General features: G+C 35.4%; 1 protein-coding gene across 1 annotated transcript; it reads right to left on the reverse strand.

Annotated features, from left to right (window-relative positions):
* Nucleotides 1-57,112: 57,112 nt before the first annotated feature.
* On the reverse strand, nt 57,113-60,437 carry LOC131073705 (L-ascorbate oxidase homolog). The gene is made up of 8 exons (XM_058010204.2): nt 59,994-60,437; nt 59,760-59,869; nt 59,407-59,677; nt 59,199-59,301; nt 58,755-59,100; nt 58,127-58,492; nt 57,839-57,917; nt 57,113-57,644 (listed from the first exon to the last, which is right to left on the reverse strand). Exons 1-8 carry the CDS (start codon nt 60,141-60,143, stop codon nt 57,435-57,437), a joined length of 1,635 nt encoding a protein of 544 aa, XP_057866187.2. The 5' UTR covers nt 60,144-60,437; the 3' UTR covers nt 57,113-57,434.
* Between the last annotated feature and the right edge of the window lie 83,742 nt (nt 60,438-144,179).

Here is a 144,179-nt window from a genome sequence, read left to right on the forward strand (position 1 = left end):
CATTACTGGTAGCTTGTCCTCCTTGATTCGGGATATTCAAAGAGCTTTGATGGAGCAGTTTGAGATGACAGATCTTGGAATTCTACACTATTTTTTGGGCCTAGAGGTTATTCAGTCTTCTGATGGGATTTCCATACTTCAACAAAAGTATTCCCTTGATATGCTTCACATATTTGACATTCTTTCTTGCAAGCCTGCACCCACACCATTTCAGTCAGGTGTTGTTTTGTCTGCCACTTGTTATATACCTTCCCTGGATCCTACCTTTTACAAGCAGTTGGTTGGCAGTTTTTTGTACTTGACACATACACTCTCAAATCTTTCGTTTGCGGTTGGTCTTGTCTCAAGGTTCTCCCATGATCCCCATGAGAGCCATTCGCAAGCTACCAAATGTATTTTGAGGTACATTCGGGGCACTACATAGTTTGGCATTCACTATACTTCAAGATCCCCTCACATTGTTGGCTTCACTGACTTAGATTGGGCTGGTGACGCTCATGATCGGAAGTCTACTTCTGGCTTTGTTTTTTGCCTTGGTTCTGGCCCTATTACATGGTCTTGCAAGAAACGGTCTTCTATTGCATTATCATCTATAGAGGCTGAGTACCGAGCTGCGGTGCTAGCTAGTCAGGAAGGTTTATAGCATCGACAATTGATGATTGAGTTTAGGTTTCCTCCTGATAGTCCCACTATTCTTTGGTGTGACAATCAGAGTGCAATTCACATTTCTCACAACCCAGTGGAGCACTAGAGGACTAAACACATTGATCTTCACATCCACTTCATCAAACAGTTGATTCAGGATGGCTTTCTCATCTTGGAGTACATTCCTATAGAGGAGTAGGCTGCTGACATCTACACTAAACCTTTTGCATCTTTTTGCTACCTTCAGTTGCGCTCTATGCTTGGGGTGAAGGAAGTTGTCCTTGGGGGGTCTCATTGATGCCTTCCTTCCTTCATGTTTTTTTTAGCATGCTTTTCCATCTCTTTTTGGAGTAGAGTTTTTTCCCACGTGGTTTTCTCTATTTCTCCAGTTTACAAAGATTTGGTTGTGATTAGGTACCTCATCAGGCCTTGTTGTCGGGTCTCAAAATTGCCTTCATCATGTAGTCGCATTTTGCTTCATGCATTTAGTTTTTTAGCTACTCCCTAAGTTCATCTTAAGGGGGGGTGTTAGAGTTATCATGCATTAGCTAATAATTATTTATTTAATTATTAGTCTATTATCCTCTACACTTAAGCTAAACTTAGGCATTTAATAATATGGTAGGTATTTATTATTAAATACACTTTATGCCTTTAGGGTTTCTTTAGGGTCGCACAACTTTAGGGTTGCATATTCTCCTTTTATAAGGATTGTATTATACTTTTTATTTCATTCCCTCTGTGAATGATAATCTTTTTCTTCAGAGCCATTGTTGTTTTTTTGTCTCCATTCTTCTCTTGTGACAGGTATTTTGCTTGTAGGTATTCTTGGGACATCTGAAGTTGTATTTCTCAACTTCTTCAGTTTTGTTCTACATTTTGGTATCCATTTCCTAAAGGGGGGAAGTTCACTTCACTTTCTTGTTCTACACCTTGTGCTCTAGTACCATTATTCTCTAGAGAAGTCTCCTTATCCTTCTTTTCACCACCATCCTTCCCATTACCACCAATGTTATATCAAAAAAGACACATCAATGTTATGTGTAGAAACATATGCAATATCCTCCAAGTCAAAGTCATCCTCAATTCTCAATTCTCGTTTCTTCATTTCCTTCAGGATCCTTGTAGTGAATTCTTTTGTTTCCTTCTACACTTTTACCTTTATCATCATCCTTGATACTCATTAGGATGTACACATTTGGCTCTATTTTCAATTCTTAAGATTATCTCTCAGTAATCATGGTAATCTCATCCTTAGTCAGCATGGCTCCAACCTATCTTAGAGCTTGTTCTCTTAACTTTTCTTCAAGCCTCATGACCTCATCTCTCTCAACCAACAATGCATTAGTAAGGCACTCTGAAAGTTGATCCAGGATGTCACTTAAGGTCAAATTATACTTCATCATATACATAATTATAGCTTGTTCATTAACTTCTCGATTACATGAGGGTACATCCACATAAATTTTAGCATTTTCTTCTAGAGTCCATGACATTAAATTGCATTAAGGATTGCATCTAGGTTGAAGGGGTCTTGTTATAATGTCTCTAGAAGAGTCTTCTTTGTCTTAGTTCCCTTCCTTTTCTCTTTCCTTTTTCCTTTAGAGCTTCCTTCTTCTTTATCTTTCTTTGTTATCTTTTCTCTTCTTTTTAGCACAAAAGTCTACTTTTCCTTTTCTTCCTCTTCTTCATCATCACTCTCTATATTCACAGGAGTGAAATTTTCTCTTAGCATATTGTTTACACCTTTTCTTCTTCTTCTTTTGAACAAGAATCTTAGATTGCTTTGGAACCACGGGAGCAAACCTCTTTCTACTAGGTGGAATCTTTATAGGTCTAGAAGGCTTGGTAGGTGTAGTAGTGACAATGGGAGAGCTTCATATCCTTCTAGGTCCAAGGGATGAATATGGGGCATCAACAGGAGCTTTAGATGCCTTAGTAGTGCTACCGGCTGAAATTTCTAGCATCTCCTCCAACCCTACCTTTGTTTTCTCAAATTTCTCATCAATATTCTTCATTGCTATCTTATTAGCGATCTCCTCATAGGTCCCAAATCTCTCCACATTAGGATCCTTAGGCTTGTTTGACCAATATTTTAGCATATGCAATCCACTCAAGTTCGAAGACCTCATAAGGTAACTTAGGGATCCATGAAGTTATGGGCTCAACAACCTCCATGTAATAATTATCCTTATCCACCATAAACTTAATCACTTCCTTGCAAGGTATGTGCACCAAGATGGTGAACAAAAAAGTGGCCACTAGCAAAAAAAAATCCTAAAAGGAATTAAATTTGTGTTTTTGATAAATTCAAAAACCTTGTATGTGTTAAGGCTTGGAAAATCCAAGCCAAAACACATACATGTTATTTTAATTAAATATAAGTACATACTTTAAAATAAAAACAAGTATGTTCTTTTATGAGAAAAAAACATGCATGTTTTATAATTTGTATGTGTATGGTAAGCAAGAAAAACAGGTACATGTTTTGTTGACATTAAGCTAGAAAAGGAACACGACCTTAGATGCTAATTCATTTGGCCTTCTCTTAGTTTTTTTTATCGGGATATATACATAAAATATAACATTTAAGTATAAGAAAAGTTATATATTATGTATATATTAGCAGGATGTTTGAAAATGGTTTCGGATCTCTAGGTGTCATAATGCATATTCTAGACTTTAGGAGATATTATAGTTTTTCAGACAATTAAATTTCAATAACTATTGGGATTCTATCATCATTCTCTTGTTAGCTCTCTATCTCACACTTGTTGTATCCCCCAATCTCTAGACCTATTTTTTCCTATCTCTCTCCTTTTCCTCTCTCTCTACTTTTCTCTAACTCACTCTCCCCTCTTTCCCTAAGCTCTAGATCTTATAATTTCTTAAACTTAGTCAAATTTCAATAATCACTAAGCTCCTATTATCATTCTCTCTCTATCTCTATTTCACTTTCTTTGTCTCCCTCGATGTCTAGACTTATCTCTATTCCTATCACTCTCCCTCTCCCCTTCTCTCCCCCATCTCTCTATCTCACTCTTTCCTCTCTCCCCAATTCTCTACATCTCTCCTATCTTCTCTACCTACCTCACACACATTCTCTCCTCTCTATCTCACCTCTCTCTCCCCTTCCCTAGCTCTCTCTCTCTCATTCCCTCTCTCTACTTATCTATATCTCTTCTCTCCCTTTCCCAACATACATCACGTCACTCCCTCCCTACCTCTTTCTCTAAATACCTCTACCTCTCTCCCCCCCTTTCTCTCTATCTCATCCTCCCAAGCTCCCTTTCTACTTATCTCACTCTCACCCTTTCCCTGTCTACTTACCTCTATTGGTCGTTCGGTGGGTCAACGCCTCCTATGGATTCGTGACATGGCTTTCATCCACCTCCCGTGGATCCTTAACTCTGGTCGCACACTCGTTCACTGATAGTTCAATCTTTTGGTGTAACGGCAACAATGATTCCAACAAATGGTATCAGAGCGCCAGGTCATAGGTTCGAATCCTTGGAGTTGCCCTTGGAATCCTCAGTAGTCACTGAGGGGAGAATTGTTGGTCGTTCGGCGGGTCAATGCCTCCTGTGGATTCGTGACATGGCTTTCTCCCACCTCCCGTGGATCCTTAACTCTGGTCGCACTCCCGTTCATTGATAGTTCGAGCTTTTGGTGTAACGACAATGGTGATTCCAACAACCTCTATATCCCCTCTCCCTCTCTCCGCATACTTCTACCTCCCTCCCTCCCTACCTCTATTAATCTACATAAATCTTGATTTCTCCCTCTCTCCACATATTTATACCTCCCTCTATCCCTACCTCTATTAATCTACATAAATATCACTCACCCGCTCTCTCTTTCTCCCTCCCTCCCTCCTTCCTTGTCCATTTCTCTTTATCTCTCTCTTTATTTCCCCTCTCCCTCTCTCTACCTAATTCTCTTTCCATCCTCTCTACTTTTATATCCCCTAACTCTCTACCTCATTCCCTCAATACTACTATTTATCTCACCTCACTCTATCTATCTCTACCTCCATCCCTTTCTCTCTCCATCCCTCCTTCCATCTAAATATTATCTCTCTAATTGCTTGTCTCTATCTACCCTCCCTCTCTTCGAATACATCTTCTTCCCTCCTGTAGCGTCCTAAAATTGCGACACTTGCAATTTCGACTGCATTTCGGTCTTCACGATGGCGACGCAACACGCAACCTGAATGGAGACCCTGAAACTTGCTCACGACACTGAAAACTACATTTTTCAAGCACCTTGGCCTGAACCTCCTTGCACCCTGCTGTCCCGGGAGGTGGGACCAGAGCGCCCAGCGCCCTGGTCCCTGGGTCCTATTTTGGGCCCAGTCTCCTAAGGGGTCTCGGGTCTTTTTGTTTGCAAATTGGAAATTAACTTTCCTGGTTGGCCTAAGGTCGGGAAAATCAGTCTATCAGCCCTAAATGACAAGTATATAAACTACACTTTTCTCTCTCATTTGGATAACACATACATGATGAAAAAGGCGTGGAAACTATACTCAAGCATTCAAGCATTCAAGCATTCCTTCTAAGTCTCCATTCAAGGCTAAGTGTTGCATTCAAGACAAGGATTCAACCATTGAAGAGGAGATCACATACTACATGCTACATACAACATACTACTACAACATACAACATACAACATACAACATCTAAACCTTTGCACATAAGGATACAAACATCCTTAGAACAAGGTATTAGTACTTGTTTTACATACATTTACATTTACAACACTTGCTCATTTCTTGGTTAATTCCAAAACTGGGGTTTGACCTAAAGGCAAACCCCTAATCCCTAACCCCCCAATCGTCTTCGCTTTTCTGTGTGTAGGTTGCAGGTACGTGGCTGAAATTGAAGATCTGGAATCCTTGTGCAGAGATGAACAGATCCCCCTTCGTTTCACGGATTTTTCGGAGGACCGTGGCGCCGGGCGCCATCTTCCCGACAACTTTTGCTCAAATTTGCAGGACAGCGCCGTATCGACATTTTACTGCTAATTCCAGGTCCGCAGCTTCATACTGTATTCCTATCTCAGTTTATAAGCGAATCTTTATCACTTTCTATGCATGCTTAGCTTAATTCTCCTATCAACATTCTTTACGAAAGAGGGTAGCCTTACTGTCTTAACCCTTGAAACACATTTAGCATCCAATCTTGCATTGCGTGGGATTGGATCTTGTGGGTTTCAACCCCTCTTTTGAATGTAAAGTCTCTCCCCTAAGTGAAAACCATCGAATCCTAGCGAACCTCCCTCCTCTCTCCTCGGAGTTGGAAGAGGGGAGAACAACTAGGGTTCGATCGCGATTTTCCGCTTTACACCTCCCTTGTTCTAACTCTCTACTCCACTTTTGTCTACCTCACCTCTCTCTATCTCTCTCCTTCCCTCTTCACCTATCTCTATCTATCTAGGTATTTAGATAAATAGAGTACAAGGGAAGTGTGGGAGAGGTAAGTAGAGAGAAAAGAAAAGAGAAAGAGGTAATAGAGAGGGAGAGTGGAGAAAGAGTTGAGATTGATAGAAGTAGCAAGGGAAGGTTCACTAGATAGAGGGAAAGATAGAAATAGTGGTCTTGTGCAGAGGGAAATATATGTAGAGAAAGAGAGAGGGATAGGGGAGATAGTGACAAGTTTAGAGTGGGGAAATAGATACAGAGAGGTGGAGGTGGAAGGAGAGAGAGAGAGAGAGAGAGGGGGGGGGGTGAGATGGAATGAGGGAGGGAAGGAGAGGTATTAAAAGAGAGGGAGGGTAGATAGAGATAATTGGTTAGAGAGAGAGTATGGAGAGAGGATGGAAGGAGAGAAAGGGAGAGAGAAGTAGAGAGAGTGACTTAGGTAAGATAAATAGTAGTATGGAGGGAGGAGGTAGAGAGTTAGGGGAGATACAATTAGAGAGGGATGAAAAGATAGGTAGGTAGAGAGATTGGAAGGGGAGATAAAGAGAGTAGGAGGGAAGACATATGGAGAGAGAGAGAGAGAGAGAGGAGAGAGAGAGAGAGAGAGAGAGAGAGAGAGTACAAATATATTGATAAGTAGAGAGGTGGAGAGAGGGAAGGAGGGAGGGATGCAAGAATAAAGATAGAGGGTGGGAGGGATATTTATTTAGATAAATAGAGGTAGGTAGGGTAGAAGAGAGAGGTATGTATAAAGAGAGGGAGAGAGGAGATAGATATAAGTAGAGATAGAAGGGGAGAGAGAGGGGGGGAATGACATCTATCTAGAAAAATAGAGGAAGGGATTGAGAGGGAGGTATGTAGAGAGAGAGAGAGAGAGAGAGAGAGAGAGAGAGAGAGAGAGAGAGAGAGAGAAGCCTGAGAGAGAGGTAGAAAGATATGTTTAGATCTTGGGGTGGACAGGATAAGTTGAGATAAAGAGAGGTAGAGAGAGGGGAGAGAGGGAGGGTGACAAGGAGAGAGATATGTATAAATCTTGGGGGAGACAAAGAGGGTGAGATAAAGAGAAATAACGAGGGAAGGAGGGAACGAGTGAGAGAGGGAGATTTATGTATATAAATAGAGGGAGGGAGGGAGGGATGTAGAGGTATGTATAGAAAGGGAGGGGGAGATAGAGGTTAGTATAGAGGGAAAGGTTGAGAGTGAGATAAGTATAGAGGTAGCATGGGAGAGAGAGAGAGAGAGAGAGAGAGAGAGAGAGAGAGGTAATGTAGACAGGTAAAGATAGGAAGGGAGTAAGGGGACATATGTAGGGAGAGGGAGAGAGTAGATAGATATAAGTAGAGAGAGGAAAGGAGAAGGAGGTTTAGAGGGGGAGAGAGATGAGATAGAGAGGAGAGAATGTGTGTGAGGTAGGTAGAGAAGAGAGAGGAGATATAGAGTAGAAGGGTGAGACAGATAGGTTTAGAGATTGGAGAGAGACGAGAGAATGATATAGAGAGATATGGAGAGAGAGAGAGAAAGGGAGAATGATAGCAAGAGAGATAGGTCTAGAGATCGAGCGAGACAAAGAGAGTGAAATAGAGAGAGAGTGGGAGTAATAATAGGAGCTTAGTGATTATTGAGTTTTGACTAAGTCTGAGAATTTTGTTACCCTCATTTACAGTCATGCCACAAACATGGGATAATCCCTACAAATTCTGTCCAAATTTTTAGTCCATGTGCTCTAAGCATGAAAATCAAGGCAAATTTAATTCTCTTGTGTTTACTTTTTCTCATCATGAAAATTGCTCAATTTGAGTCAATTTAATAAATTGACTAAGTTTCCTTTATAGCACTTAGTTTTTATTTTTAAATGCATTTTTGGGGTTTAACCCCAATTTTACACTTGCTTTCTTCTAAGATGCATTTCGGGATTACAAACCCGAAATACACATCTTACGTGCATTTTAGGTTTGTAATCTCGAAATGCACATTAATGAGGCACAATTTGCATTTATTGATGAGTGTTTGATTTTTAATCGGATTCTTCCTTTTTGAATTTTTTTTTGTTTCTCCCCATTTGTGCCTCTTTGTTGAAGGTCATTAAGCTCCCATGATTTGCAGTGAGGTCAAATCTTGTGATCGAATCGGGTTCTCCCTTTTTCCTTCCATTTAAGTTTTATTTTCTTCCTTTCTTTTATTTATTTTTGTTTGCATTTCGTAATGGCTTTTGTTAAACCCTAGTTTTGACTTGTTTTATTTTAGGGTTTTTTATTTGGAAGTTTCAATTTGATTTTTCAAAATGTATCTTCCAAATCGATGTTGTTCAGGTTCCAAAATCCAAAGGATATCGACATTGCTATTATTGATTAACAATGGTGTCATTCGGGCTTTGAAACTCGAATGACATTGTTGTTATTCATTTTCATCCATTGTGAACCATTATCATAAACATTTCAGTGTTTCTTAGAGTTTAAAATCTAAATGACACCATCAAAAACACTTTGATGTGGTGTTGTTCGAAATTTAAACTCTGAACAACATTGTTGCATTGCTTGAGTTACACGACTATGTGGTGTACTTCAGAGCCATAGCTCTGAACCACACCAAACCATATGTTTTGGTGGTGTTGTTCGGAGTCATGACTCCGAACCAAACCACTACACTGATTCTTTGAATTGCACCCAAGTGTGATTCGGAGGTTATAACCTCAAACTATATTGATCCATCATAGTGTAGTTCAAGGTTGTAACCACCGAACCACACGATATTATTGCACAATGTTTTCAATATTTTAATAGGTGTAATTCAAGGTCACAACCTAGAACTACACCAAATCCAAAATACCAAAAGGTATAGTTCAAGTTTGTGATCCTAAACCATGCCTAGAAATTACACTACCCTTTTTCAAATGCACAAGTGTAGTTTGGGTTTACAAACCTGAACTACACCAAACCTTGTCATTTTGTAATCTCAAGCATAGTTCAAGTTTACAAACCCGAACTACACCAACTACACCAATGCATTGCATAATTCAATTTGTCCTAAGTGTAATTCAGGTTTACAAACCTGAACTACACACACATGTTTTGCAATCTAAAGTGTAAATCAAATTTATAAACCCGATTCACACTTGTTTTTCCCCCAAAGTAAAATTAGGGTTTCTAAATCCAATTTCAGCACTCATGGTAGTCATCAAGCCGATTGTTTCATAATGATGAACGTTTCTCATGAAATATGTAGTGGTGTTTCTCTCCTAACTTTGTAAGGCTCATTCTACCAATGTTTTAGTTGTAGTTTCTAATCAAATAACAAAGCCTTCTCCCAGCAAGAAAACCATGAGGTTAAAAAAGCAAGACATTCATCCTATCATTCCACCTTCTTTAGTATCATCTAATATTTATAATATCAGAGATACAGAGATAGATCATGTGGACCTTGAAGAATTTCTCAAAAGGGTCAAAGAGCCCCCTCAGCACTACAAGATGGACTCCACTATCAATAGTAATATCCACTTAGTCTTTGCATTTCCTATGTCTGATCGAAATCCAGGATTTGTGCTTGGAGTAGCCAATCAATTTGAAACTCATGGTAGACGTGTTAAAGATGGGGATAGTAAAAAGCTCATCTGATTGGATGAAGATTTATTCGACACTATTTTCAAATGTTATAGATAGGTATGCAAACATTGATATGTAGACAACTCAAGCCTATTATGAGAAGCACTCGGACAAGTGTGGAAGAAATATGAATGACAATTGGTTGAAGACTCACAGACCTACCATTTCTACATGGCCTAAGACTTTTCACTATAATGACTTCATTCAGGAAGTTAATGATTTGATTACTCTTCTCAATAGAGTAAAGGGTCTTCCAATTTTACACACATGTCATGAATGGATGTATTGATACATCCATATTATCAGGAAACATAAGGAAATGATATGTACTAGGGCAAACAGATATTTGATGCTCTATGTGACCAACTCTCCAAGGTACCTACAACTCTGAAGTCTTAGATGACTTCGTACTTGGTGTACACTGCAACATCTATGAGACATTTTCCATATTTGTCCACAGAAGGAGATAGAAGACAAGTTCTTGTCTATGAATATTATTCCTAGCTGGTCTTAAAGAAAAACTTGCACCATTTCAAGAGAGTTAATGATAGTTTTTTATATCATTACATCTACATTCTCAACAAAGATCTCCAAAAGAAGAGAGTATCAGATGAAGCTTGGGATGTGGTTAATTAGTGTGGATGCATGTTTATGCAATTTCCTACTTTCACCTACCTCAAGGTAGGATGTTTTGATGATCAACCCTTTATGCTTCCTAGATATCTGTTAGACATGATTGTTCTTATGGAGTTAGCTCAACAGATGGTTGTGGTTCATGAATGATAATTGGGTTCCCATAGGTTTCTACTTCTGAATCTACACATTTTGGTTCTTCCATCTTCAACAACTAGTTAGTCAACTTTAGATACTCCTTAGGATAACATTGAAAATGTATTTTCCACCTTCCCAAATTTGTCTAAGGTATCTACTACCATGCTTTATGATTTTGAAAAGTTCATATCAGATACTGCACCCATTCCCAATGTATCCACTACAAAAGTGACACCTTCTATTGTGACTCCTACTTCACCTATCATAACCACTATCATTCAGGGATAGGAACCCTCTTCACAAACATTATTTATGAAGATTGATGATTATGCTTCTTTGCCACCTTGGTTGCTTTTAAACACTCCCAAGAGGAAGAAACAAATCATCTCCCTAGATGACTTTGTACTTCGGCTAGTTGGTTCCTATTAGACTGAAGATCACAAAGAAAGAAAAGACTATCACAAGAGTGAACGTGGATAAGTTTAAAAGTAAGTATGTGGAGATTGCAATACCTCCTCCTAAAAAGAACAATACTGAGATGTATCCCACAAACTATGTCTACAGATAGAATAGATTTGGGCAAGTAGACTCATGATGTAACCAAAGAATATGCTCAAGCAACTTTTGATGCCCTCATGGCAAGATATGATGAATATAAGGTAAAGAAGGACAGTCTTAAAGCACAAGTGGAGCAACTCACTTTTGTGCTAATTAAGATAACAAAATCTTCATAAATAGTTGATTCGGTGACTTCATCAATTGATAAGAAAGTTGAGTGATTAATCTATTGCGATAGAGCAGTGGGAGAATGGATGGATAGAATGCTTACTCGAGGGACACATTTATTGAGGTTTGTAGTTACTTTGATTGATAATCTAGAAAGTGTAAAGTCTGAGGTTGGAAAGACACTAGATCTCCTCTCTTAAGAGTTGGAAGCACATGATAAATACTTCAATACAATGAACAAAGAGAAGCATTGGAACATCAAATGAACACTCTGGAGAGACTCATCAAATGCATGAGGAAGGCATAGAAAGAATGTATTCATAAAGGAAAGGAAATCATTGAAAAAATATCAGAAATACCTTGTAGATTCCTTAATGAAAACCAAAAAACTCTTCATGTAGATGTCATCATTAAAGAGTTCAGTTTATTAGTCAACACGAAAGTTGATAAAGAGGACTTTTCTATATCCTCAATTGATAAACTAGTAGATCTGCAAGTCATTCTGGACAACTTAGGATCTCTCTTGAAAAAACATAACAAATGTTATGTTGGTTTGGGAGATTTGATCACTCGGGTTAAGGTTATCACAAGCCACATTCAAGGTCTTGATTAGTCTCAGATGAAAGTCTAATGGTGAAAAATTAGGGTTTCTACCCCAAGAGAGATGAAAACCACTAGTTTTAAACTTGGGAGACCATTACATTAAAAAGAGGGTGAATCCACTAGATTTAGTTAAAAACTAGCAAGGATTAAGATTGAATACTAATTGGATTGATTAATTTTGGGGTCCCTCTTTTGTAATTTGAATTGTTGAATTAAGATAAAGTGTTGGAATTGAAGATAAAAACATTAAAACAAAGAGATACAAATGCAAGATTGAGTTGTGCACATGGATCTATGAAATGTTCATAGACTCGGATCTGATCCTTAAAAGAGTACCTAAAATGTCAAGACCATGGTGCCTGCAACCATGGTCCTCTGAAATTTTCGCACACCCAAGTGGGATTGATTTGTCACTATAAATAATGTCGATTCTAAAGATTGCAGCTTTGTACCTGTTTCCAACACACAGAAAGAAGGGGAAAAAGGTTGGGAATAGGGGCTTGCCTAAGTCAAACCCGAGTTTTGGAATTAATCATCAAAATAAGATATAGATAATTGAAATTGCTATAATGGAAGATTCTTCTTTTGAGGGAGATGTTGAATAATGACTAAACATCAAATGATATACCTCCTTGTGAATTTTTGTTTGTCTCTACATGGGATTAGGGTTTCATGAAGTCTTCTACAAAATAGGATAAAAAATGTCTACTTCAATGCTTGAATCTTGACTTCATTGTTGCTCCAAGGCTTGAAGGAAGATTTATTAGTGCTCAATTGCTCTTGAATGCTTGTTTTCTTGATGTCAAATTGAATTTAATATGTGTGGATGTCAAAATCAGAGGGGAAAGCCTCCTTTTATACTTGCCTTTCGAGAAAACTAATTAATTTTCTGACATGAGCCGACACAACACTAGGAAACCTACTTATTTTTTAAACGCTAAATTGTGTTTTTGAGGGGCCCAAAATAAGGAGGACCATGGCATGGTGCCATGGTCCTAGTGAGGACCAAGGCGCCATGCCTTGGTCCTACCTTATTTTGGGGCTAGGACAAGGTACCAAATTGATGTAAAGTTAAAAAATGTAGCAATACTTGAGTGGTATGAGCATAATCAGGTCTATATCAGGCCTAAGGGTGCAAACACTAAGGTGGGGACCCAAATACAATCAAAATTGCAAAGGGGGTGCAATTTTAGGACACTATAGAAAGCCTCTCTACAAAAGTTTGAATATTTCTTGAAGCAAGATCAGAATGAACCCGAAGTGTCATAGGACACTTAGTAATTTTTCATGCTTTTGAGTTTAGGTGTATTTTTGTAATGTGCATTCGACACTTGAGGTGTCTTTTTGTATGTACATTTTTACACTCTGGGTTAGCACAAGTCCTAAGTCAAATAGGACTTGACTTTTGAAAAAGTCATAGTTGGTTATACTTTTTCCTAGTTATGCTCATAGCCCCTCTCCTATATTTATGAGGGTACTTTTGTAAATAGGATCTTTCAACTTTATGAAACTAGACTTTGTCAAAGTGAATAGAAAAGTGAAACTTTGAGTTCATTTGTAATTTTTGCAAATTCAATAAAAAAGGAAAGCATCTTTGGCATTCAAACTTTGAGTTGAATTCATTATGTTTCTTAGCGAGAGTGTTCTTATATCATTCTTGTTATAGAATGTAATTTGCTTGAGTAAAAGTAGTGTGTAAAAATATTGTTGGAGAGTAGAGTAAATTCAGTCTTGTAGACTTTGTGTTACAATTCAAAATTTACAAAGTAGAATTTGTGAGTAGATAACGGTTTGAAGACTTTGAGCTTTACCTTATTATCATAGTAAACATTTGTGAATTTGTATGTAAATAAAAATATAAAAACTTTGAGATTTATTTTGTTATTTTAGAGAAAGTTCATATTGGGTTATAAAGGTTATTCATCAAAAAAAGGTTGATAGGATAATAGTGTACTAAAGACTTTAGGCTTTGGTCACTATTTTCTCATCCCTGGAAGCAACGAAAGACTTTGTGCTTTTATAAAAAAATTGCTTCTTATTATTTTTAAATTTCATTCATATGCTCCTAGATTTTTTCTTAAGAACTTAGTACTTTTCTGAATTATTGTTGCTCTTGATTGCAAAATCCTTTCTCAAAAGAGAGAAAAGAATAAACATTTATTCTAGAGAGAGAGAGAGAGAGAGAGAGAGAGAGAGAGAGAGAGAGAGAGAGAGAGAGAGAGAGAGAGAGAGAGAGAGAGAGAGAGTGAGATGATGTAACCCAAGCTTAGAATAGGATCTAAAGTTAGAATTTGGTTTAAAATTGTTTAGAACAATAAGCAAGGGGGAGCCTTCCCTTATAAATAGGAGATATTTAACCTCACACACTATGGCTAAAACCACCATTTTGTAAACCTTTCAAGTTTACAAAAAATTTATCCAACAAAATTATAAGATCTCCTAAAATCTAGAATCTGCATTATGACTCCTAGAGATTTGAATTCATTCTCAAACATCCTACCAATATATACATAAAATATAAATTAAATTATTAAACATTATATTTTATGTATATATCTTGATGAAAAAAACTAAGAGAAGGCCAAAGGATTTGGCATCTAAAGCCATGTTCCTTTTCTCACTTAATGTCAACAAAACACGCACGTGTTTTGCTTGTTTACCATAACATACAGATTATAACACGTGTGTGTTTTTTTCTCATAAAATCATGTACATGTTTTTTTATTTCAAGTAATGTGTGTGTATTCCTAATTAAAATAACACATATATGTTTTGCCTTGTACAAATCCTTGGATGACAAACCTTAGGCTTTGGATCTTCATTTCCCTCCTTTTAACGTGTCTTCTTCTTCCAATCTAGTTTCTCAACTTATGTGCCATCAAGTTTATCCGTTATCAAGTGGGTATTTGTAAAATTACCACCATAATTTTACACATCTTCTGATCTTTCTAACCATATTTTTTTTTAAGATTTGAATAACATATTAATTTTTAATTAATCTTACCAATGTCTCCAGAGTTCTCAGAGACATATGTGTACCATTTTTTTAATAAATTTTGAAATACTTGTCCAAATTTGAAACAAAACATATATTATTGTTCTACTCTTTAAAAAAATTGAATTAATGATTATTTTGGTGCACGTTATGCGACACACACAAATAGGTATATGATATTCAAGATGTGTCCACTTTGAAAAATTATAAAAAATTAAATGCTCAACAAAAAATACATAACTTCTAGTGCTCACTCTTAAGTATCTTTTTGCCAAAGTATTTTAAATACTAAATGAAACTATAACTTTTTTTATGCACACACTAGACACTATGATATGTTTTTTTCTGAAAAAAAATAGGAACATTTTTGTGTGTGTGAAAGATTGACCCCCTTAATATTATCCATTTTTGAAAAAAAAAATAGTAGTTTCGAAACTAGATTCAAAGTACCACAATTCTTGTTCTTTTGGTATCTTCAAATTTTGAGTGAACGAGTCTCAAATTGCTCCTCCAAGTTCAAGTTTAATTGATTTCAAAAAAAAGGTGGTCACTTATACCCCGCTTTGTGTTCACCATCTTGGTGCACTTACCCTGCATCTCTCAATTACTTATGTAAATATTCTCTCTCTCTCTCTCTCTCTCTCTCACACACACACACACACACACACACACAAACACACGAGGCTCTCTCTTGAGTCTCTCCCTCTATTTTGCTTAACCACTAACTTCATCCCTACCTTCCTCTCACTTAGGCTCTCTTTTTCTCCCTCCCCTCTCTCTCTCATGTCCCTCCCTCTCTTTCACTCAACCCACCCTCTCTCTCTCTCCCTCAATCCTCTCTCTCTCTCTCTCTCTCTCTCTCTCTCTCTCTCTCTCTCTCTCTCTCTCTCTCCTCTCTCTCTCTCTCTCTCTCTCTCTCTCTCTCTCTCTCTCCTCTCTCCCTCTATTTTGCTTAACCACTAACTTCATCCCTGCCTTCCTCTCACTTAGGCTCTCTTTATCTCCCTCCCCCTCTCTCTCTCATGTCTCTTCCTCTCTTTCACTCAACCCACCCTCTCTCTCTCTCTCTCTCTCTCTCTCTCTCTCTCTCTCTCTCTCTCTCTCTCTCTCTCTCTCTCTCTCTCTCTCTCTCTCTCTCTCTCTTCTTTCCTCCCTCTCTCTCACTTTGATTCTCTCTCTCTTTCTCTCCCCTTCTCTTTTCCCCAACCCCTCTCTCTCTCTCATGTCTCTCCCTCTCTTTCACTCAAGATATTTTTCTATTTAGAGGTAAGAGCCCTAGAGCTTAGGGAAAGAGGGGTGGAAGACTTGGGGAGATAGATAGAGGTCAGAAAGATAGAGGGGTGGAGAAGTAGATAATGAGATAGGGAGGGAGAGGTAGAGATGTATAGATCAAGGGAGGGAGATACATAGAGAGGGGGAGAGGGAAGAGAGAGGGAGGGATGCAAGGATAGATATTGGGGTAAGGAGGGAAGGCAAGGTAGAGAAGGAGAGAGGGTGGGAGAGATCTAGAGAGGGCAGATGTAGAGAGGTGAGGGGGAGAGAGAGAAATTCACAAAGAGAGAAAGAGGGTAAGGAGATAGGGAGAGAGATGAAGAGGGAGGTAAATAAATAGAGCTTGGGGAGAGAGGGGTCAAAGACCTAGAAGGAAAGATAGAGGTGAGAGAGATAGGGGGAGAGAGAGGTGGGTAATGAGATAGGGAGGGAGAGGTAGAGAGGAAAGGATAAAGGGAAGGAGAGACCTAGGGATGGGGAGAGATAGCGGGTGGGAGGGAGAATTAGTAATCGAGAGAAAGGAGAGAGGGGAGAGAAAATGGTGCAGGGGCACCTCATTAATGAGCTAATCATGGATCTGATGATGAAGATTAGGATCTTAGGATCATTGTGAATGTCTTTTGTTTGTGAAATTTTCATGTATTCAATAAAGGACCCCACCATGTAAACCAATGCCACAAATTAGGCATCCTGATAAGCCAATTTGGAAAATTTGGTCAATAGGGGTAGAATGATGTTTTTTTTGATGTGTGTAGGTGGTGTTTGGCTGATCCAAGTTGTGTGGATCCCAAACTTGTCTTGGTTGACAACTTTTATCAAAAATGCAACTTTGCAAATCTCAGTTGATGTAAGCCTCTTAACGGCTCCAACCTCTTCAAATTTGGTTGGAAACCATTGGAGAATGTCTATATACCTTGTGGACATGATTCCCAAGGTTGGTGTGATTGGTGATTGAAATTTGAAAGCATAATAAATCAAAAAACTGAGTTTTTTCACTGAAATTTTGAAGTTGTTGTTGTACGTCATTGTACGGATTGAATTTGATAAATATATTCGTGGAGTAGGTAGAGGACTGAGTTACCTCTATTTTGGTAGTGGTTTGAGGCCTTGATCTTCTTTGAGTAGTGATAACCCCTTGTTTTATTGACTGTAACCCGGAAAGCAAGGGTTTGGCTACGGTTTTGCCTAAAAATGGCCATATCTTGCATCACACTCATCTAGAAGGTCTTTCCTTAGGTGGAATGCAATATTGGCCAGTGCATTTTATTATTTTCATGGATTTTTGTAGGGGAGGATTCATTGTGAAGAGTATGATGTAAATCTAGGTAGGCATCTCCATGTGACTACCTTGGACAAAATTAGGACATTCATCCTAAAATCTTATAGCGGTGGATTCTAGGCATGTAACCCTAGAATTAGAGGTTATTCATGATCCCCCACATTCTCATGAAGTTTTTTTTTTATTTGAGAGTCTTGAAATTGGTGTTGCTTTGTAAATTAGGCCTAATCGCCCTAATTAGGTCTCTAGGCTTCTAAAGGGTTCAGACCCTTAGGTTGTAGATCTTGCCAATCCCTTTTGGGGATGAGTGTAACTCCATAAAGGGTACCTAGAATTGTAAATATTTTCCAAGTTGTGTTCAATATTTTGGAGTTAAGGACAAAATACCCGCCAAAGAGGGCTACTAGCCAAGGGGGTAGGTTTCCAAAGGAAGTATAGGGCATTGATGCCTAAGTCCAAAATCAATGTTTGGAATAGGTCCTAGATGCCATGAGTTGAAAAAATCCAAGGCCCCCAAGAGAAAGAGTCATGGTGAGGCATGTTAGAGATGTTGAAGCCATTTACTCATCTTGAGTAAGGGCTAGTCTAGAGAAGTGTGAGTAGTTCAAACCTAAAGGTGTGGAGTCCTTTTTGTAGGATCCTTGTTATCATTTGAAGGGGTTAAAATAAACCTTTGGGACTTGTCCTTAGGTGTGAGAAGGGCTCTGGATGAAGTGGTATAAGATCTTAGGAGTGTACTTTGGACTGGAGAATAAGACAAGATGTTAGAGGAAGAGGGATCCCAAGATCTCCCATCAAGGATGACCAATGTTGAGTTGGTTGTCTTGGTGAAGAAGCAAATGGCAAAGAGTAGAGAAGTTAGGGCTGAGAATCAAGCCTTGAGAAATGAAATGGACCAATTGAAGGGCAAAGTGGAGAGGGGGGAGAGAGAATCTGGAGGAGATGAAGAGGAGATCCCTAGGCAGGAAGAACTAGAGGTTCCTGTAGACCAAAGACCCCTGATGAGTGTTCTCGATTCCCTAGAAAGAAGAACAATGGATGTGAAGTTGGATCTGCTAGTGTTTGCAGGTAAGATGGAACCTAATACAGTGATGGAGTGGATAGACTCCTTAGACAATTTCTTTGAGAGTGAAGACATACTAGAGCACCAAAGAGTGAAAATGACCCAATCCAAAATGAAAGGGGTTGCACTAACTTTGTGGACTTTTATCCAAAATGAGAGGGTGAAAGAGGGGAAGAGAAGAGTTGCTACTTGGAAAAAGATGATGGCTTTGATGAAGGAAGCCTTTGTACCAGTGGACTATAATGTCCAATTGCACAAGAGGAGACATAACTTGAAGCAAAAGGAGATGGATGTGAGTTCCTACATAGAGGAATTCATGAAGTTGTGTGTGAATACCAAGGTAAAGGAGAGTGAAGATGAAAAAGTGGCAAGATATCTCAATGGACTGAGATTTTCCATCCAGGACGATTTGAATCTCCACACCCCGAAGACAATTCAAAAATGTTTTCAGTTGGCACTTAAGGTGGAGGAGAAGCTAAAGAGAAGGCAAGAGTAAAATAGTAGAGGCAAAGGGAGACAGAAAAGAGGGGGAAGAGGCCCTTTCAAATGTAGAGGAAATGGTTTTGGATACCAAGGTGCGTCTAGTCAAGAAGGCACCAGAGGAGAGAGCAGTTACAACCAAGGAGGAGGCTACAATCAAAGAGGGAACTTTAGGGGCAGAAGACCATCCTCTAGAGGAAGATCCCAAGGTAGAGGACCTCCTAAGTGTTACAAGTTCAACCAAGAGGGGCACATGGCCAATAGGTTTTCAGAGAAGGCTACAAGCTCCATGGGAGAAAGGAGGAGCAACTTGGTACAGGAATCTGATTGCCAAAGTGTGGCAAGTGCAAACACCTATCAAAATGTCAATACTCCTGATAACTATGGCTACCCTGAAAGAGGAGAGGCTCTGATGATGAGGAGAGCAGTGACCACCGTGAAGGTACCTGATAAGGAGCCCCCCACAAAGAAAGTCTCTTTTCAAAACTACCTGTAGGGCAGGAGGAAAGGTATGCAAGGTCTTGATAGACTCCAGGTCTACTAAAATTTTTGTGTAACTTGAAATGGTAGAGAAGCTTAAGTTGAGAAGGTTGCCACATACTTACCCCTATAAGGTCCCATGGCTCACCCAAGGTCAGCAAGCAGTGGTAGAAGAGCAGGCTTGGGTAGAGTTTCAGATTGGATCATACAAGGATAGATTGCTATTTGATATAGCCAAGATGGATGCATGCCATCTCTTGTTTGGAAGACCATGGTAGTTTGATTTGAAGGCTCATCATGATGGGGTTAGAAACACCTATTCAATCACCAAGGATGGTAAGGTGATAGAACTTTTACCTTTGATGGAGAATGAGATGGAACCAAAGGGGAAAGATGCCAAAGTGTTGTTGGTAGAAGGAAAGAAGTTCATGAAGGAGATTGCAGAGAAGGATGCAGTTTTCTATGCATTCATTCCCAAGTCCAAGGTGACAAAGAAGGAGTAGTTTGTAGAGAGGAAAGAAGAAGGACAGAGGCACATAGACCCTGCAGTCAAATAGTTACTTGACAAGTACAAAGGCATCATCTCAGATGGAATGCCAAGATCCCTACCACTGGTGAGAGACATAAGTCATTGGATAGATCTGATCCCTGGATCTACCCTACCAAATAAAGTAGCATACAAGCTTACTCCAGACCAGAATGTAGAGATGGCAAGACAAATTGAGGAGTTGCTAGAATCAGGGCTAATTGGCAAAATTCTAAGCCCATGTGCAGTCCTGTTTTCCTTGCACCCAAGAAAGAAGGCACTTGGTTGCTATGCACAGACTCAAGGGCCATCAACAAGATAACTATAAGTTATAGGTTTCCAATCCCTAGGATAGAGGATTTACTTGATTTCTTGGGGAGCGCAAAATATTTCACCAAAATGGATCTATAAAGTGGATACCATTAGATTAGAATAAGGCTAGGGGATGAATGGAAAACAACTTTTAAAACCAATGAGGGGTTATATGAGTGGAGTATCATGCCATTTAGGTTGTCCAATGCCCCTAGTACCTTTATGAGGTTGATGAATGAGGTCTTGGTGGAGTTCATAGGCAAGTTTGTAATAATATACCTTGATGATATTTTGATCTTTAGTCACACAAGGGAAGAGCACGTCAAACATGTAGATATGGTCGTCAAAAGATTACATAAAGAGCAGCTAATGATAAATTTGGATAAGTGTTTGTTCATGCAGGAGGAGATCATTTACTTGGGCTTTATAATCTCACAAGGTGAGTTGAAAATGGACCCGAAGAAGGTAAGTTCTATCGTATCTTGGCCAACACCTAAAACCATGAAGGATGTCCAGAGTTTCCATGGATTAGCAACTTTTTATAGGAATTTTATAAGGGGTTTTAGTCATGTTTGTGCACCAATGCTTGACACCATAAAAGGAGGACAAAAGTGCAGGTTCAGTTGGACCAAGGAGGCAGATGGCTCATTTGAGACTTTGAAAAAGAAAGTTGCAGAACAACCAGTCCTTACCCTACCAGACTTCAACAAGATATTTCAAGTGGAATGTGATGCAAGCCACATGGTTGTTGGGGCAGTACTCAGTCAGGAGGGAAGGCCAATTGCCTTTTTTAGTGAAAAACTAAATGATGCTAAGAGGAGATACTCATCCTATGATTTGGAGATATATGCTTTAGTCTAGTCATTGAAGAAGTGGAGGCACTATTTATTGCCAAAAGAGTTCATAGTTTTCACTGATAACTAGGCTCTATGTTTCATAAACATCCAAGAGAAGTTAAATCATAGGCACATGAAGTGGGTAGAGACCCTACAAGCCTTCACCATCAATCTCAAGCACAAAAAGGGGGTCAAGAACAAAGTTGCAGATGCCTTGAGCAGGAGGGTCTTAACCATCAACCAAATCAAGATAGAAAGCATTGGCATTGACTCCTTGAAGAACATGTATGATGCTGATGAAGATTTTGGAGAGATCTACAAGGTATGTGAGTCTTTTGGTGAGAAGTATCATGTTGAATTTTATGAGTTTTTGATCCAAGAGGGGTTGTTATTCAAAGGTGGATAGTTATGCATACCTAAGTGTTCAATGAGACTAAATATAATTAGGGATAATCATTGTGGAGCAATGGCAGGTCATTTTGGCCTTGACAAGACCCTTGACCTTGTGAAAAGACATTACTACTGGCCTAAGTTGCAGGTAGATGTAAGGAAGTTTGTAGAAACATGTGTGATCTGTCAAAAAGCCAAGGGAAAATCCACCAATGCAAGTTTGTACCAACTCTTACCCATTCCTTCTAGGCCATGGGAAAGAATAAGCATGGATTTTGTCTTGAGTTTGCCTAGGACAAGGAATGTATATGACTGTGTTTTTTGTAGTGGTGGATAGATTTAGCAAAATGGCTCATTTCTTGCCATGTAAAACCTCTTGTGATGCCTCATATGTTGCAAACTTATTTTTCAAAGAGATAGTCAGGATACATGGATTGCCTCTAAACATAGTTTCAGACAGGGATGTGAAGTTAATAGGACATTTTTGGAGGACCCTATGGAAGAAGTGGGGAACCAACATAGCTTTCTCATCCACCTACCATCCCCAAATGGATGGGCAAACTGAAGTTGTCAATAGGTCCTTGGGGAACGTATTAAGATGCTTGACAAGACAACATGGAGAAAAATGGGACAACATACTGTCACAGGCTAAGTTCTCATACAATAACACCATAAATAGAAATACTGGGAAGTCTCCTTTTCAAATTGTGTATGGCATCCACCCAAGAGGTGTGTTAGAGTTGAGGGACTTGCCTAAAGAAGTATCCATTAGTGCAGATGGTGAAGCTTTTGCATCCGCTATCAAGGAGGTACATGATCAAGTGAAGTCTCATCTCCAACAATCTGTAAAAAAGAACAAGGCTTATGCTGACAAGAAAAAGAGGGATGTGTTGGCATTATAATAGACAGGGGGAGATTGTTGGCATTATAACAGATAATGAGAGATTGTTGGCATTTCAATTAGGATATTGAGAAGGTTGTTGATGATTATTGATATAACTGATTAAGGATGTTTACTGTGTTAATATTATTATTTTGTCATTGATGTCAAGAAATTGATTTTCTAATTCAGTATGATGTTGCCATATCTTAAGAAGTATGATTTGGTGAGTATAAAGATGTCGGTAAAAGACACAAAAAGAATGTGATGAATAAGGGGAGGAATAAGTTATTCAATGGGCAACTATTACCGAGTTAGACAATGATGAGATCATGATGTTTAGATTGTTTTTTGATATCCTACATATGCTATTATTTGTAAGGTTAATACTATACTATGTTACTGAGCAAAGAACCTAGTTGGTAAACCCTAAGGAACCTAGTCGGTAAACCCTAAGGTTATCGCTATTGGTTAATGAAGGCAGAATGTCTACCGAATGAATTTTAGTATTTACCGAGCTGTAACAGAATGCATTCAATGAATAAAAGCATTATTTAATGAAGGAAGCTGATGAGCTGGTTATGATTAAATGATTGTTACAACATGCATAAAGGTTGTTAAAGAATCTATGGTAATGGAAGATCAGCAGGAAGATCTACAGCTCAGATTGAACCACAATACCCTAGCACAAGTTCCAAGAAATGTATGCAAGTTCCAAGGCGGGGTAAAACATTTTTAGATCGAAGGATACATTGAACCTAGACAAGTTTGAAGATCTGATGGCTATGATTGATCATGGGAAATATGATCAAGGAGATTAAGCGGTTGGCAAATTGTTTATAAATAAGGAACTGTTGATAAACAATGTATGCGGACAAGTGTAAGCACAGGGATGCTACATATTGATTACCGAGCACAGAAGCTTGAAGACCTGTTTTGATAATAGAGTATAGAGCCCAGCAGAAGGACAAGATAAGTCCTATGACTAAATTGTATTGAGCAAATAAGAATCTGCTTTAGCATTTTAGATGTGAAGTTGCAAATAGATTTTTATTATTGTTATTTTGTAAAGTGATAGAAAATATCTTAACCGAGTGGACTTAACAGTCTTATTTGTAAAACCTTCTAGCAAGGTGACATTCTAATTAAGTGTTTGAAATCCTTTGACAAGGTCACTTCTAACAAGGTGAAGATCCTAACAGATTTGAGGGAAATCCCTTAACCAGGTCACATCTAGCAATGTGTTTGTAATCTTTAATAGGATTTGCTTTTAACAAAGCATACTCTAGAAGAGTATATTTCTTAGTGGGTCTGAAATCCCACAGTGGTTTTTCCCTATTTGGGTTTCCACGTTAAATCTGGTGTTATATGTTTTGTGATCTTATCTGTTTATGAGTTTGCATGCTTTACAGTTTTTCTGATAAGGTTGTCAAGGTTGAATCTGTTGATTTTATGAAAGATTAAGTTTGTATGATTCACCCACCTCCTCTCATCTTGTTAGCTTGGCATCTATACTTAACATTAAGTATCAGAACTATCAATTGGTATCAAAGCTTTGGACTTAGGAAGAAAAGATTAAAGGTACTTGAGGCAAAGATCCAAAGATGTACAAGAGGGATGCACCAAAGCTGAACAAGTCAAGTTTCTCTACATGGCAGAAAAGGATGAAGTTGCACCTATCAGGAATTGGAGAATATGTTGTATATTATCTGGAGAATGATTTCATTACACCTAGCACCTATCCATTGACAATGGAAGAGATAAAGGCAAAGCAAGAACATATTCAAGCAATGATTGAAATAGCATCTGCATTGATCGACTCAGAGTTTAATGATCTAGAAGGCTGCAATGATGCAAAGGCAATGTGGGATAAGCTCATATCTGTGTATGGTGGTGATGAACATGTTCAAAGAGCAAAAGTGGATAGTCTAAGAGGACAACTTGAATCTATGAGGATGAATGAAGGTGAGAACATAACCCAATACAGTAAAAGACTAAAGGAGATTGTTAATCAAATCAAAGAAGCAGGTGGAACTATTGAAGAAAAGGATATAACAAGTAAGTTGTTAAGAACCCTTCTACCAGCTTATGCAATCCAAGTCTCTGCAATCAATGAATTGAGGTCTGTACCCAATATGCCAGTTTCTTTAGATGCTACTATTGGTAAGCTACATGCCTTTGAGTTAAGTAACTTTGATAACAGTGGGTCATCGGTAAATAAAGTTGAGTCTGCATTTAGTTCTTTTCATATTGGTGAATCTGATGATTACAATGATATAATGAGTAAGTACACTGAAGGGGATCACAGTGGAGCAAGTGAGAGATTTTGCAAGAACATGGAAAAAGTGCACAAACTATATGAGGAAATTAGAAAGCAATAAGAGTTTGAAGCACTATTAGCCAGAAGGTTACCGAGAGGCAAAGGTAAGTATAAAGGAAAACTACCTTTGAAATGTTTCAATTGTGATAAGATAGGACATATGGCCTCAAACTGTCCTGACAAAGAATCTAGTGAAAAGAGAGATTACCAAGATGACAGACAAAAAGATAATCATTACAGAGGACATCGAGACTTCAGAAGAAGAGATAGAAAGTCATGCCTAATAGCTGATGAGGAATCAAATGATGATAAATCAAATGAAACTAATACAGAGGAAGTAGTTTATGTGGCTATCAAAGATGGATCAGATGAAGAAAGGTATGAAGAAAAAGCTTTAATATCTCATATAAATACTAATGATTCTTGGATCATAGATAGTGGATGCTCACATCACATAACAGGTGATAAACACAAGTTTGTTATGTTAGAAGATTATGATGGAGGTTATGTAAGATTTGGTAATGATGCAACATGTCTAGTAAAAGGTAAATGATCCATAACACTTATTGACAATGCTAAATGTAATGATGTTTATTGGGTTGAAGGTTTGAAATACAATTTGTTGAGTGTAGCACAACTAAACAATACATGTTACCGAATAGAATTTCAGAAAGGAATTGTCAAATTTCATGACAAGCATGGAAAGTTAGCTGGTACCGGGACACAAACAAAAGGGAACACATTTCACCTTGACTCAACTCAGAATAAGTGTCTATATGCAAAGATAGATGATACCTGGTTATGGCATAAAAGGTTTTGTCATGTAAATTTTGATAATCTGATCAAAATAAGCAAGAAGCACCAAGTAAGAGGTCTACCGAGTCTTGAAAAACCTGAGAATGCTATGTGCCAAGGATGCCAGATGGGTAAGATGAAAAGATCAAGCTTTACAAGTAAGTCCTACACTTCTAAGGGAATTTTAGATCTTGTGCATACTGATCTTTGTGGTCCTATGAAAGTTCAAAGTTATTATGGTGATAAATATTTCATATTATTTGTGGATGATTATTCAAGGATGATGTCAGTAATGTTTTTAAAAGAAAAATCAGAAGCTTTTCAAATGTTTAAATGGTACAAGGCAAGAGTTGAAAATGAAATAGGAAGACAACTGAAATGTCTTAGATCCGACAGAGGAGGAGAGTTCACATCTGATGAATTTAACTTATTCTGCAATGATCGTGGTATAAAATGACAAGTCTCTACACCGAGAACTCCATAGCAAAATGGGATAGCTGAGAGAAGAAACAGATCTATTGTGGATTGTGCCAGAATCCTAATGATTGAAAAGAAAGTGTCACAAACATTTTGGAGAGAAGCAATAAGCATAGCAGTTTACACCCTGAACTGAGTACAACTGAAGAAAGGAACTTTGAAGACACCATATGAAATCTGGTATGACAAGAAACCTAATGTAAGCTAGTTTAAAATCTTTGGAAGTAGATGCTATGTTCACAAAGATGATAGAAATGGCAAGTTTGATCAGAAAAATGAAGAAGGAACATTTCTAGGTTATTCTTCTAGATGCAAAGCATTTAAATGTCTGATCAAATCATCTAACAAAATAGTAGAAAGTGCAAATGTGAAAATTGATGAATTTGCAGAAAGAAATGATGAAGGAAATTCCAAAGAACTAGAAGATTATGATGAATTTGTCTATGTTCAACTGACAAGTCTTACCGAGAGAACTGTTGAAGGAATTGAAAAGAATATCTAGTTACTGAGTGATGAAGAAGATCATACAGAGCCTACCGAGCCTGTATTAGCCAAGTATGTCAGAAGAAATCATGCATGAAGTCAGATTATAGGAGATGAGAATGATCCAGTGATGACAAGGAACAAACTGAGACATAACACATGTCTGATATCTGAATTTGAATCGAGGATAGTGAAAGAGGCATTTAACAGTGAAGATTGGATAAATGCTATGACAGAAGAGATTGATCAAATCAAGAAGAATGACACATGGACACTAGTCCCAAAGACCGAAGGACAAAAATGTAATCAGTACAAAGTGGATTTTCAGAAACAAGCTAAATGAAAAAGGTGAGGTCATTAGAAATAAAGCAAGACTAGTTTGCAAAGGTTATGCTCAAGAAGAAGGAATTGATTATGGTGAGACTTTTGCATCTGTGGCAAGACTTGAAGGAGTAAGAACATTGTTGGCATACGCTGCTTTCAAGAATTTCAAGGTATATCAAATGGATGTCAAATCTGCATTTTTGAGTGGTATATTAGAAGAAGAAGTTTTTATTGAACAACTTGAAGGATTTGTTGAAGACAAGAATAAAGATCAGGTATGTAAATTGAACAAAGCTTTATATGGTCTGAAACAAGCACCTAGAGCATGGTATGAGAGATTGCACTCATATTTGATCAAAATTGGTTTTATAAGAACAAGTGAAAACAACAATATGTACATGAAGAATAATGAAAATGGAATACTGATCTCAACCATATTTGTTGATGATATTATCTTTAGTGGAAATGACTCTCTATGCAAGAACTTTGGAAATGAAATGAGCAAAGAATTTGAGATGTCATTATCGACGAGATAAAGTACTTTATAGGTGTACAATTACTGCAAATGAAAGATGAGATTTTCATTACTCAATCCAAGTACATAAAGGAAATCTTGAAGAAATTTGGAATGGAGCATTCAAAACTAGTAAGTACTCCTATGACTACCAACTGTAAATTATCAAAGAATGATGAATCTGCATCTGTTAATGAGACACTTTACCGATCCATGATTGGAAAGCTACAATATGTTGTTCACAGTAGGCCAGATATAGCACATGTAGTAGGTATAGTTGCAAGATTTTCTACAAATCCCAAAGAAACACACATGATAACAATCAAGAGAATTTTCAGATACTTGAAAGGCACTGAAGATTATGGCTTAGTATATCAAAAAGGAAATGACTTTGATTTAAAAGTTTATACTGATGCTGATTGGGCAGGCAACATTGATGACAAGAAAAGCACAAGTGGAGGAGCTTTCTTTTTAGGAGAAAGACTAGTGAGTTGGCTTAGCAAGAAACAAGGATGTGTTTCACAGTCAACAACAGAAGCTGAATATGTTGTTGCAACATTGAATTGTACCAGTATAGCATGGATCAAACAACTATTGGAAGTTATAAATGAGCAAGTTACCAAGCTAGTAACTATATTCTGTGAAAATACTAGTGCCATAAACATTTCAAAGAATTCTGTTATGCACTCTAAGACAAAGCACATCTCTATCAAATATCATTATCTTAGAGAAGAAGCTCAAGAGAAGAAAGTGGTGTTGGAGTATGTTAGCACAAAGGAACAAATAGCGGATATCTTCACCAAGCCACTGCCAAGGGACACTTTTGAGTATCTCAGAAGTCAATTAGGGTCCTACCCCTATCTTTCATTCACTAACCGAGTTCGGTGAAAGCATCAATTCGATGAATCTACAGAATATTATGTGTGAATTGATGTTGATTTACACACTTTAGGAGGTTTTCTAAAGGTGTGCAGGAAACAATAACAGGGAACAGGAATTGAAGACAAAATGCTTTGACGGAGACTAAGTTGAGACCGAACAACAAAGGAAATCACTTCATACAGGAAGAAATTATGTTTTAGTTCTTTACTTCTTGGCATTGTTGTCAAAGGGGGAGAAGATTGAAGAAAAGGGGTGAAGACTAATGTATGGGGGAGAAATCTAATGACAAGAGGAGAGCATTTTAGAATCTCACAGCAATCTGAATTTGAATCATTTAGGTCAAATCAATTGGTTTTGCCATCAATTCCAAAGGGGGAGATTGTTGGCATTATAATAGACAGGGGGAGATTGTTGGCATTATAACAGACAATGAGAGATTGTTGGCATTTCAATTAGGATATTGAGAAGGTTGTTGATGGTTATGGATAGAACTGATTAAGGATGTTTACTATCTTAATATTATTATTTTGTCATTGATGTCAAGAAATTGATTTTCTAATTCAGTGTGATGTTGCCATATCTTAAGAAGTATGATTTGGTGAGTATAAAGATGTCGGTAAAAGACACAGAAAGAATGTGATGAATAAGGGGAGGAATAAGTTATTCAATGGGCAACTATTACCGAGTTAGACAATGATGAGATCATGATGTTTAGATTGTTTTTTGATATCCTACATATGCTATTGTTTGTAAGGTTAATACTATACTATGTTACTGAGCAAAGAACCTAGTCAGTAAACCCTAAGGTTGTCGCTATCGGTTAATGAAGGTAGAATGTCTACCGAGTGAAGTTTAGTATTTATCGAGTTGCAACCGAGCTGTAACAGAATGCATTGAATGAATAAAAGCATTATTTAATGAAGGAAGATGATGAGCTGGTTATGATTAAATGATTGTTACAATGTGCATAAAGGTTGTTAAAGAATTTATGGTAATGGAAGATCGGCAGGAAGATCTATAGCTCAAATTGAACCGCAATACCCTAGCACAAGTTCCAAGAAATGTATGCAAGTTCCAAGGAGGGGTAAAACATTTTTAGATTGAAGGATACGTTGAACCTGGTCAAGTTTGAAGATCTGATGGCTATGATTGATCATGGGAAATGTGACCAAGGAGATTAAGCGGTTGGCAAATTGTTTATAAATAAGGAACTGTTGATAAACAATGTATGTGGCCAAGTGTAAGCACAGGGATGCTATATAGTGATTACCGAGCATAGAAGCTTGAAGATCTGTTTTGATAACAGAGTATAGAGCCCAACAGAAGGACAAGATAAGTCCTATGACTAAATTGTATTGAGCAAATAAGAATCTGCTTTAGCATTTTAGATGTGAAGTTGCAGATAGATTTTTATTACTGTTATTTTGTAAAGTGAAAGAAAATCTGTTAACCGAGTGGACTTGAACAGTCTTATTTGTAAAACCCTCTAGCAAGGTGACATTCTGATTGAGTGCTTGAAATCCTTTGACAAGTTCACTTCTAACAAGGTGAAGATCCTAACAGATCTGAGGGAAATCCCTTAACCAGGTCACATCTAGCAATGTGTTTGTAACCTTTAACAGGATTTGCTTTTAACCAAGCATACTCTAGAAGAGTATATTTCTTAGTGGGTCCAAAATCCCACAGTGGTTTTTCCCTATTTGGGTTTCCACGTTAAATCTGGTGTTATATATTTTGTGATCTTATCTGTTTATGAGTTTGCATGCTTTACAGTTTTCCTGATAAGGTTATCGAGGTTGAATCTATTGATTTTATGAAAGATTAAGTTTGTATGATTCACCCCCCCCCCCCTCTCATCTTGTTAGCTTGGCATCTGTACTTAACATTAAGTATCAGAACTATCAGGATGTGCAGTTTGTTGTTGGGAACTTCATATGGGTACATTTGAAGAAGGAGAGACTCCCAAAAGGCAAACACACAAACCTCATGCAGAGGAAGATTGGACCATGTTAGATTGTGAAGAAATGTGGGCAAAATGCTTATGAAATCAAACTTCCTCCTGATCTTGGATTATCACCCATTTTCAATATGTGTGATCTCACCCCTTACAAAGGCAATGGTAATGAAGAGGAGGAACCAATGTAGGTTGTAGTAGATGATGATATTCCAAAGCATGATCCACCAAAGTTGAGAAAGGTTCTAGACTCTAGAGTCACAAAGAGAACAAGGAACAAGGAGTACATGGAGTATTTGGTGGCTTGGCAGGGCAAACTAGACTCTGAAGTAGTTTGGATGATAGAAAACCAAATTCCCAATCATGGTGCAAACCTCCAAACTCTGATCTCAAGTGGGATTGAGATCTCTTCTCCTGGGGAGTATGGTGCATGGGCACCTCCTCAACAAGCCAATCATGGATCTAATGATGAAGATTAGGATCTGAGGATCATTGTGAATGTCTTTTGTTTGTGAAATTTTTATGTATTCAATAAAGGACCCCTCCATGTAAACCAATGTCACAAATTAGGCATCTTGATAAGCCAATTTGGACAATTCGGTCAATAGGGGTAGAATGATGTTTTTTTTATGTGTGTAGGTGGTTTTTGGTTGATCCAAGTTATGTGGATCCCAAACTTGTCTTGGTTGACAACTTTTGTCAAAAATGCAACTTTGCAAATTTCAGTTGATGTAAGCCTCTCAATGGCTCTAATGTTAGGATTTCCACAGATAATGAGAGGGGGGGTGAATCAGTATCTGGTCGGTTAGAGCAATTTCTTAACTTAAAACATGTTGAACATATTAATATTGTATACTGGTAAACAGAAAGCAATGCAATAAATAGAGATAACATCAACCACATGAAAAGCACACCATAACAGGATATTTTAGCAAGGAAACCCGGTGTGGGAAAAACCTCAGTGGGATTTGTGACCCACAATATTCACTTATTGGCTAATAAGAGAATATTACTACTACAATAGGGGCCTGCACATGCAGGAAGGCCAAGTGCCTAGAGCTCACTGCTCAAATAAAAAATAGGAAGTATCACTGACTTACAAAATGGATTATATAAATCCAGTGTCTTGTACTGCTTCAAAATAGCATCTATAATGCCAGATCCAGTACCAGTTTCTGCTCTGCTTCTTACATAAACCCTTAACCTATAATTCGCTTAATAGGTCTATCTTATTACCTTCCTTCATTCTTTTATAAAATGTTCTACAATGATCTCTTATATATATGAGTCATTTTACAACGTTGCCAAGTCGGCTTATAATGATTTTACAATAATAAACAAAATATATTACAACAAAAATCCTGTCGGCCTCTATGCCAATATGCTTCCTTTCTCTGTCGGTGTCGGTGGTCTAAGTGTCAGTGTAGAGTCTGATCTTACTAGTGTCGGTGGAATGCCTTGGCGGTGTCATGGGATTGTAAGGTTGCCATCAATGACAAAACCTTCAATCATCTACAATGTCTCATTGGAGTGTGCATTTGCCAACATCTAACCTCTTCAAATTCAGTTGGAAACTGTTGGAGAAGGTCTATATACCTTGTGGACATGATTCACAAGGCTGGTGTGATTGGTGATTGAAATTTGAAAGCATAATAAATCAGAAAACTGATTTTTTCCCTGAAATTCTGAACTTCTTGTTGTTGTACATCATTATACGGAATGAATTTGACAAATCTATTCATGGAGTAGGTAGAGGACTGAGTTACCTTTGTTTTGGTAGTGGTTTGAGGCCTTGATCTTCTTTGATCAGTGAGAACCCCTTATTTTATTTTATGGATTTTTGCAGGGGAGGCTTCGTTGTGAAGAGTATGATGTAAATCTAGGTAGGCATCTCCATGTGACTACCTTGGACAAAATTAGGACAGTCATCCTAAAATATTATAGTGGAGGATTCCAGGTGTGTAACCCTATAATTGTAGGTTATTCATGATCCCCCACATGCTCATGAAGTTTTTTTTAAGTTGAGAGTCTTTAAATTGGTGTTGCTTTGTAAATTAGGCCTAATCGCCTTAATTAGGTCTCTAGGCTTCTAAAGGGTTCAGACCCTTAGGTTGTACATCTTGCCAATCCCTTTTTGGGATGAGTCTAACTCCATAAAGGGTACCTATAATGGTAAATATTTTTCTAGGTTGTGCTCAATATTTTGGAGTTAAGGGCAAAATACTCGCCAAAGAGGGCTTCTAGCCAAGGGGGCAGGTTTTCAAAGGAAGTATAGGGCATTGATGCCTAAGTCCAAAATCAATGTTTGCAATAGGTCCTAGATGCCATGAGTTGACCAAATCCAAGGCCCCCAAGAGAAAGAGTCATATTGACGCATGTTAGAGATGTTGAAGCTATTTACTCATCTTGAGTAAGGGCTAATCTAGAGAAGTGTGAGTAGTTCAAACCTGAAGGTGTGGAGTCCTTTTTGTAGGATTCTTGTTATCATTCGAAGGGGTCAAAATAAACCTTTTGGACCTTTCCTTAGGTGTGAGAAGGGATCTGCATCAAAAACAATAAGAGAGGGAGAGAGAAGAAGAGAGAGGGAGGGACAAAGGGCTAGAGATAGGGTTAAGGAGGGAAGGTGAGGTGCAAAGGGATGGAAGGTGGGAGAGACCTAGGGAAATAAAGGTAGTGAGGGAGAGGGGGGGTGTGTAAAGAGAGAGGAAACATATAGTAGAGAGTGAAGGGTAGGAAAGAGAGGTAAAGAGGTAGTGTTAGATCTTGGGGGAGAGATGAGAAAGTAAGATAGAGAGAGGTAGAAACAGGAGAAAGTAATAGTGACAGATAGATATCTATAGGTTTATAATTTGGGGGAGATAAAGATAGTGGTATAGAGAGAGTGAGATAATGTTGATAGGAGTATGTTGATTACTACAATTTGATTGTTTAAAACTTTAAATGATCTCTTAAAACCTAGAATCTACATTATAACTCCTAGAGATATGAAACCACTCTCAAACATCCTACCAATATATACATGAAATATAACTTAAAGTATAAGAAAGGAAAAAGACATATTGAAATGTGACTTACACTTAAATGTTATATTTCATATATATATTCTTGATGGGAAAGAGAAAGTGAAAGATAAAGACAATTTGTCAATGCTAGACATTTGGCTAGCACCAAATTTGGCGCTCACCAAATGGAAATGTACTTTCAAAAGTGCATTTCCATTTAGCGAGCACCAAATTTTTCTCTCCCCAAATATGACACTCACCAAATAGGTTTGTGTGACTAGGAAAATAGGGGAAAGCATCAAAGCAATTAAATTAGCCAACCACAAAGCTAAATTGCAATAAAATTAATCCTAATACACTCAATAAAGGAATGAAGATAAAACATTCAAAATAACGCAAACCATATGCAGATGTTCCCTTCATTGACCTCCATTGTCCTTCTTTCACCTTCAAATGGTATTTTTGTGGATCTCACCTACAAGACAAGTGCAATTGAAAAGCAAGAATGCAACAAGTGAAATCGACAGAATAAGAGTATTCGAAGCGTGGTCCCGATTATATAAAAGATTGATAAATTTATAGAAGATTGAAGACAAGATTGGAGAATCATGATGGATTCAAAAAGATGGCATAAAGCGGCTTTTGAGTGGGTATATCTCCTTTTTGAATTTTAAATTGAGATTAAAGAGATATTTTCCAAGAAGATAAACCAAGAAAATCAGAAGCTAACTGGTTACTTCCATTTTTAATTTTTAGGACATATAAATCAAATAACAACATACTTTCCATTTTCGAAAATTGGGAGAATATGAGAAAATAATTGATTTAAATTGGATAATGATTTATTTTAATTTTTAAATCATTTTTTCGAATAATTGCCATTTTTTAATTTGGATGAGAATAATTAGAAATTAAATTGATTAGATAAAATAAATAAATATTTGTTTCCATTCTTGATTTTTGGAAGAAGATAATTAAGATTTTATTAAATAAATATAAATTTATTTAATTACGATGAAATAATTAGCTAATTAAATAATTTAAAGAAATTATTCAATTATGAGAAAAATGAAATTGAATTTAATTATTTAATTAAAGTGGGATTGAATTAATCATATAATAAAGATTATTCAATTAATGTTAGGAAATGAATGATTAATGATGGAATGATTTAATTGATTAGGAAAGTAGAAAATTTGAATTATAAGAATGGAACTTGATCAATTAATCAATTAGGGCATAAATGTTAGTAAGTTAGTGTGCACAAGCATGGTGCAATTTTGGGTGTCTACAGTTTGGTATGACCAAACCTTAGGCTTGGCATGCCAAACCTATTGGTGTACGTCAAATATGGTGAGAACCCTATTTGGCGCATGCCAAATGGCTTTGTTTGGGTAAAATAAAATTGGCAAATTTTTGCTCCCCATCTTGGTGCACTTATTCAAATAGAATGGTGCAATATTGAATAATATTTGAAACATATTTAGGATTTTATATATCATAGCAGATGTGTGTGGTAGGCCTACAACATGTTGTTTGAGTTGGTATTGAGATCTAATATCCTACATTTAAGGTACAACAATGTTTTAGACTACTTTTGTTGCTTGCTCCGCACACTCTTTATCATGAGCTTTTGCTCACATGCTTTGTTGAGGCCTCTAAGCAACATGGATGTCGACCTCATGTTATGTTGACTTTCCCTTGGAAAGGTGTGACTTGTGTGATCTCTCGTATGCATGTGTGTCGTGGACTCGTGACTAAGAGCTTGGTGCATGTGCTGATGTGGAGCCTGGTGTCGTTATTGGTTAGTGATTTGGTGCAATTCATGTGCCAAATATATCTCCTATCCTCCTAAGGGGCCCCGTTTTTTCACAGAAACCTAGTTTATTACTTTTTGGAAGTTATTATTGTGATGGTATTATTTTTTATATTTTGATGAATTTTTAGAGTCGAAATGGTTTTTTCTTTTGTTTTGGAGAAAGGGAACTATAGACAATGGCATGATTTTATCATTACTCGTCTTAATGAGCATGATTTGTTGTCATATTTGTATAATGTTGTTCCCTCTCCTTGCACACCTTGTGAGATTAGTATTTGGCAAGGTTAGATAACTTGAGTTTTTAGAGTTATTTTTTATAATAACAATTATGACATTTTGGAGTCACTTATTTATTTTGAGTGCACACATGCTTTTTGAACTCATATCTGAGAGGTATATGGCGATCATGATACTCTCCCAGATCTCTCGATGCCCCTCTTTTTTATTTCGACGTGCCTCTTCATTCTTGAGAGACGATAACCCATGTTTGTGATCCTTTGGAGGATTTGGAAATCTCAAATAAGATTGCAAATGCTTCAAAGGTTCCTAATTATTCATCACAGATAGTTGATCAACCTTCACTAGAGGCTTTCATCATTCCTAAGCAACAAGTATATATTTGTCTTCCTAATTGGGATTCTTATTTATTGAATGTTGGCTCATTGTTTGTGGAGTCTCATTTTCAGATTTGGAGGACACATTTGAGAGTTTATCTCTCTTATTTGATGATGTTGGCATTATAATAGACAAGAAGAAGGCTGGCATTCCAATCACAATGAGAGATTGTTGGCATTTCAATAAGGATATTGAGAAGGTTGTTGATGACTATGGATATAACTGATTAAGGATGATTACTGTCTTAATATTATTATTTTGTCATTGATGTGAAGAAATTGATTTTCTAATTCAGTATGATGTTGACATATCTTAAGAAGTATGATTTGATGAGTATAAAGATGTCGGTAAAAGACACAGAAAGAATATGATGAATAAGGGGATAAGTTATTCAATGGGCAACTATTACCGAGTTAGACAATGATGAGATCATGATGTTTAGATTGTTTTGATATCCTACATATGCTATTGTTGGAAAGGTTAATACTATACTATGTTACCGAGCAAAGAACCTAGTCGGTAAACCCTAAGGTTAGCACTATTGGTTAATGAAGGCAGAATGTCTACCGAGTGAAGTTTAGTATTTACCGAGTGACAACCGAGCTATACCAGAATGCATTAAATGTTTACATGTGATATTTAATGAAGGAAGCTGATGAGATGGAGTGAATTAAATGATTGGTAAGCCATGTATGAAGATTGTTAAAGAATCTATGGTAAAGAAAGATTGGCAGGAAGATCTACAACTCAGATTGAACCGCAATACCCTAACACAAGTTCCAAGGTGAATATGCAAGTTCCAAGGCGGGGTCTATGATTGATCATGGGAAATGTGATCAAGGAGATTAAGTAGTTAGAAGATTGTTTATAAATAGGAAATTGTTGATAAACAATGCATGCGGGCAAGTGTATGCATAGGGATGCTACATAGTGATTACCGAGCACAGAAGCTTGAAGACCTGTTAGAATAACAGAGTATAGATGCCCAACAGATAGACAAGATTAGTTCTATGTCTAAATTGTATTGAGCAAATAGGAATCTGCTTTAGCATTTATAGATGTGAAGTTGTAGGCATATTTTTATTACTGTTATTTTGAGAAGTAGCAGAAAATCTCTTAACCGAGTGGACTTAACAGTATTATATGTAAATCCTCTAGCAAGGTGACATTCTTATTAAGTGTTTGAAATCATTTAACAAGGTCACTTCTAACCAAGTGAAGATCCTAATAGATATGAGGGAAATCCCTTAACTGGGTCACATCTAGCAATGTGTTTGTAATCTTTAATAGGATTTGCTTTTAACCAAGCATACTCTAGAAGAGTATATTTTTTAGTGGGTCTGAAATCCCACAATGGTTTTTCCCTATTTGAGTTTCCACATTAAATCTGGTGTTACGAGGTTTATATTGTTCATATGCTTTTGAGTTTGCATGTTTGACAGTTTTGGTTATATGACTGATATATATGTTACCGAGGTTGAATCTAATGATTTTATGGATGATTAAGTTTGTATGATTCACCCCCCCCCCCCTTCTCATCTTGTTGGCTATTGGATCTGTACTTACATTAAGTATCAGAACTATCAATTGGTATCAGAGCTTTGGACTCCGGAAGAAAAGTTTAAAGGCACTTGAGTTAGAGATCCAAAGATGTATAAGAGGGATGCACCGAAGCTGAATAAGTCAAGTTTCTCTACATGGAAGAAAAGGATGAAGCTGCATCTATCTGGAATTGGAGAATATGTTGTCTATTATCTGGAGAATGATTTCATCACACTGAGCACCAATCCATTGACAATGGAAGAGATAAAGGCAAAGCAAAGAACATATTCAAGCAATGATTGAAATAACATCTACATTGACTGACTCAGAGTTTAATGATCTAGAAGGCTGCAATGATGCAAAGGCAATGTGGACTAAGCTCATATCAATATATGGTGGAGATGAACATGTTCAAAGAGCAAAAGTGGATAGTTTAAGAGGACAACTTGAATCTATGAGGATGAATGAAGGTGAGAACATAACCCAGTATAGTACAAGACTAAAGGAGATTGTAAATCAAATCAAAGGAGCAGGAGTAACTATTGAAGAAAAGGATGTAACAAGTAAGTTGTTAAGAACCCTTCTACCTGCCTATGCAATCCGAGTCTCTGAAATCAATGAATTGAGGTCTGTACCCAATATGCCAGTTTCTTTAGATGCTACTATTAGTAAGCTACAAGCATTTGAGTTAAGTAACTTTGATAACAGTGGGTCATCGGTAAATAAAGTTGAATCTGCATTCAGTTCTTTTCATATTGATGAAACTGATGATTACAATGATAGAAAGTATAAGTACTCTGAAGGGAATCACAGTGGAGCAAGTGAAAGATTTCACAAAAACATGGAGGAGGTACACAAACTGTATGAGGAAATCAGAAATCAAGAAGAGTTTGAAGCACTATTAGCCAGAAGACTACCGAGAGGAAAAGGTAAGTATAAAGGAAAGCTACCTTTAAAATGTTTCAATTGTGATAAGATAGAACATATGGCTTCTAATTGTCCTAACAAAGAATCTAGTGAAAAGAGAGATTACCAAGATGACAGACAGAAAGAAAATCATTACAAAGGACACCGAGACTTCAGGAGAAGAGATAAAAAGACATGCCTAATAGCTGATGAGGAATCTAATGATGATAAATCAAATGAAACTGATACAGAGGAAGTTGTTTATGTGGCTATTAAAGATGGATTAGATGAAGAAAGGTATGAAGAAAATGCTTTAATATCTCATATAAATACTAATGATTCTTGGATCATAGATAGTGGTTGCTCACATCACATGACATGTGATAAACACAAGTTTATTAAATTAGATGATTATGATAGAGGCTATGTAAGATTTTGTAATGATGCACCATGTCTGGTAAGAGGTAAAAGATCCATAACACTTCTTGACAATGCTAAATGTAATGATGTTTATTGGGTTGAAGGTTTGAAATACAATTTGTTGAGTGTAGCACAGCTAAACAACACAGGTTACTAAATAGAGTTTGAAAAAGGAATTGTCAAAGTTCATGACAAGCATGGAAAGTTAGCTGCTACCGGGATACAAACAAGACGTAATACATTTCATCTTGACTCAACTTGGAATAAATGTCTATATGCAAGGATAGCTGATACCTGGTTATGGCATAAAAGGTTTTGTCATGTTAATTTTGATAATCTGATCAAAATAAGTAAGAAGCACCGAGTAAGAGGTCTACCGAGTCTTGAAAAACCTGAGAATGCTATGTGTTGAGGATGCCAGATGGGTAAGATGACAAGATCAAGCTTTACAAGTAAGTCCTACACTTCTAAGGGAATTTTAGATCTTGTGCATACTGATCTTTGTGGTCCTATGAAAGTTCAGAGTTATTATGGTGATAAATATTTCATATTATTTGTGGATGATTATTCAAGGATGATGTCAGTTTTGTTTTGAAAAGAAAAATCAGAAGCTTTTCAAATGTTTAAATGGTACAAGGCTAGAGTTGAAAATGAAACAGGAAGACAACTGAAATGTCTCAGATCAGATAGAGGAGGAGAGTTTACATCTGATGAGTTCAACTTATTTTGCAATGATCATGGTATAAAAAGACAAGTCTCTGCACTGAGAACTCCACAGCAAAATGGGATAGCTGAGAGAAGGAACAGATCTATTGTGGACTATGCCAGAACCTTGATGATTGAAAAGAAAGTTCCAGAAACATTTTGGAGAGAAGCAATAAGCACAACTGTTTACACCTTGAACTGAGTTCAATTGAAGAAAGGTACTTTGAAGACACCTTATGAAATTTGGTACGACAAGAAACCTAATGTAAGTTATTTTAAAATCTTTGGGAGTAGATGCTATGTTCATAAAGATGATAGAAATGGCAAGTTTGATTAGAAAAGTGAAGAAGGAATGTTTCTAGGTTATTCTTCTAGAAGCAAAGCATTTAAATGTCTGATCAAATCATCTAACAAAATAGTAGAAAGTGCAAATGTGAAAATTGATGAATTTGCAAAAAGAAATGATGAAGGAAACTCCAAAGAACCAGAAGATTATGAAGGATTTGTCTATGTGCAATCGAGAAGTCCTACCGAGATAACTGTTGAAGAAAATGAAGAAAACATCCAGTTACTGAGTGATGAAGAAGATCATACAGAGCCTACCGAGCCTGTATTAGCCAAGTATGTTAGAAGATATCATGCACCAAGTCAAATTATAGGAGATAAGGATGATCCTGTGATGACAAGGAACAAATTGAGATAGAACACGTGTTTGATATCTAAATTTGAACCGAAAATAGTGAAAGAGGCATTTAACAATGAAGATTGGATAAATGCTATGACAGAAGAGATTGATCAAATCAAGAAGAATGACACATGGACACTGGTCCCAAGACCGAAGGACAAAAATGTAATCGGTACAAAGTGGATCTTCAGAAACAAGCTAAATGAAAAGGGTGAGGTCATTCAGAATAAAGCAAGACTAGTTTGCAAAGGTTATGCCCAAGAAGAAGGAATTGATTATGGTGAGACTTTTGCACCTGTGGCAAGACTTGAAGGAGTAAGAACATTGTTGGCATATGCTGCTTACAAGAATTTCAAGGTATATCAAATGGATGTCAAATCTGCATTTCTGAATGGTATATTAGAAGAAGAAGTTTTCATTGAACAACCTGAAGGATTTGTTGAAGGAGAAAATAATGATCAGGTATGTAAATTGATCAAAGCTTTATATGGTCTGAAACAAGCACTTAGAGCATGGTATGAGAGATTGCACTCATATTTGATGAAAATTGGTTTTATAAGAACAAGTGAGAACAACAATATGTACATGAAGAATGATGAAAATGGAATATTGATCTCAGCCATATTTGTTGATGATATTATCTTTAGTGGAAATGACTCTCTATGCAAGAACTTTGGAAATGAAATGAGCAAAGAATTTGAGATGTCATTAATCGATGAGATAAAATATTTTTCTGTAGATATTGCAAATGAAAGATAAGATTTTCATTACCCAATCCAAGTACATAAAGGAAATCTTGAAGAAATTTGGAATGGAGGATTCAAAACCAGTAAGTACTCCTATGACTACTAACTGTAAACTATCAAAGAATGATGAATCTGCATTTGTTGATGAGACACTTTACTGATCTATGATTGGAAAGTTGCAATATGTTGTTCACGGCAAGCCAGATATAGCACATGCAGTAGGTATTGTTGCAAGATTTTCTGCAGATCCTAAGGAAACACACTTGATGGCAATCAAAAGAATTTTCAGATACTTAAAAGGCATTGAAGATTATGGTTTGGTATATCAGAAAGGAAATGAGTTTGATTTAAAAGTTTATACTGATGCTGATTGGGCAGGCAACATTGATGACAAGAAAAGCACAAGTGGAGGAGCTTTCTTTTTAGGAGAAAGACTAGTGAGTTGGCTTAGCAAGAAAGAAGGATGTGTTTCTCAGTCAACAACAGAAGTTGAATATGTTGTTGCAGCACTGAATTGCACCAATATAGTATGGATCAAACAACTATTGGAAGGTATAAATGAGCAATTTATCGAGCCAGTAACTATATTCTATGATAACACTAGTGCCATTAACATTTCAAATAATCCTTTTATGCACTCTAAGACAAAGCACATCTCTATCAAATATCATTATCTTAGAGAAGAAGTTCAAGAGAAGAAAGTGGTTCTCGAGTATGTTAGCACAAAGGAACAAATTACAAACATCTTCACCAAACCACTACCAAAGGACACTTTTGAATATCTCAGAAGTCAGTTAGGGGTCCTACCCCTATCTTCCATTCACTGACCAAGTTCGGTGAAAGCATCAATTCGATGACTCTATAGAATATCTTTTAGGAGTTGATGTTGATTTGCACACTTTAGAGAGGTTTTCTAAAGGTGTGCAGGAAACAATAAAAAGGGAACATGAATTGAAGACAAATGCTCTGACCGAGATTGAATTGATACATAACAGCATAGAATTCACTTCTCAGAGGAAGAAATTATGGTTTTAGTTATTTTCTTTTTTGGCATTGTTGTCAAAGGGGGAGAATACCTATGAAAGGGGGAGAATACATAAGAAGAACAGACTACCGATTGGAAAGAAGACTGAGAAAACAGGAAGAAGTCTAATGTATGGGGGAAAGCATTTCAGCATTTCAGAATCACAACAATCTAAATCTATTAAGGTCAAATCAATTGGTTTTGCCATCAATGCCAAAGGGGGAGATTGTTGGCATTATAACAGAAAAGAAGAAGGTTGGCATTCCAATCACAATGAGAGATTGTTGGCATTTCAATAAGGATATTGAGAAGGTTGTTGATGACTATGGATATAACTGATTAAGGATGATTACTGTCTTAATATTATTATTTTGTCATTGATGTCAAGAAATTGATTTTCTAATTCAGTATGATGTTGCCATATCTTAAGAAGTATGATTTGATGAATATAAAGATGTCAGTAAAAGACATAGAAAGAATATGATGAATAAGGGGATAAGTTATACAATGGGTAACTATTACCGAGTTAGACAATGATGAGATCATGATGTTTAGATTGTTTTGATATCCTACATATGCTATTGTTTGAAAGGTTAATACTATACTATGTTACCGAGCAAAGAACCTAGTCGGTAAACCCTAAGGTTATCGCTATCAGTTAATGAAGGCAAAATGTCTACCGAGTGAAGTTTAGTATTTACCGAGTGACAACCAAACTATAACAGAATGCATTAAATGTTTATATGTGATATTTAATGAAGGAAGCTGATGAGCTGGAGCAAATTAAATGATTGGTAAGTCATGTATGAAGATTGTTAAAGAATCTATGGTAAAGAAAGATCGGCAGGAAGATCTACAGCTCAGATTGAACCGCAATACCCTAACACAAGTTCCAAGGTGAATATGCAAGTTCCAAGGCGGGGTAAAACATTTTTAGATCGAAGGATACATTGAACCTGGACAAGTTTGAAGATCTAATGGCTATGATTGATCATGGGAAATGTGATCAAGGAGATTAAGCGGTTAGAAGATTGTTTATAAATAGGAAACTGTTGATAAACAATGCATGCGGGCAAGTGTATGCACAATGATGCTACATAGTGATTACCGAGCACAGAAGCTTGAAGACCTGTTAGAATAACAGAGTATAGATGCCCAACAGATAAACAAGATTAGTTCTATGTCTAAATTGTATTGAGCAAATAGGAATCCGCTTTAGCATTTATAGATGTGAAGTTGCAGACATATTTTTATTACTGTTATTTTGAGAAGTAGCAGAAAATCTCTTAATTGAGTGGACTTAACAGTCTTATATGTAAATCCTCTAGCAAGGTGACATTCTTATTGAGTGTTTGAAATCCTTTAACAAGGTCACTTCTAACAAAGTGAAGATCCTAACAGATCTGAGGGAAATCCCTTAACCGGGTCACATCTAGCAATGTGTTTGTAATCTTTAACAGGATTTGCTTTTAACCGAGCATACTCTAGAAGAGTATATTTCTTAGTGGGTCCGAAATCTCATAGTGGTTTTTCCCTATTTGGGTTTCCACGTTAAATCTGGTGTTATGAGGTTTATATTGCTCATATGCTTTTGAGTTTGCATGTTTGACAGTTTTGGTTATATGACTGATATATATGTTACCGAGGTTGAATCTGATGTTTTTATGGATGATTAAGTTTGTATGAATCAGCCCCCCCCCTCTCATCTTGTTGGCTATTGGATCTGTACTTACATTAAGTATCGAAACTATCAGATGATGGTTATGATATGACTGTTATCACTTCATCTTTATCTTTGGAGCTTGTTCAAGATCAGTTCCCATTGGTTCCTTCTTTGTCACCTTCTATTATGATTGGGTATGTACTTGATTTTTTTGTGGCATCATCATCATCATCGAAAGTCTTGGTGACATATGAGCATATTTTAGAGGTGTGAGATTTTTCCAAGATCTAGAGGCAATGGAAAGCACAAATAAGAGAGAACAAAATAGATTATAGGAATAAAATGTATTCTATCAAGATGCAAAATATGATCAACTGGATCATTACAAGATGTTCGATGAATGTCCGTACAAACAATGTAGATGAGTCTTCTTATATAGGCAAGGCTAAATGGATATGTGAGTACACAAGCATGACATGTGGTTCAATAAGAAACAAGGGTAGGTAGGAAATAGGTGTGGGTAGGTAGGAGAAACAATAAAATATTCCACATGAGGTGGAATGCAACAACAAGATAAGATCAACACCATAAAAGGTGGAAATTCTCCTACACACACTATCCCAATGTGGCACAAACACCCAAGTGTCTCATACCCAAACTACTATGAAATGCATTACCTAAGTAAACTTAAGTAAAGTGTAATAAAATCCATGATGAATAATTATTTACACCAACACCCCCCGTTAAGTGAAACTTAGGGGAATGCGCTAAAGTCTACAATGCAACTAAGCAATGCAAGATGGGTCCCAGCTACTAGGCCATGTTAGGTACCCATGTACAAATGCAAATGCAATCTCCCATAAACGGAGAAAGAGAGAAAAACCCAATGGGAAAAAACCCTCCCCCAAAAGAGAGATGATGAAAGCACACAATTCTTTAATGATGAATGAGAAGAACAAAATATGTCCCCCCATAAGAGAGAAGAAGAGACCATGAAGCCCCCCCCTCAATGTCAAATATTTTGCAAGGATGGTCTGATGATGTGGAGCAAAATACCTCCCCATAAGGAAGAAAGAGATCCAATGCTGCACCAAAAATGTCAAAATGTGACAAAACCAGGTACCAAGTCGATGACGATGAATCACTCGCTGCAACAAAATGAAGATCAGGCATGGAGACAACCTGCTTTGAGCATCATCTAGATACTTGTAAATGACAAAAATACCGGTACAATCCAAGTCTCATGGGAGCCATGCACAAATGTGTACAATCTAAGTCTCAACTGGAGACATGCACAAAGTCTCACAAGATATTCCTAATCTACGTGTACAAGAAGATTACATCAAAGAGTCATCGAAGACAAGATATAAAGAAGTGTGGCACTTTATGATAGTGCGAGTACAACATTGCTCAAGAAAGAGCATACATCATGATAAAATATTCAAATGTGGAAACATAAAAATGATGCCACCAACAAAGAAGCCCTGTAGAATACTGCAGATGAAGATGCCTTCAAATGGAATTTCACCAAGAGATATAAATGAACAACTAACCCCCCATAAAAAAATCATGTTGGCACTTGCAAATAATGGCAAAGTGGACTTCTAATTTCAATTTTACAACTTCTCAAAATGAGATATAAGAGACTTCAATAAATACTGCTAGTGATCTAAACTGAGATCCAAGCAAAATACAAGTACCAAATAGGCCAAAAAATGACCAAATACTGAAAGTACAATTTCTACTCAAAATCACTTCAAACAAATGGTAGATTATCAAAGTAGAGAAAAAATTATACACTCTAAAAAAAAATGGCACCTGAAAAGGAGTCCATATGAGCCCAAAAGAAGCCTCCAAAGTTGTAAAAATCAGGATTTCATGATTTCAGAAAAAACTGTATCCGAAAAACAAAAAAATCCTGCACCACTGTACAAATCACGAAATTCTACCCCAAAAACAAAAACAATTGCTCAAAAAAAAGAGTCTGGATGAGTGAGATATCGCTATTTGAAAATTGCCTGCAAAATTATTGTAGTCACATAAATCTGTCCATTCTAATTAAATAAATATTTTTAATTTATTTAATTAAAAATCCACTAGCCATCAGTTAATTAAATTAATATTTAATTAATTCATCTTCAAACATTCTCCTATTAATTAAATAAATTATTCAATTTATTTTAATTCATTCATTAAACCAAATTCAAATCAATTAAATGAATAAATCATATTTATTTCATTTAAATCCCCTATTCCTCTTTTAAATAAATTAAATCATACATTTATTTAATTCATTTATCCCCCCCACTTGCATTTTCCTACAAATGCAACTTGCACACATTTATTGAAATAAATGAATTTATTTTAATTAAAAATCCTATTTTCCCTCACCCACCAAATCCACTTGCATTCATAAATCCCCTTCTAGATTCTTCTAACCCCTTCCTAATTAGCCTAATCTATTCCTTAATTATTGTCACATTCCTAAGCAACTTGGAGTCACTTCTTAAAGACTTCAAAGTCTTTGAAAAGCATTTAATGCTTTGTGTGTTCAACAATTTAACCTCCAAAGTCTTCCAAAACCACTAATGGCTCTTACATGACCATTAATGGCTCTTACATAACCATTTATGGTTATTTCAACTTGCACTCATGTGTCTCCTCAAGCATTTATTGCTTTGACCATGGTTATCCCTTTTGCCTTTGCACAAGAGTTTATCCATTGGATCAAAGCTTTATTCTTTGAATAAAGAATTTATTCATTCAACTAACCTTGACCCTAACCCCCAAGTTGACTCTCAGGTCATGTCAAACATTTAATGTTTATTCCCTCTCCTCTCAACCTATCTCATATTGACACTTGTCATCCTGGGATTGGGTTGAAAGCCCTCACATGGATTGAATATCATTCAATCCTGACCCTTGTTGAGATTGCTCAATCTGAACCATCCATTGCTCCATTTTTCCTATAAATAGAGCCCATTTCTTCATAATCCAGATCCTGAAAACTTGTATGCATTTAATCTATAGTGAATTTTAGAGAGCATTTTAGCATAATAACTCATATAATTGTCATTTTGGTTTAAAACAAATCATCTTAGTATCTAAAGCATTTAGTATTAGCTTTCATTCATATTTAAAGCAAATATTTTAATCTTGAATCTCCATAAGCATCCATAGTGCAAAAAGCTACTGAGAGCTACGCTATTTTGGAACTTGGAGAGGAGAGGAACAAGGAAGGAGAAGCTACCAGCATGGTAGAAAGCATTTGGAGGAGCTTAGTTGCTTTTTGTAGATTCCTTAAGCTTTCTTTTTGCTTAGTAGTGTCTTTCTTGATATGCTTGCTTAGGATAGTTTTTAATTTATGATTTTCTAACATCTAACAATTGACTCTTGTGGTTTCTTGTTCAGGTGTTTGCTTATCCTAACATTGTCCTTTTTGCAGAGCATCAATTATAATTTCTGGAAAATTTATGTCGTAGCTGCAAACTTCAAATGCCTCTAGATTTGGCTTCCGAAGTCCAATTTGGATGAAACAAAAGGCAAAACTAACTTTCTTGGACCTCCTCAATCCAATGGTGACCTCATATTTGACCCATCAAGCTTCAATAATAACCTGCAATAAAAAGCTCCAAAATGTAAACCCCAAATTTCTCTCAATTGGCAACCAATGACACTCTAATGGCTCTGATACCATGGGAGATTTTGACAAGATATAGAGGCAATGAAAAGCACAAATAAGAGAGAACAAAATAGATGATAGGAATAAATTTTATTCTATCAAGATGCAAAATATGATCAACTGGATCATTACAAGATGTTGAATGAATGCACGTACAATCAATGTAGATGAGTCTGCTTATATAGGCAAGGCTAAATTGGATATGTGAGCACACAAACATGACATGTGGCTCAATAAGAAACAAGGGTAGGTAGGAAATAGGCGTGGGTAGGTAGGAGAAACAATAAAATATTCCACATGAGGTGGAATGTAACAATAAGATAAGATCAACACCATGGAAATTCTCCTACACACATTATCCCAATGTGGCACAAACACCCAAGTGTCTCATACCCAAACTACTATGAAATGCATTACCTAAGTAAACTTAAGTAAGGTGTAATAATATCCATGATGAAAAATTATTTACACCAACAAGAGGCAACATCAACATTCTACATTTGGATTCCACTTCCTAGTCGCTATCCAAAATGGGAAGCATTCTTGCATTTGTACTTGGTTCATCTTCTTCCTAACGCAATAAATGTTGTTTGTAGGTATCAAACTATGTTTTGCCTTCGAGTGACACTCACCATTTTTGTAGGACATTCTTCATTATGGGGGGCTATGTAGTCTCTTTTCTTCCATCCTATGGGGGGATCATTAATTGTATATACGTGATGTATGTAGTCCTTAGGGGGTGTGATTGAATCCTCCATCCATGCATCTTGTTTGTTTGATTTTTTTAGAGAGGAGTTTTGTCCTATGTGTTTTTCTCCTTTTCTCCGCTTTGTAAGAGATTTCATTTCATTGCATTGATTTGCATTATACATTGGTACCTAAAATGGTTTTGTAGTTAGGACCCATTCTCCATCTTGCATCTTGCTCATAATGCATAATAATCTTCTCCCTAAGTTGCACTTAAGAGGGGGTGTTGGAGTAAATATAATTTACTCATATGCTTAAGTCCAACCTTAGGATAGTTGGGATTTATCATTTCTAGGATGCATAGATATTTGTGTTGAGTGGTTGGGTTCTAACTACTCCTACCTACCCTTGCATCTAATTGAGTTGCATGTCATTGTTGTGTGTTCTCATCTCCTTTTTCCTTGCCTATATAAACAGACTTATGTACACGTGTAATTCATCCCAATCTTGAAACACAATTTCATCTTCTATTGAGTTATCTTTCTCTCCATTATAAAGGTTTATAGTTGTTTGTAGGTCTTGGGAGGTTGATCACTCCTACAATCAATATTTAATATTTTCCACCTTTAATATATCACTTTTAAGACCAGATGTATCAACTTGATAAAACAAAGTGAAGTCGGCTCTAATAAAAATGACTCCACAATATGATATTGGATCAATGCACAAGAAATGAATATGCCCAATCAATATGTAGTACTTCTGTCAATATATTGATGAAATATCATTGCCAATGAAGATATCACTGAACCTTCAATTGCAATGGGACGTTCTAGTAATAAGATTGCATCCACAATGCACAAGAAAATCGATGTATGTAGCTGCGAACAATATAAGCTTCAGATAGAAGTAATACCAAAACCTCAATGAAATATTATATTGCCTCCCACATACAACTTCAAGACAAATGATGAGTACTAAATAGGTCAAAATGTGGCGAAATAAAATTTTGGATCAAAATTTAAATGCCAAAAGACTAATAAAATTGTACCAATGCCTCAATAAGCCTGAAAATAAATAAATTCCTACAAAAAGGAGCATGATGAAGCCAATTTTTTCTATGAACTATTCTACGAGAAGGGAGCAATTTTTTCACCTCTAATAGATCCCAGTCCAAACACTCAATTCTCTAGTACAGGATGGAATTTTACTTGGCCAAAGCTTTGATACCATGTTGGAAAGATTAAGAGCCCATCATGAAGCTGCAGACTTCAAGGGATCAACCAAGAAATAAACCAACCAAAAGAGAATGTTACAACATGAGCATGAATGAACAATGGAGATCACAATGAAATGATTGAGATGAAATTGATCTAATATAATGCACAAATGAGCCTTGCTTGTAAAGGCAAGGCGATGAGGTATAAAGGCAAGGTGATGAGGTATAAGTGCACGATGCATTATGGAAGTAATATTAAATAATTACCTATGACACCTAAGATAACTAACATGAACAATATTAAATGGAAGTTACATGTGATGTATCTTAGCTATCCTAAGTAAACTTAACAATGTGAATAGGTGCTAACTATGAACTAGTTAGGATATAACCTTATTTACACCAACATCTTCTACTTGATTTGATTCCTTTAGCATTATATTTCCTTATTCGGAGCTTTTGGATCTATTTTCATAACAAGTAAAGTCTCTCATCCTTATCTATTTTTCTTTTATTATTTTTAGAGATAATTCATCTAAGAAAGTTGTGATTAATTTGTATTTTACAAGTGTGTGACAAATACTACTCATTGCATGATTCTCTTTATATTATATGTTAATGGGGTTCTTGTTACAAGAATAATTGAAGAATGATTCATTACTATATATAGATCAATATGATTTTGAGTTTTAAAAAATATTGATGTTAATTGATTATTTTACTTTGACATAAATTTACTTAGTATGCACATCAAAGTGGTGGTAAAATGTAATGGTCAAAATTGCATACCCATTCTCTTTTCCCCTATTTTTGGGCCCACTTTATTTAGATTGTCCTAAATGCAATAATCAACTTACGAGTGGCCTATTATTGTGTAAAGTTATCTTATGGCATCACTCATCTCAATCCTTAATCAATAAACCCCAAAGAAATGGTCTTGATCCCTAGACTTATTATTTATCACCTTGGAGCAGGTTTGTGGGTGTGGACTTGACATAGATCACTTTTGTAGTCAAATATATGAATCTTGAACTATTAAAAATTAAAAATTTAAACTGATCACTTTCTTAACCAGTTCACTAGCTATTGGAGTTAACTTAGCATGTGTTTTGTTGATTTTTGGGTTTGGTAATATTTAAAGAAATTCATTAATTTATTTTAAAATTACCTAAGAATTTATTGAATGCATATATAATTTAATTTACAAAAAGGTTAAAAGGAATCTAATACCATTTATTATAGTATGTTAACCTAAGACAGTTGAATAATTTGTTTGATCTCTTCAACCTTTCAATTAGTAAAGTCGATTTATTATGGGTAACTTGAACCTTGCAATTCACCAAATTCCTCGAAGGTGTTCTCTTAAACACTATATGTCCTTATGCACATTAAAACAAAGAAAATGAAGGCGATTGAATCTCAATAGACCATATTTTGATAATTTGCATCTATGAATTTTAGGTGAAGTTTGTATGTATGTTTAGATCCACACTTGTAGAGATGAATTATTCACCTACCTACTTAATTAAGAGTGAAAAACATTAAGTTTACAAAATCCAAGATTATCATCTGAAACAATCCTAAAATTCCTAAATATTAATGAATCAATTTTTAATATCTATCAAGTATTTCTACATCATCAAATTTCAAATTAAATATTACATTTGATTATATCAATTTCACATTTATTTAATAATGTCAATTATCATTCCCAACGTAATTAGGTTAATTGTTCCTACTTTTGGGTAGTTAAATTAAATTAATTTATTGTAAAGATATTCTTCCTTACAATAATAAAGAGCGTAATTAATAGTCCAAGTACAAATAGGGTGGCGTGTTCAACTACATGAGAGATGCTATATTAAAATTAATAGAAACAATATTGATGTTAAAGACATTAAGTTTACACATTAGTCGATGTTATTGAATTTGAAAGCTTTTGGATTTGACTACATGAATATTTTTGTATTAATGTTTCAAATCATAGTTTATAATGTCTTCGCTACGTCACCATCTTGATAATGGATCATAGAATATAATCTAGAATGTTGATACAAAAATATTCACTTAGTTGAATCCAAAAGCTTCCAAATTCAATATTTATGTTATCCTAATTGACACATCAACATTAGATTTGAACCCTTATTGGTCTATGGAAAATAATATTTTGACCCCCCTCATTGGGTGTCACTAGTTTTGTCCATGGTTCATGCACATCTTCAAAGATTTGACCATTTGTTGGATTTTGTGTCAAACTTGTTATAAAGTCATTGTTTGTTACATGGTGACTTTTAATTGTTATTGATGTTGTTTTGCTAGTGTATGATTTGACTACAACCTAAAGACCCTTTTGTTGATAAGGCTAAATTACATGCTCAAGTTTTTAAAAATTATAGGATTATTATACATATTTACTTTTTAAATAAAATAGGATGTAATCTTTCAAAGATTATATTTTTTCAAAGGGTTTTATATTGTTTACAAGAGCATTAGTCTTATGTTGAAATTCTTTAATTAAAAGTTAAAGTTTAAGGGGCATCTATTTTATCAAAGAAGTCTAACACGATCCTTGCCTCATCCCTTATGATACCAAGATCTTGTAGGGGAAGAGCACCAATTATCGTTCATGTTCTAATAACCATTCACTCCTTGCACACCCAACCTCCCAATAACTAACTTAAAAAAAATCTAAAAACAAATAACTAAAAGCCCATTAGTAAATTTCACATGTATCAATAACCGCCCATTTTAACTTTTTTGGACCATAATTGGCTCATTTGTGCACCTTTATTGGTACCCATAGCGCATAACTATTGGGGCATTTGTGCATAAGTATTGGCAATTTTAAGTTCACAGTAATTGGGGTATCTTTAAGCAAGTATTGGGTGACACTACATAATGGATCCCACAACATGCATCGCTACTACCTAGAAGCCAAAACAATAGCTATAAGCAATTAAATCACATGCAAAGACAACCAAAACAAAATCGTCAAAATCCAATGTACCGCTTAGAATCTATGGGTATGCAAAGTTAGCTATAATAACTACTAGTATGTTTCTCGTACTCAACAAAAACACAATCTTTGATGATCTCATTCCGAATAGTTTAACTTTACCAAAAAAAATCATAGACTAAAACACAACCTAGGGGAAAGGAGCCAATAGTGGACATAGGACCAATAACCGTCATCTTTTTGTCAACCTCACCCCTCGTCAATAGACATAGTTGGAGTAAAAAAAAATGGTAATGGAAGGTCCATTAATAAATATCACATATACAAAATAGTGGATAATTTTTTAACTTTTTTTACCATAATTAGCCCATTACTAGGTCATTTGTGCTTCACTACTAGGACAATTGTCATCTATTATTGGCTATTTTGAGTTATCTACTATTGGTGCAAAGGTGATTATGTATTGGACCATACTTTAAAATTTGTACTTTTTGACCTTTGTGCACAAAATGAATTCCACAGTGTGCATCGTTACTACCCACAAGCCAAAACAATAGCTTTAAGGAGTTAAGTCACATACGGAAAGAACAAAAAAAATCGTCAAAATCGAGTGAACCGTTTAAGAGCTTAAGATGCACGAAATTAGCTATGTCCTTTCCCCTGACCTTGAGTAAATTATGAAAAAGAGAAACGCATGCCACAGGAGCGGCCGTCAAATTTAGGTAAACACTTTGGTATGCTAGTTGAGATATTTTTCAGTTTCTCTGGTGCCATTGCCAGACTTTGTTGGCAGCTTCACACCAATCAGAGGACCTCAAATTCTTCCTATATTTTAGTCAACAAATCGATTTTGGAGTGACTCACCATCACCGCCACTGACAATGAAGAATATAGTAACTGGACGGAATTCTTACCATCACACAACTCCCCAAAACAACTAGGTACTAATCCGTATTACGCTCACCACTGCTGCAATGCTTAGTCCTTCCTTACAGGCCTATTTCAAACCACACTTTATGCTCTACAAGTTTTAAAAACCCTAAAAAGAGTACTGATAGGGGTAATTTCAAATCAGATCATGCTCTGGGCTACTATGGCTAGTACTTACAGAGCTATGCTATTATATCTCGAGATTTTGATATAATGGTAGGTACAACCTGCAGAGCGTCCAGAGTGAGCAGAAAAGCGTTGAAAGATAAGAGGAGAGTAGGTAATGAGTTGTTTTGTCTATCATAAATGGTGGATTGATTGTGCATCAGCACATCTTGTGTGACAGAGCATGCCCTAAATGTGCACTGTGATAAACGAGACATCTCACACCGTTTCCAAAATGGCGAATGGAGGTGTTTAAGTTTGGTCAGAACTTGGCATGTGCATCTGCATTTGTAGTTGAAATCGCCGGGTGCTGATGTAATTGGTGTAATTAGATATGTCGGTCACAGATCCCGGAAAGGTGTTGGTAATTAGGATAAAATAATTCATCCCCGGACGTCCGGACAGGGAACCAAAATGCACGTTCCACAACAAGTATTTATGGAATCCATGGATCTTTTTGGATCGGCTGTTAAATCTTACTTTAAACAAAGTTGGTGCCGACACTCTTGGCCCTCAAAAAGATTAAATTTGCAGTAACAGTTCTATGTAATTTGTTTTAAAATTTTGTTTCTTTCAATTAAAAAATAATTATATTTAGTGATATGAGGTTTTCATAATTCATAGATCTGTTTCTGGGTTCGATTGTGTGACCATTTTTTTGCATCAATGTTTCGAACCACACTACATGATCTATCATCATCAGACTGAAGAATGTTAGAGGAGAAGAAATCCTCCTCTAACATTTATTCCCCTCTAGTATTCTTCATCCTATGATGGATCACGTAGTGTAATTTGAAACGTTGATGCAACAGATATCCTAACATGGTAAAATTTGTTGAAATGTGAGGGCTACAACACAAAGGGGATGGCCCTTCATTAAAAAAGGCATTATTTAACCTATATCAATGTATGCAAATAATGGATATCAACACATTGACTACAAACTTCCAAGAAAGCAATGTAATGGCACCAATAATCCTTCAATGATAGTTGGAATAGCTTGATCCAATGTACACATTAAAATGGATCCCATTCATAGTTTCCTCTAATAATCCTACTTCCACTAATCCTTACCCTACCATCTCCATTTACACTAGCAACTTGCATCCCCAACATCCTAAACCCCTTGAAGTTGGGATCAACATCATTATCTAACATATAAAGCAAAGAATTGTCATGAAGCAAAATTTCAAAATAAAGCAACAATCAAAAGCAAGTGCAAAATTCAAATCAAGCACAAAACCCACTTCTTGAATGTAAAAAATGACATGAATCCAAAAATCAAAATGAATGCCAAAACATAATACGAATCCCAAAGCAAAGTGAATTGGTCAAAGAAAAGTACCAAAGGAATGCAAACAAACAAAAAAATTGCTTGTTGCATACACTAGTTGTGCACCACCTTCACAATTGTCATCAATTGTAGCATACAAAGCTTCATAGTTGAAGAAATATTATTGGTCCTAATCCCAATCCTACTCCCAAAGTCCCTCAATCCAAACTCTTTGAATCAAAATATCCAATCTTAAAATTCTAATCTCAACCCTCTTAGGAAAAGGTGTCTTGTACACCTTGTATAATGTCATAATATTTAATTATTATTATTATTATTATTTGTGGTGCACTTAGTGGGTCTAGGATGTGTGCATCGCATGACGTTGACAATCTTAGGACCACATTATTTGTTGAAACATTGTGATAAATATTTAATGTGGGGTTGCACATTGGAAAAACATTTAAGGGCCACTTTATTTGTTGTAGCATTGTGATAAATATTTAATGTGGGGTTGCACATTGGAAAAACATTTAATATTTGAGAAACTTTGTACCAAAAAAAATTAGGGGTTGCACATTGGAAAAATATTTAATATTTGAGAAACTTAGTACCAAAAACTAAATGAGGGGCTAATGGTTTTGCAATCTCATGGTACTAGTCACATGGTTTTGTGTGAGAGTTTATGCCTATAAAAAGCAAGCACACAAGTAGTTGTCTAAGGTTAGCTAATTCGGCTAAGAGGTTGTAAGCATCTCTTGGTTGCACTTGTGGAGGTTTGAAGCATAGCATAGAATGTGTGTTTATATGCTTGTTCGCATGGAGTGCCTGTAGAGAGCTTGCGTTTCAAAAGTATTCATAGAAAAACTTTGAGGATGTATTGTAATGATTTCATTTTTGAGTAATACAAGTGATGGATGCTTTTAAAGGCTAGATTTTGTAATGTTCCCCAATCGTATTAGCGGAGGAAGCAAGGGTGTACGGTAGTGTTGGAGCAGGACCGTACAGTAGTGCAGTCGTACGGTGAAGGAGACTGTGCATATGGCTGCCAAGGAAGGGTCGTACGGTAGTGTCGAAGAGGCCGTGCGGTGGTGCCAAGACCGTATGGTGGTGCAGGGCCATACGGTAGTGTCGAAGAGGCTGTACAGTGGTGCCAAGGTCGTATGGTGGTGAGGAGGGAGTGTAACCGTACGGTGAGGGGGTACAGTAGACTTCAACTCGTGTGGGGGTTAATCTCTAGCAAGTGTATTGAGTGACGAATTCGGAATATTAGGAATCCTTATGCATGTAAATCAGATTAACAAATACTCAACTGGAGAAGTGACAATGATGAAATTCAAGATTTGCCAGATCTGGAACAAGAACACCGAACAGAATAGGGTGAGGTGTGAATCCCACCGAAACTGTAAATACCAAATAGGGAGGGTCTTTCATCTTCGAAATGGCGGAAACTAGAACTCCAACAAGAATTCGCACAAGATAGAAGAATATCCAAATTCGCCTCCCTACAACAATGACTAATACGACCATAAATATGGGCTCCGGGAAACTTCTCGAAGGGTTACAAAACGGGCTGACACGACCAACAAAACCTTGTCTAATCTAATTAAATAAAAGGGCCTGAAAGATTTGTTATTAAATTTGGAGCCTCACAACAAAATAATTAGATTTATTATTTAATTATATCGGGCACATCACAAATTTTACCCTCCTGAAGGTTTCCCCAAGGTATATCTTGTGTCGTCTTTTGGTGGTATCTGTAAATTGTCATTGTAAGGGTGGAAATTTTCTAACACACTCTAATCCCAAAACCATAAAAGTATCATATCCTTAATATCATGTTTTACCATAAGAACTATGATGGTACACTATCAAAATATTCACATTTGGACATGACAACCTAACTATTAAAGAGCATCACCACATTTGCAAATTGAACACCAATTGTAGTGATTATAGTAAAGCAACTTTGTAAGGCAAGATATTATTGACACATCATGACAAATGCATCCAAATCAATGACATTGAAATGACCTTTACACTTGAAATTATAAACATCTAGGGGAAAGGAGCTAGTAGTCGCCATAGCTAACTTTGTGCATCTTAAGCTCCAATACAGTTCATCTAATTTCGACAATTTTTTTTTTGGTTCTCTTCGTATGCGATTTAACTGCTTAAAGCTATTGTTTTGGTTTGTGAGTAGTAACAATGCACGTTATGGAATTCGTTATGTGCACAAAGGTCAAAAGGTACACATTTCAAAGCGTGGTCCAATACGTGATCACCATTGTGTCAATAGTAAATAACTCAAAATAGCCAGTAGTAGTGGACAAATGCCCCAATAGTGAGCTAATTATGATAAAAAGCTAAAAAATGCACCACTATTGATACATGTGATATTTATTAATGGACCTTCCATTACCATTTTTTTGGTTCCTACTATGTCTACTAATGAAAGGCGAGGTTGACAAAAAGATGATGATTATTAGTCCTATAACGACTACAGGCTCCTTTCCCCTAAAGTAATTCAAAAAAATCAAACAAAAATCAAGAAAATAAAATTATCCAATAGTAAAACCCACTTATTGTGACACCCCAGTGCCATGACGCAAACCCATTCATGTACATCATGGATAAAATCAATTTATGGCTAAGTCGTCTCACCCATCACCCCTCTTGACATTAACAATGGTTTGGCCTCTTCCATTTTATCACTCAGACTTGCCCACTAACCATTTCTCCTTGAATTATTGATGGAGTTATTTTGCAATATTTGAACACACATTAAAAAATGCATTGTGTTTTAATCTTCTGCAGCTTGTAAAGCATTCTTTCCCTCATTGAGATGATTACTTTCCTGATTTCATATTCTTAATCAGAAGTTATTGACCAGATTTTTTACACAACCCAAAATATTACAAATTTTGTACCCGGATGATGAAATACTAGTTTTACCTACCTTTACAGGGCAGTTTTCACAATTTCTCTGACAAAAATCAACTACGTCTAAGGCAATCCATCGAAACATCTATGTTCTTGCTGACGAAATGAGATGAATGGGCAATCTTATCATTGAATCCAGATTCATTTTCACTCACTTTACTTTACTTCCACTATAAGAAAGGCAAAGATACCATCCTTTTTTTAAATAAGCTTGGATTAAATAAATAGATAAATAAAAATACAGCTTGAGATAAGCTGCTGCAATGTTCTGCAACTAATAAGAATTTAGGAGGGCAAAATAGTGAAATCCCTCTTATCGTGATTTCACTACATTTCACAGACAAAAAGACCAATCGATCGATTGAAATCATAGGCTTTAGTCACCCTATTGTGACTACAGTGGCCGAAAGAATTCAAAGAGTTTCATCTATGGGCGGGTACGACGGCCCTGAGCCTGCCCGCAGGTAAGAGCATTCCTCGGGATAGGATATTCATCTCTCCATGACTCTGCTGGAGAATAAACTCGAAGGTAAAATTGTTGCCCAAGGTATTGGCGTGCCCAATTCTGGGATCGTACATTCCACATACCCACATTGTCCAGAGCCACAAAAATAGCTGTCCATGAGTTGGGGTAAACCTACAAATTCAGGAACAGAGTAAGTACTGCACAAACCTGTAAATACATTCAACTTGCCACAATCTACCACTAGTTGTAATTTTTTTAGTAGGATATAAATGCAGTGTGAATGACGAAAGAGGGTTCAAACACAGGCAAAAGTTAAAATCTGGTACAGACACTATGTTCAGTGAGTACACAGGAATAATGCTTACTTGTACAGTGCATCGGGCAACAGTATCAAACAAATTGTAATCTTTCCTGCTTGCTTGTGACCACTCACCACCATCCATTCTGCAAGCAAATCCAATCATTGTAGTCTAATAAAAAACTAATCAAAATTATAGAGATTACATATAACATCATATGCCTCAACTTTCAATATACTGTTTTGGGTTTTTCTGTTTTTCATCAGAAAAGCCAGCGGATGATGTTGTACTTTTGCAGCTATATAATTTATAATAAGTATTTGTTTTGTGAGTACTATTGAAATTTTTTCTCACCCAACAACAAAGAAGGAATAGCCATCTAGATGCCATGATTGGATTGTGTCTTCATTGTTTTGAAACACAATCTCAACGAAAGCTCTGAAATCAGCAGCCATGACACTTGTCTGCAGGTAACCACCTCCGCCTGTGGGATTATCTGGAATGGATCCCAAGCTGAAGACACCCTGTAGTTTGAAGTGATCAGCCAACTTCAAAGGAGTGTCAGGTGGGTTGAATGAAACACTGTTTACAGCATATCTCTGCTTCCCATTGATCATAGGAGGAGAGTTTGCAAGTCTGATGGTCCTTGAGGTGGTTATGTTTCCATAGTGGTAAGATCCCTGTGGATTGGGCCGAGGGCCACTTGCAGTAAGGTTCCATCTGCACAAGATGTATAACAGCAATCATAAATACTAGAAGAATTTATACTACTTTAAGACATGAGAACAGATTATCCTAAAATCTAACAGCAATCATAAATACTAGAAGAATTTATACTACTTTAAGACATGAGAACAGATTAACCTAAAATCTAACAGTGTTCATATTAACTAACCTAGGAAAGGGAAGTTTTAAGAGAAGAAAAGATTAGGAAGCTGAACTTTGCTTATAACTAGAGGACGATTTAAGAAGCACTGCATACCTGATAGATCTGGCCTGGTTCAAGGACCAATCAACTTCATCAGTTGGGCCATAGGGAAGGGGTCCGGATGGAGATGTTTGTGAATTACTGTAGCTAAGAAAGCCAATGGTGGTTAGTATGGGGGATGTAAATCGTGTGGATACAACAATGTAGTAGCCCTGAGGAGGCTGATCTGCAGTCACCAAAACAGAGTAGGATTGACCCAAATGAATATCTAGAGATTCATATGTGTTTTGAACTGTGTGGGAGCCTTCTACTTCCACAAGCTTCATTTTATGCCCCTGAATCCTAAAGTTCAGAGAACTTGCCAAACCCACATTGGAAATGCGGAAACGATAAGTTTGACCTACACACAAAACATATGCCATCAACAATTGCCAAGTTTTCAATCAATGAAAGGGCTATAAATGTTATGTTTGCTTATTGCTTTAGAGTTTGGATTACCTTGATCTACTGTAAATGATGTACTGTTCGAGCCTCGACCATTAATCAGAATCCCATCAGGCATCCCAAGAGATGAACCCATATCAAGTGTTTGCCTAAGGATCTATATAAACATTGCAACAAATCAATACCAAGAAGCAATGAGAGTTAAAAATGGATTCAGCTAAGAGACTTACAAACTTGAAATTGAATGACAAAGATTTATTACCGAGTGATTAGTCTTGTACCAATCTCCTATTAGAACTGTATAGTCCCCTGCTGGATCTGGGAATGGAACTGGAATCCTGGGTCGGCTTGCAATCTTCAAACCACCAAACCCACCGGCTGCTTTGTGCATATACATAGAAGGGAAATAGAAATAGCTCCCTATCTGATCCTTCACCTGAAACTGATATGTGAAGTTTCTGCCTGGTGGGATTGGGCAGGTGGTTCCCATCAAGCCATCTTGCCATGAGTTTCTTCTCTGTTGTATACCATCCCTGAACCATGACAAAATATGCCCGCTTCAAAAGAAATACCAACAAAAACACAGCTTAAAAAGAGTAATGAACAGAAAATTACCAGGACAACAAGAAAGGTTCATCCAAGCTATTGTAGACATTTATCACCAAATTGTCATTCGTTACAGAATCAATTTGAGGCCCTGGAAATTGACCATTGATAAGAATCCCCTGTTCAATACAAAACCAAGAACAGCATTTCAGCAAAATATAATGACAATGTTCTGAAATGTCTAAATGCCATTACCTATGCATTATGAAATGTGCCATGGAGGATATCTATGAAAATGGTTACCTGTTGAGGCACGCCCAGGGGGTAAATGGTGCCGAATGTAACATTCCATGTAAAGAACTTGTACGGATCTTCACATTTTACAGACGAAATCAACAATGCCGCCACCAAAAAGCACAGAGATGCCCGCCAAATGTTTTGAATTACACCCATTTGAAAACTACCAATCAACTTCTCTGGTTTCTGGACTTCGGCCTTTAATTGTGCTCTTCTCTGTGTTCTGCAATGGCAATAGCTAGGGAAAAGTATAAATACTAGCCTGCAAGGCAAGAATATACCATGGGGAAGTTGAAATCATTTCTACATCTTCCCCGTTCTTTCCCTTTTCAGCCGCGTATTATGATTTGAGACAATTAGAAGATATTAAATGTCTTTATCAGCAAACGCGCTGAAATGCGTTTTTTCTTTTTGTATGACAGCTCATATGACTCTGTTTCAAACACGATTGCTGACGCGCTTTAATCAGCGCTGTAACCTACGCCTAATCGGTGAGTAAAAAAAGTGACCTAATCATATGTACAAAACCTCAAGAAAAGCACATTTTAGATGACCAGTCAACTAACCATACAAATTGCCATTAACTATCCATCAGAGATGCAGGCGGGGAAAGCATTTCAACACTAAAACGAGATTATAATGTTTTTCAATGACTATTTAACTGCTCAGTTTTTAAGTCAAATTAGTTGAGAAATAATAATATCGATATCTTTTTAAGTATTCGTTTTTTCAGTTTTCAAGTCAAATTAGTTGAGAAATAATAATATCGATATCTTTTTAAGTATTCGTTTTTTCAGTTTTTAAGTCAAATTAATGAAAAAAATTTATTGAGAATAGTTGCCACTTGCCAATTGTAGTTTATTCTATGATATTTTTTTTATTAAAGTAAGGTTTAAATTTGGATCTCTATTTTTGAAAACATTCATTACCATCTCATTAGTATCTTAATTAAAATGATACATTAAAAGTAAGGATTAAATTTGGATCTCTTACTTTTGGAAATATTCATTTACCATCTCATTAATATCTTAATTAAAATGATATGTCATTTGTTTTTTAAAGTAAGGATTATGTTTGGATCTCTTACTTTTGAAAACAATCATTTACCATCCATTAAATTTGGATTTCTTTTTTTTTTTCCGGAAACATTCATTTACAATCTCATTAATATTTTAATTAAAATGATACGTTCTTTGTTTTTTAAAGTAAGGATTATGTTTGGATCTCTTACATTTGAAAACAATCATTTACCATCTCATTATTATCTTATAAATTAAAATTACTATAATATTTTATTTTTTTGAGAGATATTTCTTGATATCTAGTGATCTTTATATAGATATATTTAAGATATTTTATATTTATTTTTTTATATATTATAAATCGAGAGACCAAAAATGAGGTTTATACAGATGAGTTCAGGGGAGGTAGGGCCTCAACAGCGAAAACAAAAAAGATCTAGACGAGTGTCATATACAATGCACTAAAAGAAAGCTCCAAAATAAAGTTGTGTTCGCTGCCATAAGGTACTAGAGGAGGATTTCATCTTGGTCTTCCAGCCATGTGGTCCACCCCTGTGGTCCTTCCATCCAGACCACATTCTTCCTTTCCATGATTTGTATGCACATGTCAACCCTGTTGAAGGGGGGAGCTCTGGTATCCTTAAGCTCTTTAATCAGTTTCTTTACTGCACTCTCAAAGGCGGTTTGATTTTTTGCAATCCTTGCCCATTCATATCCATCTTGCATCTCGTATATAAACATGGTGGCTCGGCCTTCTTTGAGGAACCGCAGGAGTTTGTTTCGTTCAACATTCATCAGGAAGCAGACCTGTACAACAATTTTATAATGTGTGAGTTTTTTAAAAAACCAATAAGTTCCCTAGCATTACCTTGGATCTTCTCCTCATTTCTGAGTTTCCAAATAAACCAAAGGATAAAAGAAGACAAAATTTGCCAAATTAAGTTAGCATCCTTTTTAAGATTATGGACGAAACCAGTAACTATATCATAAGTGAAGACATGCTCAGTAATGGATATTCCAAATATTAACCAGATCTCCCTAGCAAAAGGGCAGTCAAGGAAGATGTGTCGAGCGGACTTAGGTTTAGTGCAGACATAATAGAGATCATATGCAGCTATGTTATTCCTAATAGGCAATCTATCCAGTAAGAGTTGCCATCTGAAACACTTGATCTTAGGGGGGATGGGAGATTTCCAAAGGTTCTCAAAGGTTTTATACCAAGCGGTGGGGCTGTGGTGAACATTCCATAGGGTGTTGACATGGTCGATCACAGAGTTGTCCTGGTTAAGCAAGTTGTAGATAACTTTGGATTTAATTTTTGGGAGGGGGGAGCCATCCTTCCATAGGAATGAGAGGTACCTGTGAGCGTCAAAATGAGTGTTCTTAGGAAGATTGAGGGTCTTACAGGCATTCCTAGTCATATTGTAGGTCCGCTTATGCGAAGTAGGGAGATTAAATTTACTACTAAGTTCCTCCCAGGTGATGAGGTAGTCATTTTCCAGGATATCCATAAAATACTTGATCCCCTTGTTATGCCAGAATCTAGCAGAACAGCCTTGGGTTAAGGCCAGTGGCTTAGAGTTATGATGGAGGTTCCACCATATCGACCTTTCACCATGTATAGTGTTATCACAGTCAATGCTAGAGTTGCAAATAAGTCTACGCACATGCTCCCAGGCTTTCCAGATGGACTTCAAGACCCAGGTGCCTTGGACAGACACCGAGAAACTTCCAGCAAGTAGATCACTGAGTGGGAGGGCTTTCCATGATTTGGCAGCCTTGGGGAATCCATTTTGAATGTTGTTTCTGATAAGAATCTTCCAAGGTTCTTGCCCATCTAGTGCATGAAATATCCATTTGGCGGCAAGGGAGATTCCTTGCAACTTAAGATCCTTAAGGCCCAAACCTCCAAGTTTTTTGTCTAAGTGGCACTAGGCCCATTTCACCGCATGGGCCTTTCTTTTGCCCTTACCATCAGACCAGAGGAAGCGTCTGATAGCCTTTTGGATTTCATAAATTTGATAATTGTTAAACATCCAAACCGAAGAGTAGTAGATACTGTATGAGGAGAGGACTTTTTGACATACTTGAACCCTACCTGCTAGGGAGAGGATCCTATTATCCCATTTGTTAAGCTTCCTATCAATTTTCCCCTTAACCCAGGTGCACATGTCTCGAAGAGAGGGAGATATAGAGAATGGGATACCGAGATACTTGACAATCATGTTGGGTCCTCCCTGTAGAAGTTGAGAAAGCCAACTTCACAAACCCCGAAGATCACCTGCATGCAAATAACCTGTCACAGAAAGAAGAGATGGAGACAAACAAGCAAGGGTGCTCTGAAAGCTGAAAAATGTATTCATCCAAAAAAGAGATAAATTACAATGATGAATCCTTATAAAAGGATATTGTGCAACCCTAAAAGAAACCCTAATAGGTAGACATTTAATAATTAATATAATTATTAAATGTCACAAATGCAAACTAAAGTGAAATCTTAAGAGAGGAATAAAGGTAATTTAATCAACATGATTAAATTAAAACCTTTACTCTAACACCCCCCCTTAAGATGAGCAAAAGTGCAGTTACAAACATGTGCAAGAAAGCAAAGGTAACTACAATGCAAGAAAGTAAACTTGGGTCCCGGCAACAAGGCCTGATCAGGTACCCAATTACAACCAAATCTCTGTAAAGTGGAGAAATAGAGAAAACCTCATGGGAAAAACTCTACTCCAAAAAGAGATGAAAGAAATAAATGCACTAATAACAGAAAGATAGGAGGTGGATAACATGATACCCCCCATAGACAACTCCTATCATATAAGTACATATACAATGGTCTCCATAGGAGAAAAAGAAAGAGGCTAGAAGCCCCCCCCACAATGAAGAAACTCCTATCGCACATATGGATGCCTGAGGTAGAAGCCAGAAAGAGATCTTGAAGCGACATATAATATTCCTCCCCTTGGGAAGAAATGGATCCAAAGGACGAAGATGAAGAAACCCTGTGAAGAGAGAAGAATCAATCTGTCTCAAGATGTGTGCCATAATAGGATGCTGAAGAATCCCTCTGTCTGAACTGAAACAAAAGATGTCAAATCCAAACTGAACTGAAGACTCAAAAACTGCAACCTCTGAATGCACAGATGATGGTGGGCTAACAGCTGGAATATGGCTGTCAACAAAGAGGAGCTGAAAATCCTCAAAGTAATCCTCCAAGTCTGCAATATAGGACTCTACAAACAAAGATGAAATGCCTGCAAGATAAGAATCCCAAGTAGCCATGTCTGAAAGATGTGTGATGTCCTGCTTAGCTGAATCAATAGGAGCCAAAGAAGAGGCAATATCAAACTGATCAGGAACAAAAAGAGATGATGTTGATACATGTATAATCTCAGTCTGAAGAGTAGGAACTGTGAGACAATCCTCTGATTCATCGGAATATGTAAGGGTGTCTAAATATTGAAGTTCCTTTAAAGTATCATGATCAAAAGGTGTGTTATCTCTCCAACCAATGGGTACAAGACAATCTGAAGCAGGATCCTTTGGGAATGGAGAAAGACTGGGGTCTCCATAGATCTCCCAAAGACGTGTCCAAAGTGAGTGAGGACAATCAATGCCCGATATAGCCCACACAGTGTCAGAATCAACACTAGACAAAATAATTCCTACTATGTGATTTCTAATGATATCCCAAGCTAGTGTTCTCTCTAAAGTTGCTGGTTCAGGTATGAGATCATACAAATAAGGCAAAATATTAAGCCACCTACAGTGTGTAAGTATGCCCGTTGCCCATGACTCATAATTACCCCGTTCTAGAAATACAACTGAAGGGTGAGTAGAAAAACCCATGATAACTCTTCAAATTAACAAATCTGAGACTAAATGACTTTAATACTGACAAAGCAGATCAAATAAAGCCATCCCATGCAAACAAATCATTTCCAAGTCTGAAACGTCCAAGTAAGTGACAGATGTGTGAAAACACAAAGTACTGAATAAAATGTACCTGGTGTAGATTCTGAAAAAATAAATGATAGATCTGGAAAGAGCACAGAAACCCCTTTCCAACACCTATTCGTTTGCGAAAAACGGAGTCCGTATGCAAAAGATATGGCTCCTGGAGTGCAAAAAACTTGTTCTGACTTTGACTGGCAAAAAACACTGTAAAACGGCAAAATCAGAAAAAAAGATCTGCATCTTTTAGATCGGGCTCGGAACCAGCTTTCCAACGCCTATTTTCATTCGAAATTCCGAGCTAAAATGCCCGAGTTATACCCGATTTAGTAAAACTGCTCCAAAAGAGCCCAAATAGACCCTTTAAGCCCTCAAGGGCTTAAAAAAATAAGCCCCTGGTCCTCTGGGCGACCAGGGGCGGGCGCAGGAGGCGGCGGTGCGGGGGCAGCGCTGGGGCGGCACGCTGGCTGCGGGCGGGCGGCGCTCGGGCGGGGGTTCTCGGTGGGCGGCGCGGTGGGCTGCAAGCGGTGCAGCGGGGGCGCGGCGGGGGTTACCGCCGGCGAGGGTTACCGCCGGCGGCGGTGGCCGCCGGGCTGCGCGTGCCTCCAAAAGAGGCTGCGCCTGATTTAAACAAAAACTACGATTTTTGTTTAATTTTTTTGAAATTTTCGCCTCGGTTGTCGTGCCCTAGGGCCGTACGACCTTGGGGCCAAAATTTTTTTGCCTTCTGGTGCAACTGTGTCCAAATCGGATGAATTTTATATGGAAATAGGGGTTTTTGGGCGCTACGAGCTCAACGGTGAGGTCCGTTTGGGCTCAAAGTGCACCGAAAAAAAAATACCCCTATTCCAAAATAAAAAACAGAAGACACACAGATCTGATGCAACCAAAACCGGAAAATCAGATCTAACCCTCGTAGCTCCAAATTCTTCAGAAGACGAACAGGAAGCAGCAGGTCTGGAGCTCTGATACCATGTAGAAGTTGAGAAAGCCAACTTCACAAACCCTGAAGATCACCTGCATGCAAATAACCTGTCACAGAAAGAAGAGATGGAGACAAACAAGCAAGGGTGCTCTGAAAGCTGAAAAATGTATTCATCCAAAAAAGAGATAAATTACAATGATGAATCCTTATAAAAGGATATTGTGCAACCCTAAAAGAAACCCTAATAGGTAGACATTTAATAATTAATATAATTATTAAATGTCACAAATGCAAACTAAAGTGAAATCTTAAGAGAGGAATAAAGGTAATTTAATCAACATGATTAAATTAAAACCTTTACTCTAACACTCCCCATGAGTACCCATCTTGCTATGGCCAGTCTGGAGGTTCATCTTTCCAGCCAAGTAGAATAGATTTGGAGCTGGAGATCCTGGCTCCAGAAGCTTTACCAAAGGTGTCAATTTTTAGGTTGAGGGAATCGATGTTTTGCCTAGAGAGCTTCAGGAAAAGAGAGGTATCATCAGCAAACTGGATATTCAACAATTTAGAGTCATCCGGCAACACGGTGCCATGGACTCTAGGAGATAGAGTATCATCTCTAAGGAGATAAAAGAGGTCATCTGAGGCAATAACAAATAGAGCAGGGGCAAGAGGGCAGCCCTGCCTTATGGATCTAGAGAGAGGAATAGGTTGGGATAGGGTTTCATTAACTTCAATCATGGCGGAAGCATCTTTGAGGAGAATTCGAACATAGTCACAAAACTCGTTAGGGAAGCCAAAAGCTCGGAGCATCGTGAGGATGAAATCCCACTCAACTCTGTCATAGGCTTTTTCAAAGTCCACAAGGAACATGGCAGCATCCTGGTTAAAGGTTCTGGCCCATTCCATGGATTCCCAACTAGTGACAAGGTTTTCCAATATGTATCTACCTTTAATGAATTCAGTTTGGATAGAGCAAATGAATTTTGGAAGAATTTTTTCAAGGCGGGTAGCTAAGGCTTTGGCAAGGATTTTATAGGAGACGTTAAGGAGGGTAATTGGCCTCCAGTTCTTAATGAGCGCTTTGTCTCCTTCTTTAGGGATGAGTTTAACAATACCTTTATTTATGAATTCCCCCAGGGTGCCATTGTCAAGAGCTTCATTGTATATGTCATAGAGGTCATGTGTGACCCATTCAAGATTGGCTTTGTAGAACTCCGCAGGGAGACCATCGAGGCTTGGGGCCTTATTATCCTTGAGGGCCTTAATGGCATCGACAATTTCTTGTATATAGATCCTGGCTCTAAGGAGGAGAGCATCATCTTCAGAGATTCTTTTAGGGATGATGGTACTACATTTGTGTCGAGTCTCTTTCGAGGCTTCATTATCTTCTAAGGTAAAGAGAGTTCTATAGAACATTTCGAAGGCCTCTTTGATATCATTGAGATCAAGGAGTTCCTTGTTGTCTACAGTTATTCTATCAATTTTTTCTCTATTTTGCTTCTACTTAAGGAGGTTAAAGAAGATTTTGGAGCCTTTATCTCCAAATTGGAGCCAGTGGTTGCGAGCTCTAATGAAGGCTCCCTTGATTTTGACCTATTGGTGCTTCTTGAGGATATGTTTGGCTTTAGAAACACGCTTGGCCAAGGTAGGGGAGGAGGGATTAGTCTGAATATCCTGTTCTAAGGAATGGAGGCGATGGGTGAGAGTTTTTTACATGGCTCTAGAGTCCTTGGCTTTCTTTTGGCCAATGGTTTGGAGTACTTTCTGCCAGGAGGAGACATTCCTTGTCCACCTAAGGGTGCAGGATTGGGGAAGTTGAGGCTGAAGGTTGAAGAGCCTGACCACCTTAATGGCACCTAAAACATCTTGGTCTTTGAGGAGGGAGGTGTTGAGAATAAATTACTTGCTACAGGAACTGCTGATAGGGATAGCATTTCTAGTGTTAATGACCGCTAGGATAGGAAAGTGGTCAGAAAGGGTAACTGGCAGGACAACAACTGCACTCCCCAAGTGGTTAGGGGAGAAGGAGAAGAAGTTGTTATTAACATAAAATCTGTCTAGTCTGGAGTAAATGCAATTGGGACCTTGTCGAAAGTTGCACCAATTGTACCATAGGTTAGAAGTAGCAGTTTTAGTGCCCTCGAGGGGGTCAAATAACTGGAGTTTTTGTTTAAGTTTGTCCCAATGAGGTTTTTCTGCATTTTTCCATTCAAAAGGAAGTCCCCCAGCCTTGTCATCTTGATGCTCAGTCATATTGAAGTCTCCAGCCCTTATCCAAGGGATACTTGGGAGGGAAGTCAGCCAGATCCAAAGGGACACTCTTTCCTTGTAGTCATTAGGTGCATATATAGAGCATACGCCAAAGTTGGAACCCCTAATATCTAGGGTAGCCCAGGCTGCTCTATTGCATGGGGAGATCCCTTTATCCCTAATGTTGCTTGCCCACTTAGGGGAGATAAGAAGGCCAACTCCTCCCTTTCCTTTCAGGTGGTTGGTGCAAATTTTGATTGCATCTCTCCAGATAAAGTCAAGTGAGCTGTCAAGATGGAATCCCACGGATTTAAGTTCTTGCAGCATCAAGAAATCTAAGTTCTTGTGGTGGCTCAAAGAGCTTTTGATGACAAACTTCCTATTAGGCGACTCGAGGCCTCTAATATTCCAAGAGATGTATTTCATTAGAGAGGAGGGTTAAGAGGTTCAACTAGGGAGACCGCAAGGATCTCTAGATTTTTTTTTTATTCTTGGAGCCCATAGGCCTACCTTTCTTCTTAGCCAAGGAGGATCCTTTCATAAGGTCGTCCTCAACTTCACTAACTTCAGATGGTTCATTCCTAGTAGTTGCAATTCCTCCTATGTCGGACCCAGACATCTGGGAGTTTGGAAAGCCAGGGAGCACTGTGCTAGACCTAATTTCCTCAAGACCCTTATTGGCGTAGATTACTTCAATAACATGATTATCTTCTAACTCTTTGAGCATAGAAGCTATCGAAGGGTTGGTGATGTTAACTTCAGGGGTAAGCCCTGCAGGTGATGAGGAGTCCGAATTCTTGGGGGTTTCAGATCTAATCATCAAACTTGCAGGGTTATCACTGGTGCTAGCAACATCAGCACTTCAACTAGGGTTCTCAAGTTTTTTAACCACAGAGTTCGTCGGGGTTCGAGCGGGAGTGGGTGAGCTATTATTTGTAGGGAGGGGGTAATCGCAGATGCCCATTACTTGGCTGATAATCGGGATAGTAGGATGGATTTGATTTGGGGTATTCAGGTTGCTAATTTTCCTCCTTCGCTTCCTAGAAGTGACCAACTGAAAACAGTCAGAGGGTGATTCTACAGGACCAATTGTTGGGTCAGAGGCCAGACCGAGGTGTTTAGAGACAAGAGGTGTGTGATCAATGTCCATGGGTTTTAATTCTGATGAATTGGTGATGGGAATAGCGGCTTCTTCGTTAACAGGGAGCGGGGTGGATGAGTCTTGAAAAATCTTGGTTCTAGGGTTTGTGGATGCATTAGTTGAGTTAATGTTGGGTTTATGTTTTCTGCGTTTAATGATTGGGCAATTTTTCCGAAGATTCCCTTCTTTTTTGCAGAGAAAGCATGCATTTAATCCTCCAAGCATTTCAATAAGGCGGACAAAAGTTTCTTCATTGACGTTTAGGGTTAAAGATGGTGGGATATCAATCCCTGGCTTAATCGATACAAGCATTTTGGCATCCAAGTTAGGGACAAGGCAGGTCGTTTCATCAATACGGATTGTTTTTCCAAAAGGTTCCATTAACTGTGGAAGAAAATGCCAAAGGAAGGGGGGGACATCCTTGAGGATGACCCACCTAGGGGAGGACAGTGCAAGAACCTCATCACGAACCGCCTCTGGAGACCAAGCTAGGGCACAGAAGGAACTATTCCCAACTATCCAGTATTGACGCATTAGTGCCTCCCTTTGAGCCTCGTGAGTGTTAAAGAAAATAAGGTAGAGACCCTTTTGAATTTGTTTGCAAAATGATATTTTAAGCCCTAATTTTAAATTCCAAAGGTTATGAAACCAATCATCTAAAAATTTCCTAGGTGGACATTTCTCAACATCAACACATGCAAAGAAAATGGTTGTATTACTTAACCTAGTCTTTTCTGAGGCAATTTCATTCAACATTTCCAAATTGGGCGAAATGCAGAAGGAACCCAAGATAGTGCTAGGGCACTTACCTTCCTCACCGGATCGTTCTTTGCCAGGAGCCTTAGAAAATCGCACAGTAGGGTTGACTCCATTTGCAGGCGGGTAGACGGTTTCAGCGAAGGATTTTTCGACAGAGATTTAGCTTGATCTATGGATTTAGGGTTGTTAATGGCACCACCATCTGACTCTGGCTCCATAGGAAACCAAGGTTTAAGCTGCACGAGCGACCAGGTAGGTGGGGGGTGTTACGAATTAATTGAAGTCCAGTATTAATTTTGCAAACAGAAGGAAAGAAAAACGGAAAAAGAGCAATGGATAGGAGTTTCAAACCGGGTGGAGGAGAATTAACCCCTCCACAGAGATGCTGAGGTGTTCACGTCACCAAGGTCATCTCGAACAGCTCGCAAATAGCCAGAGTTAGTGTTCGCAGACCCCGAGGTTCGCAGATGTTAGATTCGCAATTGCCGAATTTGCAGACCCCATTTTCGCCTCCTAAAAACTGATTTTAAAAACAAAATTCAATAATGTAACCAACCCGATATTTTATATTTACAATTTTAATAAATCATTTACTCGTCTTACATAAATAAACATATTGATAGTGTCATTTTTTAATGAAAACAAATTATTTCTTTAGTGGTTTTTAAATAGATGTATTTAATTTATTTTTTAAAAACTATTTTTGAACTTGTGTTTAAGGAAGAAAAACAATATGAAGCTGAAAAAAATCATTAGTATTTTATATTTATATTTATTACTAGCATACCTATATTTAAAAAAATTATATAAAAGACGTCTAAAGATATCATTGTGAAGAAAACTATTTTATTTGTCTATTTGTTCACTTAAAAAATTAACACAATATTTTACTATGCTATTATTACTTTAAACTAGAACAATTTATAATACAATTCCAAAACATCTTAAAAAAAGTGAACTATTAAAATATTAAAATATTTAACATTCATAAATATGAACAAATCACCATACATATATTGTTGTTATATCAGGTGATGAAATTTCTACTACATTGCTATATGTTATATGTTATATGTTATATGCTTGATTTTTCTTGACGACACACCTTTAACTATTCTCCTCCCCACATGCCAAAATCATGAACTCATACATCCATTCAACCCCTTGTATGGATTCCAATTTTAAGTTTTATGAGTTGTTAGACTTTCAATTTGTTGGGGTCATCCATAATGTCATATCCTTATCAATCTTGACAACCTTCTCATGTCCTTGTAGAAACTTATAAAATTGTTGTTTTGTCAACCTTTTGGGTTGTTAGGGATGTTGTTCCATCCATCTCAGTTCTAAAATAATGAACTTTGCCTTAAGATATTGTATCAATAGTTTGTTGGACCTATTCATCAACTATTAGAATTTTATTGTCTATATAACCGTAAACCCCTGAACATTTTTCTTTAAAGTTGTATCTTTTGCTTTTCACTAGGCCATTGGACTTTCCTAATACCCTAATCCCAACATCTTGAATGTCGTCTCCTCCTTGAGTTTCTCCCTTCAAGCTTCCCCCTTCCCACAACCAATTTTAGCATGACTTTTGTCATCTCCAAAGTTTAACACTCTAGCCAATTTTTTTGGTATGAGTTCCTCTTAAACTCCAAAGTCTAACATTCTCACCCATTTTTTGTTAGTCTCTATAACTCACTAAAATGACCTAGAAGGCCTTGCACATTCATTGAAAAGGGAATCAAAATGCTAAAAAAAACATTGACAACAATTAGAACTATATTTTCACTACCCAATATAAAAAAAAGCATGGTCTTGGTATACAATCTAAGTGATATTTGTTGGCATAAAAATATAATTAGTTAGGGTTCATTTGTGGCATTAGTTGGCCTTGCACCTACTAAGAATACCTAGAAACCATATTTATGCATGAAAAAGCATATATTCAATGAGGAAAGATGTCATGGTGATGCTTGAGTTATTATAGTGGATCAAATATTGTAGAACATTAACTTACATATCATCTCAAGTGATTTTTGTATGCAAATTTGGATATATGATGATAAAATTAATGATAGATCTTCATGGTGGGATTTTGATGGTAGTTGACATGTTCTTTCACCTTATTGATTATATTTTTGAGATTGTAGGATGTTGCACTATGCTCATATCAAGTAATTTATTGCAATGATTAGGATCATAAAATCTAAACCCTCGCACCATCTTCAAGCCACTATTTCAATAGATTTCACAAACACTTTTCCCATCCCAAGACTCAAAATTCATGGTCCATTAGTGCTCAAAGGTATGGTATGTGCACAAAGAGTGATTTTCTTACTATTTTAGACCTTTATGGATCTTGAAGGGTAATTTTTTATATAACTTAGCATTCATCAGGCTGACGGCTATGGAATGATGGATATATACAACATCAATTTTTCACATTTTCTCATTCATTTCTCGTGTACCTAGGCTATGAATCTATATATTCAAGTATTAATTCAAAGGTTTGTCCCTTTCAAGCTTCCCAAGGTTTCCATAGGCTGTTAGTTTGTCCACCATCACAGTTACAACACAGAACTTGCAAGAAGGTAGCTATATCAATAAATATGTGTAAGCATTTTGACAGGTATTGAGTAGCAAGATATGATAGGTTTCTTGTTTCTTAAAGATCCTTCTTCACCATATTTATTGGTGTCATTGTAATAGAGATCAGATAAATGTTAGAAAATTTTAAATCAATACAAGTTATTTTTTATATTGGTCCTTTTGTGTGTTGCATATGCATGATTTTGAGTTTGATGAAGGATAAATAAGTATGTTTGTTTGTTAGAGTTATCTTGTATTAGTTAATAATTATTTATTTAATTATTAGTCTATTAAACTCTACGCTTAAGCTAAACTTAGGCATTTAATAAATATTGTAGGTATTTAATAACTATTCTAATTATTAAATACACATTATCCCTTTAGGGTTGCATACCTTTAGGGTTTCTATTATCCTTTTATAAGGATTGTATTGTACTTGTTCATTATATTGATTCCCTTTTTGAATGATAATTTTCTTCTTCAGAGCATTTATGTTTTTTTGCTTTATGTGCCTCCATTCTTCTCTTGTGATAGGTATTTGCATGCAGGTGTTCTTGGGATCTCTGAGGTTGTATTTCCTCAACTTCTTCATGGTATCAGAGCCTACATCTGCTGCTGCTTGTTCCTGATTTTTCAGAAGATTTTTTGGAGGAGGGTTTCAAGTTTTTTCAGAGTTTTTTATTGGATCTGGGGTATTTGTTTTGTTTTTGATAATTTTGGGCTCAAACAGATCTCATCGTTGAGCTCAGAATGCCCCAAAACCCCCATTTCCATATAAAATTTGTCAATTTTTGACAAATTTGGGTTTTGAAATTTTCTTCTTTGGTTTTGCCTTTTTTGGCACGAATTTTGAGAAATTCATCAAAAAAATCATTTAAAAAAATCAGAGCAGTTTGGGCCAAAACAGATCTCGCTGTTGGCTTCCGAAGGGCATTTCCATTCATTTTGATATATAATTCGACCTATTTCGGTGACAAGTGCATCTAGACCATGATTTTTTCATTGGCATGCTTTACGAGGCACACAAATCCTTATGGCTGTACCTGCAAATGAGTTAGAAAATTTTCGTCAAAAAAAAAAAAAAAATTAATTTTTTTTTTAAAAACCTTTTTTATGCCCAAAAATAGGGTTTTTTTTTTTTCTTTTGGCCATATCTTGGGCATACGGAGTCATTTTTTCGAAAACGAATAGGCGTCAGAAAGCTGCTTTTGAGCCGAACCTCGTCATATTAGTATTTTTTTCCAATTTTGCTGTTTGACTGTGTTTTTTTCCAGTCAAAGTGGGGTCTCTTTTTTGCACTCCAGGAGCCATAGAATGAGCATCCGAACTTCATTTTTTGAAAACTTTATATCGTTGGAAAGCTTGTTCTGTGCACTTTCCAGCCATATGAGTTTTATTTCTAGATTATGCTCCATGCATATTTTATTCAATTTTTTGCTTTTCAACACTCTAGTGGATATCTTGGTTGTTTCAGGTCCTGGGATCTCTTCTCTGGGTAAGATGTCTCTATTTTGGTTCTTGTTTCTATTTCCAGTTTTCTTATCAGTGTAGCTTGTGTTTATGCAAACACACTGAAATAAAGTGCCATGGGGGGGTTGATGTTTGCCTTGTTTGCCATCTACCGTTGTCCAGTGAGTGTTCCTTCCATGACATTCACCTCATGATGTGTGTCAAGTGAGTGTTCCTTCCACGACACCATGTACTTTCTCTGCACCTTCGATGTTCCTGGTTCTTCATCATGTAGTTCTTGTTGGCCGTTCTTTTTAGTGTACCTGTTCCTCTCCCTTTTCGGCATTATGGGGAGGTTTGTCCCTGTTGGTTCTAATGCTTCCTTGGTTCGATTGATCAGCTCTTTAGGCTTTGGTGTCTCATGCCATCTGTATCTTCGAGTTCAGTTGTTTGCCTTTGTTTGCCATCTGATTTGAGTAGTGCCATTTGAGGGCACTCATGCAGATTACAGTCTTCTCTACCTGGTCATATTCTATTTCAGTGGAGGTTCTTTAGATCAATAGTTACTCTTCGGCAGTGTTTGCAGCTATTTCCTGCTTCAGTAGTGTTCTTCTTGCTTTTCCATCTCTTTTTGGAGTAGATTTTTTTCCCATGTGGTTTTCTCTATTTCTCCAGTTCATAGAGATTTGGTTGTGATTGGGTACCTCATCAGGCCTTATTGTCGGGACCCAAATTTGCCTTCATCATGTAGTTGCATTTTTTGCTTCATGCATTTAGTTTTTTAGCTACTCCCTAAGTTCATCTTAAGGGGGGGTGTTAGAGTTATCTTGTATTAGCTAATAATTATTTATTTAATTATTAGTCTATTAAATTCTATGCTTAAGCTAAACTTAGGCATTTAATAAATATTGTAGGTATTTAATAATTATTCTAATTATTAAATACACATTATCCCTTTAGGGTTTCTTTAAGGTTGCATACCTTTAGGGTTTCTATTATCCTTTTATAAGGATTGTATTGTACTTGTTCATTAAATTGATTCCCTTTCTGAATGATAATTTTCTTCTTTAGAGCATTTATGCTTTTTTGCTTTATGTGCCTCCATTCTTCTCTTGTGACAGGTATTTGCATGCAGGTGTTCTTGGGATCTCTGAAGTTGTATTTCCTCAACTTCTTCATTGTTTGCACAATATCATACCTTTTTTGCAACTTCTTGTTTTGGGGTTGATTTTTTGTTTCTATCTATTTTATATTTTGTATCTATCTTTATAATTATGTAAAAGATTTGTGGGTTCCTTTCAAAACCTTTACTTTTATCCTGATTAGAAAATCTTTTAAAGTAAAATATAATATAATATATTTATTTTATAATCTCATATTTTATAAAAAAATAAAATCAAACATGTAATATTTTAAGTGTATGGTTTTAAAATAAACAAAAAGGTAAGTATTTGATAAATTTTAAGGAAATTATTAATTCATTTGGTGAATTTTTAGTTCCTCCAAAGAGGAATACTTATTCATCCATTGCATTCAATTTTTTTTAACAATTTAACCAATCATTGCATAAAATACAAAAAACTGAACAAAATTCCTATAGTTATATGAAATTCTCTATTTTAAATTATTGTAAAAATGTCATTTATTTGTTTTTCTATTGATCCATATTAGAAACAATCAAGGCAAAAAATGTTGGTTTCATTGCATTTTTCTTGGTCCCATTGCATTCAACCGAGAGCTAAAGGTGGCCTTGGGCTTGTAGATCACAAAACTCTTGAAAGACTTTGCCTTATGGCAAAATGGATTATGTGGGCTACTAGTAGAGATGAATCGTGGAAAATTTTATTTTGTCATCGAATCATGGAAGCTTCAATTAAAAAGAAGTGGAAAGCAGTTAATTGGTTAGATAAAATGTTAATGGCTCCCTTCTTTAAAATCATAGCATTCTTTCCTCTTCAATCTATTTGGACAGCTTGGTAACAAGTTTATTTTTTTTGGAATGGAGTAACTCTTCTTTGCAGCCTAATTTCAAGTTCGCCTCGACCTCAATTTGGTGAATAGACTGATAATTACCATAAGCAACCACTTGCTATTAGTTTCCCAAGACATGCTTACTATCTTTTTAAAAAAGGAGTTCACAAATTCAAAGATATTTGGGATTTCAAAACATATTATTGGGCTTCTTGGTAATATATCAAAGAGAAGTATGGTCTGAGTGATAAATTTAAACATTTTCTAATCTTTGTGCAATCCTTAGTCCCTCTTGATCTCTCTATGCAGTTGTGTACTTCTAGAGATTGTAATTTTTTTAGATTGGAAATGGTTGTCATACAATTCATTCAAATATTTTTCTTTAAAAAAGGTGTATTTCCAGATCTTGCCTTGTTGGCCTCTTACTCCTCGTATTAATCATAACTAGAAATACAAATTTAACTCTAAATTTTGTATCAAAATGAGTGCTCAAATATGGAAGTCAACTTAGGCTAATTTTTGTACGCAAGTGTTGACAAGCTACCTATTGGAATAGATTGAAATGTTTAATGTTTCAACCAATCAATTTCCCTTTTTGCCTATGTGTTGAGAATATGAGACATATATTTTGGGACTGCATATTTGTTAAGAAGCAATTAACAACTATTTTAAAATATTTTCCTTCTATCTTCTATCATGAGCTTAATTGGAAAGAAGTTATCTTTGGTTTTGGCATGCATAACAATGTTATTTCTGACTCTATTAGACAAGTTAATTTAAAGCATATATGAAAGGCTAGATGTTCTACAGTGTTTTCTAAAAACTTTCATGAGACAACTAGCACTTGAAGGCTTTACAGTAACACTTTTCTACAAGTGTCCTTTTTGTTTTCGTATCCTCAATGTAAGAAGAATACAAAAGCAATATATTAGCTTCTTCAAATTAAAGAGCAGGTGTTACAATTTCATCTGATAATAATATTTGTCAATGTGAAGCTATTCAATATATGAAATGAGCGTGTCTCTAATTTTAAGCCATTTAGTGGTTGCTTTGTACTCTTGGTCAGACATTGTTTTATTTCCTTCAACTACCTTTTGGTAGCTTTCATTATTTGTAATTTTTCATATAAATGACATGTCTCAAGGCATTTAATTCATCCAATCAAATATCAATTGCATTGATGACTTAAATGACATGATCATGATCGCTATTGTATTAATGAATTTAATGACATGAGCACTACTGTATATGTCATATCTTGACTTTATTGTTTATTTTTTATTAGTTGATTTTAGTTGCAAAAATAATTTGTCGTTCAATTTTTTTTTAAGTTGTAATGCTTTAAATTTTGTGGTTAAATTGTCAGCCTTATTAATTTTTTAAATGATAGTGTATACTATTGTAGATATATCATGGTGGTAAAATAATTTAATTTGAAAGTTATTTCACCTAAAATTTAACAATTTGTAATTATTTTGTTGATTTCAATTCATCCACATACATATGAATTTTTCCATTGTATTTTTTAATTTACTAAATTATTTTGGTTATATGTGTATTTTTTTTTTCATATTTCTATACTTATGTTGATGTATTGTCTTTTGGGATTTCAATCCTCAAAAGTAAAAAAAAAATTAAAAAATCCTAATCTTTAGACTAGTTGAAAAAAGTAGTGATTTCTAACAAATTAGTAAGCAAATCATTCTTTGTGGTCTTAACCCACTTCTTTTGAAGATTTATTTAGAAGTCCTCGAGTCTTTGATGCCTTGGTCCACTTTGCAAAACAATCTAAATTAGGTTTGTTCTTTAGCAACACTAATTAAATCTTCAAACTAACACAAACAATCACACTATTTGCAGGAACTTGATGCAATGCATATATTTTTTCATTTAGTTTTATGTTTATTTCGAGGAAACATCTTTGTACATACATCGAGAAATGACACAATGTTGTGTAAAAGTTGGGTTTATTTCCTTGGGCTTTACTCATCCATATAAAACATATATTCCCACATATTTAACCCGTTATCTTATATACACATACCCCAATGCATTTGTATTATCCACATGTATTGTATATATACACCTACCTAAATATAGTCATTATACACTTGGTACGATTGTTTGCCCACACAAAACTATTTTCATGTTGTGGGGTTGTCCTTGTAGTCATGGACTTACCCTTACCTTTCTATATTCAAATTTAATTTTTAACCAGTTGACCTCCTTTATTTTCTTACCCTTAACCAACCAAGTACATATTTTATGAAATCTATGTCATGTGCTAGTACTTAAAGAAATTCATTAGCATGCATTGTACACATTTCAAATCCAAAGTCCTGTACCTCTCCCAACCCTCACCCCTACAATCTAGAGCATTAAAGGAGTAAATAATGAAACATTTATATTTGGTGCACTAGAAAGGAGTAACAAATTTATATATATTATTTTGGGGCTCTTACCTTGTCTTTGATCTTATTTGTAAGCTTTCTATTTATTGACCTAATATAACATGTCCTCTTGTGACATTATGACAATCTTCCAAAAGTTTTCTTAAATACCACCACTCCCCCTTACATATAAAATAAAATAAAAACCATAGAAAGTCGAGGCAAATCAAGTGAAACAAAAAGTAGAGTTCTCTAGATTATTAAATCAAATTTACAAGTGTAAGACATTTCCAAAACAATAGTTTTGACCTTCAATCTTAAATTTGACTTTCCACCACATAAACACAATATTCTAATCTTGAAGCAAGTCATAGAGCTCTACTTCATTCTTAATTTCAAAACATCTAGATTTCAACACCACATCAAACTATATACATTCTTTAATCATATAACTAAATACTTTTGTTTACCATATTTACTTCATTAAATAATAATACAAAACATTAAATTATCAATCTTAACTACAATATTAATTAATTTATATTTAATTAAATTAATTGAATGCATTTCCTAATTAACTTCGATTAACCTTAGGGAAAGTTTATTTATGAGTCCCAATATGTTACAACTCATACTGTAAAAGTCGTTGGAAGCGTCACAGAGGCATTGAAGACAAAATTAACGATGAACCTTAGATATGGTAGCAAGTAGCAACAAATTTAATTTTGGCTTCCCTCACCGACTTTGATAGTTAAGGGTGGCCCCCACCTCTATTATATCATTACATATTTTCAAAGTTGCTTATGCAAATAATAGTAATAAAAATTGTCCCCATTTGCTTAGCAGATAAGCCCTGTCATGGAACCTTCCTTACATCGAATTGTGAATATTTACTGATTTTATTGTTATTAAACTTATTCTTCCTTTATTTTAAGCTCGGACAATTCAGCAATTATACCGACAATTTAGGCGACTCTACCGTAAGTGATTTTAAATGAATATGAGAAAAAATGGCACATGTGTTAACGTGGTGTTCCCCAACCACCCCTAATTGTACTTGTTTTTGGGACATGTTACAACCAATAAAAACAACGGAAAAATAGCACATTTTGGTCGCTTGAAGGATCTCTTACTGGTTTATTATAGTTATAATGGTAGAAAGGACAGGTTGTAGTAGAATGAGTGGATAATAAAAAAACAATATAAGTTTGATGATTATTTATGTATTTAATTAGGTTGTTATATATATAATTATAATGATAGTAAGGAAAGGTGGTAATGGAACGAGTAGGTAACAAAATTTCTTAATATAAATTTGGTGATCATAATATATTAAATCTTTATTATGTTCAATTATGGTGATCATGTTATGTATATAACAAACTTGAAAAGTTAGAAATCTTATAAACTAGTATAGATATCTTAAATACGTCTACTTGAAAGACATTCAAAGTTATCAATCTTGAGCCACCTATCCAATCCATATCACAAATCTAATAGGAACCTCAAACTTAATATCACTCAACGTCTTTTGAATAAAATAGATAATTTCATTAGCTTTATACACAATAACAAACTTGAAAAGTTAGAAATCTAATAAACTAGTATATATATCTTAAATACATCTACCTAAAAGACACTCAAAGTTATCAATTTTGAGCCACTTGTTTAATCCATATCGCAAATCTAATAGGAACCTCAAACTTAATATCTCTCAACATCTTTTAAATAAAATTTACTAATTTAATTAAATTTACACTATATAACAAACTTGAAAAGTTAGAAACCTAATAAAACGATATAAAATAAATGAAATCTTTTATTACTAATTTAATTAACTTTATACTAAGATTTGGGAGGTTATGATGTCCTAAATTTATAATTATTTCAAAAGCTACTACATGTTTTCAGTTTATCTTCAATATTTATTTATCTATCATCATTAAAATAGTCCACCCGAGATTTGACCAATGAAAAAGGAATATTTGTATAATATAACATCTCTTCTATTGTGGTAAGATAAGATAAATAAATTCTAAAAATTGTTTTTGTAAAGAAGGGTTGCCCTTCTACTCCCTGTTGTTCCCGCATCGTATTCCCTAGCAGTGCATTGAGTGGTGGAATTTTTGCCTCTTTTCTGGTTTCGGCGATGGTGGGAATGTCTCACTTTCCCTTTCACGCGATTGCTACATTTTGTCTTGTTCTCCCTCTCTCGTATCTCAGATTGCCTATGGATGTGACACTTACGAATGCAGATGCGATGTGAAGGGTGTTAACAATGACTACTAGAAAATATAAAAGCAATGAAGGCACGGGCGATGTGGAGGGAGTCAACAACGACTACTAAAACTTATGAAGGCACATGCGATGTGAAGGGTGTCAACAACGACGGCACTGGCTATGCCGGGAATTATTTGCACCCAATGCCTTCCCTCCATCCGATGCCAATGACCATAGTACATCCGTCCTGCTGCGCGAACGTACAGCCTCTGCCGGAACGCTTTCCAAGGAACCTCGCCGGAAGTGTTCTTGCACCCCGCAACATTTTTTTGGTTCTTTTTGGCTGACCCCGCGGGACTGCGGGAACTTTTATTTTTGGTTTTTTATTATATTTTAATAGCTAGGATCATTTATATTAATATTTTTCATAATTTTTTATTTATTATGTTTTTTTAATTATATTAATAAAATAATAAATTAATAATTAAATATATATTTAATTTTTTTAATGAAAAATTATATGTTGATTTTTATTTATTTTTTATTATTATTTTTTAATACAAATTTAAATATATAACTTTTTATTAAAAAATTTAAATATATATTTAATTATTAACTTTTTATTAAAATAATTGCATTAGTCTAATTCAAAGGTACAATATACAATTTATAAATTATATGTTTAATTTTTTTTAATTAATTAATTTATTTATTTTAATAGTTATTATATTATAACATACACAATAACTAAGTGATTTTAAGATACACATTATATCAAAATTTTAATAATATTATTACATTATTTTTAAAATACATATAAAAATAAATAATAAGAAGTATTTAATAAGTATAGTTAGAAACTTCATTTACAAATTTTGGAGGTAGATTCTAGGGTTGACTTCCTTCCATTAGCAATCTCCCTTGCAACTTCTTTTTGCCTTGTTAAACTTTGAGATGGTTGACCAGTTTTTTATTTCACCCCCATTTCACCATTAGAGACATCAATAGAATCACTAATGAAGAAGAAAGAGCTTGACCAATATAGTCAACAAATTTATAAAAGGTACCAGCAATCATTTTATCTTCCTAAAGTAACAAGATGTCAATTTTCTTCTCTATAAGGCAATTCCTTAAGGCATACTATTTTAAGGGCTATTAAGGCCTCTTGTATCTCAAGTTAGAAAATTTATTTACAAATTTTGGAGGCAGATTCTAGGGTTCACTTCCTTCCATTGGCAATCTCCCTTGCAACTTATTTTTGCCTTGTTAATCTTTGAGATGGTCTATCTTCTTGTTTATTGTTTTCCTCTTTTGTGTTGTCCATTCCTCATCCTCGGGTTGAGTACCTAAGTTGTCAAATGGTGACATTAGGGGGTGAAAAATAGGTCTTTTTTGGTTAGGGGAGAACCCAAAAGCTGTGGAGAAAGCACCTGGTTATGAGCCAAAGGCTTTGGCAAGAGCACACAATTCCCTTGCAAACTAAGGCCGAAAGGTGTTGGGATTTCTCTCTCTTCAATGTGAACCTCACTGGCAAGAGTACACACATTACCACCCTCTTGGGGTTTGACAACTTTAGTTGGGGTCTCTATAATTTTTAGAATCCCCTATATGAAAGGATATACATTGCTAATATCCTCCCTTAGAGGCTTACTAGCAGGTTCCTCCACCTAGGGAGAAACAATTGCATCCTAAGAAGTTTCCTTCTCAGGAAGACATTTTTCTTTCATTTTTTTGAGGCTTCTTAGTGGGGGATTTAAATTCAGAGATTAGATGTCCAAACTTAGAATAATTCTGGTAGAAAACTATAGCATTTTCATAAACTATAGCTTGAGTCCAATTTCCTAACTTAGATTGTAATGGAATGAAGTTAGGGATAGTTTTGTTAATGTCCACATTTACACATAAGCATGCAAATACTAACTTGGTCTTAGTTTTTGTTACCCCATCACTAGCCACATAGTGACCAAAGGTGTTGCCAATTCATTTAAAGATCTGTTCATCCCATAATTCGATTGGGAGACTCAAGATGTGCACCCACACAGGCGCAGTTTTATTTATATTTGCAATAGGATCAAAACCTGGCTTCCATCTACAAATTGACAAATGATGTTTTCCATAGGATCATGGTCCTTAAGTAAGAACCATAATGAGATCTTCTTTAGTTGTAAATTTGAAAAGAAAGAGCCCACCTGTCATGGCATTAGCTATCACGCTCCCCTTAAGTTTTCATTTAGCATCAACCTAACTGCAAACCATCTCAATGGATGGATGGAAGGAGAAAAAGTTTCCCACCAGAGTGAAGGTCATAGTTGAGATAATACAGTCCACTACTAAGTCATGCAACACAATAGTTGTTTTATCCTTTGTTTGTAGATAACTCAGGGTTACTTCTAGAATAGTATGTAGCACAAACTCCCTTGTGAGCACATTTTTCCACCCCTTTGAGTTTTGGGATTCCCTTTGGAGGTGCATGCTCCAGATTCTCATTCACTGTAGGACTATCATCATTGTCATGCTTGCGCTGACCGTTAAGCAGGGTGGCACTTGCAAATATTTGATCCTAAGTTTTTAATTGTAATTTAAAATCACATCTTCTTCAATGCATTGGAAGTATAAATTTGACACATTTGAAAAAGGTTGCTCTCAAAATTTGGTAGATTGATTTTTTGTGTAGAATCTATCTTGCACCCATAGATTTATCCCTAGAAATTCAAAATTCAAATTCAAGTTTTGGCTAAGACTTGCCCATTCCATGCCCACCTAGAGTGAACAAAACACATGTTTCCAAAATTTATTGATATATGTACTTATATTTAAAGGCATTCAGTTGCATTAATTGGAAACATGGGATAATCATTCAAATATCATTTATATTCAAGAAGAAAATCATGCTAGGAACACTTCCATTGGTGCATTAGAAGAAATCCAGATCTATGCATTTATCATAGAAAATTCATATAGCTAAAGGTTATTGTTCTTGATCATTAGCACAACCATTGTCATTCATTTTCTTGGGGTTTACCCAAGAGAACATGCACCCTACCAATTTGGCAGCCAGCTAAAATTATTTCTAAATAATATCAATCTTCATAGGAGAGTAGAGAATAACAAATTTGATGAAGCAAGAAACAAGAGTGTGCATTATATGAGACCATTTTTGTAGACAAAGTTGAAATCTACATATATAGAAATGAACCAAACCTATATCTTCACCCACCATAAACTTAATCAAATTTTGGATCTTGAGATAAACAACAACAACAACACAAGATCTTCCATTCTAATCTTAAAATATAAAAAATCTAATACTATAACATGATTATTCTTCCTCCTCGAATATAGACCTCAATACCTTCATTTATCACATTTATTTTGACATTTAACTGTTTTGATAATGATGATCAATAACCTCAATTATCCATTGTTTAGTTTAAATTGATTTATATTTGAATGTATATTATTAGATAAAACCTAACACAATGTTATTTTCCTTTTCCAACCATATAAATTTTATGTTCCATCATTTTATAGTCAATTTTTTTTCGTTAATAAATTAATTGTTTTCATGAATGCAATTGCAACGTAAGATGATAGTTAAATTTGAGGTCTGCTTATAGTCATAAAATCTAATATATAATATAAGTTTTTACCAAGTAAAAATTGTGATGCTCTTTTTTATCCATTACTTCATTCTATGCAATAATTTTAAGTAGTTGGAAGTGTGCTGGGATGATGGAGTTCACAAAAACTTTAAAAATTCGAGAATGTCCCCATTTCAACCCACGTTAATTATTTCTAACTTGCTTAGGAAGTAATGCATTGGTAAAGTTCTCATTTTTAATGGAAAATGATGATCGGCTAAGGTCGGCTAAACTTTCTATTTTTAGTAATCAGTATATGTTAAATAAATTTTAATATAAGAGATATTATTTCTGTATTTTATGATAATATTTTTGAATATTTTTAGGTTGAATTGTGAAATTGATTATCATGATAAGATTTCTTCTTCATTTTGATGATGGATCATGATGATCAATTATCCATCATTAGTATGATAAATTTATTTCTATTCTAGAATAATACTTGTGAGTGCTTTTGTATAATTGTGTAAATTCTTTTGTATCAATACCACATCACTCTCTTATGATCTATCATCAAAACAATAGCTCTTCCTCATCCTAATAATAGTGATGGGCCATAGTGATCAATGACCAATATTAGGATAAGTCAATTATCTCCCTAATCTATTATATAGAACACAATACAACTGTTAATACAAAAAGCTATTATAAACTTACATCCAAAATTTTGAAAAACACAAGTTAGTTGATATTACATGATAAATAACCTAAGAACTATCATAAATTTAATAGTTTTAAATTCTCTTAAATTCCTAGTTTTTTTAAAGTATTTGGTAAACTTTTTAACGTGACCAATGACGTTGGCATGACATGCCTTTCGGCTAACGTGAAATGCTTTTGACCCATAGCTATGAACTGATGAGGTCACAAACGAGGGACTGCGTGCCCAGTTGTTAAACTAATTCCAAATAGTTTCTATTTTTATTAAGTTTTTTTAATATTGTAATGGTCAAATTTGTATCTTCATGTGATTTTTTGTTTATAATTTAGATCCATGATGACTAGGCTATAATTTATGCATTAATAAGTGTGTAAGTTGCTATAGTTTTGAGCAGAAGTTAGAAAATAACCTAATTATAACATATCCTCTATTACCACTCACATCAACCCTAATCCTTATGATGTAGATATGACTCTATCTATTCATTTATTGCCTATAATTTAAAAGAATCTATATATTCATCAACTTCATTTGTGCACATTTATATCCATTTTCAACCCCTAGCCCATGTGTGCATGTTTTTTGTTGTTTTTGTTGGAGTCACCAAGTAACTCACACAATCACAAGATCCGTAGAAAACATAATAATACTTTTATGAAGAGATTAAGTAAAACAAGTTATAATGTCAATACACATACAATTTGAATGAAATGTATATAGTTCAACCCTTTTATATAAAGGAAAAGATGATGAAAGAAGGTAAGTGACTACCACATGCATAAATGACGAGTGTGGAAACATGTGCCATATACACACGCATGATATAAAAAGAATAAATATCAAAGATTGAGTAATAAGGCTTGAATATGACTCACTAAATAGGTGGTTAAAATACAAATAGATCTAAAAATAGTCTTTTCACACCAATGCACCTCTTAAGTGAATGTTAAAGTAGGAAAAAGACACAAAATAGGTCCCAACAATAATGACATGTACCTATACATAATAATAATCTCCCACAACTGTAGAAAAGGAGAAAACCTTGTAGACAAGCTCCATAAAAAAATAGATAACAAAAAAGGAAATGACTCAACCAAGAACAAATTCCTTTACCTCAAGCATCAATCATAATTGAGAATATTGAGGTGATTCCAAAGGCTTAATGAATATTTTTGTAACACATGCCTTAGTGGTCAAGTAGTCCAAGGAGAGGATTTCATCTTAGATGAGGTTCTTAATGAAATATATGTTGATCTCAATGTGTTTAGTTCATTGGTGCTCTATTGGACTGTAAGAAATGTGAACGAAACTTGGATTATCACACCAAAGAGTAGTTGGATGATTCTAGGAAGAAGAACAAACTCTATCATTAATTATTTAATCCAAAGAACCTCTTGGTTGGATAAGACTACAACTCAATACTCACCCTCTTTTGATAATAATACAATAGTATAGTGATTCATATAAATAATACAATTGAACTATAATTAAGGAAAAAGATAAAACTACATGTAGACTTTTTTTTAACATGACAAACCTAATCTACATTAGTGAAGACCACTATCTAAGAAGCTCCAATGTGTAATGAATACCAAAATTGAATGATCCCTAAATTTACCTCTAAATACACATGGATTCCTTCCAATGATTCTCATGAGGAGAATGAGAGAATCAAGAAACAATCCCAACGATAAAGGAAATATCAAATGGGTGTGGTTCAAGTATTAAAGAATGCCTATCAACCATTGATACTATGTACCATCAACAATGGGTATATATACAAAGGTAGATAATACAAATCCTACAAAAATTGAGATGTTGTAGGCTTGAAATTATCCATGCCAAAATGATAAAGCAATTCATGAGAATAATTATATTGAAAAATGGAGATATCCTTGCTAGAATGGAGTACTTTCGAGACAAGTAAATAGTTCATAAGATTGAGATGGATCCAAAGAGATGTGTGTGTATGCGGGAAAAGCGGTTCAATGAAATCCAAAATGTGAAAATATTTCAAGGATTTACCCACACACCCATGGGACTCTTGGTGCAAGTTATGGAGCTATGAGGAATGACTCAACTTTCCAAGGAGTGTTCCATGGTTCTCTATCTCACAAGGTCCCTCAAGCTAATGCCTTTGCTCTCAGATCACTGAGCAAAGTGACTTAGGGATGACAAATGCAAGAACAAGGGATGCTTTTGATCGAATTTAGTATGAATGCATCGTATTTATGCATGATTTTACCAAATGAATTGAACTAGATGATAAGATGACAAGGTTAGTAAAAAATATTATCCTAACATGATATACTAGTTATATGATTTAATATAGGATGATAGAAATACTCTAAAATGATTATTAGATTTATTTCTATTACAAAGAAAGGCTAAATGCTTGTTAAAATTAAGTATAAGTATGATGCTAAAGACTTGGATGATAGAAATAGAGGAATGAGAGCTCCATTTATAGAAGAAACAGGGCAATGAATAGTCAGGATTGAAGGATCTTATCAAAGCCCGAGATTGAAAGCTATCAATCCATGTTTACAATTCTCACCAATGAAATGGTGACAATTGTCAACATAAGACTGCTTGAGAGGAGAGGTAAGAAGCATTAAATGCTTGAGAAGACATGAAGGTTATCTTAGAAGGTAAAGGTAAAGGTTAGGCTAAGGTTATCCATTGGATAAAGCTTTTACCCAAAGGATAAACTCTTGTGCAAAGGTTAAGGAGATAACCATGGTCAAAGCAATGAATGCTTGATGAGACCCCTGGGTTAGATGAGGTTTAAGTTAGGCAAAAAGTCTCTAACCATGCCACTATGGGTTAGTTAACCATTAATGGTTTGAAGACTTTGGGGACAAATTTGTAAGAGTCCTTCCAAATTTGGGGGTTTTCAACAAGTTAGCTTGTAGAAGGCATAAAGGCTTTAATGCCTTTGGAAGACTTTACTCCAAATTTGAGAAGTGACCTCCTCAAATTTAGGGAAAGGGGATAATTGATGGGTTTAGGTTAATTGAATAGGATTAGAGGTATTCTAGAAGAATTTAGGAAGAGGGTTAGGAGGCAAGTGGGAGATGTAGGAAAATGCAAGTGGATGAGGGATAATAGGATTTAATTAAAATAAATTACTTTATTTCAATTTGGTTGCAAGTTGTGGATTTAAATAAATTAGATTTATTTAATTGGGGTGAACTAGTTAATTAAATGTGAATTTAATTAAAAGTAGAGAGAAGGGATTTAATTAAATAAAATGATTTATTCAATTAAATGATGTGAAAAGGCTTAAGTGAATTTAAATAAATAAATTGAATAATTTATTTAATTAAATAGAAGAATGTGGGTGATTTAATTAAATTAGATTTAACTAAATAGAGGAATGAGAATAAAATGAACATTAAATATTCATTAGAAATATGGTCATTTTTATACGTCTACATTTTGCCCCTCTTTGAAGTGACGTGTGTGCACATGTTGATTCAAAGAAAAATGATGTGTCGTCATGATTTGGTTATGATCAGTGTGATGTTGTGTTGAGATGTTCATATCGTGCCCTAGATTTGGTAAATGATGCCCCAGTTTTGATAAATGATGTTGATAATGCCCCCTCGGGAGATGAATAAAAAATTTGAAACTTTGATTTGAGTTGATAAATTTAATTGCATTTTAAAATTTTGCCTATGTTGAATGCGTTAATTTGATTCATCTCCTGATAATGATGTTTGTTAAGGTTGGAAGTGAGATCACAAGCAATTTACGTGCTCCACTACGTAACCCTAATTTTTGTTTACCCCATAAAAAGGTAAAAAGTGATTTCTTTTGGATCATTTGTGCTTGTTGACTTTGGAGAAAGTGACATTTAGAGAAAAAGACAAAATGTCGATTCCCTTTGCTTCTCATTGATTCGAGTGTGTTCGGAGGTATCAGAGGCCCGCCACGTATGGACCACCGGTAAGTCATCATTTTTTACCCATTTTTAATTTTTGTTTTGTCATTTTTAGTTAGGTTTTTCATTTTTTGTCATGGAAATTAACGGTTTAGCATGTCTGGTCGAAACCGTAGCGCATACGAAACAAAACGTAGCGTGTAGTGCCTTAGGAACTAGGGTAGCATCCAGGTAGGTTAGGTTAGCACGTAGGGGGTTAGGATAGTGCATAAACATAGTTTAGTGCAACGGGTTTGCAGGATAGCACATAGGAGGAAGCGGGTAGCGCATCACTTAAACCTAGCACTGGGTCGCATGGGTATTTTAGGTTAGTGCGTAGGTGTGACCTAGCGCATCGGGGTAGTTTTGCAGCATAGGGCCAGATTAGGATAGCGCATAGGGGGTTTAAGCGCTTAGGGTGTTTTGGGTGGCGCATTGATAGATCAAGGTAGCGCATAGGTGCATTTTAGTGCATAGGATGCATTTGGTAGTGCATGGAGATTGTTGGAGAGTGCACGTAGAGCAGTGTAGTGCGTGGATAAAAGTTTTTAGCGCTGGGCAAAAAATTGGGGAAAATAGGATTTGGTGAGGATTTATGAGATGAAGAAAGATAGATAGGTGTTTGCCAGTTTTGTTGGGATGGGTGTGATAGTTAGTCTATGTGTCTATTGTCATTGTTTTGATAATTTGTCCGATATGAGTTCCGATATGGTGTTTTTGATATGGATTTTGGAGATAACTTGATTTGATTTGCAATGTTTCAAGTTGATGTTAATTTGATGTTGATATTGATATGATATGATGTGGATTTAATATGGATTTGTGATGTGATATGAACTTGATTTGATATGCATTGTTTCAAATTGATATAAATGTGGGACTTGAGTTGTTTTTCAAGTTGATATGGCCGTGGAACTTTAGTTGTTTTACAAGTTGATATGAATGTGGAACTTGAGTTGCTTTACAAATTGATATGATTGTGGAACTTGAGTTGCATTACAAGTTGATATGATTGTGGAACTTGAGTTGCTTTACAAGTTGATATGATTGTGGAACTTGAGTTGTGTTACAAGTTGATATGATCTGATATGGATATAGATTTGATATGATGTGGAACTTGATTAGATTTTCAATGTTTCAAGTTGATATGAATTTGATTTTGATATGAGTTGATTTATTGAGGAAACTGATATTGGACATATTTTGTTTGTGACATGAGCGACTTGGGGTTGTTCAGTCACGGGAGCGATTTTTGAGACTATGGTTGTTGATACCACGATTGACACAAGCAGACAGGGATGTTATTGAGAGGTGTGGACTATCCTCTTTGTTAGAGATACCTTGGTATATCATTAACCGAGGTTTATTGATAGCTTTGGCCAAGAGGTGGCATAGTGACACCAACACCTTCCGTTTGGTGACAGGTGAGATCACAGTGACACTCGAGGATTGCTACCAGATTCTGCGGATTCCCATGGTAGGTGCACTTTTACCCTATGAGTAGGCTGAGGAGGGCAGGACAAAGGCGCTTCGTCGGATTCTGCATAATGAGCATAGTTGCAAGTATGAGATCCCATGGCAGGAGTTTATTGATTTGGATTATGCTCCTCTACCATCAGTGCTGGCAGGATTCATAGGTGGCTTCTTATGTCCCGACTATAGGTCAAAGGGACTGGCGGTAGGATGGGGGTTGGTCTTGGAGGACATGGTGACACAGGGTCGCCGATTTACATGGGGTTCGGCTATGTTGGCCCACCTATACAGGGATCTGCATCAGGTGGTTTACTTGGGATACAACAGTCTATCGGCGGGGGTCACACTGCTATAGGTATGGGCATGGGAGCATATTCCCACCGCTAGGCCACTGCTAGACAGAGATAGGCCTGCAGGATGTATTTATGCCTATGGATATAGAGGGATAGTTGTCTAGCGTAACCTGGACAAACTAGAGCATTGGAGGCGAGTGATAGATGATATTGATATGGTTGTCTAGAGACCGTATACGGATTGTGAGGTGTGGGCAGAGGATGGGATGGAGATGACATATATCTACATGTCCTGATTTCTGATAGGGCGGACACCCTTTGTTATTGAGAGATTCCTGCATAGTCGAGTGTTGCGGCAGTATGGTCGACAGTAGGGGATACCATAGGGAGCATGCTTGTATGCTCAACGGAGATAGGATGTACCAGAGTGTGGACCCACTATTGATAGCACGATGGTAGTTGAGGAGTTCTTTCACCTAGCCGGCCAGATATGGGACTATGCCTATGGGATAGTGGATGCGGGGATGACCGATGAGTTCGCAACACTCTTTGTCGCTCATGTGGTGGCCAGGATATCAGATCCAGCGGAGATGATTCCCGCTTTTGATGATGAGGAGGATGAGCAACTCGAGAGGCTAGGGAGACAGGGAGAGGAGGTAGAGGATCTGGATGAGGGAGGTGGGGATGGTGGAGGTGATGATGGTGGAGATGATGGAGGAGGTGGCCGAGGTCGGTGTGGGGATAGGGGGAGAGTTTATCAGGGGAGGAGAGGGGATAGAGGGATACAGGTGGAGTAGTGCGGCGGGTTGTGGAGGATAGAGGGAGAGGAGGTTTGGCTATTGGAGCTAGGGGTGAGGAGAGGGTAGGAGAGGTGATAGAAGCGATGGGAGGGACAGATGAGTTTAGACGACCAACCCAGAGGAGGAGGTCAGATGTTTTACCCCCACCAGCGCCAAGGACAAGGAGAGGGACAGGGGGTACCACTACACAGGTACCCCTCTAGATTCGGATTCTTACTCACCAGGAGGACGCTCAGATTAGATCCTTATAGTTATCAATGCAGCACCTGCAAACATAGCTACTGGCGCATCAGCAACAGATTACACAGCTGACCACTGAGCGAGATACAGTTTTGGAGCAGTTGGGTTGAGCCGAGGCTCGAGCAGAGACTTTTGACAAAGCGGTTGTGGGTGGCTTGATGAGAGACACCCTAAGGGAGTTGTCTTATACAACCAAGGAGGCTGAGTATTATTAGAGGCATTATGAGGATGCAGTGCCTCGGGAGCACTAAGTTCCTAGTTTCAGAGCAACGAGATCCAGTCGATTTGGGCAGACGGGGTCGAGAACAAAGAGTAGAGTTGTGACTGGGCCTACCCATCAGGATCCACCTAGGGATCCCAGTGCTGGGACATCTACTACGAGACTGTCACCCTCAGGAGATAGTCATACCTGAGAGACGTTGTCTCCCTTGTATTTTGATCATTTTGTTGTATTATGGGATAAACATGGCATATTCTGTACATTTGATCATTTTTGAGATATATATATGACATCATTTTCCTTGATCCTCATGTGATGTGTTATGGATGATTCTTTCTATATGATTTTGATGTTTCTATGATGATGATGCAATGCTTAGATGCACGTGATTTGATATGTGATGAATATGATGTGATAATGCATGATGTTGTGAGATGTATCTTGAAAATGAGATGTATGATATTGATATGTTGTGAGATGTATCTTGAAAATTAGATGTATGATATTGATATGTTGTGAGATGTATCTTGAAAATGAGTTGTATGATATTGATATGCAACTAATTGTAAAATGATATGCGACTAATTGAGCATCCTCATTCTTCCGTTTGTCATTCCTATATAGTCACATGTTTTTGCTTTCTTTGTAGTTATCATCATTGAGCATTGATTTGTTGGGATATGTTGAAAATTTATATAAGCATAATGGTATAATTGAACCATAATGACCTGAGAAAAATTTACATGATTTTTTGATTTTGCAAGATAGCACAAGCATCAAGGTATAATTGAACCAAGACGACCCGAGTGCGGCTTGCGTATAAACAGACAAGATTAAACCATTTGTATGCGCAAAGTGGAATTATGTCTTTAGTGATATGCTTTGAATCACGTCTCGAGACAAGTATTTGCATAGTACAAGTGATTGTCTCACAAACAGAAAAATAAAAAAATATTGGAGTCCCCATTACTTTCTCTAGCTCGATGCATCATTTGAGAAAATGTAGATGATCCAATAGAAAAAAGTTTAAGTGCAAAAATAGTCAAAACTTCATGCCAGATGCAAACATTTGATACTTCAGAAAATCATCCATCATGTGTTGTGAATCCTTTTAAGTGATCAATGTTTGATCTTGTGATTTGTTGATTTGTTTGTTTGACAAGATGCTTTGAGTCTATTGCAAGTTTTGATTTAGAACAAAATTTTGATCAATGCCACTCCTAGCTAATTTTACCTCCTGATGTGGATATGTACAGTGATTATCAAGCCATGGTAGATGATGAAATGGTATTTGGATTAACAAGGACAATGACTACACTAAGTATATCCTGAAGAATGGTAGTTTGATAAAGTGTCAAACGATGGCCGATATTGTGTGGCTGTGGATAATAAAGTTTGAGAGTATAGATAGATAGAGGAGTTGTCCTCTCACAATAGCGCATGTTGCTAGGTTTTCACCAGTTGTTTTTATTGTACCTTTTTAATTATTTTTTTGATTTTTTTTGACTTTTTTGACTTTTTTGTGCATTAGACTGCTCAAGTGTAGTATTTCTTCAAATCGATGTTGTTAGTTGGTTCATCGAGCACATCTCCTTCTGAATTTGTTAACTGATAGGCTCCTGATCCATAGGTTGATATGATGACATAGGGACCTAACCAGTTAGGTTCAAACTTCCCTTTCTTTTCCTGATCCTATTGATTTCTAAGATTCTCTTTGAGTACTAGATCACCAATTTTAAAAATCCTAGGGATGACTTTGTGATTGTAGCTTCGGCACATGCGTTGTTGATATGATTTGAGGTGAGTGTAGGCATGTTGTCGGTTGTCATCTAGAAGTTCTAGCTCTTGTAGCCGGTTGACGCAATACTCTTCATCTAGAATGAGACCTTTCAAAGATACTCTAAGAGATGGGATTTCTACCTCCATGGGTAAAATTGTTTCTGATCCATACACCAATGAATATGGCATAGCTCTTGTAGGTGTGTGGATGCTAGTTCTGTATGCCCAAAGTGCCAGATTGAGTTGCACGTGCCAGTCTTTTCCTGCATCATTTACTATTTTCTTGAGGATTTTCAATATGGTTTTGTTGGCTACTTCAGCCTGACCATTCCCCTGTGGGTAATAAGGTGTAGAGAAATGATGTTGGATCTTGAATCGTTCACATAGTTCTCGCACATCTTGGTTCTTGAAAGGTCGTCCATTATTTGTGATGATGGAACTTGGAATGCCACATCTGTAGATTAGATAATTAAGAATAAAAGAGGCAATTTGTTTCCCAGTCATTGTGGTCATGGGGATTGCTTCAATCCACTTGGTAAAATATTCTATTGCAGTAATAATGAACTTGTGTCCATTTGAAGATGAAGGATGAATTTTGTCGACTAAGTCCAGTCCCCACTGGCAAAAGGGCCAGGATGTTGTGAAGAGTTGTAGTTCCTGTGCTGGTGCATGTATAAGATTGCCATGGATTTGGCATTTAGGACATTTCTTTGCAAAATGATAAGAGTCCTTTTCCATTGTTGGCCAGTAATATGACCACTTGAATGTGTGCCACAAATACCTTCGTGAAGCTCTTGTAAAGCAGATAGTCATATTCATTATGATCAAGGCAACGGAGAAGAGTACCATCTAGACCTCGACGGTACAGAGTGTCAGCAGTGAGAGTATAACGGGCGGCTTGCCAAATAAAGTTGCGTTTTTGGTTTCGAGATAGGTCAATGGGTAGGATATTGTTTTTAAGAGAGTCATATATCATTCCATATAACAGAGAGTCATAACCAGTTAAGGCATAGATAACATGGGATGCGGAATGGTCATAGAGTGGGGAGAACAGTTACTCTACCAAAAACTCGTAATGACTCTGTTGCTCTAGAATCTGTAGCAGTGAAGTGATAGTAGCCATTGCATCAGCTGCTCTGTTGTCTAACCTTGGTATTTGCTTGAAGGTGATGTGTACAGAATATTGTTTGAAATCATCCACCATTCGTTTGTATGTTAGCAGTTTGTCGTCTTTCGTATGATAGTCATTGTTGATATGATTGATGACTAGTTGTGAATCTCCGTAGACTTTCAATTCCGTGATTCTCCATTCGATGACCATTTTGATCCCTGTAACCATTGCCTCATATTCAACAATGTTATTTGTGCATGGAAATATGAGCCTATATGATCTTGGTATGGTGTGCCCGTCAGGAGTGATGAACAGAATGCCAACACCTAAGCCATGTTGAGTATAGGAACCATCAAAGTAGAGGGTCCATTGCTTGGTGTTTATAGTAAGAACATCCCTATCTGGAAATTCAATCTCCATTGGTTGTTTATCTGGTAATGGTGCATTTTCCAACTGATCTGCAATCACTTGTCCTTTGATAGCTCATCGCTCTGTTTAGTGGATATCAAATTTGTTGAGAATCATTACCCATTTAGCCAATCTTCCAGTGAGAGCTGCTTTGCTGAGTAAGTATTTTAGAGGATCATTTTTTGCTACGAGCTTGATTGTATGCGCTAGCATGTATTTTTGAAACTTTTGAGAAGCAAATACCACTGTTAGACAAGCCTTCTCAATGAATGTATAATTGAGCTCATATCCATTCAAAGTCCTACTGATGTAATAGATAGATCGTTCCTTTCCTTCTTGATTTTCTTGTGCTAACTATGTCCCCAGTTATATGTCTATTGTTGATATGTATAGAATAAGTGGCTTCCCTGCTATTGGTGGTACTAGAACTGATGGGGTCATTAGATATTGCTTGATTTGTTAAAATGATTCTGCACATTTTTCTTCCCATTTGAATGGTACATTCTTATGTAGCAAATGATTGAATGGTAGACTTTTATCTTCTAGTTGAGAGATGAAACGCCTGATTGACTAGAGCCGTCCTTGCAAGGATCTGAGTTGACTGATGTTCTTAGGTGGTGACATTTCCATGATGGCTTGTACCTTTGTGGGATCTACTTCAATACCCTTTTCTGAGACTATGTAGCCTAGTAACTTGCCTGACTTGAAATTTTTCCAATCTGCCAAAAATCTTTTCTAAGATGCTTAGATGTTCTACTTGGGTAAATGATTTAGCTAGTAAATCATCCACATAGTCCTCCATCAAGGTATGCATCATGTCATGAAAGATTGTCTTCATCGCCCATTGATAAGTTGCCCCAACATTCTTTAAGCCAAATGGCATGACATTCCAACAATATGTTCCCCAAGGATAGGTAAATGTTGTTTTATCTTGATCCTTTGGGGCTATCTTGATTTGATTATAGCCCGAAAAACCGTCCATTAGTGATAGCATTGCATGGCCTGCTATGAGGTCTACAATTATGTCGATACTGAGCAAAGGAAAGTCATCCTTTGGACAGGCTTTGTTTACATCTCTAAAATCGGTGCATATCCTGATACTGCCATTTGGTTTTGAAACTAGCACAATGTTGGAAATCCATTCAACATAGTTGATAGATCGAATAAATCCGACGTCTAATAGTTTCTTTAACTCGGCTTTGACCATGAGTGCTACATGTGGATTCATCTTTCTCAATTTTTGCTTGACTGGCTTAGCTCCCGAAGCAATGGATAAGTGATGCATGATTAAATGTGGATCAATCTCGGGCATATCTGCATAGGACCAAGCAAAATTGATTTGCTTTTCTTTGAAAAATTGGATAAACTTTGATCTCTCTTCCTCTGTCAAAGATTTTGCTAGATGTATGTTTTTGGCTGTTGTTGTTGTACCAATGTTGATTGATTGAGTAGGCTCAATCAATATGGGTGATCGCTCCTGATAGTGTTCAGGAAGAGTGTCAAGTCTCCCATCTTTAGGTGCCTTAAAAAGGTTTTTACCCGTAGATGCATCCTTTATTTTTACTTTTTTGTGATCTATTGCTGCCATTGACTGGTTTTCAGCAGTAGATCCTTTATTTCTTTTTTGCGACTGAGAGACTTGGCACTCCCCTGATTGCAGATGTTGTTACTTTGTTCACTGGTAGAGTCTATTTCTGGGTTGAAGGTACACAAGTAATGGATAATGGAATCATCATTTGGGAAAATTGGTATGTCATGATTTTTGGGTTCGTCCTAGTTTATGAGGTCAAGAAAGATATGTGGTAAAGAGTCATTGGGTGGGTCAAGTTCAGTTGTTGTAAGCGTTAGGGTGGAGGTATCATCGTGGTTGGTCGAGATATGAAATAAGTTAATGATTTTGTCGAGGTCTTCGATGGTATCATCTTCCGTGTAAACTTGCTTGTAATATTGCTGCTCGTTTTCCTTGGCGTCATAGATATTATGTGGACCAAATTCAAGTAGTCTAGGGTCTGTGCCTTTTTCTTCTTGAGAAATGGGTGTATGACTGTCATTTGTAGAAATATCTTCAGTAACATTGGAACAACTGCCCCATTCATATTCATTTGAATTAGTCTTAGAGGTATTATCCCAGATTCTAGCAGTATTGTGGACTGGTATGTTGTAGGGCGAAAATAGGTCTTTGATGATTGATGCGAGTCTGATAGTTTTCTCTGATTCTGTATCAGATCCTGCTTCTACTCTTTGCATTTGCTCATATACTATCTCTCCTCGGGGAGGAATGATGTTATCAGGAGGTGATTCTTCTTTGTTTGACACTGGTTCTTGAACATGATGTACTTCTGCAGCAGGTGCTTCATTCTTTTGATTGATGGATTTCTCTTGATGTTGCTTTCTTTCTTGATATTCACGTTCTTTGCGTATTGTATCTGCTGATTCATATAGTGCCTCCTGCCATGAGTCCTCCTTGTATTTCTTCTTTGCCTTCCACTAAGGTTTTTGGTACCTACTTGGTGTCTTCCTTGGTGGTAGAGTGTGTTCATAGCCCAGTCCCTGTTTTGTCTTTATAAAATTATGAAGGAGGATCTAATGGTTCTGTGACGCCTTCCTGATGCTTGTCGATAGGTCCTTTGCCATTGTATCCCATTTGTTGCATGATCAAGTAGCCTTTTCCATACAATTGTGTTGGTATAGCTACTTCCATAGTAGCTTCTCTGTCTTCTTCCTCATCTGTGTATAGCCAACTAAGGATGTCCTTTTCCTTTGATTCATGTGCTAGTGTGCCTAGTTGGATAAATTTGCCATCAAACTTGGTGATGGGCTGCGTTGCTTGATGTGTTGATACTAAAGGTAACCCATGAGATTTAGGTGATGCTGGTAAGTTGGCTAAACACAAAGGTTCCAAAGAGTATTCCCCCATGCCTTGCTCTTTGATTTTCATTTTCTGCTTGAAATCCATAGATAGCGACTTTGACTTTTCTTGCTGAAGATCTGGTGCTGAGGAACTTTGTTTTTCTCTATTATGTGGAACCCAACTGTCTTGGGCTGCCCCCATAGCATTACAATGTTGAAAAGGGTTATGGTCTGCTGATAAGTAGAAGGTATTGCTTGCATTTCATGTATCCAAGGTCGACCCAATAAGATATTATATGTGAGGTCTATGTCTAAGACTTGGCACATAGTGTCCTTTTGTATTGGTCCTACCTGAATTGGCAACATTACTGTTCCTTTGGATGATCTTTCTTCATCATCATATGCTTTGATAGTGATCTTTTTGTGTGGATCAATAGATTGCTCAGAGAAGCCTAATGCACAGATAAGTTTCAAAGTACAGATATTGAGTTCGACTCCTCCATCTATTAATACTCTTTTGACTTGATGTTTGTAGACCAAGACTTCAATGTGGAGTGGAGTATTGTGTGGATGGCTTAATGAGATATTATCATGTTCAGAAAAGGTGAGGTTATGAGGCCCTATCATGTGAGCCACCATGGCTTGGAATTTGTCAGCATCCAGATCTTGAGGTACATTTGTTTCCAATAGTTCTTGTTCCAAGATGTCTTTGTGTTTTGGCGAAAGTTTCAGCAACTCCAGTATAGATATTTGAGCAGGAGTTTTGTGCAGTTGACTGACTAGATCATATTGAATTTTGGGTATGGTGTTTTTTGTTGACGTATGTCCCTTCAAAACATATTTTTGAGCTCTGGTGGTTACATTGACGGATTCATGTTCACGCTTGTCTTTGATTGTAATGATGTTTACTTGATTGTTCTCAGCTGATATATGATTGATGGTGTTATTGTATATGTGATTGATATGATCTCCACGTGTATCGTTTGAGGTTGAAGCTCCATCCTTGTTGTAGTTTGGGAGAGGATTCTTAAAGGCACCATGGTCACCATTTGTCTTGAGACCATCGACTGTTAAATCACCTCTATCAATCATGTCTTGAACAATGTTCTTCAGTCTCATGCAATCATTTGTTTGATGGCCTTTGTTGCGATAAAAATCACAAAAGTGTGAGTCATTCCCTCAGGGTGGTTTAATTTGTGGTTCAGAGTTGTTGATTGTTGGTAAGGAGATAATTTTGTTTGCCAGGAGTTCTCTAAATGTTGACTCCAATGATTTCCCTAATGGTGTGTAGACGCGTTTTGGAAAGTTGTTGGTGTTACCTCATGAGTTTGCATTAGGTCATCGATTGGTGTTATTGTCTTGGGTATTGTTGGTGTTGTTAAGATGATCTTGATTGGTAGTTGGTGCATAAGTGTTAGTACCTTGGTTAGCACCTTTTTTATTTTTGGTAGCCTGAGGATTACCTGATAAAGCTAACACTAGTTGTTTGGACTTCGTATCATTAGGATCATTTCCTCCTTCATTTCCAATGTTTTTGTTTTGGGTCTAGAACCTGGATTTGTCTAAGTTGTTGTTGTTTTGGTTATTGTAATTAGAGTTGGATGAATTCATCCCTTCTTTGAAAAATTTCAATGTCCCTTTCTTGACACATGCCTCTTCTACTTGGATGCCATTCTCAATCAATTTAGCAAAAGATGGTATGCATTGGAGTTTGAGTATGTAACTCATCTCGCTATTTAAATTGTCGATGAAAATTTCCATCTTTTCCTTCTCAGGTACATCTCGAGGATACCTTGAGACCATTTGTCACCAATGTTGAAGGAACACCATGAATATTTCGTTGTTCTTTTGTTTGGTATTGCAGACATCTAGCATGGTGATGGCATGTTGAATGTTATAGGAATATTGAGTAATGAATTTGTTGACTAACTCATCAAAGGATCTAATAGGAGGTGTGATTTTGGATAACCATTCCATTGTTTGCCCTCCCAAGCTTCTTGGGAATAATCTCATTAAATAAGTGTCATCATGGGAAAATTCTAGGCTCATGGTATAGAATTCCTAGACATGATTGCGAGGATCGCTTTTCCCATCATATTTGTCAAATTTGGGAATGTCTGAATTTGGGGGAAAAGATACCATGTTTAACCTCTTGTCAAAAGGATAAGGACAAATTTCATTCAAGGAATACCGTACTGTTGATCCTTGTTGCATGTCTTGCATCTGTTTTGGCAGCATTTGTATTTGTTGTGTAAGAGAAACCAAGGGTGCATTCATTTTTTGAGGGAAGAGTTCTTCCCTCACATTTTTTCTAATTTGGAATGGTGTGTGTAGCGGTATGTTTTGCTCAGGGATGTTTTGCTCGAGTAAATTCTGCTCAAGTAAGTTTTGCTCAGGTATGTTTTGTTCATGATCACTGGCTTCCTCCTCTCTTTATCATTCTTGATAAGCATAATGTGTTAGTAAGATGAGAGGGGGGGGGGTGAATCATATTAACTCACAATCCATTTTAACCTTTAGATTCAACCTCCGTAGCCTTTACTAATATGCAACTATGACTGTAAACCATTCAAACTCATAAATAGATACACTTAAAACATAACACATTTAACACCAGATTTAACGTGGAAACCCAAATAGGGAAAAACCACTATGGGATTTTGGACCCACTAAAAATTATACCCTTCTAGAGTATGCTAGGTTAAAAGCCAATCTTGTTACAGATTACATAAACACATTGCTAGATGTGACCTGGTTAAGGGATTTCCCTTAGACTTTTTAGAATCTTGCACTTTGTTAGAAGTGACCTTGTCAAAGGATTTCAAACACTCATTTAGAATGTTACCTTGCTAGAGGATTTACAAATAAGACTGTTAGGTCCACTCGGTTAAGAGATTTCCTATCACTTACAAAATAAATAATAGTATAAAATATATCTGCAACTTCACATCTGAAATGCTAAAGCAGACTCTATGTGCTCAAAATAATCTTGTCATAAGACTTATCTTTCTCCTTGCTAGGCTTCTCAATATGTTCTTTAATCAGATATTCAATCTTTTGTGCTCGGTGATCACTACTGTAGTATCACTGTTCTTCTATTTTCCCGCATACATTGTTCACCAACAATTTCTTATTTATAAACAATTTTTAACCGCTTAATCTCCTTGATCACATTTCCCATGTTCACTCTTAGCAATCAGATCTTCAAACTTGACTAGGTTCATTGTATCCTTCAATCTAAAAATGTTTTATCTCGCCTTGGAACTTGTATTCCTTCCTTGGTACTTGTGCTAGGTTATGACCGTTCAATCTGCGTTGTATATCTAACTCATGTATTTTTCATTGTCGTAGATCCTCAACAAAATTCTTGCACGACATACCAATCATCTATACATCTCCAGCTCATTGGCATCATTCATTTAATAATGCTTTTATCCATCCAATGCATTCTATTATTACTCGGTTATTACTCTGTAAATACTGAACCTTTGCTTGGTAGATATTCTGCCTTCTTTAACTGATATCGATGACCTTAGTGTTTACCGACTAGCTTCATGCTCGGTAACATAGAACAATATCAAACCTTAACTCATCTATTGAATGGAATCTTTTCTCATTCTTAGAATACTCATATATAGGATATCAAAATAATCAAAACAACAAAATCTCATCATTGTCTAACTCGGTAATAGTTTCCCATTGAATAACTTATTACTCCCCTTCATTTTCATTCTTTCCATGTCACTTACCGACATCTTTATACTTATGAAAACATACTCATTAAGATATGGCAACGTCATACTGAATCAGAAAATCAATTTCTTGACATCAATGACAAAATAATATTATTAAGACAATAATCATCCTTTCTCAGTTATACCAACAATCTTACTGGAATGCCAACACTCTCCCTTTGTGAAATGCTAACATAATGTTGAGACCTTGTTCTAAATATGTTAGTATCGAAGTCTTCAGGGAGTTTAACTCCTTTTCTTGTGAGCATGAGTAGGTATTTTTATTTATCGGTTTCCATGAGTTTTTCCACAAGTTTTTGAAATGAAGCACTTTCTTGACACTCTTGGAGGAGTTCCTCAAAAATTTTTGTGTCTTCTAGATTTGGATATTCAAAAGGATTTGATAATCTTCGATCCATGTTGGACTCTGGTTGTGTTTCGCTTTGTTTGTTTCATTGAGAGCGAGTAACAACGGGCATCTAGTAGAAACTTTCTATGACAAAGGGAACGAACTCCTCTTTGATGTTTTGCTCAGAGGTTGGTGGTTCAAATCAAGGTATATTGTAAGTGATGCACACTTCGAGGAAGAAAGCCAGATTGATCTTTCCTCCTTGATTTAGGCATTGATTGAATGCTGATTTTTGATAGAATGCTCTACTCCTCAATGGTTCCTTGTCAAATTCATTTGTTTTGTCTTGAAGATACAAGTGCATATGATGGAGGAATGTTTGATGAGATTTGAAGAGTTGGCGATTGATGTATAAAAATTTATTCCGTTTGGCAAGTTTTAGAGAACTGGGTTGTTGTTTCCTCAACTTAGTGTTATGATAAATACTCTGTCTTCTCAGAATATGAGGATTAGTCATGCACAAGTGATCAATGATTTCCTTTGATTTATTTTGGATTCAAGATATCTTGTTTGGAAACTTAAGTTTTATTTTATCAAATGAAGGTTTAGATGCCCCCTCATGACAAAGCATGTTAAATGATATGGAATAAGAGCTTTCCCGATATGGAAACTCGATTTGACAAATTTGAGTTTAAAACAAGTATGTTTTTGGATAAAAATCTGTTTGATTGAAGGACCTTTTGATACGTGTGATGGTGTTTCCCGATTTTGATAGGAGAGATGTGTTTTATCCCTTGACTAGTTTTTGGATTTAGACAACTTTGTTTTATGGAAAAATTGCTTTTGGAGTAGTTTTGATACTTTGATTTTGATTTTCTATTTGATGGAGTTCAAGATGAGGAAAGAAGGCTTCCTAAACTATTTTTAGGTTTTTTCAAAAATAGCTTATGTTTTGCCCCTTATTTTCTTAGTTTCTGCTATGTGCTAAGCCAGAAACCAAATGCGCTACTGAATTTTCACAACGCGCTAGAGAATGCCCTTCTGACGCGCTAAGTGGATTGTTTGAGTTTGTTTTGCTTTGAAAGGTTTATGCACTAATATGATCTTCTAATGCGCTAACTGTTGATTTCAATGCGCTAATGTTTTGTCTCAACACGTTAAGTTGTTGCTTCCACGTGCTAGAATGTTTTCAGAAAGCGTTAAGTTTCAAACTGTTAATGTTTTAGATTGATTATGCACTAAAGTTCAGAAGAAATGCGCTATGTTGAATCTTGCATGCACTAAACTCTGGTTCCAAACCGCTAAGATATTGCTCTTACGCGCTAAACTCCCCTGATAGTTTTGATTTGGTGGTTTTCTTGTGATTTTTGAATTTTTCCTCAACTGTGATAGATGATTTTCTAAAGTAAGAAATGAATGCACAACACAAAAGAGATAACCATTTTGCCTAGTCTTAACAATGAGTGTATGTTCTATGAGGATGTGTTCAAATCCCCAATGTTTCAACAGGTTTGGATACAGAAAATACAAATCAATCAGACCCTTTATTCAAAGGTCATCAATAATATCATAGGTCACTAGTCTCGATACTCCGTCAGCTCAAACAACCTTTTCACCCCCTAGGGGGCGCCCATTTTTTTGCCTTTTGCTAGAAATTAACTCAAAGTGAATTGCTTCACAATTGAGTAGTTATCTTGGGAGATATATGGTGAGTAATCTTGGGGGTGGATTCTTCCCCACCCTTGCACTATGATATTACATATGTTTGGATACTAACTCGGCTCAAGGTTTCTATCTCTAAGGTTCGTAATCAGGCTTCCTGTTCGGTCATCAATGATAAACTCCCTCAGGAGGCTTCCCAACCTTTAGGAAAAAGGCTTTACATATCGTAAAGATACTGGGGGAAGGCTAATCGCTGCGCGCAACCGTTGAAAAAGACTTTTGTCACTTTCCACTTTTGATTATAGTGGGTTGGAATACTTGGCGTCAAAGTCATTCCCCACTTAGGTCGTTCCGCTCACACCAGCCAAAGAATGGCTTTAAGAGTTGTTCAACTCCTTGGGAGGGCAGGCCTGCTAAAGGTTTTAATGCAATAAACACTGAAAGTGTAAGAGTGGTCTGGCTTTTTGATCACCCAGTTAAGGGGAGAATGTATTCCTTCCACTTTCAAATTAAAGCACACAAGTGTTCTTTTTAACCTTTTATTGCAATGATTTGGTAAAATCTATATGGAGATAATGCTCCACAAAAACATGGTGTTCATTTTATCCTATCAAATTAGTGATTATCTGATCTAGTAAAGGAACCTGGTCAACAAAGCAAAATTTTGATTTGGGTGGTAAACAAAAAAAATCGACAAAAGGGGAAGAACTTCCCTCTTTAACTTGAAAACAAAATTTAGACAAATGTGATTCTTTTTCGTTGCAAAAATTTAAAAGTTTGATCCTTTTATGCACCAAAGGATGGTGAGGATCTTTTCCAAGTTCTTTTTGCAAAAATAGAAAGTTTGTATGTTCTTTTAGCAACCCAAAGGAAAGTTTTCTCCTATGAAAGCAAGGAAAGATTTTTGTTGTGGTTCTTTTTAAGTGCCCAAATGAGGTATGAGTTCAATTTTAGCTTTAAACAAGAATTTAAAAAGAATTCAAATTTTTAACTAACTTAGATAAGTTAGTAAAAGCTTCAAACTAATTTAAATTCTAACTTAAAATAAAATGGGCTCCCAAACCTGTAATGAAACTGTCAGAAATCCTGCAAAAACAACCATTAAATCCGTTAGCAAAATATTGGCTTTGTGGACTTTCACAAGTCTAATTCTGACCTTGGTTACAAAGTATTTCTTGTTCTCTGTTTGTGATGCACTACAAAAAATATTGTATGCGCTACAGAATAACCCAGATGCGCTATCAGATAGACCCGACACGCTGAGCTGTTTTCCAAATGCGCTATACAATTAGGTTCCCGCGCTGAAATCTACAGGAAATTTTTTAAGAATGTTATGTGCTAAGTGAGGGTCTCTACGTGCTAGGATATGAGTCCCACATGCTGAACAATATACCGGATGCACTGGAATGTTAACCAGATGTGCAAAGAAAAGTTCCCCACACGTCGATTCTTGTTTCTCGTGTATCTGCAAAATTGGTCAAATTCAAAAACTGATTTGATTAGTGGGGTTAGGCCCCACGGTGGGCGCCAGAAATGTATGCGGGAAAAGCGATTCAATGAAATAAAAAATGTGAAAATATTTCAAGGATTTACCCACATACCCACGGGACTCTTGGTGCAAGTTATGGAGATATGAGGAATGGCTCAACTTCCCAAGGAGTGTTCCATAGTTCTCTATCTCACAAGGTCTCTCAAGCCAATGCCTTTGCTCTCAGATCACTGAGCAAAGTGACTTAGGGATGACAAATTCAAGAACGAGAGATGCTTTTGATCGAATTTAGTATTAATGCATTCTATTTATGCATGATTTTACCAAATGAACTAAACTAGATGATAAGATGACAAGGTTAGTAAAAAATACTATCCTAACATGATATACTAGTTATATGATTTAATCTAGGATGATAGAAATACTCTAAAATGATTATTAGATTTATTTCTATTACAAAGAGAGGCTAAATGCTTGTTAAAATTAAGTATAAGTATGATGCTAAAGACTTGGATGATAGAAATGCAGGAATGAGATCTCTATTTATAGAAGAAACAGGGAAATGGATGGTCAGGATTGAAGGATCTTATCAAAGGTCAGGATTGAAAGCTATCAATCCATGTTTACAATTCTCACCAATGAAATGGTGACAATTGTCAACATAAGACTGCTTGAGAGGAGAGGTAAAAAGCATTAAATGCTTGAGAAGACATGAAGGTTACCTTAGAAGGTAAAGGTTAAGGTTAGGCTAAGGTAATCCATTGGATAAATCTTTTACCCAAAGGATAAACTCTTGTGCAAAGGTTAAGGAGATAACCATGGTCAAAGCAATGAATGCTTGATGAGACCCCTAAGTTAGATGAGGGTTAAGTTAGGCAAAATTCTCTAACCATGCCACTAAGGGTTAGTTAACCATTAATGGTTTGAAGACTTTGGGGACAAATTTGTAAGAGTTCTTCCAAATTTTGGGGTTTTCAACAAGTTAGCTTGTTGAAGGCATAAAGGCTTTAATGCCTTTGGAAGACTTTGCTCCAAATTGAGAAGTGACCTCCTCAAATTTAGGGAAAGGGGATAATTGATGGGTTTAGGTTAATTGATCAGGATTAGAGGTATTCTAGAAGAATTTAGGAAGAGGGTTAGGAGGCAAGTGGGAGATGTAGGAAAATGCAAGTGGATGAGGGATAATAGGATTTAATTAAAATAAATTACTTTATTTCAATTTGGTTGCAAGTTGCGGATTTAAATAAATTAGATTTATTTAATTGGGGCGAACTATTTAATTAAATGTGAATTTAATTAAAAGTAGAGAGAAGGGATTTAATTAAATAAAATGATTTATTCAATTAAATGATGTAAAAAGGCTTAAGTGAATTTAAATAAATAAATTGAATAATTTATTTAATTAAATAGAATAATGTGGGTGATTTAATTAAATTAGATTTAACTAAATAGAGGAATGAAAATAAAATGAACATTAAATATTCATTTAGAAATATGGTCTTTTTTATATGTCTACAATGTGAATACATGTTAAATAATCTAAGTTAATTTTCTTAAAAAATGGAGATATTGATGCTAGAATGGAGAACTTATAGAACAAGTAAATAGTTCATAAGATTGAGATCGATCATGTCAAAGTGATCTATCAATACATGCTAAATACTTCAAGACACAAACAAGGAATTGCTATAAGTGAGAATCAAATCAATTACATAAAGAAATAGTATCAAAAGTTCATCTCCATTCTTTTGAATAAGAATTGTTTGATCAAAATAGAAATGATTGAAACTAGAAGTGAACAAGAAGGACTTCATAATCTGATACCAAAACCAAGGGGATTATTTAAGACCATTTAGTGAACATCAAAGGCTATTTAAACAAGTGAAGAATCATGTAAAAATGCTAGAGCCTACTCAATAAAGATCCCCTCATGAAGATCACTATGCGAGAAAGAATCCTTCACATCCATTTGAGATACTGATAATCCCTATGATGTAATAAGTGAAAAAATAAGATAAATACAATTTGTTTTTACAATAGAAGTAAATATCTCATAATAAACAATTCCTTCAACCTAATAGATCCCATTTTAACCCAAGTTTTTCCTTGTACCTATTAATAGATATATAAACTACATATTTGGTTCAATAGACCAATTTACAACAAACTATTTTTCTTGCCTTATGAAGAGGTAGAAGATCTCATGTAATATTCTATATTAATTAAGGAGACTCCTATTTCAGACTTATATCCCACTCTAAGATGATAGCCACAATTGAAAATATTTGAAGATCATCTAAATTAGCATGATTTGAAAGAATAACATTTTATGTTTGAGAATGAGTAGAACAAGAAGTTGAAGGATCACTAAGAAATGATCTAACCTCTTAAAAGAGTATCTACAAGACCAATGTGTCATAGATGGTGGTAGTGATGGAACTAGAGGATTAAGATCATCATCATTACTAAGAATAGTATCCTTAAGAGAATTAGTAAGAGTAGGAAGCATGTGAGAATATGGTTAAAAAGAATCTATTTGAGAGTGTTAGTCAATAATGCCTCGGACCTATTCAAGGTTTTGTACCTTGTAATTACCTAGTGATGGGACATATCCACATGATTTGTACCTAGGTATCATTCTTTTTGTAGGTGATCCTAGATTCTGTAGCTCCTAAATGTGCTCCTACATGGTATCAGAGTCATGGCTATGAAAAACCCTGCTCATATCTCACGGTAGAGCTATTGCTAGATGAGATATTTTGTGTGGGTTTCATTGCAGGTTATTTTTGATGAATTTTAGAAGACATCCAAGCTCAATGTTGAGTTTAGGAAGGCTGTGAAAGTCAAGTTTGACTTTCATTTTATTTGAATCTGACATTTTTTGCCAAATTTATAAAGCTTTCAAGTTGGGGCAAGTTGCCAAATCCAAGAGGTACCTAAATTTTTGGAGTAACTTGAACCAAAATATACCTTACCATTGTATTAAAAAGGCCTAATAACTTTATGAATACCTATAAAATCATTGAGATACAACACTGTCACTTGAGAAACTAAGTATTTTTTACCATTATTTCAATCATAAGGATGTGTACTTGGTTCTATAGCCTATATTCCAGGCATCAACATAGGTCAATTCTATAATTGTAGAGAATATTCTATGTAATTTAGCATCTTCTACATCATTCTTTTGTCATCATTGCATAATCATAATTTCTCTGTGAACACTTGCATCATTGGTGGTCACATCAATACCTTTCATTGGCCAAAGTTTAATTATAGACTTTTTTTGTAGTATTTAAACACATGAGAATTTGTATTTAATTTTTTATTTTGGACCATTGAGCTCATAACTTTTTGCAATGGAATTTCATGATTCTTACGACATTGGAAAGGTATTGATGAGCTACATCATTGTGCCCATTAATTTTTGCCAAATTCAATCCTAGGTATTGTTTACTTAGTTTTTTTACTATAGGGTATTGAGACTAATTACTTAGACATACTGACTCTTGGAGAGGTTTTGTCTTCTAGAAAGGCTTCATTTTTAGTATTGATCATATTTGGAATTTTATATATTCCTGTGAGGGTTTCTATCTTTGTAAATTTGAAGAATTATCATAGTTTGTAATGGGTTTTTTTATTACATCCTTCTATGATCATCGTAAAAAGGGAAAACTATAAATAATGGATAGATGACATCATAAAACATCTTAGATGTCTTAATTTTTTTTCATAGTTGTATAATATTATTCCTTCTCCTAGCTCACATAGTAAGAAATTTTCTTGAAATTGTAATAGGGATATGTCTTAGGACTTATAGCTATGCATGTTGATGATGACATATTATAGTATATTATTGATTTTGAGTGTCCTCATAAGGTTTGGACTTGTAGCATTATGAATTTTCATCGATCCAATTTACAACTCATGTTTGTGCTCCTACTTTAGCATGTCCCATCCTCATCTTCTCTCTAGGTTTTATTAAGCCCCATTATCCAACTTTGATGTCATGTACAACCTTTGGTGGGTCCTACTATGGGATACCCTCCTCCTGGATTCTTATTCTAGTCCTATTTGTAGAAGGACTAGGGCATGGAATGCCTTGGTCTAGACTAGGGCACCGTAAAAAACCCTAGTCTCTCTAAAACTGGCCCCAATTTGAAATGGGTTAGGTGTTATATCTCCTCAATAGAATTTTTCTTGGGGCAGCACATTACCATTGGAGGTCGGTCTAATCAGTAATTTACCTAGGGAACCCTATATAAAGACATCCTATCAATTCATTTTAACGTACAGAAATCTAAGATTCCATCCCTAATATTCGTGTATCCATGAAGCATTTATTATTAAGAATCTTTAGATATTCAAGGCTATATATTCATCATTCAAGCATTATGGAGCAAAGTTGCATCAGTTTCATGCAAGAATGTGTGTGTGATTAGGGTTTTTTATGTTCATGCATTTGTCATGCCATTACATTCAACATTTGTGATTACATTCAAAGAGCATTGCATTATCATCAATGATTGTAGATCTGAGGTATATTTCCTTAATAATATTTTATTATCTGTATTATTTCATTCATGGTTGTTTCTAAAATTGGGGTTTGACCTAAGATAAACCCATATCCACAACATATTTCCCTTTCTTTATATGTGAAGGAAATAGCCGCAAACTTGTACTCGAGAAATCTAGCAAAGTCAACAGTGATGAATAGGTCAGGTTTCGACAACAAAAAATTCGAAGGACCAAGGTAAATATGTGCTACCCGGTCCCAAAAAATATGGTGGAACTTCTAAGGACAAGTTCTAAACATCTCATTTTTCCCAGATCTTAGTTGGTGGCTCCATGGGACATCTATAGCTTACTATTTTTGTTAGATTACTTCAATAACCCCTCATTTTATCCTAATTTCACAATTACATTAAAATTTAATTAAGAAAGAGGATAAACAATACACAAACTAGTTGAATCCAATTAGAATCTTAGACCTTTACCCATTGGGATTGAATCTAGATCTATTGGGTTCAAGCCTCTTTCAATGTAATTTGGTTAATTGGTCAATTTAGTAGATTTACTTAGTGAAACCACAATTCTTAATTTTCCAACCATTATAAACCTAAAGTTTGGGGGGTATATGGCTATCCTTACACTCAACCATTCCTAGATGATCATGTTTCATATTGTAATGTGCCCCTTCACTTTTCAAAAAGGATTCCCTATGATTGTGATACTATTCATATTTTTTATTCTTTTGAGTACTTAAAAAATTTAGAAGATAAGGATAAGTTTTCTTTAGAGGTTCTTAATTCTTCTTTAGAGATAGTTGATAAAAAATCACATTTATTGACTCTTTGTATAGACTCATTGATTGAGACTTCCATCATTATTGTTCATCAATACCATCAATACCTTTCAAATTTAGATGACATGTTTTAGGGGTTAACTCTCCTCTTTGATGATAGTCATTACACTTTGTTGTCAAACTGTTCTTTTCTTTGGAGTTTTTTTAACATCAATTTATATAGAGTTCCAATTTGTCACTTTCTTCTTTGATTGGGCATGCACTTGATTGAATTATGGCATCATCATATTGCATGGGCAAGGAGATATTATCACCATTCTTCACACTTCCATCCTTCAATTTCTATCCTAAATGGGAATAATTATTGCACATTTATACCTAATTTTATTTCTTCTTGAGGAGAGTAAAGTTGTTTGTCAGAATTTGATTATGTTTTGCTTTCAAACACTTAATATTTTTATAAGAGATTGAATTCATTATATGAGAGGGCTACATAGTCTCTCTCTTTCCCTCTTATGGGGGGATATTGATTGTATCTTAACGATGAGTATAGTTCTTGGGGGTATTGATGAGACCTCTATACATTACTCATCTCATCAATTGCATGCGATGTTATTTTGTATTCTCTTTTTGGGGAAGTGTTTTTTTTTCTAAGTGGTTTTTCTCCTTTTCATCATTTATGAGAGATTATTTGTACATGGGTACCTAACATGGCCTGGTATCTAGGGTCTATCTTTGTGTATTTTATCATTTTCATAATAATTCTATCTCCCTAAGTTTCACTTAAGGGGGGTGTTAGAGTGAATAATGTCTAAAACCTAGTGAAGGTGTTGTACCTTGTAATTACCTGGTGAGGGGACATATTAACATGTTAACTTAGTTCTTAGGTGTGGTTCTAGAATTTAGTTATAGTGGGGTCATGTTCACCTCATTTACTTTTATTTTCCTAGGTATTTAATATTTTCATTAGGAAATTAATGTTTTTTAGAAGGTAGTTTCTCACACTACATCTCAACTTGCCACTATAAGCAAGACCTCTTGTACATTTTTAGCATATCCTATATCTCCTATCTCAATATTCAAACAAGCTTATAATCTTCCATAGTCTCTTATGGAAGGCATCATTATTTTGTGGGTGATCCTTGAGTCTACAACTCCTACATGTGCTCTTATAGCGAGAAGGTCTCATCAAACTTGACATCTCTTCAAAAGAAGAAATCATGTTAAAATAAATTTAAAAACCTATATGCCTTTACATACTCACAATAACTAGCAAAAATTAATGGTTGTATTTTCCCCTCCATGAATTTTTGTTGTCTTAGATTTCAAAGCCAGAGGCTTCACTACTAAAAACTATAAAATAAGATATATTAGGATATGCATGAATTCAAGCCTCCATTTGAGTCATCCCACACTTACTTGTTGGCTATGAATTCAAAATATAGTTGGCATAATTGTCTGCCTATTCTAATGATAGGTTCCATATTCTCATATTGAATCATATATATTTTTCTTTCTTGTAATATTTAGTTTTTTTTTCTTTTAGTCATATTATTTTTTTGAGTGGTTCAAGGAACTATTTAAGGTCACATTAAATACCTTGATTCATACAAAAATATATAAATTATTGGGTCAAATATTTCCCCAATTATCCATGTAAATCCTCCTAATAGAAAGAGTAGACAATTTTAAATGAATTTTATGTTTTTAAATATTGTAAAGACCTTATTTTTTGTAGTTAAGAATGTACACCCATATATGTAATGAGAAATCACTAATAAAAGTGAGAAAATAATTGAATCCTAAAAAATATATAGTTGGAAAGGACATTAGATTAGAATGAGTCAATTTATGTTATATATTAGAATGAAAAGACTTTCCCTTAGGAAAGGGTTTCATTTGACATTTACCAAGAATATACAACCCTTTAATACAAGAAACATTTATAATAACAACTATAATTATTTGTGTGCTTAATTATTGAATATAATTATAATTCAAGTAACCAAACTATTCATATGAAACTCTACTCAAAGAATATCCATGGCCTAGATGTGATAATCCCAAGGAAGACTCAGTTCCATCAAACATATATAAAAAAACTCATAACCAACTCTCTCTAAAGAAACGATTTTCTTAGAATCATTTAGCTTTCAAATAAGAACATTATGTGGAGAAAAATCAACTATTTTTCATCCCTAGAGTGAAAATATGGCACATGAAGAGAAGATCAAGGTAGAAACTTTAGGAAGAAATAGATCATCAATAATTCAACTATTTACCACTAGAATAGTACCCAGTCCCAGATTGGAATTTGTGTAGAGCTACCAACTATAATAAAAAAATATTACTATAAAAAAAGAGAATCAAGGAGATCATTTCAGCTAGATATATGATGAGAAGCCCCCAAATCAAGTATGTAGCTATTTGATGATGAATTTAAACCTCTTGATGAGAGGGCTTGAAATTTAGTATAAAAATATTTGGAGATATTTCTTTTTCTATTAAATATAAAGCAGTCTCAATACAAAATTATGAACATTATCAATTAATAAATAATGTGATATAGATCAACATGTAGAAGACTAAAAAAAATCTCAAACCACTCAAGATATATGGATCAACATTAACAAGATAACTATATCCTACTATAGTATATGCAATACAAGAAAAGATAATTGAAAACACCTACTACCCAAACGATATCTCCTCATTAGGGGAGCTTGAGTCACCAATAGTTTCCATCCACACAATCCAACCTAGAGGACCCTCCTTCCAAAATAGCTCTTTACCCCATAAGATGGGATCAACATACAGATGTAAAACTGGTGCTACCATAGGAATGTTCTATTCTTGTTGCTACATCTGAGCTTTTCTCTGGTTCTTGAGTTCACTTACAAAATTATGCAGACCTATTTCAAAGGGTATCCTCTCATTGGTGCAGTGTGTCCAAGAGAAACCATGTGATATCTCCCAGTCGAAGACTCTAATTGATTTGTCCTGTAGCATCTGCTCAAATTTCTTCCTTGCAAGTCTCATAGCCACTGTAACCTGCATAGAAAAATCATGTGTGATGAGTATTCTTAGAGACTTGGTAAGAAATTTGTCCCTGCCAAATTTCAGTAGAAAAAATAGACAAAAAAACATTAGCTTCTTTCTTAAAGCCCTGAATTTCATATAATCAGCTACAATGTCATGAACAAATATATTACCCCCAATACAAATACCAAAAGTGGTCCAGATCTCTTTGGCAAAAAGACAATCAAGAAAAATATGTTTCATAGTATCGAGTATCCTACAAGAAGAGTAGATGTAAAGTTCACCATTAGACATTTTGAGAGGAGGTCGATGGAGGATAAATTATCAAATGAAACATTACTTCTTTGGTTTAACAGGTCTATACCAGAGGGAGTGAAAAGTATTGTTCCAAGAAACATCACTAAGATCCAAGCCCCAATAGGAATTAGCATGGGATAAAATAGAATTATCATCAACAAGCAGGGTGTATATAGACTCAACTTTAGTATTAGGTGAAAAAATACCATCCAACCATTTGAAGTAGACAAATATGGAATAAGAGATAGTGCAAGATCTGGGAAGGCAGAGGGGGGTACAAGCATCTCTAAGAGTGGTACAAGTCTTCAAATGGGAGTCAAGAATATGATACAATTGTCTAACATCATTCCAACTCAACAAGTGACCATCTTTGATAATATCCTTAAATGTCCCCAATCCTCTTGAGGCCCAAACTTTGGCCGAGCACCCTTGAAGCAACACCAATGGCCTATCCTTGTGTTTTAAGTTCCACCATACAAATCTTTCACCACATACCTCCTTATCCTCCCACACAATGTCATTGTTAGAAATGAGTTTTCTGATAACATTCCATGCTCTCCAAATAGATTTGAAGATAGAGGACCCTACGGGTCTCACCTCAAACTAACCTGCAATAATATCATTTAATGATAGCTCTTTCCAATAAGGACTCCTTTTAGGGACAAACCTTGCAATATTATGTATAATGAGAATTTTCCCAGTTCCTATCCTTTAAGATCTCTGAAGATCCATTTGGCGACAAGAGATATACCCTGCCATCTAAGGTCTTTAAGGCCTAGTCCCCCTTTATCTTTACTAATGACACACCACTTCCATTTCACAACATGCCCCTTTTTCCTACCTTTTCTATTTGACCACAAAAAGTTCCTAACTTGCTTTAGAATATGACAAAATTAATAGTTGTTAAATAGCCACGCTGAAGTGTAATAGATATCATATGCAGATAGAATTTTTTGACAGGCCCGCACTCTCCCAGCAAGGGATAGGTACCTCTTATTCCATTTCCCTAGCTTTTTGTCTATATTCTCCCTGACCCAAATCCACATTGCTTTCAGGTTCGGGCAAATGGTAAATGGCATCCCCAAACACTTAGCTTGATGATTGGGTTCTCCCTAGAGGAGAGAATAATTATTGAGCCACCCAAGGGGCTAAAAAAAAAAGTTCCAGTTTAATCATCAGAGCCTTGATATTCCCTTCTTTTAGTTCTGTAAGAATGGTTGTATCATTTGTAAACTATATATTAGATAGGTCTTGACCATTAGGAAGGTTGACAACATTAAATTTAAGGGAGATGCTTTGATCCCTCAATAAGTAGTACATGTCATCTACTGTAATAAAAAAGATAGTAGGTGCTAAAGGGCATCCTTGTCTTATCAACCTGGAGAGGGCAAAGGTTTTTGACAAACATCCATTGATTTCAACATGGGCCTTAGCATCTTTGATAAGGGTGTTGACCATCAAGCAAAGATGACTAGGAAAACCAAGGCCCTCCATCATAATATTAACAAAGCTCCATTCAATTTTGTTATAGGCTTTCTCGAAGTCTAGTAGTAGCATGGAAGCATCTTGTTTAGATTCTTTTACCCATTTCATATCTTTCCAACACGTAAGTAAATTTTCTAAAATGTATCTACCTTTCACAAATCCTATTTGGGTGGGATTAACTATCTTAGGTAGTGATGCTTTGCAAAAAGGAAGGATTAGTAAAAACCTGGTTTGATAGCTAAACACACACAAGGAAACACAAGAGACAAGAGTTAGTCATTAGTGTTAGAAAATCAAAGGTTGAATACTATCCTAAGCAAGCATATCAAGAAAGACACTACTAAACAAATAGAAAGCTTAAGGAATCTACAAAAAGTAACTAAACTTCTCCATATGCTCTCTACCATGCTGGTAGCTTCTCCTTCCTTGTTCATCTCCTCTCCAAGTTCCAAATTAGTGTAGCTCTCAACAGATTTTTGCACTATGGGTGCCTTATGGAGGTTCAAGATTGTAGATGATTATGAAAAGTATGCAAATGCAAGCTTAATAACCAAAGAAAGATGAGTTATCTAAATGCTATTTGTTTATTTTAACCAAAAGAGTGAATATGACTAAAATATGCTAAATGCTCTCTAAAATTCTCTATAACTTAGATGCATACAAGTTTTCAGGATCCAGATTATGAAGAAATGGGTTCTATTTATAGGAAGAATGGAGCAATGGATGGTTGAGATTGAGTAACCTCAACAAGGGTCAGGATTGAATGATATTCAATCCATGTGAGGACTTTCAACCCAATCCCAGGATGACAAGTATCAATATGAGATAGGTTGAGAGGAGAGGGAATAAACATTAAATGCTTGACATGACCTGAGAGTTAACTTGGGAGTTAAGGTCAAGGTTGGGTTGAGTGAATAAATTGTTTATTCAAAGAATAAAGCTTTTATCCAATGGATAAACTCTTGTGCAAAGGTTAAAGGGATAACCATGGTCAAAGCAATAAATGCTTGAGGAGACACATGAGTCATATGAGGGTTGAGTTAGGGGTTAACCATAAATGGTCATGTAAGAGCCATAAGTGGTTTGGAAGACTTTAGAGGTTAAATTGTTGAACACACAAAACATTAAATGCTTTTCAAAGACTTTTGAAGTCTTTGAGAAGTGACTCCAAGTTGCTTAGGAATGTGACAATAATTAGGGGATGGATTAGGTTAATTAGGAAGGGTTTAGAAGAATCTAGAAGGGGGTTTAGGAGTGCAAGTGGATTTGGTGGGTGAGGGAAAATAGGATTTTAATTAAAATAAAATTAATTTATTTCAACTTGTGGTTGCAACTTGCATTTTTAGGAGAATGCAAGTGGGGGGGATAAATGATTTAAATAAATGTTTTATTTAATTTATTTAAAAGAAGAAAGGGGATTAAATGAACTAAATAGAATTTATTCATTTAATTGATTATGAATTTGGTTTAATGAATGAATTAAAATAAATTGAATAATTTATTTAATTAATAGGAGAATGTTTGAAGATGAATTAATTAAATGTTAATTTAATTGACTGATGGCTAGTGGGTTTTTTAGTTAAATAAATAGCAAATATTCATTTAATTAAAATGGACAAATTTAGGTGACTACAGGCAGTATTATTTCCAATCTTCTTGCAAGGACTTTAGCGAGTATTTTTTAAGACACATTCAAAAGTGTTATAGTCCTCCAATTTTTCATAAGAGACTTGTCACCATCCTTAGGGATTAGTTTTATAAGTCCTTTGTTGATTTCATCCCCTAGAGATCCTTTGCCAAAGGCTTCATTGTATACCTACAACAAATCATCTCCAATCCATTCTATGCATCCTTTATAAAATTCTACCATCAATCCATCAGGTGTGGGTGCTTTCTCATTATTCAAGGCCAATATAGCCTTCTTAATTTCTTGCAAGGATATTTCTCTATCAAGCATATATGCATCCTCACTGCATATCTTTCTAGGGTTGATACCCCTAATATTCTCCCTCACCTCTAACTTATCCCTGTTATCATCTTATGATGTAAATATCTGCTTATAAAACATTGCAAAGACTCTCAAAATATTTGACTATTTTGTAAAGGTTTCTCCATTCTCCCAAATTTACTATATATATTCTCTTTGGCCTCTATTTTTAAGGATTTGGAAAAAGTACTTGGAGCCCTTGTCCTCGCTCTCCAACCAATTAATTATGGCTCTAGTTTTGGCTCCTTGAATCCTACCATTCTAAATCTTCCTAAGAGTCTCCTTAGCATGACATAAGGATTCCGTTATAGTAACACTGGAGGGGTCATTTTGGATGACTTCCTTTGCCTTGAAAATTAATAGATGGGCTTCAGATTCTACTTTTCTGAAGTCTTTGTCTCTCTTCCTACCCGTAGTTCGGAAAAGGGCCCTCAACTTGAAACACACGCTCCACCTACCAATAGCACCTCCTTGCATATTGACTTGTTTATTGAATTGCCCAATGATACATACTGTCCAATTCATTTCACTTTCACAAAGCAAATCATTGTTTAGGGAAAAAGTTTCCTTCCCTCCACAAGGCCTTCTAGTGGAAATATTGCGAGAAATCACTGCATATATGGGATGATGGTCAGCTAAAGTAAAAGGGATGACTCTTACATCTTTGCCATTAGGGGGTTTTATAGACTTGAATAAATCCATGTTGTAATAAATTCTATCAAGTCTACAATAGATTCTTTTATTTTCGTACTAAAAATTACACCATGTATACTAGATGGCCCTTGACTCTTTTCTCCTTCCTGCCATCAGGTCTATGAGTCTAATCTTTCTCTTCATCCTATTCCAAAAAAAAATTCATCACCTTTCCATTCAAACTTGTTAGCTCCACTCTTATCTGTGGGATCCTCAACCATATTAAATCCCCCTCCCAATTATCCAAGGGATCTCATATAGCTGATAGATCCATTTCTAGAGCTCAATTCTTTCTCTATGATCATTCGATGCATAAATAGAGCATAAAGAAAAATTCAACTCCTTGTATTTCATAATGATCCATACAAGTCTATTGTAGGGTGAACAACCCTATTTGGTGATAAAATTGCTCCACCTATTACTTACTAGAATGGTTGCACCACCTTTTCCTTTACTGTGCTTTGTAACATAGTAGCTGGCATCTTGTTAGATACATTTTAAATTAATGCCAAGATAAAATTCTACCGCCTTCAATTCTTGGAGAAACAAAATTTCAATGTCTTTATACATTCTCACAAACCTTTTCACCATATATTTCATGTTTGGGGACTCAAGTCCTCTGACATTCCAAGAAGCAAGATTTAATTCCATGAAGAATTAGGGGGCAATATCCATTGGTGCCCTAAATTTGTTAGGTAGCATTTGGGTAGTGCTCTATTTAGGGATTTCTTTTCATGAGTTATGGTAGAGGAGCCACCAGGTCTTCCTCTCCTCCTCTTAAATTCAAAAATTTGATTAGCCCCCAACTTTGGGGTGCCTTATTTTGTGGTCTTTCTGGATTTATTTTTATTTTTCTTTTCTTTCTTGATACCATATTCCTTCATGGCCTCTTCTATGATGTCTTTGCTAGGAACGCCCTTAAATGGGACTATATCCCACTTGATGGTTTTGTCCTCCAAATCCTCATGTTTATCATCTGAGCCTATCTCCATACTCTCTTGCTCTTCACTACCAATGACACATGCAATGCTCTTATAATCCATGACTACCTCTCTATTGAATCTTTGACCTAGTTTGAAGAAGGGAGTTGCTTAAGATTTATCAAATCCAGAGATTTTGGGCCCAACTTCATCATAAATATTAAGGGCCTCATTTGCCATATCTATCACATCAGCTGAATTACTAAAAAAACTAACTATATTGGTATCTACCAGCTTCACCCCTTTAGGCTGAGTTTGTTCCCCAACAGGGCAAGTAGAGTAGTTAATAGGGGTACTACTTTTATCCTTGGTAGAGAAAACCAAGAGGATTGGGGATGACTCCTCAACTATACTACTTCCAATATTATCATTCAACTACAATCCTCCATCAATGAGACTTTGGATCCCCTTTCTGGTATCGCTGATATTTTTTAACTTACCTAGTACAATTTGTTGGGCATTGAGAGCTCTATTTTTTGGTTGAAATTTATCCTTCTTAGAAAGGGGTAGCTTATCTTTGGGTGGAGTAGCCATAGGATGCAACCCCACAAAGGATCAGGTGACTCTTCTAATCTCAACACATAAGTTATCCAGTTCTTTTGGCAAGGAGGTACCAGGAGCGAAGTCAAGAGAGGGGGCCATCTTAGAAAACATAGGGGTTTTGGGAGAGGTGGAGGAATTCCTTGGATTAGGATAACTAGCACTAATACTATTAGGTGGGAAATCACAGAGAGATATATTCTTATTGGTTGCATCCGCAGGAGAAGATTTAATAGGATTATCAAACTTGTCATTCATAGTATTAGGGTTATCATCCATCTGCTTCTTCTTGATAAGAGGATGATTTCTTCTAACATGCCCTCCCCTCCTACATAGAAAGCAAGCATTAATCCCTCCCCAAAAAAATTCAATAGGGCAAACAAAAGTTCCATTATTTAGTTCCATTTTGAGATCCCGCAGGAGGTTCACCCCAAGGTTTAATGAAATAAGTAACCAAGTATTCATATGTGGCAAAAGGGAGGTCATTTTATCCATTCTAAGCACATTTCCTAATGGTTCAAGAGCATTAGGAAAGAAATTCTAGAGATATGGGGGATATTGTGAATTGTAATCCATCTAGGGCTCGAAAGAGCCAAAATCTCATCAGAAATAGCCTATGGGTCCCAATGGCTCGAAAACACCCATAGACAATGGTCCAATAATACTTTTTAATGGATTCCTTTTGACTATTAGGGTTATTAAAAAATATTACAAAGAGTCCCTTTTGAATCATGCGGCAGAAGGAGAAACTAAACCCTAATTTTTTTCCCAAAATATTTTGCAGCTATATGTTCATATAATTTCTAGAGGGGATCTTATTGATATCCAAGGCCACAAGAAAAATAGCAACATTTTTACGCCTAGTTTTCTTACTATCAATAGCAAAGGACATTTGATCATTCAAAACAACAACTAACTCAAGGGCAGGGACATTCTTACCTCCTCCTCCATCGTTATTTGATCCATGGTCACCAAGCGTGATTCTCGCACTGAGCTGGGTTTCCTCCGGTAGGCTATGTGTTCCAACGACCGCTTGTTTAGGCGTCTTCTCTCCATTATCTCTCCCACAATATCACTATAAACTTCATCTTTTATCGATGAGAGAGAGCCCATAAAAAAATAACCAACACGACAAGCATTAAAGGCACACAAAGGAACGATTGAGACTAGAGAGGTAGGGCGTCCAAGGGTTGCACGAGATGAAACTCGCACGCTTTTGACAACCTCCTCTTAATTGCAAAGCATCCTTCCTCGATCATTTCTCCTCCTCTTTTTTTGATCGTTGGAGACAATTTTTTTTGTTTGAATGGGTTAATTTAATGCTTCTAACTACATAAAATAATGATACTCTTTATCGACCATTTTTCTACAAAATGTACATAAATTCTTTGATTTTTATTTGTTGTGGAGGGAGAATCATCTAACTCAAAAGATCAAGTGCAGTTTTAGCCTAATTTTTTTTATTTAATTTAGAGTGATTCTTGTGACCTAAAGTTAAATCTACTTATATTTTTAATTCTTAAATTATATTTACCTTTAAATGATTGAGCCATTGTTTCTTACTTTTACAACTAGGAAGTACATCCATGTTAAGTAGTTTTTATTGTTACCTACTTAGATTGTCACAAAATAGCACAAAATATGTAATCTTGGAATCAATGTCAAGAGAATCTATTGAAGAATAGAATGTATAAGTAAAAGGATCATTTTAGTTTTGATAAATTTAGGAATATACATTCATTATCATATTTATTTTTCTATAATATTTTAATCAAGATAACATAGATTTGAACCTTGTAAGGAAATATTTAATTAAAGGATAAGCATTAGGAGATAAAGATATCAATTTAGTTTCGATTTATAAGGAAAAATTATTTGATGGTGCATGGTACCAAAGAGTTCATTGAGCTCATCCCACATACATATTAGGAGTTTTATAATCATTAATATGAAACAAGTTGTTGAAAAAAATTGTTAGTGCGGTCACTAATCAGTCAACTTCAAATTGGAAACTACAATATATCTTGGGTAAGGTACTAACACAATTAAAAAAAATTCTTACTCATTTGAAATTTATCATTGTTATAGAAAGGCTAATTTACAAGTTGATGCCCTAGATAATAAAGAGATCAATGAAGACATATTATTTAAATAATTCTCACACCTAGACTTTATAAATGGGATTAAGAAGGATTCGAAGTATTCATAAAAGGGGAAACTTGGTCACATTTTTAGTTACTCTAGGAGCATTTTTTATTTGATTTTCGTTTGTGGTTTTTATTATCTTCTTAGCAGGCATGATTTGCATGGGAAGCTTTGATGATCTCTATGTTTAGTCAATTCAATTTTGCGTTGTTGTAGTATTAAATTTGCAATCACCCTTGGTTCTCTTTAATTGGTAAGCAAAAACTATTTTGAAAATAGAGTGAAAAAGACTTTACATCACATGTCTTATTAGTAGTAGAGCATGAGGTTTATTTCTTTGAGCTGATGAGAAAATCCTTGGGTTTTATGGTGATTTTATGATGCATATGTGGAAATTATCTTTGTCAAAGAAAAGATGTAGCTCTAATACCACGTTGAAGCAAAGATAGTGTTGGGATACCATGTTGAAGAAAAGATTGAGCTCTAATACCATATTGGAGTTGATTGCTCAACCCTTCACAAGAATTTGGTTTTTTTCCATGATAAGAGATTGAAGAATCAAGCTTTCATGCTACTTTTGGCAAGGGTGAGATCCCACAAAATCCAACAGGGAGATACTTGGTAAAGTTGTTAATTTTCATTATGCTCATATCAAATTGGCAGTTAGATCAATTATTAGATAGGGTTGGTTTTTTAGCAATCCCCAAGTTCTCTTCATAAAAGTTGCATCCCATTTTCTTTCCAACTACATGGACCTCCTACTAGATCAGGAAATGATTCTAGAGAAACTGCTAATGCTTATAATCATCCTTTATTGTTCTCACTCTTTGATTTGGATGATTCTCTCCATGGTTACTGTTTCAATGTTTGCGACAACTCAATTGGTAAATTTCTAGATAAAATGGACCTAATTTCTAATGCAATGTGTGCTAACTGGTTTTTTGCAATCAGAGTGGGTGTTATCTATGATGAATTTGATAATGCACTTCTGGTAATTGATAGCCTGGAACCTCGACTTAGGTGTGAGATTCTGACTGATGCACTTGACCAATTCTCTTCATTGAACCTCCTTTTTGGCCACCCAATTGATGAAAGATCAATCTCTCTTCAAGGGACTTTGATTCAGAGCATACCTCTAGTAGCTTCTTCTTTGAGCTCTTTTGTTGCTCATGATAAGTAATGCTTGAGGGTGATCAGGTGCATTTTTTTGTATTGGGTTCATATTTTTAGTATACCTCTTATTAGTCTACGTGGTTTTGAAGCATGTTTATAAATTCTCCTTTGCTTTAGGTTTAGTTCTTACATGCACAATGGTTTGATATGGCTAAGTGTAAAGGTGATGACCTATAGATGGGGTCAATTTTGGATCATTTTGTATGGAAGATTGGGTAATTTGTCATATTGTATAATATAATATTTAGTTACTTCTGCACTTTTGGGTGGCTAGGGAGTGACGCAACAAAGATGGGTGGTGGCACAACTCATAGGTGGTGGAGCATTTATAGTTGGGTGTTAGTGGTGATTTCCCAATAAAGGTTTGACATCAAAGTAAAAGGTGTGGGAGGATGTCAATGATTTCTCCTTCCTATCCCCATTGTTTGGAGAAAATGACTTGGATCAACTCCCTAGATTCTAAGGGGATAAAAGTCTTATCCACATATTTATGTTACCCTTGTAGTTATCCACAATAAAAAAATATTTTAATAGTTAAAAATTAAAAGTTTGAAATTAGAAATCATATTATATATTTGTGCAGGCTTACAATAATTATAAAATGTTCATATGTATGTATAAGCTAGAAAAAATCATAATCTTATACAATGGTATAAGTTGTACAAAATTGCATATATTCTTGAATGGAAGTCCTACCCAAAATGCTATATGTGACAGTGATAAAAGCCTACTTAATTTTACTATCAATCTATACACTTTTAGATCTTTTAAAAGTAATGGCGATGTTAGTTTTTCTCTAGGATGCCTCATATGAAAGTAGTTGATAAAAATCCTCCAAACAAGAAAAACAGATTAGAGACTTATAATTTTGATATTACATTAAATTCACCAAGAGACTCATAGGATAATTTTTTTTTATGTATAGTCAAATAGTCATTCTATAAAAAGATTAAGCAAAAACATGCTAATTTCAAAATGCTCATACAATGTGAATCAAATGTAAATGGAATCTCTTCTATATAAAGGAAGGAATGACAAGGTAGTTGAGGTACATGACTATCTCACATGATTAAATGATAGGTATAGAAAAAATTTCATATACACATGAAATGAGACAAAAAGTGAAAAAAAATTAAGCTTGAGTTTCAAGGTGTAAATATGACTCGTTAACTAGGTGAGTAAAATGTAACTCTATGTAAATAGCTTCTTTTCACACCAATAATCTAAACCCTTCTTCCTATCCTATGTCATACTTAGCCATCGATATACCCTTTCCCTTGTTGATCCCATGACCTTGTTTATATATATATATATTTTTATAAAAAATTTATAGTCATACATATTCTACTCCCATATTTAATTTACCTTTAACCTAATTGAACTAAAAATTTATGGATAATGCCCATTATTTATAACCTAATATTACAGCTCTAAATTTTCATCCTCCCAACATAATGTTAAATAAATGATAATTAATTGCTAGGGATTCCCACTTAATGACTTTCCATTTTTGAAATCCCAAAACAAGCTCTTCAAAATAGACCACCTTTGACTCTTTTTTGCATAGGTTGTTTTTTTAGTTGCTCATGTGGTTTTATATATTCATTCTCATTGAAAACATCCCAATACTATTTCACGAGCTCACTTCAATCCCATTCTTACACGATTTTTATTTTTCCATTCAACAATACTACAAATAGATCATTGACAATAGATGGTTGATTCCTAGGGAGTTTATTAGGATAGGAAATTTTTATTTTTATTTTTTATTTGAAATAAAGCTATATGCTTGATTTGTATATAAGTTCCTCTTCATACCTCTCCAAAACATCATTATAATAATCATTCATCTCAAGCACCATGATAATCTATTTTCCATTGCCTTATTCACTTTTCAACATTTTGCTATTTCCACTATTAAATCCACCATTAATTCATTTTTTGATTTAGATTTATAGATCTTCAAACCACCATTTCCATATTGTTTAATTCATAATGGATCTATTTTTCCATTTTAGTATGTTTCCCATCAATTCTTTTTTCAACTTAACCAATTTTGTAAAACCTTACAATTAATGATAATATCAACCACTGTTTGATTGTTTAAATTTTGAAGTTTCTCATTCTCATATAAATTATCTTTGACATCCCAAAACCTTTTGGATTGAATAAAAATAAAATCCAAAATTATTCTAACACTCCACTTGTCCTTTTGAATTTATATACCCTTTGTCATTATCTTACAAGTAGCTTTTTATGTGTATACTTTGATTATATTTATCAAATATATGATCTATTAATAATTATTATTATATTATAGATTCATGATTGAAATCCAACATTGGAAATAATTATTTTTAAGATCCTCAAATTCATGAAAAAGCTCTTACAAATTAGTTTAAGGAGATTCTACAATTTTAGTAAAAATGCTACTATAATAGTGCCTTCAAATTTGTTGATTAAATCCCCACAGGTTGTATAGTCTAACATAGACAAGGATGCCACAAATAGTTAAGGTTATCTTATTGGTACTTGAGAGTTGTATCACTTTTGTCAATAAATCAAGGTAATTATATTTTTAGATTGAATGTTAATACTTTATTTATATATCCAGATTAAAAAAAACTTGGGGTTATTCACCATGGTGTTATTATTGATCATTTTTATTTTTAGATTGTTTTTATTTCACTTATTAGTTGAAACCATTCAAATTGATAAACTCCCATGTAATTTATTACTCATTTTTTATTAAAAGTTTACTAATGTTTACTATCTACTACATGTATTTCAACTTGGTCATTAATAGTACATATTTTTGAAAAGTTAGACTCTACCAATAGGCTCTCTAAAAAGACTTTTTTTTTTTATAAAATTTGCGCAAGGCTACCTTCTAAACAATGCAATTATTCTAGCTATAGAGACATGCCATTGTTGTTAGCTAGAGTATTTTGCATATGAAAACTTTTTTCTTTAAATCTAATCATTTTTTAAATTTTATAGTTCTAATTAATTAGGATCACTTCTCCACAAAGATGCAACTAAACTAGTCTATTCGCTATTTTTATTTTCAATATTTATTGAAATTTATTAGTTGTTTATTTTGAAGTCTTACATATTTTTTCAATTTTTTTAGTCCAATTAGTAGTCCCATCTCTCATAATTGTATATTATAATTATGTTAGTTGGAGATACCCTTAGGTAACTTTAATTTGTATATAATTTACACACACAAACACACTTAAAAGAGACTAAACACCTAACAATTTTTAAAAAAGATTCATATTTAATGTTGTTTCACTACTTTAATTTATATTTAGTTGTAAAATCAAACTTGTCTCTTTTGCATGCTTAGGTCTAAACTGTAAAGTTTTAAATTCAAACTTGAATTACATAAAAGCTTACTTCTATTATATTACTCATTTTGAGATTATTAGTGAAATATTTCAAAGATGTATTCAAGTACTTGTTACGCTGATAGGCATAACTCTACAATGACACCACGATTCTTATCTATGAAAGAAAAACAAAAAGGATAAGACAGTTGTTTTCTTCAATATCCAATTAGAAATGACAAATTTTCTTTTATTGTAGATTATTGTTTCAATGGTTAATTTTAATTTTATTATTTATTATTTTGCTAATTGTTTAGAAGGCATATTTTTATTTTTTTATTTTTATGGAATTTATTGTGCATTTGAAATTTATCTTGATTTTTTAAGAAAAATAATAGATGGTTGTACTCGATAAAGATTTAATTTTGTTTTTAAAATTTGATTTCTATTAATATATTTTACATAATTTTTTAAAGACATAGTTATGCCACTATTAAGTCATCTAAATCATAATGATGAAAAATTAGAAATGAAAAATAAATCCAAAGATTATGACATTTCCCTTTGATCACTCTCTTTTATTTTTTATTTTTATTCTTCTTAGTGAATTTAAGAATCTCATTTTTATTAATTCATCTTTTATTCTCTTTCTCTCATAATATTTTCCAATTAGGTTTCTATCTCTTTACATTATTTTCTTGAAATTATATATATATATATATATAAGTACTTGTATTTGTTTAAACCTAAGCCCCCTTAGATAAACTATACTCCATGTCAATATATTATTTCAAATTTAAAGAAAAATACTCTATAATTTTGCTTCAATTTAATCCTAGTCTTGCTAATGAATGATTGAATTTTATTAAAAAATTTAATAAATTTTGTACAATGTTATGTCTATTGGAATATTTACCATTTATTTCAAAATGAGATAATGGTAGTAAAAGATGATGAAAAAATAATATATTTCAAATAATATTTCTTGTTGTGCCATATTTTATAAAGTGGAAAACATATATGTAGTTTTCCAATGAAATTGAAGTTATTAATCTGCAAATATTTTATACAAGAGTGGACATATATTCACCACATGCATTGCAAGTCCTCAAGTTGTCTATTTTTGAGGAATATTTTGTACAAGTTGTCCTAAGAAATTTGTGTTTTCAAACCAACAAGTTTGTCTGACAAGGTTATGAAATTTGTGTTTTCAAACCAACAAGTTTGTCTGACAAGGTTATGAAATTATTGAGAGATAAAGTTATGTGGATTAGGGTTGGGGTCAGTCATAACTAGGTGATTGGTTTCTCCAGTCATAACTAGGTGAAATTATTGAGAGATAAAGATATGTGGATTATTTGAGTTTATGGTGAATGGTTGAGCCACATATATTGCTAAGAAGTGTGCCAAAAAGAGTTGCATTTGTAGAAATATTTTGTTAGATCAATGAGGCAAATAAATTTCATTTAAGGGCTCCTGCTTACCTACTTCCATTATTATTTAATTTTTTTGATAAATTCCAAGGAGGGATTGGAGGTATTATCTCCCAAATTGCAAGAATATAGATTGAGGGTGGTGAAGAAAAGACACTGTGAGCCCACACATTTGATTAGACTAGACTAGGGACAAGTAATTGAAACTTCTACTATAATTTTTATATAAGTGAAGATATAATTAGGAATTAAACCTCTAAACAAAGGTTAAAGAAAGAAAACGATGTGGGAGCGTTGGAGTTCACAAGCAATCTTGCATCACCAAAAAGGTATTTTTCTTTTCATGTTCAATTATTTCATTTTTTGTGTAGTTTAGAGATTCAAGAGAATATTTTGGAGTGTTCAAGGATAAAATATTATTTTTATCAGGACTTGATTTCATTTCAAAATTCAAAGGAAAACATGGTGTTTAATGTGATTTTACCGATATTATATTGCATACTTTCAAGGTTTCAAAGGTTGAAGGGATTAATTGGCATATTATAAATTGAAAATGAATTAATCAACTCAATTTAGATGCTTAAGTGTTCATAAGGCAAGTGTCCATGGACATTCCAATATTGTTTTATTGTTTCATTACAGGTGCCTAAAATGGAGGGAAAAGATATTGATTTTTGAGAGTAATTAAAAACTCTTTAATTTATCAAAGAGCACAACTTGGTTCATTTTTATTCACTTTTCAAAGGAATTTACAACATCAATTCATTTGATATAGTTTATAAATATTGGGTGCCTCTTTGTGATACCTCTCAATGGTTATAATCTATATAAAATAAATCCTTAAATGGTGTTAAAAATCATAAATAAACTATGTAGGGTTGGAGAAAGAACTTGTTGGTTTCTCGAGAGAATTGGATAGGGAAGAGTGTAGGCAATTAGCTTGCCAAGAGAAGAAAGGTAGAAGAAGAGAAAGAAGAGATTTGCAGGTATGTTGGAGGTGTTCAAGGCAACTATTATATCTATAGGATGAATTCATGTATGATATTTTAAAAGATGAGTAAAGCCAAGAAGGTGTGAAGGCTTGAAGATTCGAAGACTTGTTGGCATGAAGTGTCTAGAAACTTTGTAATTTTTTAAAATTTTATTTATCATTGAAATCTTCGATGATTGTAATTGTTCTTGAGATATTTTATTATATGAATGTACAAATTTAATTTTCAATAATGAAATTTTTCATATTTTATTTCCATAAAGTGAATTGTATGATTTGTGAAGGCTGCAAGATTTGGTAGTTTGATAAGACCCCCTAATCTTAGCTACATCAAATGGTATCAAAGCTCATGTTCTTGAGTATGTAGATAGATCACCGAATATGAGGCAATCTACACAAGGACCTTGGAATTGATGAGATGTGTATGAAAGTATGTTGGTTCTCCAACAAGGATTTAAGTTGGGTAGAAGATGCACATATTTCATCCACTAAGAGTGAGTATGTTGAGGAAGTGAGAGGTGTGTCTTCCAAATTTCTTTGTTGGGTAGAGGATAGGTGTGAATGTTATTTTTGTTATAAGTTGAAATTCAAAGGAAGCTAAGGTGCCAAAAATGCTTCCTAACACTAATCCACTGGGGAGAATGCAAATTTTCTTTACAAATCTTAACTATTACATAATCAGAAATACAAGCTTGTCCTCTCTTCTTGGTGGAGTTTTTTCCTGAAAGGGTTTCTCTACGCAAATCTTGTGTTGTGTTGATGTTATGTTGTTGATTTATGTTGTATTACTACTATATTATGCTAATGTTAATCATTATTTATTATTGTTATAAGTTCACATAAGATGGTTTTATTAAGCATGGTTAACAAGCTATTTTTTGGCATCATAAAGAATAAGGATCTAATGATGGGTTTTACACAATTAAGGCAACTCAATTTTTAGATTTGCATATGAGTTTTAGATTTTCATGTTGTTGCTATCCAAGCCTTGAATCTCATCCTTTGATTAGTTTATTGGATAAAGATTTGATATCTTTACAATCTTTGGTTTTGAACCTATTTATTTCCCAACATGTAATTCATAGTATTTTTCATTTGCATGCTAAAGAAGAAAATGGATTGTATGAAGATAAAAATAGTTTAGTAGATGTTGATAAAGAGGGTGTTGTGGCAATAATATAAGAGGAGGTAAAACTCTAATTTATTGAATTTATGAGAGATTATTTGTGTATGGAGAAGTGTGATATAGTAAATATAGAATTTGAAAAAAAAAAGTGAAATCAAAGATTGATTATATTAGTGTCGATTTATTTTTAGAGAAGAAAATGTATGGTGTTGTAGGGAATAGTGCAGATACATTTTGATGGAGGTGGATAGAATATGGTGGGTTGGATTCCATGAGAGAATACAAAAGTGATAATTTTAATTGGCATAGGAGGTTTGAGTATGTTGGAGTAGATTCCATGTTGATGAAGAGAAGTGAAGAGCTAATATGGTGGAGAAGGACAGTCAATGTTCTAGCTAGATGTTGGAAGAGGAGAAGGAATAATTCCTTTTATGATCCTAATGCAATGATGGAGTTTGCTACAAATTGTTCAAAACTTGAAAGAATAATTATACTATCTAACTCCATTTTTGTGATCCCATGCTCACAAAATTCCCACCCGGTGTGTCTAATGTAGGAGCATTGAGGTTCACAAGCAACCCTGCATCACCAAAAAAATGATTTTATTTTCATGTTCATTTTTTAAACTTTTTGTGTATTTTGGAGATTCAAAAGCATATTTTGGAGTGTTTAAGGATGAAATGTTCCAATTAATTAGAAAAAAAGGTTTTCAGGACTGGAAACCTTTAACATAGGAGATTAAGAAAAGTCATTATAGAGTATCCAGAACATAAAAACCGCTTACAAAACGATTGGCAAAAAAGCCAGTAAACAGAAGAGACAACAAAGGATGAAATGTTATTTTTTTCGAGACTTGGCTTTAATTTAAAAATCAAAGGCAAACAAGGTGTTTAATGTGATTTTACCAAAGTTATATTATATTATTTCAAGGTTTTAAAAGTTGAATGGATTAATTGAATATTATAAATTGGAAATGAATTAATTAAATCAATATGGGTTCTTAAGGAAGTTTTCAGAAGGCAAGTGTCCATTGGCATTCCATTCTTTTTTTATTCTTTCATATCAAGTGTCTAAAATAGAGGGAAAAGATAGTGATTTTTGACAGACTAATTAAAAACTCTTCAATTTCTCAAAGGGCATGCCTTGGTTCTTTTTTTTATTTTTAATTTTCAAAGGAATTTAAAACACCAATTCATTGGATATAGTTTAAAATTCTTGGGTGCCATATTTGGAAGCATTTGATGAGGAATTTCAATCAAATAAAGAGGAATTCCAAAAGACAATTGGAGGGAAATGAAAGAGCATAATTGGGTGCCTCTTTGTGATGCATCACACGGGTTATAATCTCTATAAAAAAAATCCTTCAATGGTGTTAACAAGAAGAAATAAACAACATAAAGGTTAGAGAAAGAACTTGGATGTTTCTCAAGAGAATTGGATAGGAAAGAGTGTAGGTCATTAGCTTGCCAAGAGGAGAAATATAGAAGAATTTAGAGTTTTTCAGGTACGTTGGAGGTGTTCAAGAAAGCCATGAGAGCCATAGGATTCAAAGGAAAATACAAGATTTCAAAAAATGAGTGAAGCCAAGAAGTTGTGAAAGCTCAAAGATTCAAAGACTTGTAGGCATGAAGTGCCTAGAAACATTGTAAAATTTTTTAATTTTGTTTCTTAATGAAAGCTTCAATTAATGAAATTTTCCTTGAGATATTTTTTTGCATGAATTTACAAATGAAAGTTTTAATAATGATATTTTTAAGATTTTATTTTCATAAAGTGATTTGGATGATTTGTTAAGGCTACAAGATTGGGTAGTTTGAAAAGACCCCCCGATCTTGACTACATCAAAAAATAAAGTTGGGATAGGTGACATTAACCTTACACTCCTAAGTCATTCTCAAGTGTCCATGTTCCTTTGAAAGTGTTTTAGGGGCCATGCGAGTCAAATTATTTAATACTTATTTCCTATGACAAATAAAAATTGTATTCCATAAAGGCGGATAAATATTAATGACATTCACAAAGAATATTAGAGGAATAATATTCTTAGGCATATACAAATGGATCATCTTATATTACATGTCAATGCATATTTAAATATTATCAAGTTAATGTCTTCTTTAGTGGACATCTGATCATGCATGTTGTTGTATGATCTATTTTTGGAGTTGTGAGAACTATCAAAGAGTTATGGACTACTTGGGTTTGATCTAATTTGATTGGTTATAGGTCAAGTGCCCATGTAAATACCATGTGATTGCTAATCATTTTTAATAAGTTTATATTCTAACCACTAGCATTAAAATGTGATTTTGGAGTGCCTCTTATTTTGGGAATCAATAATGGTTTTCTATCACCAACTCTTTTATAAATTAGTTCCTTGGCTCAGTAGAATGCAATAAATTTTTGTAGGTTGGAGAAGTAACTAAGTATTATTTTATTAAAGACATAGGAGTGATGGAAGTGGATGTATTATAATCTAATATATCTGAAGATAATGCATGCTTAGCCTCTCTTCTTGGTGGATTATTTTCTTGCAAGGGCTTCTCCATGTAAATCCTATGTTGTGAGATGTTCTTCAAGTGTTTCCATTTTATGCCTTTCTTTTTTTTATCTTATGTTGAAGTAATTTTCAATTTTCTTAATATTTTATATTCATCTAAGCTAGATTTATTAAGAATGTTAAAGTGATTATTTTCACATGACAAAGAAAATTAATATCTCAATTATTTTCTATCTAAAGATAAATTTAATCTTTTTATTTTCATACAATCATAGATTTCCATATTGTAATGGTATAAGCCTTGAATCTTATCAATGCCAAATTATTGTATTAGAGATTTAAATTTTCTAATGCTTTCTCAATATTTGATATCAAGGCTTAAAGGTATTTCCATGGTTTGTATGTGCATGTGATTTGCATTTACTTGAATGAACTTGCATGTAAAGGATTCATGATAATTTGGTTTTGTGAATTCCACCATTTTTATTTCGAAGAAGATTGTGGGAATCTATTAGAAGAAATTATAGATTGTTAGAGACTTATAGATTACAATAGATTTGAATGTGTTAGCATTATTCAATAAATATGTGAGGATGGAAGCCATCAAATCTAAATTTTAGATTAATATTGTCTATGTGATCTAGGGTGTGTGTTTGAAGCTCATGGGTGTTCCTCTTACGGTTGGTCATGTGTTTCCTTCTTGCATAAGGGTGATATAGAGCTCTTATTGGGCGATATATGTGACTGTCCTCTTGCATGGTGGTTATGTTATTTTCTTCAATTTTTATGTGTAGTGAAGAGGTGTTTACATTTGTTGTGTGCTTTTAGCCCCCTAGTCACATGCAAAAACAACTATATTGAGACTACAATACAAAGTTATTATGTTGGGTTCTTAGTTTCATCACTTGGTTACATGAAAGCACTAGATGATTAGTTGTTACAACTTTATCTATGGGTTGTGGAGTTGGTATGATTTATATTTTTCAATCATTTGGACAACCTATTCTATATTTTTATTGTGAATAGTGGAGTTGGTTATTCTATGATTTGAACTATCTTAGACAACTTGGTAGGTTATTGAATTTTCTTGTTTCTAAAAGTTGTGGGTTTATAGATATGGGGTATCTCTATTTTCTAGATGACATATTTAATTACGTGAATATTTGTATGTTAAAGTTCGTTCAAATTTACATATATGGTTTTGCAAGTTTTACATGTTGACCAAAATATGTGGTTTGCATATTTGTGAAAAGATTGTGTCCACCCTCTTTTATTTTTTTGGATGGAATTTTATATTTTTAGAGCTTCTTAGAGGGTTGTTATTTATCTATGGTTACACTTATGTGGGTTTCTTTCACAAGTAAGGTCTATCATTAATCTTGGTGTTTGAGTCTTAGAAATATACATGTTATACCTAATTATGTGTATTCTACATGTTATTTATGTAGATTCTAGTTCGTGGGCCTCATTCTTGGTTACCAATTTTACATTGGTATGTTTATTGAAGTAAGCAAATATTTTTTTGTAATTACCTAATATAAAATTGTTCAATTTAATCTATAGCTATAGTTTATGGTGTGTGAGAAGCTCTATTCACTTTTAGTAGAGTTTTGGCAATGATATTGGTCATGATGCATTGTATAACTTGATATTACCTTTAGTGAGAGATTTGTGTAATTATATAATATATTCTATCTTGTTTGTTTTAATATTTTGGTTATGTTAATTGTTGTTGCAATATGTTGGGAGCCATTGATAATATTCTATTATAGTATGAATGGTATTTTGCAAGGTTTGTTGGCATCATAAGGAGCTCTTGGTTCACGTCCTCATATTATGGTGATATTTTAATAACATCTTTGTTTCTATTAAAAAATATGCTTAACCTTCATGTTATTAAATAAGATGTTGACATCTTGGTTTAGCATGAAATAATATTGAAGTTTTTTGTAAGGTGTCAAATTTATTCTTTGCCAATTTTGAAAAATGATCTTTGGTTTAGAGTATGTTTGGTATCATCTGTTGGTTTACTTTGGATACAAATTTGAGTATATACATGATAAAGGCTATCTTGATACAAATATGTGTGTATTGGTGCCTGTGATATCCTAAGATAAATGATAGATCATGATGTCATGATATCTATGTAATTCTATAATTTTAACTTTGATAGTGATCTTATTGGTTTTAATTGGTTTTGAGTATTTATTATTTTCTTAATACCCATACCCTCAATAATTTACCCTTAACCCTATATCCCGCACCCTATTACCTAAACCTTGTACAAGGGAGGGAGAGGTGATGACCTAGAGAGGGGAGGGATAAAGAAGAACAAAGATAAAGAGAGGGATGAGGATGGAGGGAAGGAGAGGTCTAGATAGAGAATGACTAAGAGACCTAGAGAGGGGAGAGGTAGAGATGTGAGATAGAGAGGGGGGAAAGGAGAGACACAAGTTCAAAAAAGAGAAAAAGGGGTAAGAGGAAAGGAGAGAGGTGAAGAGGGTGGGAAATAACTAGATAGGGGAGAGATATATAGGTAAGAGACCTAAAGACTAGGGAGAGAGGATTGAGAGACCTAGGGGAGAGATAGAGGTGAGAGAGAGAGAGAGAGAGAGAGAGAGAGAGAGAGAGAGAGAGAGAGAGAGAGAGAGAGAGAGAGAGAGAGAGAGAGAGAGAGAGAGAGAGGTGGTAATGAAATATGAAGGGAGAGTTAGAGAAGTAAAGATGGAGGGAGAGAGAGACCTAAAAACATGGAGAGATAGAGTGGGAGAAGTAGTGATTGAGATATAATGGAGAGAGAGAGAGAGAGAGAGAGAGAGAGAGAGAGAGAGAGAGAGAGGTGGTAATGAAATATGAAGGGAGAGTTAGAGAAGTAAAGATGGAGGGAGAGAGAGACCTAAAAACATGGAGAGATAGAGTGGGAGAAGTAGTGATTGAGATATAATGGAGAGAGAGAGAGAGAGAGAGGAGAGAGAGAGAGAGAGAGAGAGAGAGAGAGAGAGAGAGAGAGAGAGAGAGAGAGAGAGAGAGAGAGAGAGAGAGAGAGAGAGAGAGAGAGAGAGAGAGAGAGAGAGAGAGAGAGAGAGAGAGAGAGAGAGAGAGAGAGAGAGAGAGAGAAACAATAAGAAAGGGAGACAAGAAAGGATAGAGATGGGGTTAATGAGGAAAGACAACCTTGTAAATGGGAAGGGAGGAAAGGTAGGGAGGGAGTGAGGGGGAGGTGTCTAAAGAGATAAAGGAGACATATAGTATAGGGTGAAGGGTGGGAGAGAGGTGTAGGGGTAGGGTAGATCTTGGGGGAGAGAGGAGAGGGTGAGATGGAGAGAGTTAGAAAGGGGATATAGGAAGAGTGATATAGAGAGATAGGTATAGAGTTTAGGGGAGATAAAAAGGGTGAGATAGAGAGAGTGAGAGAATGTTGATAGAAGCCTCCTGATTATTACAATTTTACTATCTATAAATTTTAAAGATCTTCTAAAACCTAGAATCTACATTACAACTCATATAGATCTAAAACCACCCTCAAACATCCTATCAATATATACATGAAATATAAATTAAATTATAAAAATAAAAAAATGCATAAACGCATATTGAAATGTGACTTAATACTTAAATGTTATATTTCTTGTATATATTGTTGTTGGGAGATTGAGTTTGACTTGAAGACAAATACGGGGAGTTAGAAACATTTATAATTCTCCAAAACATTTAACTAAAGTGGGAGAGGAAGAGAGAGAAAGAGATAGAGAATTAATCAAATGAAGAGAATTTAGTGCTAGCACTATTTGGTGCTCACCAAATTTGGCGCTAGCATTCTGAAAATGCATTTTTATTTTGTACATTTGCATTTGGTTCTCACAAAATTTGGGAAGCACCAAATGAAAACGTACAAAATATATTTTCATTTGGCACTCACCAAATTATCTGCATTGGGAAATTCCTAACTTTTGTGTTGGATTTCCTTGGACATCCAACCCAAAAAGTTGGATAGCCATTTCATGCCAAAGCTGTGTTTTTTTTAAAAGGTAAAAAACATTCATACATTTTTGGTCATACTCTCCATTAGGTTTGCATGTGTTTCAATGCAAATCTAAAAAATACCATGATGACTTTAAGCTCTCTCTTAGCTATCTAACCATATAATTTTTTCACTTTTTATTATTTAAGGTTTTCATCTTTAATTTATTTTGTTAGCGTGTTCATTTTTTGTCAAAACCAAAATATGGTAATTTGGGTATATTTTTTCACTAGTTCATCAAATTTTGAAAAAAAATAAAAAAATAAGAAACTAAACTTCATTCTAGACACGCATTGAAAAAAAGTGATTTTCATTTAGTTTTCACAAAGTTTAAGGGGGAGCACACTCAAATTTCTAATTTTCAAAATATGCCCACTTCCAAAATTAGTAAAAAATTCATATATTCATTAAATAATTAGCCAAAAAATTTAGCATAAAAATAGGTTGTTAGCTAATTTCTCACTGAATCAATTTTTGAAATTAAAAAAAAAATGTGAACATTTTAGAGCTTGTAGCACACTGAATGCTATGTTATGTTTTTTTGAAAAAAAAATAGGACTAATTTGTGTGCTCCTCCTTTTTGAAGCCTTTAATATTCACCATTTTCAAAATAAATTAGTAGTTTAGGAAGTAGTTGGAGCACTGCAACACTTGTTCTTGTTGTATTTGCAAATGTTAAGCGTAATTATCTTCATTTTTTTTTGTCAAAGATCAAAATTGGTCAATTTAAAAAAAAAAAAGCATCTTAGGACCGTCTTTTTGTGTCACATCTTTGTGCACTTACCCTACTAGTGATTTTGGTTGGCCAACTCCTAATTCTTCTAAGTGATTCCCTTAATTGACTCTAGCGATTTCTCCTACTCGCATTAAAGATAAAGAAGATGAGGGGCAGTATGTTCCTGGCATCACCATAGACCCCACTTATGTATGGGATAAACTAAATGATCGAGATCCTTGTTGTCACCAAGGTTGCACCCGTGATGCATAAGTTGAAAGCTTAGCAATCTTGTGAAACATTGGAAGACTTCCAAACCTGTGGGTTGCCTATGATGGAAATCAACCTCCAGAGTGAGTTGGTTCTTTTTGATGAAACCTCCTGCAAACTTGACTTGATGGGAAAAGGGATAGGAAGAATGCTTGAATTGGAACATATCCTAAGAGATGATGCACCAAAAGTTCTATCTAAGATCTGCAACCTAATCATCTCACAAAACCTTCAACAAATAGCCTCGAAACTCTCAGAACTCAACTAAACATGTTGGTATTATGGATGTGCTACATTGGTTTTGTCATTGATGTCAACACTTGCCAACACTTTAGAACACTTTTCAACACTTGGAGATCTTTGGTTATGTTCACGGGCATGTTCAGTGACTTATGCATAGTCACTGGTATCTAGTTCACCGACAGGATATATTGTTCACCGGCACTAAGGATGATCTGTTACCATCTGGAGATTACTTGGTTATGTCGAAGACATTGTTTGGTTATTGGTCTAAATTGAGTTTGCATATTTGTTGTTACCGGCAAATAGGTCTAGGTTATGGACCGACAAGCGTTATCTATTCCAGATCAGCATGACGTGTTATGGAGATGTTTTATTGATTGGTTATTGTTGTAAATGCATTAAGCTGACATCATGCATCACATATTGATTCATTAGTGAGCCGACCTATATATTTGGTCTTAGGTTTTGGTATATATGTAAGATCTCATTTGTGAGATTAACATGATTGTGAAAAAGGAATTGTAATAAGGTATATGCGAATATAAGCAGAGCTATACACACAGACATCATTTGAATATTCAAGGAAGGTATGGAGAAGACAATCAGAGCTTAACCGGTACTGAATCCAGCATATGAAGATGCTATTTTTAGAAGTACATTATCATTGTATTTAACTATCCAATTGTAGTCAATGTGACTCCCATTTTGTGATTGAGCACTGAGCTCTAGGCAGTTGGCCTTTCTACATGTGCAGACCCCATTTGTACACGCATACTATTTATAGTAGTATCATCTGATTGTGGGTAAGGTTTCCCACCATGGTTTTTCCCCTTACAGGGTTTCCACGTACAAATAATTGTGTTATGTGTTGTGGATGTTATTTGTCTTTCTATTTCATGCATTAAAATTTACCAGTACTGTTATTAACTGCTAAATTGTCAACCAACATTAAGTTTGGTTTACCGGTATTATGCACTAAGTTTGGTTAAGTTATATTTAGGTTGAAATTAATAGACAACTGATTCACCCCCCCCCCCCCCTCTCAGTTGCCTCTGGGTCCTAACAATTGGTATCAGAGCCTAGTCCTCTTTTTGTAGAAGTTTAAAAACTTGAAGAGATTCTATGGCAACTAACTATTTCAAGAAGGACAGTCTGAAGCTTGATGGAACAAATTATGGTATATGGAAGATCGGAATGGAGACACATATGAATTGCATTGGAAGAGACATATGGGATGTTACAAAGAATGGCTATGTTGGTCCTACACATAGTCAACCTAATCCACCAACCTTGGCTAAAGACCAGGAGAATGATTGCAAAGCAAGAGAAGCACTTTTGAGCGCATTGTCAGATCAGCAAATCATGGGATTATCAAACCGGTCTACTGCTAAAGATATTTGGGATAAATTGGAGACATTGAATGAAGGTGATACCACAGTCAAAATTGAAAAACTGGAATGCTTCTGGGTCAGGTATGAAAATATGAAAATGGAAGAAGATGAAAGGATTTCTGCTTTTAGCGAAAGAGTTAATGAAATTGTCTTGGGTATACAATGTTGTGGAGGATCCTTAAGTGAAGATGAAATTGTTTCTAAATTTTAAGAACATTGCCATCGACATATAAAATAAAAGTAACTACTATCAATGAATTAAGAATAATGCCTAATGCATCAGTATCTAGAGATACTTTGGTTGGAAAACTTTCATCTTTTGAACTTGAGGAATTTGGTCTTGTTGCTACAATTAAGATAGATTTATCTTTCAAGGCATCATCATCATTTGCAACATCATCATCATCATCTAAAAAATCTGATTGGAAAGCACTCTATGCTAGAGAACTTGAAGAAATCAGAAGAGAGAATGAAGAATTGGAAGAGCTTGAAGCACCATTTGCAAGGAAAATGCATAAAGGTCCAGTTGGAAGTAAGTATGAAGGTAAAGCACCATTTAAATGTTTTAACTGCAACAAAATTGGTCATATGGCATCTAGGTGTCCTGATAGACATGTAAGATTGAAATAAGAAGCTAAAAGAACATATAAGCCTAACCATGAATATCAAAGATACAAATTTAAGAAGAATAGAGACAAATCATGTTACTATGCCGATGAAGGAGTTATTGATGATTATGATGAGGAACCAACAAACAATGGATGGGTTTTTGTTGCAATAACAAAAGATCAACCAACACCTACTATTCAACCGGTAGAGCAGGCTCTGACAACTAAAATTGAAGAAAAGGATGAATGGATCATTGATTCTGGATGTTCACATCATATGACTGGTGATAAGAGTAAATTATTAACCTTTCAGGAATACAATGAAGGTCTAGTAAGATTTGGGGATGACAAAGATTGTTTGATAAGAGGAAAAGGCACTATATCTTTTGATGGTAAGCACAATACTGATAATGTTTACTATGTTGAAGGTTTGAAGCATAATCTTTTGAGTGTTGGTCAATTAGTTGAAAAAGGATTTCAGTTACAATTCAAGAATGGTAAATGCAAAATCATGAATAGAACTGGTTTGGAAATTGCAACCGGTAATCAGACTAGAGGTAATATCTTTCATTTGAATAACAATGAGAAGACATGCTTGATTGCACATATTGATGAAAGTTGGTTATGGTATAATAGACTTTCTCATGTAAATTTTGATTGCATTGTGAAAATCAGTACAACTAAGGCAATAAGGGATTTACCTAAGATTGTTAAACCTCACAATCTGGTATGTAAGGAATGTCAATTTGGAAAACAAGTTAGAGAAACTTTTAAGAGTATTCCAGAAAAAATCCAATAATGTTATTGACTTAATTCATACTGATTTATGTGGTCCAACAAGAACTAGAATTTTACAAGGAGATAGATATTTCATGCTAATCATTGATGATTATTCTAGAATGTGTTGGGTTACTTTTCTTAGGGAGAAATCAGAAGCTTTTGGGAAATTCAAACTATTCAAGGTAATGGTAGACAATGAAACCGACAAGAAAATCAAATGTTTAAGATCAGACCAAGGAGGTGAATTCACATCTAAGGAATTTAATACATTCTGTGAAGTGAATGGAATCAGAAGACAATTATCAGCACCTCAAACACCCCAGCAAAATGGAGTTTTGGAAAGGAAGAACATAACTATTTTGGTTGAAGCTACAAGCATGATATTATAAGCAAACCTACCTCATGTGTATTGGAGAGAAGCAGGCAATACAAATGTTTATACATTCAACAAAGTTCACATCAAAGGTGAAACCGGTAAGACTCCTCATGAAATATAGTTTGGTAATACTCCTACTCTTAAATATTTTAGAATATTTGGAAGCAAATGTTATATTAGGAGAGATGATTATATTGGACAATTTGATCCTAGAAGTGATGAAGGAATATTTCTTGGTTATTCATCTAAGAGCAAGGCATATAGATGTTTTAACAAGAGATTGTAGAAAATCCTTGAGAGTGCAAATGTGAAGATTGATGAATAATTTAGAAGGTCTATAGACTCTGAACCAGCAGTTGAGATAATCACAAATGATCCTACAATGAGTACACTGGTACAGAATGTTGATCTAGTCACACCGACATCATCTAAGAATTCCACAGTGACTGAAGAACAACAACAAGTGAATACACCCAAGTATGTAAGATTGAATCACTCTGAAAGTCAGATAACTGGGAATAAATATCAATGTGTTATGACTAGATGAAGACTGGCAAATGAAGAGGTATGTCTAATTTCTCAAATTGAACTAGCAACTATTAAAGAGGCATGTGAAGACAAACATTGGATTAAGGCTATGGAAGATGAATTGAAACAAATTGAAAAGAATAATACATGGACATTGGTTCCCCGACCTAAAAACAAAAATGTAATTGGAATTAAATGGGTATTCAAAAATAAACTAAATGAAGATGGTAAGGTAATTAGAAACAAAGCAAGATTAGTGTGTAAGGGATATTCACAGAAAGAAAGAATTGATTACAATGAAACCTTTGCACCGATAGCTATAATTGAGGTAGTCAATTTATTCTTAGCTTTTGCAGCACATAAGAACTATAAAGTATATCAAATGGATGTTAAATGTACATTTCTGAATGGTGATCTTGAAGAGGAAGTTTACATTGAACTACTTGATGGATTTTCTCTGACAGATGACAAAGATATGGTTTGTAGGTTAAGGAAAGCTTTATATGGATTGAAGCAAGCTCCTAGAGCTTGGTATGCTAGATTGGACAAATATATTTTAAAGCTTGGTTACACTAAAGGTAATGCTGACATCAACTTACATTTCAAAGTGACTAATCATGACATCTTGGTCATAGAAGTTTTTGTTGATGATATTATTTTTGGAGGAGAAGATGGATTGTGTAAAGACTTTTCTAATAAGATGCAGGAAGAATTTGAAATGTCTATGATTGGGGAGATAAAATTCTTTATAGGATTGCAGATTTCATAGACTGATAAAGGTATATTCATAAATCAATCAAAGTACTTGAAGGAATTAATTAAGAAATTTGGCATGGAAAACTCTAAATCGGTAAGCACACCTATGACTACAACTGATAAACTATCATTGAAGGATGAATTAGCACCTATTAATCCGACAAGATATAAATCTATGATTGGAGATTTACTGTATTTGACACAAACAAGACCTGATATTATGAATGCAGTATGTATTGTTTCAAGATTTCAGAGTAATCCTAAGGAAAATCATGAATCAACAGTGAAAAAGATTTTCCAGTATCTACAAGGCACAACAAATATTGGCTTATGGTATCCTAAAGATGAACATTTTGATTTATGTGCATACACAAATGCAAATTGGGCAAGAGATGTAGATGACAGAAAGAGCACCACCAGTGGAGCATTCTTTCTTGGTAGCAGACTAATTTCATGGTTGAGCAAGAAACAAAGTTGTACCTCACTATCAACAACAAAATCAAAATATGTTGCAGCAACAACTAATTGTACACAGGTATTATGGATTAAGCAAATGTTGAAGGACATAAAGGTAAAATGAAAAGAACTTATAATCATTTACTGTGATAATATGGCAGCAATTGATATATCAAAGAATCCGGTATTTCACTCTAAAACTAAACATGTTTCTATCAAATTCAATTTTCTGAAAGAGAATGTTGAAGCAAAAGAAGTGAAATTGGTTTATGTAAATACTAAAGAGAAGACTGCATATATCTTTACTAAACCTTTGCCTAAGGAAACTTTTGAATATCTAAGAGAGCAACTTAGAGTTATACCCTCACTGGTAGAAACTTAGACAGTTGGAGCATGGCATCAGACTGACAGAATTAACAAAGAAATCTTTTTTTCTAGCTTTGATGAAGGAGAGCTACTTCTCAGCGGGAGTAGATTGTATAAATTTGGTTATAGCAATTGGTATTTGTAATAAGTTCTATGAACTGATTGTATTTGGTTTTGTATTTCTTTGGCAATTGATGTCAAAGGGGGAGAGATAACTATGGAAAAATACATTATCTTTTGGGGAGAGATCATTCCTAGGGGGAGAGATATTATGTATTTTGATTTCTTGTTAATGATCTCTTTGGGAGATTGTTAGTTTTTGGTTTTTGGCATTTCTGCTTTGACACTTAGATGGTTTTTCCATCGTGTGTTGCCATCAATGCCAAAGGGGGAGATTGTTGGTATTATGAATGTGTTGCATTGTTTTTGTCATTGATGTCAACACTTGAGAACACTTATCAACACTTGGAGATCTTTGGTTATGTTCACCGACATGTTCAGTGACTTATGCATAGTCACCAGTATCTGGTTCACCGACATGATATATTGTTCACCGACACTAAGGATGATATGTTATCATCTGGATATTACTTGGTTATGTCGAAGATATTGTTTGGTTATTGGTCTAAATCAAGGTTGCATATTTGTTGTTATCGACAAATAGGTCTAGGTTATGGACTGACGAGCATTATCTATTTTAGATCAGCACAACATGTTATGGAGATGTTTTATTGATTAGTTATTGCTGTAAATGCATTAAGCCGACATCATGCATCACATATTGAGTCATTAGTGATCCGACCTACACATTTGGTCTTAGGTTTTGGTATATATGTAAGATCTCATTTGTGAGATTAATATGATTGTGAAAAAGGAATTGTAATAAGTTATATGCGAATATAAGCAGAGCTATACACGCAGACATCATTTGAAGATTCAAGGAAGGTATGAAGAAGACAATTAGAGCTTAACTGGTACTGAATCCAACATATGAAGATGCTATTTTGAGTAGTACATTATCATTAGATTTAACCATCCAATTGTAGTCAGTGTGACTCCTATTTTGTGATTGAGTAGTGAGCTCTAGACAGTTGGCCTTTCTGCATGTGTAGACCCCATTTGTACAAACATACTATCTGCAGTAGTATCATCTGATTGTGGGTAAGGTTTCCCACCATGGTTTTTCCCCTTACAGGGTTTCCACGTACAAATAACTATGTTATGTGTTGTGGATGTTATTTCTCTTTTTGTTTCATGCATTAAACTTTACCAATACTATTATTAACTGCTAAACTGTCTACCGGCATTAAGTTTGGTTTTATCGGTATTATGCACTAAGTTTGGT

The sequence above is a fragment of the Cryptomeria japonica genome, chromosome 2 (assembly GCF_030272615.1).
Source record: "Cryptomeria japonica chromosome 2, Sugi_1.0, whole genome shotgun sequence".
In the NCBI taxonomy this organism is placed as follows: Eukaryota; Viridiplantae; Streptophyta; class Pinopsida; order Cupressales; family Cupressaceae; genus Cryptomeria; species Cryptomeria japonica.

Excerpts from the sequence above, each read along its gene's own strand:
- LOC131073705 (XM_058010204.2), bottom strand. The coding sequence starts at position 60,143 with ATGGGTGTAATTCAAAACATTTGGCGGGCATCTCTGTGCTTTTTGGTG. Across the intron at positions 59,101-59,198 it reads ATCATTTACAGTAGATCAAG|GTCAAACTTATCGTTTCCGC; the intron begins GTAATCCAAACT and ends TTTTGTGTGTAG. Across the intron at positions 58,493-58,754 it reads AACCAGGCCAGATCTATCAG|ATGGAACCTTACTGCAAGTG; the intron begins GTATGCAGTGCT and ends CATCTTGTGCAG.